General features: G+C 39.8%; 1 protein-coding gene across 1 annotated transcript; it reads right to left on the reverse strand.

The window, feature by feature from the left end:
* Positions 1 to 1,805: 1,805 nt before the first annotated feature.
* LOC128709200 (dopamine D2-like receptor) lies at positions 1,806 to 89,167 on the reverse strand. The gene is made up of 10 exons (XM_053804183.1): positions 88,747 to 89,167; positions 80,858 to 81,051; positions 24,009 to 24,118; positions 14,435 to 14,687; positions 10,238 to 10,458; positions 8,853 to 8,939; positions 7,860 to 8,090; positions 7,650 to 7,784; positions 4,101 to 4,201; positions 1,806 to 2,017 (listed from the first exon to the last, which is right to left on the reverse strand). The coding sequence occupies exons 1-10, from the start codon at positions 89,165 to 89,167 to the stop codon at positions 1,806 to 1,808; spliced, it is 1,965 nt and encodes a 654-aa protein (XP_053660158.1).
* Between the last annotated feature and the right edge of the window lie 53,332 nt (positions 89,168 to 142,499).

Here is a 142,499-nt window from a genome sequence, read left to right on the forward strand (position 1 = left end):
TTTTTTGTCTTTCACTTTGCTTTGGTTTGCGTTTGATTTGGTTTATTTTTTACTTATTTGGAAAGAGAGCATTCGGTTGCGATCGTAAGACGACCCGAGTTGGGCGATTCGCAAAGCTTGATGTAAAAACTACATGAACTCTTTCCTGCTTGCATTTTCCATTGGTTCAGATGCATTCTCCGACGCAACGATGGGTTGTGGCTATGAATGGAAAATAATAAAAACGAGCGCTATATCGTTGTCGTTTCATTTGTTGATTTGTAGCACATTGTACATGATCTGAGCGGCAGCATCTCCCTACTGGACCGATATGTACAAGCATTCGTTTGTTCGTTCGTTTCGAAGCAGCAACGAAAGTGGAATAAAACAGGTCGCTAAAACAGCCGACACTAATCACTACATTACAGCTACATAGAAACATGCGTACGAGGCGTTAACTTACACCAGCTTTCAGCAACTAGAACACACGGTGACCGCTGCGTGTGAGCTTTTTCTGTTTTGTTTAGTTTTTCCCTCTTTTAAGTATGTGTGTGTGTGTTTGGTTATCGAACTCACGAGAGTACGTATTTCTTTTTACGTCGATTGTGAGCTTTTTCTATAAGTGATTCTGTCCGGGAGTGTTGGACTGCACACCGAACTAGATACAATATTCTTGTCGTTGCGTTTTCTCATTTGGACGACAATGATACATTGGAAGGTGTAACTATAGGTGTTCCGTCCGCTGTTGTTTTTAAATTACCTCAACCTACAAGTCCCTACTGACAAGGTGTATTGGCATTTGGCACAGAGTTCGCTACCGAACGATTCTCTACACAGATGCATTCCCGTTGAGCAAAGGTCTCGTGTACACTCCGTGCTTATACTAGTGTATACTGCCGACGAACGAATACGCTTCAAATGGTACAATGTGATTGTTATCCATGAGAAAGTTTCATCATATATGTATATCCTGGTGGCTGCATGGTGCAGATGATTCGTTTCTTTCTTTTTTCGTGGGATCGTAGGAATTACGCTCGAGATGACATGCCATGGTGCTTCGCAACGAGGGAGGATGAAAACGAATCGACTTGTGCAGATGAAATAAAACTTAAAAACAATCCACTCCTATCCGAGGCTACACACTTCAGCATGGGCAGATGTCTTTCTTTGCGATAAGTGTGCGGTGGAGTTGAATGTTTTATCCTTCCGGTTGATCACACGATGAAATTGAAGGATTTATTGTGCCACACTTGGGCGTGGCGAGTGCAGATGTTGAGATGTCGATATGTTTGCATGGACGCGCACTATGAGAAATGTAGCAGCTGACTGCTGCAACTATGCCCCACAATCATCGGAAGCTTTCGTAAGATTTGCTTAGCCCCATGGCTCCATAGTATTTTCATTGTACAACACGTATAATCTCGTCCGTACTATACCACAACCGGACTTCGATCCAATTCCGGAGAGTTCTCTACCGCACGACGGTGGTTTGCGGCAAATAAATAAAACGGCCCCCGACCTTTCGCTGGTTTCTTGTTTATCTTAACTCTCACCTGACAACGGCTCGTCGAGGGTTCCGGGGAGGGTTGTCGCACGCCCACACCCTTTTGCCCACCGCCGACGCAGGCCGGTTCGGGTTCGTTTGAACACCGAATCCCCGGCTTCCTGCGCTCGACGGTGGCTTCTGGCTAGCTCCAGGTGACGTTACGTCGCTGGGAGGTGTGGCGTCGGACTGGTTCCGGCACTGCCACCGTGCATCCGTTACCGTGTTCTGCCTCGTCATCGTCCCGGTCGCCAGCGCGAGCTCCCGGTCCGATGCGTCCCACTCACTCGATGTGCATGATCTTTTTAAAAGCTTTCCGGAACTCGGGGTTGAAGATGGTGTAGATGACGGGATTGACGAAGCTGTTCATGTAGCCGAGCCACGTGGTTAGGTTAAATATCGTGACGCCCGGCCGGCAGTCCTTGTCAAGCTTCGCGCACATCGCGTCCATGATGTTGCAGGTGAAGAACGGCACCCAGCAAAAAAGAAACACTCCTGTTCAGGGTAACGAAATGGGTAGACAAAATTTCAGCATTCATATACGAAACTAACGATCATAAAACGCAGCTCTCTACTAGCAGTTGTAAACAACAACGGCACAACAACTCTAGAGGTCAAGAGGTCTAGGCCTGCCATTTGTGGTATTCTTTGGAATGAACATTAGGACAATATTATGAAAATTATTAATTTTATCAACTGAATTGATCTAGCTATAGACAATTTCGAATGTACTGTACGGGCGCAAATGTTTGTATAACTTCAAAATCAGATTAATTACTCATTATCATGATCTTAGCAATTCTATTATGCTAGACCAGTCCCTAAAATACGGACCGCAGGTCACATACGGCCACTGAAAACCTCTAGATCACATGCCGCCCGCGGTTCCATTGCTAATATTATCATAATAAGAATCAATCGTATTAAAAAAAGTATATTGTATAATTTTTTGAGTGCAATATCTGTATAAATAGTCCGCGATCCTACGTGAGTGGCCCAAACCAGCACGTTTTTAAACATTGCGGCCGACGGATTAAAAAGTTTGGAGATCCCTGGGTTAGTCGAAATTATGGGTTTGATAAACCCAAGACTAACATAAGAAAATTCATAATGATTACTCGACACCTGTAAAATGTTCGAGCATAAACTATAGACCATTATGGGGTATAAACATTTGGATGGAATCAATGACAAAGAAAATATTATATATGTTTATATATACCTAGATATATATCGATGCTTACATTATCATATCACATTTTCAAGAATACAAAAACCAATACCACCCAGGTGCCGATAAAAAATAGAAGCACACTTTGTTTCGATCCTCCAAATACTAGAGATTAACGTTTTCCGAAGTAACGCATTTTGGAAAAGTTACCAACATTTTCCAATCTGCGTTAAAACCGTCCCGTGACGTGTTTGATCCGCGACTGGATCGCTGTAACAGTCGCTTATCAACAAACTGAATGATTAATATCTTGGCCAAAGTTTTCCAACACCTGTCCGTCAGACTGTACAGCTTTATACAACGCGTGCTTGTTTGAGCTGTCTATTCTGTCCAGAGCTTTTCAAAATAATGGAAAATCAAGATAAAACGAAAAAGAGGTGCTAACGAAACTTGTTTCACAAAAAATCCTTAAAATCGAACGCCACATTTTGCACCGAAAACTCGTGAGCCACCGTGTCATGTAGGGCTTTCTCAAATCGTTATGAAAAAACGTATCGCTTACGTGACACCAAGCGAAAACTTAAAAAAGAAACGACTAAATAAAGGCCATGCTGTAAGCAGCACATAAAAAGCTTAAAAACATGCTTCCATCCACTTTTAAACTGGCGTTACTTGCTGACACTCAACGATGAAAAATCGGAATCGATTCATATTGTGACTTTTAAGTTGAAAAGCCTTTATCATAATACAACACATCTTAGTGGTAAAGGTTAGACGCACTACTGATGTTTGCTGCATACAAGAAAAGCATAACTCATTTTAAAGGACCAAAAAGATTGTCAAGGGGTTGCTACAATCTTAATTCCTAAACGTCCTAAGTAAATTAGTCTCTTTTGCACTGTAATTAGTACTGTTTTCCCCCCTTTTAATTAATTTTCACAATTTACATACATTTCCATTGCATTCTTCTTAGCTCTAGAATGATGGCTGTATCATTCCAGTACCACCCGCATGTGGTTAAAATGTTCATTTAGCTACACTCGAGCATAACTTTTACTCGGGCGTAACCTTTATGTTTTAATTTTTCAACACATTATATTGTCCCTCGAGTCTTTACTGGCCAAATGGTATAAGGTACGATGTTTTTATTGGTACTAAAGCATTATGGCTACTCCCTGGCTAAACCATGGGTTGCATAGCTATCAGCTTGTTTATTACATTTCAAGGTGGATTTTCTGCGCAAACCAGAAATGATCCATTTTTTGTAAAACAGGATAGTGGGGATCCAAATGTATTCTGTATATTTATTTAAGTTGAGGCCTTGTAAGTCATAAATTGTATTATTACAATAATACTTTTTTTTCTCCATTGCCTATTAGACAAAATGTGCTATAGCTGCATACTTACCTAAGACTATCGCTAATGTTTTGGTAGCTTTCCTTTCCTTCTTGGCTGATGATTTCTCTCGCTTCTTTTTCGACGCTTTGTTTACTTTGTAGATTGTGAATCTGCAATTTGAGCGTAAAATAAAAGAAAGTGAAAGTATGAAATTTGCTTCTTTTATCACATATCGGACAACTTGCATTAAAACAAGAATTTTATGAAAATTATCTACTTATTAAAGAACCAAATGTTTGGGTGACAGGGTGAGGGAAATTCCTTTACCGACACAATCGTACAATATCCGTAGGCGTGCGAAATTTAAAGCTGCAATAACGAAGACTTCAATCGTCGGCACTACCGTAAACCCATTTCCGACGCACAAATAAACCCATCTCAAACTGAAATCAAAGTGTATCGTTTTATGACGGCCATACGGTCCCAAATATGAACAGATTTCGCACCGTGATCGTCATCGTCAACGCTGTGCTATATTACAGCTTGCCCGTTTGACCTTTGTACACGTGGTGCTTCGAACGTCGATTTAACCGGTTCAAGAGCCTTCTTGATGCCATTCCATGTCAGTTGCAGTCATGGACCGAACGTGGGCTCACTCCATTCTTTTTGGAGTAAAACTGAAAATCCTAACAAACACTCACACACACATCGGAGCAAACATTCCTGATTCCTACCGACCGCTGGTTGCACGGTTCGAGTAGGCAGGTTGCAGAACGTGCGAACGGAAATATGGAACAGGCCTTTTTAAAATACGTTCCTGAAATGATGACAACGGTCATGATTGGGCCATTCAACTGTGCGTGCGTACGTGGACAAAGCGCACCGGAAAAGGGGTTGCATTTTATGTTTGAAAAAATCAAATTAAAATACCTTTACCCTAGGGTCTTATAGCGGCGGGACAGCTTTCATAAATGAATGATGTTGTTTGAATTCCACCTGCGTGCCAATGTTTCGAGCACTTTCGATTGACAGTTGACAAAAACTCATCAGTTATGCGGAATAAAAATAAATGCAATAGCTCGTTCGATTATATCACATCGTTGGGACCACTCGAAGGTAAGGTGATGACACAGCTGCTACTATGAACCACTCTGAATTGTGCTTTATAAGGTCCACTAAAGTTGCGACACAGGCAACACTGTATATGTTCCTTAAAAAAAGAATTTATGATTGACTCGGAAATTCACTCCAGCAGTCATCAAAGGATTATGTGACGGGGATAAGTGTACGACACTCGATCTTGCCACGGTTTTTTATTTACTTCCTTGTTATGCTGTGTGCTGGAATGTACTAAATTCGATAGTAAATGGGTATCATTTTATGGGTTAGGTTGGAACAATTTTATATGGTTTCATTTCTTTTTTGTAACACACTCACGCGTACTAAATGATCTTCTTGCATCGCGTTATGCAAATAACCGCAGCGTCTTTACCAGCATTTCAACGGTATAAAAATTTAAGAACAGTCCGCGGCATGGCGGTTTATGCAACCAAAACGATTTGCGTTTTGTCCGGACACATAAGTGTTGGTGTAGGCGTCGTACAAGAAACTCGTAATGCGGCATAGCACAAAAAAAACCCAACAGACACTTAAAAATGTACCCACAAACAGGCAGAGAGATTATCCATCTTCTGGCGTGCTTTTTGCGAAGGTTGTTAGAAGGTTTGCCCAGAGTCGTCAATCTCTCGACCAGTAGCGGGAGGAGCAACAAATCATGGAAATTTCATCACTCGGAGATAAATTTGCCGGAAATTTAACAAAATTTTCAATATGATTTTTATTAGCGACAACGTGGTGTAGTTTATTTCGCGGACACCTTCACGTTATATGCACCAGTTTCAGGTAAGAAGGAATGCGTACGATCCATCCCATTGCAGGAAGGTGAAGGTGTCCCCATGGCAATAACAGTAAATTTCTTATGCCCATTAAAAAGAACCTGGAGCCATTCGCAAGCATTTCGTCGCTACAGTATGCACCGACGGCTCCTAAAGGGTCCAAGGATTAGTAAAAGGATTTAGGGGCCCTTTTCTGCACAATGGTTTGCGTTGAAAATGTCGAAGTAAGAGAAAGAAAGGAAACACATTTCGAGTGTGTGAACTGTTTGAGCGACGAGTCGTAATTTATTCACGAGGGTTATTCTTTCCTCTGTGTAATAGAATACAAATCAGCTTCAATGTAAAACCTTGTGGAGATCCCGCTTGAAGCAACATGACAAACACGTAACTTAAGCTTAAATTACAAAAAAATTACTATGATTTGTGACATGGTAAAGCACATTACCTGTCGTGTTATTACTTTTGTTTAGTTTTTCATTCTCTATCAACTCCCCAAATCTAACGTTTTGCAGCGTTTTACAAGTTTATAAGTTTCACAACGAAATCGTGAAATTACTTCATTGGTTTCATGTCCAACAAAAACTCACTAAATTGAACCATCAATCCTGTGCAAAAGTTCCAACGTGTGCAGATTACTATCAATCAATTTCAATAATTGCCTGAGCCGATCAACTTGTGGTTCAAAGCAAAAAGGCAAAGATCCAACCAAATGAGTGATACGAACGGTTGTCGCGATGGAAAATATTTTTAAACGAAACGTCTGTCGAAAGGCATTAATTAGATTGTCGACTAATTTACCGTGATGAGTGATGAGGCTTCCATATGTGATGATTCAATTATAATTACATATGACAGTATTTTATACAAACATCACCAACATCATCCCAGTTATGATATTATGTCATACAAGTAGTTCAATTTTTAATACAGTGCGAAAGCCTTTGGTAGGAGAGAAGAATTTGTTTTCTCAAATACAAAAACCTGGATTTAAAAAAATGTATTAGAGAAGTCTGGTGTTTAAAATCATCTTACTATCACTCAATTCAATAACAGTGTGTGGAGATTATTCCCCGAATGGCTAAAACTAGACAAAGTATTTATGGTTCCTGGTAATCATATATTCCGCGTTCGATTTTTGTGTTGCTCCCTCGATTTAATGCAGTAAGAATTCAAATAAACAAGTCGGAGACTATAGAGTGCACCATAGAGGAATTTGTCAGCTTGTCAGCTTGTACACAGCTTGTAGGTATCGCACACGCACTGATGGTTGCGACGCAGGAGCTTCAGGGTCAATGATTCTCATTGCTTATCCAAATCGTTTCTACGATTATTGATATTAATAATTAATATTAACCTATGGATTACAATAAAATTTAGAAAGGTAATGGCTAGTTAAAAGATCTTTCGAAATTGTAGTACCGACAGACTAAAGCGCCTTCAAATATTACAACAGCGAGAAAACTATCTTATACGTAAGTGACTTATTTTTAATTTATTTACTTAAGTTATGGAGGACTGCGTTGTAGTTGTAAAAAATATAAAATTTAAAAATATCTTTGAAAAGAGTATTGCTGTAAGGAAGTACAGAACTTTAACACCTATTGCTGTGCAATTTTAATATGTTTTTCTATCGTATATTCTAACCTCGTTTTCCTGGACTGTCACAAAACATTAAAGGTGGCATGCATTAACAAACTTAAACGTTTCAGTAGAAACAACGCACCTGGATGCTTGGGTATTCTTTTTGTCCTTCCTGGAACTATCCCGAGAGTTCGTTGATAAGGTGGAATCGTTCCGATTGAGTGACAGGGCCTGTTGGACACCGCATCTAACTAACGATAGGGGTTTTAAGGTAACACTGGAACGATAGGGTAAATTTAGGATAATGGATGTGTTTTGCTTTTCGGGCAACTTTTCCGTTGGTTTGACCTACCTTGCCTCCTTTCTCGGTGAACCGTTGCGGCTTCGGATGGTTGCACTTTTATTTACAATCACCGTGGCGGCCACGTTGAGGCTTTCCGGTGGGGTTGCATTCACCGCCAGGGCGTCGGCGATGCTGGATGGAGCATAGCCGGAGTCGTGGTTCCCGTTCGGATCGGACGGTACCTGTTGCGTCGTTGCGATTTGTGCCACCACGCTAAAAGTAGACGTCGAGAAGCTTTTGCTAATGATAAACCGATTTTGTGTGATTAGTGTTGATGTTGATTTGACGGGCGTTGTCGCACATTTCCCGTACATCGAGGTGAGTGTTTTTCCATTATCCCCCTTGTTGGTGAAATACAATGGCCAGTACACATCAACGTACACACAGTGCGTAGGGTTGATATACTGATTTAAATTTTTGATACTTGAAAGTTAGCAATAGTTTTGAAATATTTTGGAATTTGTTCAATCGTATTTGAAATGATGTCTAATATGTGCTTGTTCGTAATGTAATGTGGTAATTATGCAGATGCTACCATTAATTTGATGAAATGAGGGAAGAACATAATGAATTTTGCTGTCAATATATCAGTTTGCTTATGACAAATAACAACCTTACACATATATACCTTTCGATACGCCAATTTACCACAAAACTATCTACTACATCACGTTTGAATTATATCTGTGCACATATTATCGTTTACATACTAGAAGAGCACAGCAATATTTGAGCGTGATTCTTGTTCGTTACATGATTAACAGTAAAGTAAATTATAGTTGAACTATCTTAAGATCAACGCAAACCAATACTGGAAACTCGTTTAGTGTTGCGTTTGATTAGTATTACATTTCAAACGAAACTCGTGTTGTTGTTAACCAATGTTTGGGAAATGCAACAACCAAGCGCTTTCAATCAAACGCTCTCAGGATGTATAGGAACGAAGAGTAACAACAAATAAATAACAAAACAGAGCGATAGAGAAGGAATAATGGCACATACTTTCCCGCCTCCTCCACGACCGTTGCCAACATAAATTCTGTTGATTTATCGTTCACAATCACATGACAGTCGTCAATGTCAGGGGACCTGTGAAACGACCAAACGAGAAATGGGTTATCATCCTATGGAGGAAAGTGAGAAGCGATCACAACACGGAATTCATTCCGTGCACAGGCCGTGTTGCGGGCATTCACACGGAGGATGATTAATCAAAGCAGTAAGGACACCCGTGCTTCAACGGTAGCAACAAAGCTCACTAGAACAAGATCGGACTTCAGGCACATCCGAGCACAAAAGCTTCATCGCAACGAACGAACTCTTTGGCAGGAGTTTAAAAACATTCGCAGTCAAGCAAACAGACAGACACAGGCAAAGAAATTGATTATTGAAACTTCTAGTAAAAGAAAGGAACTATGTTCAGTAGCATGACTAGTTGATAAATGAGGATTGAAACGGAAAGGAACTATTTGTTAAAATGTTTTTGCTTAAAAAAGTGAACCAGCAAAATCGTTAAAATTTAAAATAAACAGGATTTTTCTGTAAGAATAGAATGTACAATCGAATTTTTAGCAATTGCAAACAATAACAAAAAATTAAGATAATAAGGAATACAATATTGATATGATAAAGGAAAAAAAAGTGAGATATTAAGCCATACAAGTCGTAACTGAAATATTGTTTGTATAAAATGGTTCAAACCTTACGCTTTAGTTTAGCCTTAACAATTAACCATTTTAAAAATTAAACGTTAACGTATTGAAATTGTTATACAAACAACATACATAACAACATATAACAATTTACACTAGGTAAAAATGATACTAAGTAAAATGGTAAAATGATAAGATACGAATTGATGTTTAACAAAGCTTATAATGAATATAACGATAAATTTTGGTATGAAATGTAAGTAGATGAAACAAATGTAACTTGCATAATTTCATTTTGTTGAATACATTTAGCTGATCTAGCATTTAGCTTTAGTTGAAAGAGCTCAAAATTTCGAAGCATTTAAATTAACATGTACAAAGTTCAAACATCACAACATAGAGCCAAAAATGTTCAGAATAACGTACATAGCATGCAGCAACAAACAAAAATCATGAAACGCACAGAGATTTATCAAATTTCATGTACACACTGACTAAAAACAACACACAATGAATGCTACGAAATATTCACACTAGAGCAAATTGAAAACTACACAGAACACAAATCAACGCTGTCGGACGAGTGCATAGTTTCAAATTTATGATCTGCTGCGTCAAATATAAATGTCACAACAGGCATATTTATATACAGATGCACACACACACACATACACACACACACATACACATAAAAGCAAAATAGAACAGGGCAAAGATACTGCCATTGCCACTTACCCGGCATTCTCGTCGTCTTCTTCATTGGAACCGGATGCTGTATTGGTGGGTCGCTCCTCATCCGGAAGGATCTTGGACCCGCTACGCGTACTTCCATCTAGTTGCGTTTCCGCTAGGCGCTTTGTTTGAGCAATGTTCTCGATGATGCTGCCCCCGGCAGTGATCTCCGAGAGGTGCGGCTTCCGGGCGGCTCGTTGCTTTTTCGCTCGCGTTCGCAGTGCCTGCAAGTGGGCAATTAAATAATCAAATATAAATGTTTATCCGAGCACAAACGAGATGTGTTTTTTTACATTTTGTAGCTGAATTAGTAACATTGAGTGATTGCAGGAATACATTGTTAGGTACACATCGTGTTGTTTAAGCTGTTGGATTAATAGATAAGGCTTTTGGAGTACTGTCCTCCGTCGAAAAATAATTCAAACCATGTAGTATTTTATATAGTACAATCAAAGTAGTATGAAGCTTATGCCGTTGAATGATAAAGTTTGAATAACAATAAAAAAACATTAACATGTAGTATTGTATTTCCTTAGTTTCAATTTTTTTCAAGTTGCACATTCTGGGTCAAGTTAAGTTGTCAAGTTATTGTGTATCAAGTTATTGTGAAAGATGAAATGATTTGACACGTATCAATGTGAGATTACCGCTTTTGTAAATTGCAGTGTATTGAATATGACAGTGAGACATTAAAGTTTTAGTTGTTCCTGCTTTTGACAATACGATTATAATATATCTTCAATTGTATTTCAATATAAATGTCAACAAGTCGTTATAAAACATAATACAAGCAAAAAACCCGTATTTCATTTTCTCCTTATCGATAACATAATACTTATAAATGCACCAGGCAGCAAGGTACTTGTGTCTTTTTCAACAACCAAACTAAAATCGTATCTACGGACACAGTCTAAACCAAGGAAGCTTCTGCATGTGTCGTTGAGACACAGCTGCAGTATCCTACTTTTACGAATAAGAAGTTCCACTAGGCAGTAATGTTGTACCCGATTCACACGAACACAAGTTAATCATAGTTTTGGCATTAAAAGTTCTACCCATATGCCACCGCTTCCACACGGTATATGGTGTGCCGACTTCCACAATGATTAAATCTCCATTTGCGTGCTATGTGGAGTCAGCTTTCCGCAATATGCTTTCAGCGTAACATAAAATAAATGCATGCGATAATGAAATTCTTCCAACGAAACCATTACCGCTCATTAAAGCAACAAGCGCGAGCAAGTTCTATTTGTCGTGTTTGACATGTTTAACTACCATCCGGTTTGCATCCAGTCCACTTTTACCGCTACGTTCCTTGCCTATGACTAAAACCACACCGGATGCTGGTTCGCAAGTCATCTCCGCTCAATCCAGCACACTGTCGACGGTAAACTTTGTGGCATAAATATTGTACACCATAGGAACGGTTAAATCATGAGCTAAAGCATTTATCGGGCCGAAGGCCTGTACAATGCAACATACGGCCGTGACTTGGAAGACTGAGGACCGAAAGTTTTCCCATGGTTTGTGGATCGGTAGCTTGATATCGGGTTAAACCTTCTTCACAATAGATTTCTGCTTCCTCACAAACAGCGCTCTACATGCACACATACGCGCAAAGTCTGCATATGCTACTGTATTGTGAAGTAGATGAAATTGAAATTTTATTATTCATAAACTATCTTCAGAGCGTAGCCACTTCTAAATGTTATTTGCTACAATACTGCCCAGCCACGGCAAAATCACGAATCGACGGAAAAGCGGTCAAAAACAAAATAGTACCACAACGGCAACAGTCTTCAAAGGAGTCTCAAAAGGAGAATAGACATCATTTGGTGTTGTGTGTTTTTGTTTGTTTGTTGTATACATATTTACTTTGTGTGGTATGTAAGTGTTGAGGATGTAGTCACAAAATAAATTAATAATAGAGAGCAACAAGTCATCAAAATAGGAAACAATACTAATGGAACGATGAAACGGATAGAACTTAAAAAAAAGTTAAGTAGGGAGGGGAGCTAATTTAAAGCAGGTTACCAAATAAACTCAAAACAACAAAGCTAAGAAAATAAATGAAGTCTGATGTTGATGACCCGGAAATCAGTTCAGACCCGTTTTCAATAAGCTAATTCGAATGTATCCGGTTACCGTTAGCTACTGTAACCATATGACCTCCGTTTGTGGTAACGGATGTTAATTTATTATAAATTATATATTATTTTCCGACTATCGGCACATCTTTATAAATAAAAAAAAATAGCTGAGATATTAACAGAATGATTTTTTTGACAAGAACCAATCCTGACTACCTTTCTTCTTCTTGCTCATCTTTTTCTTCTTTTTTTTCTTGCTCTTCTTTCTCTTCTTTATCTATTTTCATTTTTTTTTCTCTTGTTTCTCTTTTTCGCTTCTCTTCTTTCTTTTCTCTAAGCTAATATTATCACGTAGCCGTATAGGCCCAGACTTGGCCCATTAGGTAAGTCAATGTTGTAAACGATCAAAGAGATGATGTTAAGGAGAATTATAGAATAGGGAAAGATTCTTGATCCCAATATACAATTACAACATCCTTAGGCTTATGGATATCCTATTCATATGAACGAATTTAGGCGTAGATTGAATTATTCTTGGGTTGTATATGAATGAGCTGGAACTAAAATGCTAAACTAAACCGATGGTTTTAAAATGTGATTAGGGATGATATAGTGATACAGTTTAAAAAAAAATCTGATCGAAAACTTCATATTCATATTTTATAAAAAAATGTCATTTTATTATACACCCGAATTCGGACGAGCATTAAATAATTTTTTAATAGGATTCAAGGAAGCAGAATACAACCCTTCTTTAAGCTCCTATACACTGTATTATTTAGATTGGATTGTTTTCAACGAAGAAGAGCTTTTAACTGTCTCAGTATGGTTTAAAATTGACCACAAAGTTTTGAAGAAACCCGTATGCGTGGTATACGGTTGGAAGAGAAAGAAATCTACCAAGTGTTGTTATATTTTCAAGATTGGTTTTCAAACACAGACTTATTCGAAAGGCACACGACGAATGCAGCAAGCGCTACATTATGATTTATACATTATGACAAACATCTCTTTGAAATACCACACAGAATACCTCACAGTATGCTTATGCTCAGCAGCAATAGCGATCTGCCTAGATGGTTTGCTTTTTTCTCGTGTCCAAGCGAACAACATTATCGCGAATGGAGGAAAATAGTCCGCTTCCGCTGGTAACATTTCGATGGTGAATTTCCATTTCCACCCGACGTTTCATGGTAAGATTTCTTCTACAGCTGTGAATATTCCCGAGTATGCGAGGATAAATGATGTATGATTTGTATGTGTGTGAGTTTGTTTTTCACTATTTGATTGCTTATATTTTGCCAGATGTTTTACATAGCCGCATAATAGTAGCGGAATATTTTCACACAATCTTCACCTCACATTGCCAAGGCGGTGGAGGCGGCGCCCTGTCATATTGCTGACGGAAAGTTCATTTGTTTGTGCTAGCTGCCTGCAGCATGTTGCTTCCAGCATTCGCTTTGGCTGTGTTTAATGCTCGATAGCTGTATCTATTTGCTAGCAGCTACCGTAACACACAAACAAAACCACGCATACGCCACAATGAGGTGAGGCACAAAAAACGCTGTGCAAAACAACCAACCAGCGGGATGATCGTGAGTAAAAAGTCAAACGAAAAATTGCCAACAAATAAACACGTCTACCGTCTGTTTGGTGCTGCGGTTTATCTCTGTCAATTGTGTTTGCCGTTATTTCCACATTTGCGCTTTTTCTGTAGATGCAGGGCGGAAGTCCCAGCCACAGATCGTTGTAGAAAATGGAGCGTTTGTATGCGTCGCGACTTTTTCCGGTTTATTCTTCTGAGAGTTATTTGTTTGTGTGGAAATTTCATTCTTTATGCTATTTTGTCAGTTATGGGTGGTCGATTCAGAGGGAAGGGAAGGGTGGGGGTATATTTGTTTGCCGTCTGAAGCGTTGTTGTTTGTAGGAGGAATGGTACAGTCAATATAACTATAAGCAACGGAGCCCCAAGGAACGGCCTGGGTAGGCCCCGGTGAATGAACCGGTTAAACCGATTATAAATTAAGCTGCAATCTGATGGGTCGATGTCAAGATATAATCAGAGCTAATTGGAATGAATATCAACGAAACGAAAGGCTGCAAATCTTACCTTAAAAATATTCCAGTATAAAAAGACCATTATGATACACGGGATATAAAAGCTAGTTAGGGACGAGTACACTATAAAATCGGTATTGTAGAACACACAGAGGTCGGGCGATCGGTCTTGCGTGTTGTTCAGTCCCAGCACTATCGGCGATCCGATCGCAGCCGATATTGCCCACACGAGCAGGATCGTCAGACACACCCGGCGGCTGTTTTTATGTTTCGCGTACTTGATTGGTTGTGTTACCGCGATGTATCTAGAATGGTAAAACGGAAACAAAGTTCACAACATGAATTATAATGATTAAGAGTGCAGTGTTTAAAATATATTATGTTGCTTTTGTGGTTTGAAGACATTAACGACATTTTATGGTTAAAATCTGTAAATAATGCTGTTAGTAAATGGTTTCAAACTTAAAATGTTCAATGTTCTTGAACAAAGAGCAATGTTCTTATTAAGTGTTGATTTATTACAATTATGACACCTTTAAACATGATATTTTATATTCTCAATAGACTAATTTCATTGTGGATAGAAAAGCAATTCATAGTGGTTCTTGCGTTCCCCATTCAAATGCAGAAAAGAAACGTAACAGTGGAAGCTTTCCTTTAGAATACTGGCTCAGCTTGAATCCACAGATCAGGTCTATTGCAATAATTGAATTCAATACATTCAATTTTCCCCACAATCATTCCAAAACATGCAAATTTCCTACCGTGCTGTCAAGCCGCTCTAATATAAGACACGTGTACAATATGATGCTCTCATTGTTTCTTTCTGATCGAAGTGAAGCGAATTCATGTGGATGGAATTTGTTTGTAAAAGTATGGTAACAAATCTTCAAACGCCCAACATTGATTGCAACATTCCACAGAATTCGTGCATTATGGTTAACGAAATGAAATATTGTTCACAACTTGTGCCACGTATGATACAGCAGGTGGTACGCCTATAGCCAGTTCGATAACTGAGAAACCCATTATATCAACCATGTATGACCATAGATAAACAAAAGATATGTCTCGCTGGCGGCGTGCCATCGATTCGTAGACATAGCATTCCGAGAATGGGAGTATCGTTCTATTTCCTTTAAACAGAATGCCTGAGGATGATGAAATGGAATGATGCATGTACATTTTCAATATTTGCTCATGATTCGATAAAGGTGAACCAGCTTCTTGGTCGCTTTGTCGTACCCGTGTAGTGTATGGTGACAAATTGGCTTCGAAAGCGATGAAGCCTTCCAGCCCGGATGCTTTCGATACAATGATGATTGGAATTCTATTTTCTCTAGACATTATCAACGAATAGATGAAACCGCTGGCTAAAGCGGTACATAAAACTACCAACGAACGTTACGGGTGTGTGGTCGGCAGATTAGCATAAGCAGAGGTATAATCCTTTTTCCTGGGTAAAGGTTCAAGGTTCCAACCGGTTCCTAAGTTTCATGATACGTCCGTGTTTCATGTGTACACGAGACACCAAAAGCGCTCAGCAAACACTAGATGGCGGACGATTTGGATAAGCACCGTCAGAACTGTTCAGGTGGGCGTTCTATTCCACTGATATCTCCTACTTCAACATGGCCGAAGCTGGGATCGGAAAGGAGTTCCAGAGTGGTATTTGAAAATTTCTCACTCAACCACCAGGTTTCCGGAAAATTGTGGTGCATCCTACCAACGAAGTCCACAGCTCGATCAAGGAGGATTTCTGTGGGTGTTGGCAGTTTGTTTGTCACCACGCCACAGAGACTGACGACGCTAAAGGTGAACGTTCGTGATCCTATGAGTGTGTATTTTTTTTTTTTTTTTGTAACCACATTGCCATTCAAACTACCTTTCCATTCAAGGTTTCTTTCTCGTCTCGAAAGGATGCTTTGTTGGACTCCCGTGTATATAGAGTCATCAATCAACTGCCGGAAAAGTTGTAATTCCTTGCCTCTGCAAGCATAGCAACAAAACAAACATCCACAGGCCTAGTCAGATCAGCGGGGTGTGACTAGATAAGGTTCCGGACAGAACGCCGGTGCGGGTTTTTAATCAAGTTGACCGATTGATTTATTTAGCTTGTCTGTAAGTCCAGGATGTAAGTCCAGGAACTTCGATGGGATGGATGAAACTCACGGTAATACTCGAGATGACGGTATTACGTGAAGAGTTTTTGAAGATTGTTTGCGCCTGACGTAAGGGGCTGTTTTGTGTGCAGTATATTACTTCAATTTCTCATACATTGACTGTGTCTCTTGTGTTGATCTAACTTAATCATTTTATTTGTGGTAATTGCTATGAGTAGGGTCGCGTAAAATTTAACGCCAAAAATAATACATTTAAAATCACATTGTCACAGTTTCATCCCACTATGAGGACCTAACTTTTTGAACTTACTTCTTTTTATTTTATCTACTTCGATATATTTTTGACAATATCTTTATTTGATTTATTGCGAAAAAAAGGTTTTTGGCCCTCGACATAACAATATTTATATTTTTTTATTCACGGCAGAACGGCTGGGCCGTAATTCCAAAAATATTTCTTATTTATATATTTGTTCATTCCAATGTTACATAACCATATAGTTATTTCAAAATTCGTTGTAATACTAAAACAATATAACAATGAGATTAAAGTTATGATAAAATACTACAGGTTTATGCGAATATTTTTTTACAAAATAGTTTATTTATCTCATTTTGTTTATTTATATTTATCTTAAAATGGTAAAAAAGTTATCAAAATGCTAATCAAATGATGTGTATATTTTACTATCAAATATTTAGAAATGATTACAGGAGCCTCGCCACCGTCAAGAAATATCGGTGCAAACGGGATGCATACAAGCAAAAACGACAAATAGCCACTACATGCCAGGCTTTAGAAGACCGTGGGTAGTTAGAAAATGTACCCATTTCGTCCTTACCCGCGCAAGGACGCATGCTGCTACGATCTTCTTCAAAAGTTTACGCTATCATTCGATTTTAGGCAATGGAGGCTATGGCTATCATCACCTGTTAATAATTTTCCATTCGCCATACACTATCGCCATACACTGGGTGTATCGCTATTGTCATCGCTATTATCTTGAATGCTGTCGTAAATTTTATCACAATGTTCAGTTGTAGCCAGAGATGATTGCTAAACTTCCTTAAGAACGGCATGGATAAATGACAGAAAGAAGAAAATCAAGCGATTGCATGAGGGAGTGAGTGAAAAGCATCGCAATATAAAAGTAAATATATTTTAAACTAAAAACAAAAAAAGTGAAAAGGAACATTGAACGACATTTCCATTCAGATGCACTGCTTCACGTGCATTCTAAATTAGCTGCTGAGGCTTGTAGTAGAAGAACTGCTTAAAAAGGACATAAACAATGGGTGACTGTGTTGGTAAGCTTATTTTAAAAGTTCATCTCCATCTGTTCGCTCGGGAGATTTGGTGCCAGCCAGAAGCATAGAAGGTGGTTGAAAAGCGTTTATATTTTGCATTTGACAGCCTGAGCTGAAAGTTTCACCGTCTTTCCTGCTTCAACAGAAACAAAAAAAAAACAAAACAGAAAGACCGAGAGAGAGAGAGAGAGAGAGAGAGAAAGAGAGAAGATGGGAGGAGGACATCACTAAAAAATGAAAACAAATGAAATGCATGCAACCACCCAAAGCGGAGATAAAAATGCAACAAAATTTATCTACAAATAGTACACGCTTCTGTTGCTGCTGATGCCGTCGCGTTTATCCTTAGTTCGCCCGTGTAGCACGATTTTGTTTCCAAATCAGCATAATCTGTAACTTTTACGAGCGAACACTCCGATGCACAGCTGCATCCCGCCGGTTAACTGTTTTCAAGCTTTCGAATCACGGCAACGCCTTTTTCAGACCTTTTTTGTTGCTGTCACAATCGGCAGTGACGGGTGCACGGTAGGAAACATTGTGAAGGATGGGAGACGTTGTGGGATTATGCAGCATTGTAGCAATAGCTTTGACAAGTCGTGACATTTTCCAGAACCCACCGAGGGGTTGTATGCCTTCCAGTTTTTACGCCCCGAACAAGGGGAATTATTTCAATTAGCCCGATTTATCTCAACCCGACCTTCAAGCTATGGACGAAAAGCGGGAAAAATATTATTTCGATTTTTATGGTTCACATTTCAGGGCAGTGTTTGAAGTTTTTTTGTAGCGCAGTGTCATGTCTACGACCCGTCGTTGTAACAAGCCAACATACATGACCGCGAACGAGACAAGGTATGGAATGCAATTTTATTTTAACTACAACCTGCCTGGATGGTGGATCGTTTTATATGCAATTGCCATACTGCCTTTATGGCATGTTTTTCACATTCGGTAAACAAACAAAGCGATGCTTCGTACGACACTTCGTCGGGACTTGTGCTTGTTGGAACAATTTTGCGGTAAGTGACCCGAACATATGGGTCGTGACACGTGGAGCAAAGGGGAGTGTGAGGAATTAATTCTATCCGGTTGTTTTAGAGACTAAACAAAAGCAAACAATGTCCTGGGTTTTCGAGCACTATCGTTTTAATGTGTTGCATGTGTTTTTGGGGAAAGAAAAGCGTAACAAAGTTATGCACTGAAACCTGCAGCCACACTTATTTCCCAGCATAGCTACAATAGTATCTCGCTATTTGTTGTGTTACACACAATGGATGGCGTTGTCGATTTAAAATTCTTCATCTAAATTAGTTTCAGTTCAGCAAACACATCAAATTTTAATTATCGCATATATTATTACATTTTTACAGTAATATGAACAACACCAATTCAAAGAGTCACATCATGATGACAATTGGTGTGGACCATTCATTTGCAAACAAATTAATGGAAAATTTTAGTACAACTGAAAAATAAAACCCTCTCTATGGTTCACCGTTGCGCTCGTTATGTCTAGTTTGTTTGTGTCGCCGGTTACTGATAAATTGCGCAGCCTTCTGGCATTCTGGAAACCATTCACTTCGTTGATCATTGCTCACAGATGGTGATGTTTGTAGTTGTTTATTTTTCGTTAGTTAGTTTAATTTGTTTTTTTTCCATACCAGCACCAACACCGCCAACTGGCAGCAAACGAAACGCATCGTGGCATATGCAGCAATTCTGCTTGTTGCAGTTCTTCCCTACTTTATGACACCATTTGCATACCTTTATTTGCACCATTAGATTGGTTGTGCGCGTTGTAGCCCTTTCCCGGGAAGGTGACCTTTCGAAGGCCGTATGAATGAAATTGAATTTCGACCCTCAAGGTCTGGCAAACCCTACGAGGCGATGCAGCTGATTGGAATCAATATTTTTTCGCCTCACTTTTATATATTGACCGTACCGTCGACAGCAAACAGCAATGCAGCTGCAGCGGGTATGTTGTTTTGAGATGAAAATGGCAAATGTTGACTCAACTCGGTGGGGATCACCACCTCATCACTCACAGCCGAGTGAGGGAAAAGGTTAATTAAATACAAACTAACACCCCAGGAGTGTTGCGGTTGGGTTAAAAAACTGCAACAATGCAACAAAAGGGCAAACGCTGGCAATAGTGTTGTTGGTGGTGTTAGTAGATGTGAGAGGAACAGACTATAAAGGAAAACAGTGGAACCCAATATGATTGTCTTACAATGTAAAATGTGAAACGATTTGTGCAGTACACCATTTGGGAAACCCCTGGGTGAAAGACAGGAAATAGTTCACGAGAAAACGGATCGGTGGTGGAATGGACTTTAGCACACACTCTGGACTCTGGACTCTGGACTGGTCTTTTAACTATGGACAGTGTTAAGTGCTGCATAATTATATCATGTTCCGGATGACCTATTGACAGACCGTGTAATGATGGGCGTCGCGTAATGGTGTGGTAGGAAAAAACACCCCGTAATGCGGTATACGCTTCGCTAACGGAAATGATGGAGTTTTTTTTTGTTTTGCTTCTTTCGTCAAGCATTGACGCTTCGAAATAATGTAATGATGTGGTTTTGGGTCTGATAGGACCGCGGAAGTAGCGTGTTGTAATTTTCAACATAAGCTGTGGTTTTTATAATCAGATTAAATCAACCGAAGCCGTTTAAAAACGGTACACCCGTTTGATATTTAAGCGTGGCGATAAACTTGATTAAGTTCAACCTTTGATATTTCCGTTCGAATTTTTTGATCTTTTTCCCATCTGTTTTTGTGTGTCGCGCGTAAAAGGAATTCATTAGATATTCACATTTAAATTAATTGAAATACATGTTATAACATCATTTCATCATTGCACTTAAACGATGACGATTGAATGGAATTTAAATATATTTGGTTATCCTATTATGAATCGATTTATAGAATGTCATGTAGTAAAGTAACGTAACGAAAACTGATTTTATTATGATTTGGGTTTTCTACGGGTTTGGGTTCTTCTATTTTCAGTTTTGATCTGAATTTACGTGTTGTGAAATAACCCATTGAACGAGTCAGAAAAATCTCAATAAAGCAAACATTTGATAATGTTACCACTACTAATTTTTTATCCTATTTTATGCAGTGCAATGAATCATTATTGTGTTGTACTTCGACAAATGTTTTCTTGTTTTTTTTTTATAAAGGGCGAAACAGTGCAAATTAATTTTTCATTTTATCTAATTTAAACACTATTAACCACGTTTAGATAGTCAAGGTATAAAATTATGCTTACTTTCATATCATGCTGCCTTACCGAACCTAACCTTTGAATCTACTGCAAAATATTGTTAACACAACAATGTTATTCCTTTAGTAATTATAAATTGTTATCATTGCATTCTCGAAAGTTATTTTTGAGGCGCAGTGAGCAGTGAACGTAAACTGCTTCGCACCAAGATGTTGCCAGCTGGCATTACACGAACCGCGGTTTTTATCCTCCGATAAACGGTCCCAAACATGATTCAGAATAATTCCTTAGTAGTTGAACGCTTCTGCAACGCTGCACCACTCTTTCAGACTTAACAGGGACAATGGTTCCAATGTACCGATCGGATCTTGTTTAACATTTTAATACAAATTTTAAATTAAATTTTCCTCCCATAAAACGCCCATAACCGGCATCGCAGGTTGGAAAACATTCACCCACATGCGCCCGATGTGTCATTACATGCGAACGAGCTGCAGGCTGATAATATTGAGCCATCCCTTTTGTGCGAGCTGCATTTTTAAACTAAAACCCTTCCCATGTGCTTGTCCGTGTCGGTTAGGCTGCAGTCTACAACATACTGTATCTATGTGGTGGCTGTTACCGATAACTGTCGAAATATTCAAATTAAATATGATAATGGAAGTACGCACCGGATACATGGTTGTATCGTCGGAATTTTTGGGTTTTGCTATTAAGTTGCCCGGGAAGTGAAAGAATACAGTTGGGGAATAATATTTCACAACACTGTTTTTGTTTAATGGTTTGTGCAAGAAATGCTGGTGATAAAAACGAGAAAGGATCAATCGAACCAGACCAGAAAGTACCAATCGAAAATTCATAACGAATGTAACAATGTAAAGAAACTTTTCCCCTGGGTGTTGTTTCATCATTAAGATGTTGTGAAACATGGATAAAAAATATAAAATAGAAAAGGTACCGGATAGAACGGGTAATTGCATACCTTCGGAAAATGCACGGGGTGCCGTGTATTTATTCCTCATATGATTTTTTTATGTATTATGCTATTATGTATTATTATCGAAATGCTTTATGTTTATTCTCATTTACCCTCATTAGATATTTGCTCAAGATTTGCTTTATAAAATAAATAAAAATACTCGCTCTTACATGTCCAAAAGATCTAGTTTTACAATACAACACTTCCATTATGAAGAATGATTCATTATTGCATGAAGAATTAGATAAATTATTACATAACCTTCGTTCACGAAAATATACATAAGATTTGCCGATTTTTGTGTTACTATGACACATAAGCTTTCGTTTCATCAAAACTGCATCATGTGATATAGCAGGATGGTTTCACCACATGAAACTAGAATAACAACTCGTTGTATGCCACGCGAGGCCCGTTGTACGGCACAGGGCTTATGGGGAACCGGAAGCGAAAATAATTATTTGATAATGAATGTTTCAAAATAAGCATTTACCATTCAATTAACTTCACCGCCTTTCTGTTCGACAAGGGAACGAAATACATTTTCCCGGTCTCCCACTCTGGTAGCACTGCATAAGTTGGACTAGCGGCAGAAGGCCTTCGGTAGCAGTTGGCGGATAATTCTGTTTCCAATTTTCTCTCAGCACATTGGCGCAACATTGGGTTTGACCTATAACGAACTCGTTGGGACTAAGTTAAATCAATAATTCCGGTTTGGTTGTGCCGGATCCGGTGGTTTATATCATTTATCAACGGATGTTTACGGAAAGCCAATTGTAGTCTCTAGCGGCATCTATTACCAATTATGAGATTCGAAATGTTATGCAGATTGAGTGTGGCATACCGTTATATTTAATTAAATTTTCAATCTGCTTTTACTGATGGCAAGGCCAAGAATGGAGCGAAAGAATTGATATAATTAACAAAACAAAAATAGAAACATATCAAACTTTAACTTAAATCGAATTATTGAGATGTATGTCATTAAAATTAATCGCTACCGTTTTTCTGATCCTAACGACGAATTTCTGGTTCATTCAAAAATCAGACGAAGTTCTTTGCGGGGTATATTATACATGTAAGCAGTATGACGTCTATTTACGACGTTTTGCTTATGATATAGTAGAAAGTGATACCTTCTTGAGCATTTTGAAAAAATATAAGTAGAGCACGAATTCGCAATTAAACGTTTCAGTGGATTAAACGATCCAATGATTGTGGCAAAAACAAATCATTTTTACATTTGCAGCGGGCCTCACCCTTCATTTCTTACATCTTCGATACATCATCCAAAGCTATGCATTTTAGGAACATCTAAATTATGGTCACAAAGATTCAGTACACAAACAGTATTACATTTTGCTCCACCTAAAACACGATGATCACTCGTTTTAGACATGATTTGTTATCCTCTCTTTTCACAGATCGACCTGAGTGGAGGTAAATACTTCGTTTTCACTCAAGCAATAAATTTGGAAATACGCCACACAACTAGCGAATGGCTGATCGTAATCCTTAGCTCATCTTTACTAACGTGTGCTACTAAATATAGAAGTTTGGCTAAATATAGAAGTCATATTTTACGGCATTTTGTGAAGCTCCGGTATGATAAATTACTCGCACTACTGTCTATGACGAGTATTCGCATTGAAGAGAGTGGGCAGCAATCAAGCATGCTTTCAAGAGGAAAATAGCATCACTTCTTCTACTCAGTCTAGAATAATGTAAAGCATGATTTCATGCAGGCGTTCTACCTATTTGACCTAAAAAATACAAGGTTTCAACTGTAGGTTGGAGAGCTTTCGATGTCAAAGGTCACATTTCGCGAAATTTCAGATTTCGCGTAGAATTTTATCTACTTTATTGGTCGTTTTCCATCCCCCACATTTTATCTTTGTGAATTGAAGCATCAATCTAGCACTTGAAACTAGGAGAAGAAAAAGAATGAGTGTGCTACTAGTAAGGCAGCCATGTTCGTACTTACCTGTCTATTGATATTGCAACTAAATTAAATATCGACGAAGTTGAGCATATCACATCCATAGCTATATAGAAATCACAAGCAAAATTTGGCAACGTCCATGCACCATTCACCTGAAAAAACGCATGAAAAAAAGACAGTGTTAGATAAAGAGAAGCTATAAATTTAACAAAAAGTGTCGACGTAAAAAAAAACAGCAATCCCATGTAAAATAAATCAGGGCACATGAATGGCTAAATGGGCTCTTAAAAGTAAATTTTATGGTTGAGGCAAGCGCAAAAAATGGTCCCCCAGCCCGATTTGGAAGCTGACCCATTTCCCAGAGCCGTATGCTCTAGAGAGCACTTTGAAAAGTTGACTTGTACGAAACCAAGGAAGAAGCTATGGTCGAGTGCAAAGAAACGAATGTTTTATGCAAAGTTCATTTTAGGGTTTCGGCACCCGCAAAATGGAAGGTTCCAATCGATCCGTCTACCAGACCCATTCGAACGTACGTCCGGTTCGTTGGGTATGGGAGTTATCTGTCAGCTGCGGAAAGTAATTATAGACTTCCGACCCCTTGAAAGATCTCAACACTGCATCGATGCCGCTGCTGACAACGATGCTTTTCAGCTGACGAATTTGACTGCAGCGACGCCTCTGCTGTGCTTTGTTTGTGCTTTCTCGTCACGTTCCGGCCGAGCCACTTTTGTTCTGGGTCGCCTCATTGCGTCAAGAACTGCAGACGACAGACAGGGCTTGTTCGTGTTTGCCTCCAGCCCTCGGTTTATCCGCCCTCGGGGGAATTGATAGGAAATTAATGTCCGGGGCAGCCGATGCCCTCGGCCTTTCGGCTGTGGACTTGGTGGCTCTGAACTAAATTTGCTACTACATTTTCCAGATTTCCAGAGACTAGCTAGACGCTGGTCAAGCCACGGTTTCATCCGAGTGGTAGGAGCGTCTGGTGAAACCATTTTTGCTAATGACTAACGGTCCGTTCCGGAACAAACAGAAATTACTTCTTAATATCCTTTCCGGAAGCAAACTCAGTGTTTTATAAAGAAGACATTGTTTAGAGGGTATAGATATTGCAGACCAAATTAAATGAGCTTCATGTGCGCAATTGCAATGAGCAGTTATCGGAAGTGCATTACAGTCATTCACAATTGGAAAATGTATCAGTGATGTATCATCAAAAAAAATATTTGATTTTAGAACACATTTAAGCAGCCGACAATAGAGAAGGCAAGATATTACCGATCACAGTTTAAGCGCCGCTATGTACAAAAAAGAAAATATACCAACTCAGCATAATTTTTGATGATATTTAACAGGAAATCTATTTCTTATATTGGCATCATTCATATTCAGCGTTTTCGTTCGACAATGTTTTCATGCATGCATTTTATTTGACAAGACCTTGTCACGTCTTAAAACACAACCAGCCTTAAAAATATAAACAACTGGAGTCGTCCAGTATTTGACTAAAACGAAACAGAAATACCTGATTTAAATACTGCAAAGGGTTATTACCCTTTAATTACCCTCTGGGTAACCCTTTAATTACTCTCTGGGTGAACAGAATAATCAATCACAATCTCCTCCTATTTCACTTATGCTCATGTAATTGAACATTAGTACACACCTTTAATTTGGATGATGTGACATTTCAATTTATAACAAAACAAATTTCAAAGTTCCGTTCTAGTCATAGCGTAAATAAAAAAAGAACAGGTCAAAAGGGCCATTAAGCCAAATAAGTTTCAAAGGTTTTTTCAACATATAATTTCTCAGCGGACGAATTAATTAACAAACATTGAACATTAAACATTATTTCGTCTTTTCTTCATGATGTTTACAACAAGTTTTAAAAATTAAATGAACTCTGATTACTTAAAAACGAATTAGTTCATAAAAGTTTTAAACAAGTTTATTTAAGTCAGGTGTTTTTGTAAATTAAGTCATATAGTTTATTTGTCAGCATTATTTAAGAGATGCTGAGATTTAACTAAACCCAGAAATGAATTATAAGATGTACAGATAGTATGTAAAAACTGTTCTTTAATACTAAAAAGTGATTTGGAGGTGTTGGCAGGTTTGAAATAATCGTCTTACTAATATATTTATTCACCCAAATCCTGGACTTTCCATCGATTTCCTAGAAAGCGAAACGTACTTACCACATTTCGATAAACCTCGCTTACGCGATACTATCTACCGCGCTTAACTGTGAAGCTCATTTCATTTTATTTGCTTCGGAAATGAACAGCACTTTTTACTGAATATTTCTTCGAAACATTCAATGTTGCGAAGGATGTATTGGTTACAGCACCTAGTATGTTAAAAAAAAACCGTATTACACTCCATTGTTGTCCCATTCCCACTATTCGTTGTCGGAACCGTTACTGCGAAGGACATTCAAAAATAAAACGACACAAAACGACCATTACCCACGAAGCAATGCGTGCCTTCTCCAGTAAAGGGCTTCGATATTTTCCATAACACTTTGGAGACGGGATTTTCCAGAAATACCATCACCCACGCGGCACACGGTTTAACTGATTTTGGAAGATTGTTCTCTTGGTCCGTTACAGAGTTCGTCCGAGCGGCAAATAGCCTACAGAATTGTGGTTACCGCGAGCAGTAGGGTCAGAGCTTTAACAGTGGATGGTGGTGCATGTAGTATTCCACTCCGACAGTTCGTTTGTTCTTTGCCGCCGTGGCATTACGTTGTCTTATTGAGATGCTTCCGGGCACATCCATAATTCTGACCAGCTCGTGCTCGTCGGTTTGTTGGTTTTCTGAGCAGAAAGATAAACCTGCCACACCTGCCTTCATTCGAACAGTTCCGATCACCCACGGACAGCGAGGAATGTTGGAAGCACGAACAAAATCAAATAAAGGAAACAACCTTCAGGTTCGTTCAGTAATCCTGTCAGTATCCGGTTCTGCGACGGGAAGAACGCACAAAAAAACCACACCACGACGCCGTGCGCACGCCGTGATTGTTCGCATGAGTGCCATTTCGAAATGACACGAGGGGTTCTAGTAATCGATCGTTTCGGCTAAACCGTCCGTAACTAATGGCACCATAATTTCCCTCGGGGAACGAGAAACCGAAACACCGATATCTATGTGCTGAACGCAGAACGCACTCGTAGCACGCCAAGCGCAATGGTATCTCTCGTGGAGTGTATCCGGAAACGAGTGGCCGGATTTCTGGTAAGATACAAAACACACTCAGGACAATGAATGATTTGGCCTGAGGAGGAATTGGAAAGATCACGAGAAACTGGTTTGCAACAACAGTAAAAAAACACACACACACCTGCAATACTGCAGGAGTGAGTATCTAGCTGTAACTAACCATAAGTCTTTCGAATTCTTCAGATTCACGCGCGTGAGTCCTCAGTTCTTACAATGCTTTCCAAGAAAATGACCGCATACGATCTCGTTGGAGTTGTAATTGTTGCCAGGTATGGAGTATTGAGTTTCTCCTAGGATTCTTTAACCATTTTCCCACGATGAATTACACACACGTATTGCTAGGATGCCTATCAATGATAAGCATGTATTCGGTTCGTGCTGTTTACAGCGGGGATCTTCAAACAACGCCGCTGACGGACAGCATTACGCTGGTAATCCAACGCCTGTATCATCTGACCCGCTACGATATCAGCAGGTGTAATGATTAGGACATGGGTTTATATTTTCAGCACTAGTCCCAATGCCTCCCGCGGTTCTCAAATATTCATTTCATCTTCTGTTGCTGTTATCCAAACACCCCAGGGGAAATGATTGGCCGAAAATCCTCGATAACATATCGGACGTAACCATCTTTCGCTTACATACAAGGAATGACCAGAAGCGTATCTCGCGTATCCGCTTGCGATAACATTGACATCCTACGGTTCGTTCCTGCGTGTCACCCGTGTCCACAGTTGCCAACATTTGATGGTGATGTTGTTGATGGTGTTTAGCATCTGGAAGGTGCCGAAACCTGAGCTCCCAACAGCCAAACCAAACCCTCCCGGGACGTCTTCCCAGTCTCGCATGGCCGAAACCATCAATATTCGGTTTCACAACGACTGACGCTGACGGAGTTCTCGCCGACGCGGGAGACGCAGCAAAATGAAAATACGTGGATTATGTAGGGAAATTTAGTGGTGCGATTTATGGAATTCGAATCCATGCCAGAGCGTTTGGGTGGCGAATTGGCAACATAGTGTGCTCAGCTGCTCGTTAGCGCTTCTACGCCCGAGGTGAGCTGGGAATCGTAATGTCATTTGGCGGATGATCCTTTGAACGAAATTTCGCCCCATGTGCTTTTGGCACTTGGGTCGTTGGCTGGCAAAAGCGTCGCTCTACGATGGATGGTGGTATTGCGAAATGGTGTACAAGTCGTTAATGTCAATGACGCCTTAGTAATCGAAATGTGCGATAATTTGTGAAATTAGTTCCGTTAGGTTGCTAGGATTTACCGACGCGGCAGGATAAGGCGATAATCTTTGGGATTTCAGCTTATGACCATACAAGAACTTTGATGGCCTCTTATGGTTGTCATTGTATTGAGTAACGTCATAATGTAAATGTTCTTTGGGTGAAGAACCAATGGTAAATTATTTTATTTGACAATTACATTACACAAAATGGTTGAATCAAACAACTACGGAAATGATTAATTTTTAAAACTTTGAAAGATACATTGTTGATGCATTAATTTAACTTATATCAATTTAATTTCATTACGATTATTTTTGCTAGAATTATTGATCAAACCAACACTAAACAAAAAACATCCTGAATAGCTTATAAAAGCCGAAAACTTTGAGCTTATAGTTAAGATGGCTCAACATAACATTTCCGATTTTTATTACAATTGTTTGCTAAAATGGCTCAACTGGTAATAAAATCCACTACTTGAAATCAGTTAAAATGAATAAGTTAAAATAAATAGCTAATGAGCTGTAGTTTGTAGTTTTAGTCTTAACTTTCTCCGAACTGTCAACAAGTTTCTTTACCATCATCCTGGGAACGTGACAGTTTTACCGTACAATCATAAATTAAATAAAAAATACAAAGCCAACGCACGTGACATTTTCTTTCCATGGAAACCTTGCATAATTAATTGCTCCCAAAGGTACATTCAGGTGGTACAGCGAACACAGCAGAAGAATAAATAATGCCAGCGTTGAAATTAAATCCATGTTGAAAATCCACGACCATTCAAACACTGTTTTCAACACACGACGGATTACTTGAAAAATAAATTACGTGAACTATCAACTGAATTAAAAAAGCAAACATGACAAACATTTTAACAAAGTCCATCAAATATTTCTGCATTGTTCATTCAACTTAGGGCGGCCCTGGTATGCAGTTGCAAACGTTTCTCACATCATAAAGCAGCGATTCAAAAACGGCTTAAGCTGGGAATGCCGCTCGATTCCATGCATCCTAAAGAACTCACACAACTTGTCAATTTATGGACGATTTCAGGCAACAAAACTAAATGGCTGTGGAACGTGATAGAGTCATTGCTTCACACTGTGGCTGCGGTCAAAAGATCAGGAAAGGGAAAAAGGTAAGACATGAAAAATGAAACCGTCACTCCTTCCGCATCCATCCTCTTTCCCCGTGCCGTCGAACTGGTTTGAGGGTCGAGCGTGATTTACGACAATCTGCGAAAATCTATCAATTTTCATGTCTCAAGCTTCAACAAAGACCGCCTACTTGCCAGCCCGTAAAGGTAAGCACGGGCCACGCCGGACTGCAATGATGCCAATCGATGCCGGTGTGGAGGGAGAAAATAAGTAGAAAATCGCAAGAGGATTTAGAGGATTCGAATTTTTTATCATTTCCACAACTGGAAAAAGCAAAAATTTTATCGAGTTAAGATATTTCATCCTTGCTTTTCTTTGCCTTCTGCTACACAGTCTGTACGGTTAGGCAAGCTGAGGTAGTGCTGGTACCTTTTTCTGTTGCTTACTTTCGTTTTGTTCTGATGTCTACCAGTATTTCGCTTAATATTCTTCGGGAAACCGCGTGCTGCGATACCCTTGACGACGCAGACGCTCTTCCGGGAAAATCTAATTTTGTCCCTTGAAAGTTTTGATTAAAACAACCGCTATCGCGGCCACTTTCCGCACATTGTGACGTATCGCAGCCAAGTGGTTTCTGCTGTTGGGTGGACCTCTGTGCCCTGTACGTTTATTTTCAGTCTCTGAATATTTATGGTACGGGATTTTGGGAACTTTTTATTACCTCGTGGATTTTGTTTTGATAACAACAATCACGTTAATTGATTGTACCTATTTTTTGTTCATTTGGAGAGATATGCTTCGTTTTCAATACATCCTCAGTGTCCTGCGCATTACCGTGAGATCTTTTGAGTGTTAAAAAGCCTACCATTTAATTTGATCTATGTTATTAAACGTGTTGAAGTAACTAGACCAACAACAACGAAAGAAACAGAATGAACATAAACTGTTGTGCACATCAAAACGAAATGAAAAACCATCCTATTCTGCTGGTGAACATGTCATCTCTTTACGACTGTCCTTGATACTTTATGTCTATTTCAGAATGAAATGAAACACAATTTGTCTAAATGATTTCTATGGCAAAAGTGCTATTGTGTGAGCATTGTCTGAAAATCTCCCAAGGGTACGTTGGCATAAGATCTTGATTAGAGATGGGAGATTTACGATCGAAGTGCCAAATTAATTACGCCATAAAGTTTTAAACCACTGTGATACGGGCAACCGGGACTCCAACGAATACGCGATACTTAATCAAGATGGTCAAAACCATGCTGACCGACTGAATAGCCCCAACCCAAAGACTAACGGAACGTTACCCGTCAACGTGCTGGTAGAAATTACAAATGGTGCACGTTACGTGCTATCGGTTCCAGGTTGAGCGATTACTTGGCGCTTTCACCACGGTAAGCGAATGACCGGAGGCTTCCATCTCACGATAACTTTCCTATTTAATTGGTTGGTAATGACCTCAGCGTACCAACGAAGCATAACATTTGAATGCTTAATTATTTTTGAGCCTTGCTAAGCTGTGTTGCGCCTATTTTGTTATCAATTGCGGTACAACATTGAACCGAGTATAGCCAGGATGAGCAAAAGTATGAGGAGGAAATGTTTTGAACATAGTGCACTAAAATTAGCTCAAGCCTTATTGCTCACAAAAAAGCAAAATTCGTCAAAAGAAATTAACCAGAAAAAAAATCGACTCTTATCAGTCCTTTTTGATTGTTTGTTTGTGTTTATTGATAAAAGAACGTGACTTCTCAACGCATTTTGTTAAAATACAAACAAATGAAAACATTTGATTAAACCTTGGTCATGTATGCAAACTACTCAAATGTTGACCATAAGCTCCTGCTGATACTGACCCAATCGTTGTCAACGTGGAATATGCCAATAATGGAATTACAGTGTTTAAGTAAACACATTATCTTTTATCATACACACATTTGCGCTAACTCTAACCCTTAAAGCATACAACATTCTCGAATTATGATTGAAACAGGAAAATGTAACGGCAGCTTGCCATATGACTACCATCTATGCAATGGTGAACTTTTCAATCCATAATGGATGTGTGGGGCAATTTCAACCACAAATGTTGGCATTCACCGCCGCAAGGTGCTCTACAATATTTTTCATTAAAAATTGAACATACACCATACTGGCCGGATTATGGCACCAACTTTACAACATTTGCACCGAAAGAAAAGTGAACGCGGTGTACTATAAAACCGATTTGTTATTTTTCAACAGCAGCCGTCTACGACATAACACAACGTAACACGTAGCTTCACAAATTGACCTACTCCACTGCTGGCAAGAAGTAAAAATTTAATCTTTATGGCACTTTCTCCCAACTTTACCGGCGAGCCATGAAGCTTAGAGCAAAACGGTGCAGATTATTATGGTGCGACTTACGGCGGGTGCTCTTGTGCGTGTAAAAAAAATAAGTTCAAATTGTGATGAGCGATCGTGTTAGTGCCCTACCGACTAAGACACTTTGCAGAGCATATTATCGTCATTGTCATCATTATTAACAGCATCATCGTTTCACTGCGGATGGTAATGGGTGAAAGTTATGTTCGCCCAAAAAAGTCCTCTCCCTGCCCCACAGTGGAAGGGTTTTTGGAAACCACCGAAATGTACGAATATTTCGGTAAGCATGTGTCCGAAAGAGCGTACGGTTATCGCCAAGTGGACTGTTCCTACCCTGCAGAACCGGTGAAGGAATCGTAAAAGAAAGAAAGCGTAACACAAAGAACTCACAACACGCGCACAAGAACTCCTCCAGGCCTCTAGCTTGCCGGCATACTGCGGAGCAAACTCATAACGTAACTAATTTACAATGTTTCGTAGCTCATTTATTTTCAGCCCTTAGTCTCAAATTTCCGCCCACTCAAATGCTTGCTCTCGAAGAAAGAGCGCTGAAGAGTCAGGCATCTAAAGATCTTGTAAACGGGGTTCTATAACCGAGCAATGGCTTTCGCTGTCCATTTTTAACCTCTTTTTTTATGTTTCACTTGCGCAGACGATGAAGGATGAAAAATGAGTGTCAAACTGTTGCTTCGCAACACCGTACTGCGGAACATTGAAGCATAATAAGCACACAACAAGTACACAAAGACCTAGCTGTTTTCACGAAATTTCTGGATCATTGTAAAGGTATACTACTCATAGTGTTTGCTACTTAATTAGAATCTCATTGCAACATCTTCGCATATACTTTCCGTGTACAGTTAGCGTATTTGTTATAAACCTTACGTTATACACCTTATCACTTGAATAGTAAAATAAAAAAAACTAATAACTATCTCAACAGTCAGAACGGTTCACAGCCTATTTCCCAAGCGACACGCGAGATGGATTCGCAATTGGGCGATACGCGAAGAGAAAAAATATATTTATACAGTTCATGGAATTTTGTCAAAATTAAAATATTTCCAAAGACACATTTTATTTTTATTAAGAAATTCCTTTGGGGAAAAATAGTTGCCGAAATAAATTTAGTCCATACCATTTTCAATACTTCGTAAAGAGAGTACAAATACCAGCCCTTCATACGAAATATAAACAATGTTATAAAGGGTATCCGACATACTCGAAAATTTGAGTAACACGAATTGCTTTATTTTTCACGAAAACTGTACTTTAGTTTTCCTAACACGTTCGCCATTGTCTTCTCACGCGTAAAACTGGAGATAAAACGCATGGAAATTATCATTTATTGGCATAATGAACCGTCATGGTGAAGTTAGAATGTATTCCACATTAAACAAGATTATATTTTGCCGGTACTTACTCCACTGACAAAATTACTAACAATGCACTATGCGACAAACGTTTGCTATCTCACCGCATTGCTCGCGCATAATTGTACACGTATTCGTACTTCAGCATGATGTGATAAACAGAATACTGCCAACGGGGGGAAAGGTTTTAAAGGGGTGCAAAGCAAACGGTTTTACAAATGCGGCTTTTGTCTAGAGATGTGTGGGGTTTTATCAGTCAAACTGATACAGTCATACTGAAGCTTCGCTACTCGACAAACGATATAATCCGAACACTTCAATTGTTATGCGACGCTGTTTTTTAGAGCGGTGGAACGTATGCGACTTTCTCGCCCAATGTTAGGCTGCATCTGATTAACAAGACTAAACCCCCAGATGCATACGGAAGTTAGGTATGTTGGTTCATAGTTCTCTATAGCTGCCTTTGACTTTACGCACCACAAAGAATCAGGCATGGAATGAAAATTATGGTTGCGTTTACCATTCAGTTGAGTACAAGAAATATGAATTCCCATGCACATTCTTCTTCGTATTCGCAATTATTTTCCAGTTCTTACCTTCAGGTGCTCAACATTGGATGGTTGTTTCGCAGAACATCTCATACTTTATGCCCCCTGTCCCCTATCTTGCGAGATTGATATCTCATTTTAACAATCTCTAAGTAGCATGCACACACAAAAAAAAAAAACATATAACCACGTAGTTCGAGCTGCTAGCGAGCAAAATTTACCTTCACATAGTGAGTCACCGGCATGTACTACTTGCAGGAAAACTATTCGGATGCGGAAACTGACTTTTCCCGCGGGATCGGCACACGATTGCAACCGATAAGATAAAACATCGAAGGTGGAATGCATGTTAAATTCGTGAAGTTTCAGTGCCGCAGCGTGTTTCACTTGCTGCCTTATGCTGGTAATCTAGGCGGCTACCCACAGACATACGTGTAGCTGCCAATCGTCGCAAATCCGTTCTGAAGTTCTACGGGTTACGTTCATATCGTGCTCGAAACGACATGACAACATCCTTCGTGCAAAAGGGTGTACAGTTGTCAACCGTAAAAGGATGAGCTCTGTTACGGGAACTTTGTTTGCCGCCAAATGAGAGACATTGAAGCGGGATGGCGGAGAGGCCTAGTGGGGTAAGAAGAAACAATGGGAAAGTTGTGATACACGAGAAAATACTGTCGTGTTGGCCTCGGAAACATGACAACATTGACTTCTTCATGTCGAAATGAGTAAAGCTAAAATACAAAGAGGATGAAACCGATTGGGACAAGTGGGTAAGCTATCTCGTGTCATTATTCTTTTACTTTCCCTAACAAATACCATGTGTATCAATAAAGGACACACCTCGTACCAGATCATATGATTGTTTGTTGGCGAGTTCCCTAGAGCAATTCATTTCTGATAATGCGGATCATTGTTTTATTTTTATAATTCATTTCTAATTGAGCATTTTCTTAAATTCTGAGTTGTGTGCATAAAGTTCAGTTCTTCGGATCTTTGGTCTTTTTATTCCAAAGTCAGCGGATGAATCAATAAGAATGGTCTAGCCGTATTGCTTAAAACTATTAAAATCTTAAATTAATGTAAGATTTACATTAGTTTGGGGACATTGCCTTCTCCAAACAGTGAAAGTGCACCTTATCCCGGGCAGAGTAGCACTTGGCAGAGTTGCTGCGTATTATCACGGATAAGTTTATTATCATCAGGAAAATGGGGGATGGCATCAAACATTTTGTTAATGTACGCTCATTAATATGGGTGATGAGTTCCACCTATGGCATGTTGGTCAATATTCGGGGCACTATTTTACACATATATAAAGCTTATCCTCCTCCTCCTCCTTGTCATTGGCCTTATCCCGGGTATGTTCGTCTATTTTAACAAATAAATAATGAAAATATAATCAATTTTCAAATCAATATTATCAATTGTAGGCAAATAAGAAACAGTGAGTTTATTGGATCTTAATTTTCTTGGCGCCTTAAAGAACTACGCAAAACATTAGAACATTAACAGTATTAAATACAGTACAGTACAATGCAATACTGTATTAAATATTTTAATTGTAATTTATTTTCATAATAACTCACTTTAGAAACGCAATGCCTAGAATCCTCGTAAAAAGGTCTGAGAAAAAAAAATTACCTCACAATTTTACCATGAAGTAATGTGCATTTGTCAGAAAGTGTATACGAATACGAGATCATTGCATCCAAGCGACAGGCAGATTAAATGTATGTTTATGCAAAACAAGGGAACAACAACAAAAATAGAACCGACACATACTCAGCACATTTATCGATGCTTAAACCCATAACGACGCCGATATTCTTCCGTCCATCGGTTTGCTGCGAGCAAGTTGGGTTTGTTTGCAGCTGCACGATTTCCCACGATGTCCGTTATGGAGGAAAGGATGCAACGTGAGGTGAGGGAAGAATTTAATATATCCACCGCGCTGAGAAGAACAATAACATTTTCTTGTTTAAAACACTCGGCCAGCCGCGTTGCGTCTCCAAAAGAACCATAAAACCACCACGTTCAAGGCTTTTGTGGTGTGGTTTACGGTTCTAGCATTGGTGAAAAATTATGACATTCGCTATCATTTGATTGTTGTGGTCTTACTTGTTTTCTTCATGCAAATCAGCTTGAAATGAACCACAAGGCCGTAAAAACCATCCTCATCCATCGGAGGAAGAATGAGCGAAAATGTTCCGTCCTTATTGTCAACGTTCATTTCATTTCATCCGGTGTTGTAAAACAAATCATTACAGCAAAAGCTGACAATAAGCGTTACACAAATTATTCAAAATGTTTCATGAAATGAAATATCTTTACGGCAACTATGAATGAAATTAAAATTATCTCATAACAAAATGAATACTACCGCAAGAGACACTGTCGATAGAACTTAGTCACAATCACGCATACGTACGGTTTTATTACCGTTGCATCATGAAAGTGCATCTTTAGAAACATTGCACAGCAACGGAATACTTAACTCTCCCGAATGCATCAGCAGTACTAATCGCTTCTGAATATTGTAAGCTTCTCATCACAGGTAAATGCAATAAATCCCAAACGTTGCTAACGCAATACATTACTGAATCTATTTCACTAGAACTGAAGCTCTAAAGAAATTGCATTCACTGGAGGGAGCATAAGCATAATTAATGCCATCTTAAGAAGCAATTGGTGCCCTCCACTGCAATTGCGATTAGTTTGCTGGCTCTGATTTTCTCGCTCGTCCGGAAGAATGACCTTTGTTCGGGTGAGCAATCGATAATGGGTTTGTCGGAACATGAAACTACTTAGCCCATGCACTTTGGCGTTATTTGTAAGCCATCGAAAACTAACCCTCTTCTAAGAAGAACAGGCCGTGCCGGACAAGAAGAACTTTTAATGTAAGCAGTATTAGAAGGGTTATAGAACGAACCTGCTGGTAACGCATGAAAAGTAATATCAACATTGTAGTAATGTATGAAATGTCAAATCCAAAATATATCAAATTAGGTGTTTTACAAAACATTATGTAAGTTCCAATTAAATTTATAATTATTCTTACTCAGTTACTTTTACGTTTACACACATTGTGACTATGACACGTGTCTTTTTTTATTACTATCTCTCTCTCTCTCTATCTCACTCTCTCTCTTTCTCTCTCTCTCTTTCTCTCTCTCTCTCTCTCTCTCTCTCTTCTTGGCGTAACGATCGACTAGGTCATGTCTTCCATTTCTGGCTTACTAGACTTATATCATCACTTAACCGGATAGTCAGTCCTCTGCTACGGGGGATTGGTCCGGATGGGATTTTGGTCCGTTCCGTTCGTGTGAAAACCGGCACCGTTTCCGAGCCGTCCCCTCTTTTCTAGCTACACAACACACTCTTATTAACCAAAAATCAACTGAATAATGCAATAGAGGTTAAACGACTATTTTGCTTTTCAAAAATCAGAACCATATCCTAAATCTATGAGAATAATGATTTTCCACCGGGGTTTATAATAAAAGTTTTACTTATCTGATTAATATGCTTTAAAATTTCACCATATTGGACAATTTTACTATCGCTAAATTATATCTTTCCGACAATGCAACTGTAAACAGAGAGATATCATTCTGCTTGCTCCTTCGTTGTCATGGTTCATTAGTAGAGATTTATGATCAAACGTGTGCATCTGAAATTGCATTCCATCCCGCAATGGTAGTTTAGCAAGTGAAAAGATGCAGTCATTTTGGCATACGCAAAGCGACGCTGTTATGTTTTTCCAAGCACGTCTGGCCGCATTGCTGGATAAAAATACTTTGTAGATGAAAATGAGAAAATAGAGGAAGAAAAATATGTAATCACCTTCCTAGATTCCGAGACCTTACGCATCTGTTTGCTTTAACCCAAACAGAACGTTATTGCTTCGTAACAAACACGATAGATTTCAAAATACAGTTAATTTAAAACGATGTTTTCCTTAAACCAAGAGCTTGAAACTTTGCTATTCAATAAATATATTCAACTCGATCGACTTTGCTTGCAATTTTCATTCACATATCACAATATTGATCCAATGTCGATCCATGTTTTGTTCTACTTGTCCCAGTTGCAGTAAATACTTTCAATTGGCAATCACTTCCCACAAAATGTCAATGAAGTTTCGCGCATGATGGTCGCATAATTTTTTCAACGAAGTACTTAAGTCTTTTCCCATGCAAAAGCCTACAACCAATATGCATTGGAACGCTTACGCGCTTTGCTCTCCTTCTTACGTTTGATCAGTTTTCAATATTGTAACAATTCGAATCAACATAGGCATTACGACGATTTGCGTTCACCGTACCCACTGGCATACATACACACACCTTCACACGTACATGTGATATGATACCACGTAAAACGTACAGAAGCTGAAGCAATTTTCTGAGGGATTCTTTAACGTTTCAGTCGATTGATTTTTTCTATTGCCTTTCGTACTGGACCACTTTTCGCGTGCAGTGAATTGGGGTAAACATATTTACAAGAATCTCTTGATATTCTTCAAATTTGAGAGTTAAAGTACCCGATTTCAAAGGGTTGTTTGCTCAGAATCGTTTGCTTTTAAAGGGTCATAACGCAACCGGTAGTTTGCGCTTTTGTCTATGTTGGAATAGTATGGAATAGTTACATGAAAAGTTATTTTGTTGACTAAAGTTCATACTTAAGTGTTCCATTTTAACGCAAAGACGCAAATAATAAAAAAAACATAGTTATGCTATGAAAAACAATGCATTATTGAGAAACGCAGTATGTCGATTGAGCATCTTAACAATAAAAACAAAGTATATCACTATCAGTACAAGAAAGCTTTTTTCGTTTTTAAAATATCATATGTCTTCTCGTCACGTGAAGCTATTTAAAATCTTGGAAAGTTTAAGGTTAATAAAGTAAGTGTATCACTTAAATTAATGAAAAAAACATATTTACCAACGACAAAATAGCCCAAACTCCATTTAATGCACCCGGAATGTGTTGAATTTTTGTTACCTTTCATGAAAAGCGTGTGTGATCATACATGCTCATGTTGCTAGTCGCATTTCATCAACATCAACATTCCTTGAGTTTAGTGCGGCGTGGCACAGTGGGAGCCATTCATTCTACATCACCTACTAACGGTTGTAAGAAAAAGGTAACGGGCACGAGTTAGTTATGATTTACGAGAGCAAGCGTTGGCTAAAACTCTACAACCGGTACCGCAACTCGTGAGCAATCCATGTGACCTTCTGCCTCGGTCTGTTGGATATCTTTGGTCCATATTTTTCTCTCGTTACCCAACCATCTATCTCCATCACATAAATAATGATCCTAACAATGAGCGGTCGCTAGCATTGGCTTTTGGTTGAAATGTGACTTTTTCTAGCTGCCGCTTCAACGCAGCTGGTTTATTTTTCAAGCCCGGCATCAAGCTGCACAGGACAAGCGGCGGCAGGAGCGGAATATCCATTTAGTTCTCTACCCGACGGGTGACCAATGTTATACATCGGTTGGTCTTAAATCCTTGCCTCATTACACCGGGACCATTCGTGATCCTTCGTCGTTCATGAGATCCCGCAAGGACAAACACATGAAATTGAAGTTCGAACCACGTTGCAACGGTCCTGGGTAGAAGCACCGGCGGCACCGATGGATGTAGGATGGATGAAGGGTACGGACAATAAAAATAAAATAAATATCATGTAGCGTTACAGAATGCTTCAACCGTTGCTTTTTTCTCGTCTGTTTGTTCCCTGTAACAATTGGAAAGAATCTTGCGAATCTTGTGAAAGAAAGAGTTGCTTATTCGTTGTACGTTGTACTGTGCTTAGAAAATTTGGCATTTTTGTACATTTTACTTTTGCTTCAGGCTCATTAAATAAAGCTAATGTAAGGAGTAAATGTTAATAGGCACATTGCTGCACTGTTTTTATATGATAAAGTTTCATAAAACATCACAAACGTTTTGCTTCTCTTTTTTTGTCAACATTCTTCCAGTAACGTGACCTCATCTTGTTCTGCTCACGTACAATCTCAATAAAATGACCCAGTTTCAAGATCCCTCGACCAGCTGTTTTATGGCCGGTTTCTTTACGCAGTTTTTGTAAACGAAACGCAATAATATTCGGTTCAATGAGTTCATAACCATCATGATCTGTATTTGTTTTTGGCTAAACCACTATGCACCAATATACGAGACATGTACTGCAAATATTTTACGACAACCATACTTCTTCTCGTGCTGTTTCGTTCAACTCCAAAAACATACACGATACACGACGAACAGCTACGCCGTTGCTGCTAAGCTTTCCTGCCTATGCTGCCTAGAAAAGATTAGCCAAATTTCGTTTGTTTATCGTTGGCTCGCCAAGCAACACCCTCACTGCGAAATTGTTTGATGTAAGCGATTATTAAATTATTACCATTACAAGACGGCACAAGCAGACAGTTCTCACCCGCCTTAGTTGCAGCAGAACTTAAGTTCACATGGATTGTCACCGTAGCCAACGCCGCGTCTCATAATCTTTATGGGCCATTGGTTGTAGTTTATGAATTATAAATTACTGGATAATTGGACAAACTGTCGGTTGCATTAAATTGATTTACGCACCCGGTCGTTTGAAGATCAGCCGTTGTCACTGTTTCGTTTTGTTTTTCTTTGTTTCAATTTATTCAAGCACCATGTGCCGGTGAATGGACGCTTTTCGGTAGCTTGGAAAAAAAGAAGAAATGGGGTTGGATCAGCCACCGAGTGTCATAAAAGAGTCAATAACAGGAGCTGAACGGATTTGATGCTCTGTTCGTGATAAAGGCTGAAGCCAAGCGCAAACCGAACGAATGTCATCTGCACAGATTTATGCACCACCATGCGTCTCCATCATTCAGCCCAAGCACAGTAACGGACATTAACGGCTGCAATGATTCCGCCGGACGCAACGGCTATGAGCACGCACGCCGCTTTCCAGAGATTTGTGGTTGTTACGTGCAGGTTGTTTAAAGAACTCGTGGGATTACGTTGCTGGATGGTATTATGCACATATACGGCAAGAAATCAAAACACACAAAGGCATTGTGGCACAAGCTGCAAACTCGAATGATCCTATCAAATCATGTTTATTCCAAGATGAATCATCTAAAAAACAACTTAGATTATAGTGAATAGAGTGTTACAAAAGCTTACACTAACTCCCATTAATTGATGGAATAATCAAACTTAGGTCCAACGATTTATGATTAAGATTTAGATAAGTTAAACTGTCATACTATCACATCCGTTCAAAGTATCATATTTTAAACTTCACTTTTACTTCATAATTCAAGAGTCTTAAGGAGAAAGCTTCTAAATATTACGTTATGGTAGCAAATTGTTTAGATCCTGGTTTTCATTCTAGTTTACTCGCTTTAGTGAATAAACAACAAATCAAAATTTCCTAAATTTTATATAATTGTTTGGAGAGTTATGAAAAGAATTTATTTTCACCATTTTCATCCATTTCACTTGCATTCAACTGTTTCATCTCAAACTGTTTTGGTTTCTTAGTTAAATATTTTTTCCGACAACATTACTGCATGACTGTTTCATACGCACACACCATACGAAAATATATTCGAATAAAGTCTTTCCAACGTACAACAACACCCTTAAGGTCACGACAGAGTAATAACAACAGAAAAAAACTCCATTATTTGATGAACTTATCAACCTTCCATCTACAATAACATGTTATCATCACGTCACCAAATAACACCCGACGACAGGCGTTAAGTTTTTCCGTAATTTCACTTTGAGTCTTTTACGTTCTTTGCTTTCTTGGTGTGGCTTACCTCAAACACATCCAACAGTTAATTTCCAGCCAGCGTCGGTTGGTCTGGCATGGGGTAACAGTAATTACAACTACCCCTTCGCCGAACAACGCCAAACGCCTACTGTCACATGCACTCCGCCCCGATCTGGTGGCTGGTGACAAATGGGTGTGAATTTGTGATAAATTGCAGCTATACATTATTTTCACAACTTCCCATATCGGAACAGGGCAAACACCATGTCAGGCCGAAGTGGGGTTTTTCTCACGATGGGCCAGAGGCTTAGAGTACGTTTGACGTTGGTGTGTCCTTTGCCGGATCCGAACCAATCCTTAAATGTGTTCGTGGAACGAGTCCGGCGGGGTTCAGATACGACAAAAGGCCAAAAATGCTATTCGGTCCTAATTCTCTCTTTATCAGTCTGTTCCGGTCGATGTGTTCAACAGGGCAGCGAAGAGGTGCAACGAGGGGATCGTTGATGATGGCGAATGCGTCCGAAAATTGTCCATCCAACGTCCGACGTTCGCATGTGTGCTGGAATAGGGACTAGCAAAAGAACGTCGCATCCGAAAAAAGGCTCAATGAAATGGTGCGGTCATTTGAAATCACAGTGTAAGAATGGAGTTTACCTTCCCACATTTGGTGTCCCCTGCTCACCATACATTACCATCTTATGTCCAGTTTCCGGTTGATGGTAATGGGACGCCTGCACATTGCCATTCGACCCGCTGTTGGGCTTTGGATCGTAACTTTGCCAAGGCTTGTTTATTCCAGACTTTCGTAGTTATTACAGACGACGGATGCAGGAAGAATCAGTTCCAAAAAGGTTTGGTGCAAATGATACACAGTCAAAGCTAGGCTAGTAGGCTTAAAACAACAGCCAGAAATAATCAGATGCAGTATGGTGCAAGTGGAACGATATTGGAATCATCTCTACACTAGCCCTTTCATATTCTTTTTGATGTATCATTAGCAAGCAGTGGGACAGTTGAACACCATTAGCAGTAGTGTATCTGTTTTACGAGTAAATGTAGCGATGTTTCCCCAAAGCGTTGACTTACCTGCAAAGAAAAATGAAAAGAGAAGTTAGTATAACCTTATTCAATTTTTACAACACATGATCCAAATACAATTTTTATGGATCTTCACTGCTGGAACTAATTTTATTATAATCCTATTATTTATTCTCCCACTTTCACTTACTGTTAAACTAAGGTATGGTTTTGTTACACCAAAGTACGAAGCACATCAAACCTAAAAACGAAGAATTACCCGAAGCCTGTTCTTTTTTGAAAAAAAAACTCTGTGTCAGCAAGAGTACAATCTCCTTATGCGAGATGGAAAAAGTTTATTCCAATCTTCGATTGTTCATGCTGATGCGTGCACTAATAAATGCATGGGATTAAATCATCAATCTTACATCCGTTGTGTCTCGTTGCAGTAAACGAAAATATTATAGCCCCATTTGTGTTTCTCTATCAGAACCATACCACACGTGCCAGAAATGATGAGTAAGTATGATTTATTCTACGGTACCGATAAATCCATCAACCAACCTTCCCATCAATAGCGGGCCGCACATCGCAGGAACCATGATGGAACGGTATAACAATATCTCGGAAGGATATCATGCAAGTTAGTACGAATCGATCAACTTTTGTGTCAGTTCCATTAGGATCATGCTCAAATGGTCAGCTCTGAGTGATGCATCGATTACGAATAAAGCTGATTGAAATTTTTGCTTTGAAGGCAACAAATCGTGACGAGCTAAATTAAGCATCGTTTATAGTGGTGCTGGATAATGTACTAAACTGTAACTGATAAAACAATGGTGATGAAAACAATGAGGTGAAGTATTAATCGATCTCAGTGTCAGTCAGACAAACAAAGTATGGTACCAAAACAAATAATTTAAAATCTCTCAATGAAGCTATAATAACAATCAACACCCAATTGTCTCCTTAACGGTCTCGTCTCCTTAAAACCACGTTGAGAACTATGAATTTCAGACAAAATGACACAATAATTAGGAAGTTTTCCACTGTTATCTCAAATTAATTGCTACTAACTCACACCATGCGATATCTATGCATTGTAACCGAAGATCTCTGCTTTATCTTGAAAGTGAAATACACTTACTACGATTATTGGTTCTTTTAAATTAGTTGATAATGAAGGCAAAAGACGATTTCACGCACACAAACAAGTCTGTTGCCGAGATTCTGCGAAACTTATCATAGCGCTTTAGTACCCAATCATCCACCTCGGGTGGAAAATTATCAAACTCCAAGCTACTGCTGAGGAAAACCATTCCACTGCTATCCACCACGGATGTAACGAGCCACTAATAGGCTGGACGACAACGTACTCTGTTGTATCGGATGCTTACAAGGAAAGGGCCCACCGTGAAGCGAAAGACTAAATGGGTAAAAGTTAAAGATTGTCGCACCTTTTTGTGTCCCATCAGAAACTACTTATCCCGAGCGGTTTATCAGCGAGTTGTATCTCATTCGAACGGTTGAAAAACTTTTACTTGCCCTAGCGCCGGTTCCAGATCCGCTGTTCGGTTGCCGCTTTTAGACGACCGACGAAAGTGGCTTAACAATCGGTAACAACTTTCACGGGAACGGGTACGGTATAGGGATACTGTTAGCAATCTTGCCCGAGAGAGAAAAGGTAAACAATCAATATTTAAGCACCTCCTGGCCGTAGGCATCTGTTTTGTTCTAGTTTCCGAGTACACATGGGCCAGCTCCGTTCTCCGTTTAACATTTTGTTACAAAAGTAGGCTCGACTCCAAACAATTCATCCACCACAAATCCTACACCAAAATCTTTGTGGCTACGAATGAGTCGAAAGATTTCCGAACTTTCTCACTACCGCTGCTTGTTTGGCCTCAGTTGGTCAGACGTGTTCTTAGTTTGCACGGCTCACTGTAACTTCACATCTTGACAAAGGCGAGTGTACGGGAAGAAAGATGCAGAAGAAACTCTTCATGATAAAGTTTCGGACGTTTTTCGGACTTTTTTTTCGCTCAATCCAACGTCACATCTTACGTCACAGTTCCAGCCAGCAGTGGCGTGTGGGCCGAATAGATATCCTTTTTGTCATACGAATCCACTCTATTTGACCATCTGCTTTAACCCACTGTAATGGTGGATGAGCCCCGGAGGACAATCTCGTGCAGGATTGTCGATTGGGAACACCCTGTGGGGATGTTTACCTTGTCGGCAGATGTATCGAAAGTAAGAAACTGTGTCACTATGCCCCTTTGGGGAAGTAGCTTAGGAAAGATCGATACTGTAGGTGATTTTGTACCCTGAGACAGTAACACAGCTGGCGAATTGTCGTTACGAGTCTCGAGTGAATATTTTGCCGCAACGGACGATGAAACTTTTAGCAAAACTTTCCCGGTAAAAGCATAAATGGAGCGAAACTATTTGCAGAGAGCGACAAACGATGTGACCTGTGATTGATATTGTCTCGTGTCTGTACAGCATTGTAAAAAGTATTTTAACAAATAAATTATTACAGAGAAACAATTGGTCTTTTTTTATCTTAAAACCGAGAATCCATTATCTATATACTTAAATTAATACAGTCAAACCTCAAAAATTTCATACTCGAGCATTGTTAATACATTTTATATTTCATTAAAAAATTGAAATTATCACATCAAAAAAGTAGTATCTGTAATAAACATGAGACACGGTTATTTGGTGTTAGCATCGAATCTAAAGCACGCAGCAAATTCTCTATCTGTAAAACTTTTTTCACGATCATGTTTACCGAGCTGAAGACTGATTGGTAATGCTCCACACCCATGAGGAATCTCCTGCAGCGGAAGCGTGGCATCCCGTTCGTAGCGCTCATTTCTCTTGTTCCCAACATAACTTTCCACAAAAGTTACTCATTCTGCCCAAAGTAGCTATCCTACTCGCCGACCGCAAGCTAACCGGCGGGCAGATCCGATTCCACTGGATGTAGTGTAAAAGCTGCAAAATGTTGCCTCTGTCGTCAGAAAACCCAATGAATAACAAGAGCACACCGAGGCAAGGGAAAACTTTCTGCCACACATACCGAGGGCAAACGTAACGTTGCGACTTTGTGTGGGTTTAGCCAAATGAGATAATAATTATGCGGATTCACACATAATTTGTTTGTTCGAAATAAATCCTCTCAGGATAGCGATCCATCCCTATTCGGGACAGCTCAGCGTAGCTTGCAAAAAGCTCAATTTGAAGTCGAAATTCACCAAAAGCATTAATCAGAAAAAAGGTATTTATAAGCTTTGCAAGGCTTCGGTATGGATTTGGTCCATTTACCTTCCGTGAGCATTCCTTTTCTAATCTGTTTCGAAACCCTAGCAAACAATTTGTTTTTTTTTTGCATTTCTATGACTTACCGATTTTCTTGAGATTCTCAAAGGGATTTTTCTTGCTTTCTGTCTAGACGTAACTGCAATCGATATCGCACAATAGCATTGCGCTACAAGTTTGATGTGGAACCATGAAATGTTACCTACACCATGTAGCAATGTATGTTTCTCTGTCTGAATTTATTCACGGTTCTCCGCATCTTGCTGGTGATCCTTCTCCGATGAGATTGTGACTGCAGGTATAATCACACGCGAAATCGCATTTCTTCTTCGTATCGTTCGAAAAGATCGAACCTTATCGTGCATTTGCATTTGTACTTGTGTTGCATTTGTAGAAGTAATGCATTCCATTCACATCGAAAATGTTGCACTTGATGTTCGGAACGTGTCTATTCCATCCGATGACGTTTACAGCACCGGATGCCGTATTTGATTTGCGAAATCGTTTGCCATTCCCATAACCTTTTATCGCTTGTTGCAGTGTGACTACAGACGAGGTTGCAGCAAATCAGAAAAATGAGACGAACGAAGGATGATTGGGCAATTCGTATACCATCAGTCTCGATAAGATTTGTCCACAATCCACCATCGATAGAGGCAAGTTTAGATCGATTTTGATGGAGGACGCATGCGGATTTTAATGCAAAGATTCCCTAACAATCCGGTAGCATTGAAACACACAGCAAGAAACAAAGTAACGAGCGTACATGATTGAAATACAACCTCGCATTGTAGAATTTCTGCATGCTGGACGGTTAATAAGGGACGGCGGTATTTATTTGAGCCTCGTTCGAAGTTTAGCAAGTTTTGTTCATCCATCACTATCTACTGAATCTGAAAAAGGCAATTTCTGTACTGCGTTCTCTCTTCAAATGAGAAAGATTGATGCCAAGGGAGCGAATGGTTTTTTTTTGTACATATTATATAACAAATACTAAACTTCGAACCAACATTCTATGAGACAAAAAATGCCTTCAGTTTCTTCTTGCATGATGATAAATTGAACAAACATGGTTTGATGGAACGTCCAATGAAAAACGATGCTTTTAAGTAGGCATTAAAGTTTGACTTCAGCTAAAGATTTATTACAATCTGCTGCGAATGTTTACGTGATATCAGTTTGGACGAAAGGATTAACTAGCGTTCGCGTTGAGGCTAGATTCATCACAAAACACAATGAAACTCGTCCATCTTCCTTTGAATACTGCTATGACAGGAATTGTAATTTCAAACCTTTAATTATATATTGTTTTCCCTCATCCAGGCTTTTTAGAATATGGAAGCTACAGGATGATTGATTGATATTATTATGAAACTGATAACTTTATCGTTTTCACGAAACATTTGAGCTCCTTGAAGTTCTTTAATTATTACCTTGCAATGATCCATAAAGAGTTAAGATTTAAATCATAAGTACTGTTTCTAGGTCTCAACTTGGTTTGGAAATAAACTAGACATGAATATATGATCAATTCTCTACCTGTTTACACGTTATTTACAACAAAAAATGCAGCTATTAACAAAGAATGGCAACTGTTCATTACTGCTTCAGAATTCTTTCTAACATATAATGGATGATGTTTTCAGTGGAAACTATGCTCTTGAACTAGGTTTATAAAATGAACGCTCCAAGGGAATTTTACATGTTTTTGTTCGAGTGAGAACGATCACAACTCCCAACCGGACGTTGGTATATCCAACAAGACCAACATCAAAAACTCTCCTCCCACAGGACATTTCCGTAAAGGAGCGTGTCGTGTTACACGGAATCACCCAACGGTGGTGACAAACTCTACGAAACCATCCGGGCGCAACGCATACCAACGAGTGCTGATGGCAAACCGGCCCTTCCGGCCGTTCCGTAAGGTAATTGGTTTGTTTTGGTATGTACAGCTTGACACCTGTCCAATGTCAACCTCCCTTTTACGTCCTTTTTTTTTACTCTAACAACATCGCCCTCAGGCGTACTATTGAACCCTTGTCAGCGCCCGCTTCATCCCGTGGTCATCCCGATTGCCAGGAGTCGGGACACATTTTGCGTGTCCTGTTTCGATGAGGAAAGTTCTTTTGTTTCTTGTCATTTTGTGTATGCATAAGACCCAGAAACTGGATGTAATGGAGGTCAACGGGGACTGGATATGACGGGGTGTGAAATGAGAACTGTTGACTCTACGGTTAAATGTGTCCAATGTGTGAATGCGAGAAGGTGTTGAAAGGTTCAGGAGCACCTATGTGGGAACATCGTTTGTTTCATTTACTGCACGGTCAGTGCGTAAAGGTGATATTTCATCTTGCACTGAAGAAAGTGCCGTATTATAATGTGCATTTCTTTGTTATATGAAATGTAATAATTATTGCCACCATGTCTTGGTTAGTATAAACACTAATTGTTGCAAGCAACGATATGATTCAACACAAGGACAGCGATGCATTAGGATTTCGTTAGATGGCGCTCGCAGCCATCAAGGGATGGTGCGCATTGACCGATTTCCCGTTCCTCCAAGACCAAAAGGAGAGAGGTTTTAAAAGCGAGCGACACTTAAATAGACTTAAATGACACTTTCAAAACAAAAACAAAACAGAGTATAAAGGTTTTTAATGTTATTAACGCCATTCGAAAGGTATGAGTTATTTAGTGGTCGCTTTTTCTATTAGGATAGCGGTTGCTGGACGCAATTTATTGTACGACACTTATGTTCGTTTGATCAAAACCCCATACAGGTCGGTTCACAACTGATTGCACTGTTCGCTCAATATATTCGCTCCAGGCAGTGCTGTAAAAAACTCAAAATTTTCACTAAAGAAGGAACAATTATGAAATCTAGACTGCATAAGTCAGATAATTTTGATGGTGACAAGGAATACGAATGATGCGAATTAGTATTCCCTTCAATCGTGTAGTTTGAGAAGACCTTTGGAAATAATTCACAGGTACACAGATTACCAATTCACTTCCATGTGTTTGACAATATGGAAATCAACCATATAAACTGTAAAAGTACATATCTAATGAGAATGGGTATTCCTTTTAACCTACACTAAAATCACTACATGTGTATTTCTGTCAAAAGGAATTATGAAGAAAGAAAACCTGCATTAATCTTTCCTTTGAATCATTAGCCTGGAGGCCGAGGCGAGATAATGCACGTGTCATGCCCTACGCAAACATTATCCCTCTGGTTCCAGTTGTCCGTAGTAGAAAGTACACAGTGCTTTTCTCCTCGGTCCATACACCCTTACCAAACGACCAACACCTACAGCAAAGTCCACTCTGCAGGCGTACGTTTTTCATCTGCCACCAAAGCTGTTCGTGTTTCCCACAAATCAACCAGTTCAGCCAAGCATGCACACTGACAAAGGCTGCTGCTAATGCCTATGGATGTGGATGTGTGCATGGCGTGGAAAAAGAAATCTTCTTTCCATTCCAAGCTGACAAGCGTGCGCTACCGACGCCTACAGCACGAACCACGCGCTTGGTCCATTTACACCGGAAGGTAAATGACTGCCATTGTCTAAATTGATCCGATTATTACAGGGTGGAGTCTATTTTCCGAGGTGGGTTATGCAGGTGGGAGATGCGAAAAGAAACCATACCACGATCCATCCAACTCATTCTGCGTGTGTCGTTCCGAGATGGTGGAACACAAACACTCTTATCCGCTCCTGGTTATCCTGGCCAAGGCACATACAAAGACAGGACCTGTAAAAGGATCCGACGCAACCACGCAGCGGAAGCTCACGTCGCACATATTCATCTCAATTTTTCCTCCATTTCCTTTGCTTCCTATCACTATCGTAGCCGATTCGTCTTACCCAAGCGCGTGCACACACACGTACACACACATCCATGAACGATCAAACAAATGCCCAAACGTTTGCTGTGACTTTCGCACCTTTTTAGGACCTGTTCCACGTTTTTATGCGTTCGCAAAATGTTAACAGAAAGCAGGAAAAGGAAGATGCTGAAACGGCAGCACTACTGATTCGCCAAAAAGTCCGCCAACCAGCAAGCGATCAAGACTTTGCATCGGAAAACGTCGGCTTCGGAACGCTTGTCACTTTGAATCACAAGTCTTTCCAAGTCAGGAAAGAATGGGCCAAACTTTCAAGGTGTATATTAGAACTTTTGTAGCCGTGTGCGTGCATGTGTGTGTAAAACTGTCCTGAAAAGTTCGGGCAACCATCACGATTGAATGAAAAAAAAACACCCCTACCCAGGCTTTCCGGGTGAGCGATCAAAATTCATTCAATGGGCACAATCGTCGAAAGGATCTCGTGCGCTTGTGAGCGTAGGCTCTGGAACCATTAACACATACACGGCCCACCTGAAACGTGCGGTGTACAGTGCATTCGAGGCCATTGGCACGTAACGGGAATCGTTGGAAAATGGTATTGAAAATACGACCTTCCTTTGGGACGCCCCGGATGAACATCAACAATCCCTTTTCTCGATTAAAAAAAGGTCACAAGCTGTGGAACCAAAGCCTTCCATTATAACAATGAAAAGGACTCTTTACTTTGTCGGCTCGTCAATATGTTCGCTTTTTGCATACAGGCGCATATCCCTTTTCCCACCTATGCGCTAAACAGGTAGAATGAAAAATGGTAATGATGATGGCGATTGTACTGTTGATGATCGAGCTTTTATTTACTTGTTTGATAAGATCCGCTACCGGGCTAGGGCAGATGTCATTGGTTGACCCACCGTTACGGGATGAGGCAATAAAGGTTTCCCGTTTTTGTTTAGAGCGACTTTCAAGCTCGTTCCGAATGAATTGAGTCCTTCTGTTATTTGTGTAGGATGTCGTTATGCACACCACATTCATTTTCAATGCTGCCAAAGTGACCACATTCCAGGTGGTGAAGGATATAAAATTGTTTGGAATGTCAATTTTGTTGGTTCTAGGAACGCAAACATCTGCCATGCCTAGCATGGCATTCATTATTGGGGTATTAAGTGTCAGCAATTTATTTAAACGATCTATACATAAACAAAATATCAGAAAGTATCTGTTTCTTAAAAAATACGCTTTGTACTTCAAGGAATGCAGTGCAACTTCAGATATTTTTCGAATTTCCATCTTATTAAACTAAATGTTAACTGATTCTCAATTGAAATATACTGCCATAAAATATTGCTGATAACCTTTCATTTTGTTGATCTGTAGGTATATAATCTTTAGTTGCTCTTTGTAACATGCTAATGTTGTGAAGGACTTATTTCTATTTCTTCTTTTCTATTATTCTATAAACGAATGGTAGCTTATTATTTTAATTAAGTATGGCTTCTGACCCGCTTATCTGAAAGTCAAAGCATACAACCACACGATCCTGAGATTATCAATAAGTACAATTTTAAATACTCGATGTACTCATCTGCAACCATCCCAACAAAAACTTTTTGCTCTAATAGACAATTTAATGAACAAAGCACAATAAGAGGTACCAAGAGAATATCCGCTCCACCAGCGCTGCGGTTAATTTCACTTGGAATTTTATTCCGATTCCCACTCTGACCGGTAGGTTTAAGTTTTTTGTTGTAAGTAAGAAAATTTTGTACTGTATTACTAGAGGATTCGTATGGTTTAGTGAGGTAAAAAAATCAAACAAACACAGTCAACGGTTAAACTACATTCCGGCGTTTGCTGGGGCTTCGCAAAAACAGGCCCAGTAACTTTTTAAATTATCTGAAAACCCTTAAGTGGGGTACCATATTTCAATCGCAAAAGTTTATCGTTTCCAATAATGGATGTCCTTTTTCCGTCGCCTCTCCCAAAGGGTTGGCGCAAGTTTGGGGGTTAGGACTGCGAATGGAACTTAATTAAGACGGAGACACCAGAAACGAAGCTCCCGAGGTATGTAAGGCAGCGATGAAATGTTAGCACGCCGAACTTTTCTCACTTGACCTGTGGCCCTCATTGAAAGGCACATTTAATTGGAGTTGATAAACGATCATTTCACTGCGGTAATGGGATGCAATGGGGTCTAGTTTTCTGTCCATTTTAAGGATCCATTTCAATAAATACCCTTTCCAGAGCTCGTGTGTGTGTGTGATTGTGTTACCAAGAGCAAGCAAACTAAGCCTTTATGAGCTTAACGATGTGTACCGAATATCTTAACCGAACGATTAACCGCACCGCCCTAGGTTCGGTAGCAACGGACAACTTTTGACGGTACAGTTTTCATTCCATTTGCGATGGAATCAACTTGAACACATCACCTCGAAATGCCATTCCCTTTACATCACAGGCTACAAGGGTGCTGAGAAGTGAGCAATCGAAATAAAAACAATGCCAACTGCAACAATATGCATTCGCTTTAGTCACCGGTGTCACTGTAGCATCTACCCTTAGCAAGTGCTGCACCACGTAGTAATGCGTCGCTTTACAAGCTTTATTCTTTCCTAGAAACATACTCTCAGCACAGGGACATTTGTTCTCTTTTTGTTTTACTTTTTTCATACCACACATTCCAGTCACGAACACTCCATAGCACTTGCCGTTAATGTAAGGTTTGTGCCTTAACGTTCTTTTCCTTCGTCCAGCACATGTGCGACAACAATGCACCTACTTCAGAAGGGTTTGTTTTCTAAGCGCCACCATTGCTTTTCCAAAAAAACTGCTCTTGAAAAACTCGTCCAAGCAGTCTCGACTGCGGAGATTGTTGCAAAATATGGGTAAGAAAACCTTCTTGTTCCTGGTTCGTTCCAGTTTCCGGACTTTGTAGAACAGTGTTACCAACGCTCCGCTTCCGACCCGATGTTTGCTTGTTCGGCATTGATGCAGAACGAGGATAGTTTACACCTGGCCAACTGCGATTGCCATCGTCAAAGAGATTGTAAACAGCTCTGATTCAATTCGTTCGATATCCAGTCTACTTAAATGGAATGTTTTGCTGATTGGGTTTCTCCAGTCGGGTCGTTAAGCGGCAACACATGTTGGCTCATGCTTATTGTAACAGAAACACAAACGGGTTTTGTCACAGTTCACTTAAAGCCGTTTCACCATCCTTTTTTTTGTAATAAATTCACAAATCTATCATCATACGGTTTAAAATGAAAAAATTGGAATTTATGCAAAAAGTATTATCATCGATAATGTACATTAAAACCTCAACAATGACCAACGCACACGTACGAACGATTGATGCTGAGAAAAGAGCAATATGACACACACACTTCAAGGAACGGAATTCCGTCTGTTGACAGATAATGCTGGACCCTTAAACAAATTTCCTGTCGTAAAAGCACCAATAACGATGATAACGTACGACAGTGCCATCAAGTAGTACTTTTGCATTCTTTGTTTACCTTCCGTTCAAGTGATGGAACAATCGCCAACCGCGTTCCCTCGGACCGCTTGGTCTCTCGATCGTCGGTCTAGCGCTCACCCAACAGCTTGCTCTCACACGGGACAGCAGGACAATGCAAAAGATTCAACCGGTGAAAAGTCAATTTAGAAGGTTCGCCATCATCGTCTGCGTCTTGTTTGCCAGGCATGATGACGTGCGACAAACATCATATCAAAGCGCTTCTCAACACTAGCCTTGTTTCTTTGGATAACGTTCATTACCACAGGATGTTTAGCACAGGTGTATAGGGCTGGATGGCCAAATAAAGAGAGAGAGAGAAAGAGAAAGTGAGAAAGAAATCCCCTAATGGTACCATTCGTCACCTCACCTGTATCTGAAGGTAGATGGGAGGCACCACTCTACGTACGTACGTACTCGGTTTGTTTGATGTTCTTTGTACGATTGCAGTCTTTGTATGGTGAAAGTGCCACTTACCGTTGCTACCGAAAGCACAATGTATGGAAAGCGAAACACAAACTTCGCATAATATACTGTTTCAAACGGAAAGCACTCTTTCATCTTGAAAACATTAGCCAATAAAACCACTGCCGGGGCTAACGGTGTGGTTTAAATGAACAAAAGAGGCACTCCTTGTGTTGATTGTCTTACGTGCGATTATGTATTGTGTCTATACTTCTTGACAACTTGGAACTCTGTGGAACAGTGTCACATAAGCGTGATTCACCTTCCATTTAAACTAATGTAGCTGGCCCTATTGTTAGAAAACCATAACGGAAATGTTCATTTGGTACCATTTGGTTATCCACAGCATACAACGATTAAATCAATCACGTTCTACCTAATTGCATCGACAACGATCAATAACTGCCGACTAATCAGGTCACAGATAGGGTCGTATTCTAGCAGAGAAAATTACGGCCAGTAAGCGTCACGATTATCGGAAGAAAGATGACACTGATAAGGTTCTTGTACCACCTGCACGAATGGCACGTCTATTATGACTACACGTAATCATTATAATTATTGAACGGTGGAGGGCCTACAATCCCATTTTGCTACGTCTCGACTATCATTAGTGTTTCCGTACAATAGATCCATCTTCATCTGCTCACCCGTCGCTAATCTTTAAATAGTTTGATTTATGCTCTCCTTCGTACCGACCAAAGACGAAGTCTTTAACTGCCAAATTGCCAAAGCAAGCGCAATGTTGTGATGTGAAATCTGATGCCGGTAAATCGAATGGAGACATAATTGAACTAATGACGTTGCTAATACGTTAATCGAATCAGCTAGCTAGTTAGGCTGTCAATAGAAAAAAAAACGTGATTTAATCAATGAAATATCGTTTAGTACACATCGCGCGAAATGATCATACACATATAGTATTATGCTTTGTTTACCTAGTAGTAAGTTAGTTATGAGCAATATATGCATGCAGTGTTATCATATGATGATATGTCACATGACTTGCCCAATGGAAAATGGTTCCATGACAGTATAAATACGAGTTTTAACATGTCAGTGACACAACAATGATATTTAATTCTGTCCTTCTCACCTGTCTTATGAAAGTAGAATTCCATTCTTATCGGTAGAATAACATATTCAAAAATGTATCAAATATGTTTTTCAACATATGTTTCGTGTATTTACTGGCCGACAATGTAAGCATCAGATTAAAACGACTTTACCGACAAGGAATCCTCGTATGTCTACTGCACATGTACATACGGCAAATAAAGCGCAGTAACAACCAGCGCTTCGAATAACATTTTGATGCCGCCGGCGTGAAAAGTGGGCATAACTGGGCTCGGAGTAAAAACTACACTTAGCACTTGCTTGATGAAGCTGGACCAGAAGTTCAAAAGATACGAAGTTGCTACAATCAGAAGGCCAACCCACGGGCACACAAGTGTTGCTGGCGTGCCGTATCGTGAAAATAAAAATGTCACATCGAGCACGACGCTCTACGGAACGCCTGTGTCACCGTTGCCGAAGGAAAGTGTCGGGCTAGAGGGGCAAATCATAAATCCTTCAAACGGGTTTCGAAGTGAACAAGGCACAAGGTAGCGCGACAAGTGTGCCATTCACCTTAGGCTGCAAACACAAAGGCTGGGCCCATGCTTCGCAGTGACATGGAGAGTGTTTTGCTTTTTATTTTCCCCGTTGCTTTTGTTCGAATGGTTTTGTTGCAAGAAACTCTTCTTACGACGAATGGGGCTTCCCACGCTAGCAGCACATCCGCAAACAAGAAGCTTTAGCATCAGTTTGTAAGAGGTTGATTTCCGAATAACGCCTTGTTACTTTGAGGCTTTACAATCACGGAGGAATTTGGGAAGGAATAAAATCTTTCACGGAACCGGAAGAACAGTGTTACCTGCTTTTACTGAATCGAGCAGATTTCTTTTATTTTTCTTTTCGATCGAAAAGCATTATCACACTTATGTGCACGTAAGGATGTTTGTTGAAAGCAGCAACACCAAATTCATAGACGTTCTAAACCTTTGTGTGTTTTTTCAGCGTTTTTATTTTCAGTTAAGGATAAAACGCTAGCTGCGTGGATTTGTAGATAAGCCTCTCAAATGCTGCCCAAAGTTGCAGATGGCAACAAAAAACGCCATACCTCAAGGCTGGCTGGAGCCGAGTGATATCGCGAAGAACAAGAACAGAAAGCAACCGATCAATCTGTTTACATCCGCTTAACCGAAAAGGAAGCTTTTTTACCATTTTCTCATATTTTACGGTAAAGATTTGTCGATCCAACCGCTAAACAATCAAGTACGCATCCGGACGGAAAACATTTTCACTCGCAAATACTGCAACGCAGCCACACGAAAGCCGATTTTAATTCGCCCCGACGGCAATACAGCGTTTACCACTACCGGTACCGAAAGCTGCCAGAAAGAATGCCATGAGTGAAGTATAAAAACCACCAACCCGAGCAAAAGGCTGTAAGCATCAGCCGCAGATTAGGCGTAAATATGAACCAGCTTCTGGGTGTTAAAATTGATGAGTTTCTGAACGCATTTTCGATTGGCCCAGACATCGGGTTACGCAGGCTGCCATTGCCTTGGGCGTGTATTTGGTGGGGAAGATTTATGTGGCGAACATACCTCTAGCAGCGGTTGAATACAAACAAAATACGATCGCCAAAAGCGGGATTGTACAGGAATACAACAACAAACCAGCGGCACAGTGAGGTTACTCACACGCAAATCAAAGCATGGGTGTGTTTATGACCGTGGTACGGCGTGCTATTACCGTGATTTAGCGATTTTCACTTCGTGCCATTCACCGGCCACGTACGTTACCCTTTTTGCCCGCTGAAGGTCACAACAAGGGCTTATCGTGTGCGAGATTGCAGCAATGAACCTTTTCAAGAGCACGCAAATGAACAGTAGCTTCTGGGGATTATCTTGAATAATATGTATGCTAGTATGTAATTTTTGCTGCATGTAACATGTAAGATAGGCAGCATTGCAATAAATAAGATCTCGACTTGGCACAAGGTGATTGAGTTAATTGAGTTGAAACTACTACAGGAAACATGTACATAAATAGCAGTTTGCAGTAGTAGAACTTACTCTTTAACACTCTGCTCTTACACTTAACACTTTTATAGAATATTATGCACACAATTCAGTTACAGTTGCATATCAAATTATGAAATCTTGACAAATTTAGTTTCAAACAACTAAAATGATAAATAACTTGTATTAAGATTTAGCAAAATGATGATCAAAATCCCGGACGAAAGTGTAAAATAATTCTAAGTGTTGTTTAATTTAGTACAATTTTGTTTATTTACCCGTGTAAAAATATAAATTATCGTTTCATGTTGGTTCGTTCCAAGATGGACACCATCAGATTGATCATAAATTGAATTCCCTTGGCTAAACAGGACCACACAAGTAACAGAACAGCAGTAATAAATTAAACGTTGTTAGATAAATTTCCCCTTCACAAACAACAACTCTTGATACGCCCTAACACTTTCACCAGTGCGGTCTACCCATCGAGTACTGCAAAACAAGGAAAGCCCTTTCAGCTGTCATAAACCATTTAATACCAACGCTATGTCCATTCTCCATGCCCATTACAATGGTTCATAGCCAGCGGGTCGATTGATTTTGGCTCCCCAAGGGGTGTGACTATTTTCCCACCAAGATTCGTTTGAAACGACAAACAAAGCCAACAACTATGTTTTTTTTTCTTTACTTACGTTTGCTTTTCTTTTGTTGCTTCTCCCCATGGAGACGCCTGGTGGCGCAACTGGTTGGTACATGGCAGAATAGAACAATGTGTTAAGTTTCTTGCACGGAGCGAAACGGGCAAGCTGACACCAAAATAAAAATTCTACTACCGTGAAACGATGTGATAGGGATTTGCTTTCTATTGAAGCGGTAAATAAGGCTGGTCCGTTGACCTGAACGAGACTCACTGTCCAAAGACTTAAATATTACAATTTTCACGGGAGAAGCAACCATTTATCAATAACCTTTTGGCTTTTCAATACTGTTAAGATATTGACCATTAAAGTAAACCTGTTCGAAACAGATGTGCTTACCACAACTACAAACGAAGTTAGCTTACTTGCATGTATTATGTTTCACGAAATACGGAACAGAAGCTCGTTCGTGCATCAATTTAGCATTAAATTTTTGTTTAAAATAATTATTTTATGTGCTTGTTTCCGATTCCAGATCCGAAGATTCCAGATTATTTTAATGAGAAGAAAGATTGTAATGTAAAGGACCATACAAACATTTCATTTCATTATAATGACGCTAACAGTTTGAATATAATTGTCGCTCTTTTACAAATTGTTCAGTTTTCCCATTTTTTTCTATTCCACATTTTATAGCGAAAGACACAAATTTTATTTCTATTAACCACGGCTTATAATTCAAGCCAGTCAAGCTTCGTGATGCTGGTATCCCCAAAGCCATAACCACCATAAGTAAGAAATTGTGCACACAACATATAAAGAACGACCGTTGTAGCAAGATTAGAAAATCCGGTGTTGTCTTTTATCTTAAGTATCCTTCGCAAATATTTGATCTCTCCGCAAGGCATCCACACTCAGCACGGCCGCTTCGTTGGGGTATTCATGCCCAAGGTATGCCATGGTTTACGCAGACCGGGAAAATGTTGGGACCGGGATGTTTACGGCAAAAGAGTGAACGCGAGCTTTCGAATGTTTTATGAATAGACTAAACAACCTTCTTTCAACAGGTGCTGCCCCAGCCGTTTCAATACGACACACCATTTGCAACAGCACGATACGAACTTGGGCATCATTCTTTTCATCCTAGCAGAGGGTACTATCCAGTATTACGTTATTTTAACATTTTTTATGTCTATTTTACGGTTTTTTTTAAGAACAATAGTTTTTTTTAAGTTAGTAGCAAAGCTAGTGAAGAATATGTTCAGTGTTCTGTAGTATTTTACATTTTGGACTTTTTTGGTGTTTTACCATCATGTTCGAATCATGTGCCGGTTCATTTCAACGTCGTTGCGATCCACATGAACCAATCGTATCGGCAATGCATTCAAATGAGATTGCATGCGAATTGAAACAAGCGACACGAGGTTCGAACATAGATGGAACAGGTCAAGCAGGTGTAATTAAATTATGACAGCATATGTGAAAGTTTAGCTTACAACAACAAAGAACCTTAATGTAAACTGTCATTAAAGAAAGCATAGCCTAACAATATATTCAAAGCAATGTACGTATCTGACGATAAATCTCCGCCATTAAATTAGAAGTCATGCCGACCGGTTTGTAATAAAAATCAAATGCAATAATGTATTTATACACTAAAAATTTCAATAAAGTTCACCACCTTCCCTTTTTGTTATCGAAAAATACTAAACGGTTGCTACCGGCAATCAAACTATTAACAAAAGGCGCCTCATCGTTTTTGTCAAAGCGACTACAGCTGGCTACGAATCACTTTCCAGCTGTTCGAATGCCAACGAGTGCCACTTTTCAAACGACACTCTACCACTTAGCGCTACCACCTAGCAGTAGAAGTAGTAGTAGTTAGTATCGCCCTCTAGTACAGCGAAACGGTTAGGGGGTGCAAGCTTACTACATCGTTCGCGCTCGAACCTCAAAGTGCAGTTTATTATTATAAACTACCCTTTTTAGCGGCAGAATGAATGTGCAACACGCCAAGCAAGCGTGAAAGTGCATTGAACGTAACTGAGTCGTCTTTGCCGAAGCTTTCTCCCACTTATCCTTGACCTGCCACCTCGGTATGAAGCGAAGAGGTCTCCCCCTCTTCGCGGTCGCGAAGAGGTCTCCCCGGGGGAGGTTCCCCCCCCGGGAGAAGAACTGCATTCGGAAATGTGTTTCTTTCTGGTAGCGTTCTGGAACGTTCCGTCCGCCGAACGAACACTTATCGTATTGTGCGCGCACTATCTCCTCGTGGGCACAATACCACTGCCGTCAACAGCTGAAAGGCATTCTTCTCGATGGTGCATGTTTAGCGAATGGGAGAAACCGTACGCTACGGATCGTTGCATCATAACGATGCAACCAAAGGCGCAAATGCGCTTATGCTAAACCGGTGCACCGTGAGAAGTGATGGCACAAAAATGTCTACGGAACTAAGAAATGGAAAGAACACCAACATAAATATGACGCAACGGGATGGAGCAACACAACACATCGAAAAGGTAGAATCTCGAAGATGACAGTTACAGTATCCTCTGTCAAGTAAAATAAGTTACCAACAAACAACAACCGAACAACGGAAAATTTGAGGCGCAAAGTTTCTGTAATGTAGGAAACAAACATTTATGACATTAGCTATACATCAGCCAGAAAACGTTTCTATATTTGAGTAATAAAAGAAACTCTACGATTGTCCATACCAATAAAACGGTAATTAAACTTTTTTTCTGTTTAGCAAACGTTCAGTGAAAGCGAACTTTTTCTCGCCAAATTGCCACCTGAAGGAAGATGCCTTTAAATTGAAGAACTTGTTCAGTAAATTCCATTACCGCTTCTCTTTTCGCTCCCTGCCGTATCCTATGCCGTATAATTCTATTTAGAAATTGCATTGAAAGCAACCCAACCGCAACTGGTTGCAACGTGGTTATTGTTTTATTTCGCTGCATTTTCCTCCAACCACAGCTCGTAGTTTTTCACATTGAAATTTTGCTGTGCTTTTGCTTATGTCTGCCACGTGCAAACACCACATCTCAACAAGCTGGTCGAAAAAACACACGAAATCAAAGTAAAAAAAAATATTCCATAAATTATCTAACAGCACCAACAGCACTGGTAACATGCGCTTATGCAGCATGCCAAGCAAAACTGTAGAAACCAACTTTACCTTTTATATCTTGTAAGCGTACGAGCTGCAGTCACACTGGATTCACACTGAACCGGAACCAGCAGAAAAACTTTCCCGGAATAAACCAACACCAACAAAAGTGAACAGCATCAAACAACGGCTGCTGGCAACACAAAGGGGAACGCTAAACGGATAGCCCCAAAAACATCCGACAGGTTGAATGTGGAAAAACCAGACAAACAATGCAATTGCTACGAATACAATACCGAAAGGTAGCATAAATGTTACACGTTTGTTCATTATAACAAATTTAGACATCCTTTGTTACGTATCTAATCTTTGTTTTTTCATGAAATCAACTTGCACAGAAAGGATGAAAAGAATAAAAATATGCTCAATTGAGTTGTGTTTTTTTCTAATGTTATTATGGTCGTGATTAAAAACATACCATTTGGTTTGTTTAATGCCTATTTCTATTGTTTTATTTTAATAGAACCGGAAAATATATGATATGGAGAAATAAATGTACGAATATCTGACATATTTTTTGGAACAACTTTTATTTTCTCCCTGTATTTTTAATTCTATTGCAGCACTAATATTTTTAAAACAAAGCAACAAACAGTTCAGCTTTTTGTCTTTTTATCAGAAAAAAAATTAACTAATAAAACTATTACAGAAGGTGTAGAAGCGCATGTGAACAGAAGGATATTTAAGATGTCAAACAATTTAGCGTAAAAAAGTCAAGATTTTGGGGAGAGGTGGGGTGGTAAATTGACATGAACAGACAAACGCGTTAAATAGGAAATGAATTTAATGGAATCATTATTATTTTAGCCATCACAAATAGGGTCATTTTCATATGATAATTATGATTATTCGAATTACAAAACATAATTAGCTTATTATTGTTATCGCTTATTAGAAAACTGATTTAATTTTTCGAATTGTGAAAGCCGTTAAGCTCACGAAATTTAAATTTCTCAATTAATCTGAAGGTTTATTTTGCCCTACTTTTCCCTCTCTTATGTTTAGTATGATGTGTTTTGAATTGGCTCATTTCCCCAGTAAACAAAGAACATATCTGACACCAGCTAAGAAAAATATGCGACTTTCGAAAGTACACATCACTAATTGTGCAAAACATCATATATCCCGAATTTTCATGATCATGCCAGCAGCATTCACAATCTAGTTGAGCTCTAAGCTCCTACCAAACGGACAGTTCTGATCTCGGAAAATGGTCACCAAGGACCTCGCTCGCTCACCAACGACTGACGCGGTTGACTATTGAAGTTGCAGAGCAATGCCTTACAAGAATTTTCCATCGTTAGATTTTAACAGCACTTTTCTCCACCATTACTATCCGAACAAGATGGCTGAAAGGTGGAACTTCCGACGCTGGCTGAAACACACTCCAAGTCGTGCTGAGTGTAAGTTATGACACGCGCCTTCACCAACCGACGTCACTGTAAAGTGAAAACCTTTCTGCGGAGTATGCTTATGTTAACATCCGAACATTTCATTCCATCCTGCAATGCTCTTACTTCCAGCGTCTTACTCGTGCCGTAGCTATCTGCCGTAGTACGGAAAGAGTTTTACAAATGCATAGTACTCCGCTATCTGCAAGCACGTCTAAATTAATTTCCAACCCATTTATATCAATCTTTTCATTTGACAAAGGGTTTTTGTAGTCTTGGCACAGGCGGTTTTCATTGTGCGGGTGGTAAGCAAAAGTAAGTTGAATGGTGCATCAAAGTACGGGTAGTGCCAGAAGCGGAAGTTCGCATCGTACGCTTGTAGACTATCTGTTCCTAGAAACAGCTGCACGAACATCTGGAAAGTAGTAATTACAGACCGCTAACCTTTGATGGCGAATGCTACTGCTTCAAGCAAAAAACTACATTGTACTCTATCCATTTCTTTGCGAATCTCATTGTTATTGTATAGTAAATTGACGACGTTCATCCATTTTAATTCTTTCTGTCGAGCGGCTGCTACATCTACTTCCATTATTGCTGAATTGCTTACATGTATGATTTTATCTTAGATTTTTTTAAATGTACTGAAATGGTTCATCGATACTAATTTACCTAATCACAATCATATAATATTATCGAGTCACACAATGCTCCGAGAAGCTAACCTACATTAAAATTCCTCAATTTTTTTTTCGAATCTGCCCCAATAAACTCCTCCTTACTTAGTTCTCTTCATTAATAATTTATTTGCTAAATTTGTTATTCCAACTTTACTAAACAGGTATACTTGGTATCGACACCAATCTTTAACAAGCCTGAATCGGTATCAAATCTAGCTTTGGATAAATAAAGTCAAGAAAAAAGGATAAATAAGGTCAGGTAAGGATTCTAGTCGAAGACCTTTCAAGGCCGCAAAAGAAAATTAAACGTTTGAACACAACAGTGTGCATAAGCACGTAAAACTGGCATTCTATTACAAGTAAACGTCTTTGAAAAGTTAGTTACATTTCAATTTCATTAATCAACTTGAATGTAGACTACGCATTGAAGTACCACATAATCCCACTTCAATGCAATATTTCTTCCTGTTTGACCACCATCTATGTCGCTACAAATCATACCTACCATCGCTAAAGAAGGAGATATCGTTCTTATTCCAGTTCCATCATTGTTCTTCCGTGAACAATGTCAATACTCATATTATTTACCATGCTTGACGCCCCCAAAGTCTAATCCTATCTCCATCGCATAACACGGAAATTGCACCCGTTCCAGTGCCACTCATTTCCTTAGCAAAATACAATATACACACAGATTTTGAATCCTAAAACCGAAGGAGATCCCTTCAACTTACACACCCTATGATGAGCCTCGGTGGTCTAGAAAAGCATATTCAAACTGGCACTAAATCTCAGCCATCAGTCTGCTGTTAAGGATGCATGGGACTAATACACGATCAGCAGGGACACGGCACTCGAGCACACTTAGATTTCGTATGTATTCGTGGGCAAGAACCAAAAACCCTACATGAAACAGAACAATCCTGTCGCTTAAGCCAACTGTGCTAAGAAACACAATTCCAAGCAAACAATAATGGTTCGGAATGCAGAAAAAAACTCCAATACAAGGACACATCGAACAACTCGAATGAAACAATATCCCTAACAACCCCCAAAAGAGCTTCTCTGCGACAGAAAAGCTAGCGTAGGAGTTGCGGTTGTTCTTTCCACACTGTCACTTCAAGAGGAAAAGGACGTGCGTTTTATCGATTCACCATCTGTCACTTTTTATGCGCTTCAGGTCGGCCTGAAAGTCGGAATCGTTTATTTGACATCCCTGCCCTGGCCTATTCTCTCGTGTGCGGTGTTTTTTTTTCTTTCCACCTTATCTTTCCGTCAAAGCTAAAGCCAATTCTTGGAAAAATTCTAAATGTGGCTCTTACATACAACATCACGGGGATGAATCGTACTTGATATTGAATATACCGGCACGTGGAAGCAATGTTTGTGCTCCCCATACACGCTCTGTCAAGTGGAAACGAATAGAACCAAGTTTATTTCACACTCGTCCCACTTCTCTTGACTATGGTTGAGCAAAGCTAAGGACCCTGCGGTGATTTGTACTAGGGCAGTGGTCGGCAAAGGGTTACTCTCGTGCTATTTGACACTTACTTTGTGGCTCTCCAATGAATTCCGAATGCATCCTCATTGAAATTTCCTAGTACACCATACGTTCATGAGATATATCGACCAGCTTTCAATGTTATAGTTGTTGGATAGAACATTAAACCCTAAGTACCGGTTCATCTAGGAGCGTTGCGATTCAACGTCTTGGTTTTTTTAGAGCTTGTGCCATAGTTCAGTGCGTAACACAACTGTACGACCGCTAGTACAACTACTTGTGCTCGTTTGAACCCCTTAATCACCACTTATTTATATACTATATATTTCTTTTTGAAATGTATGTAAAAATCGTTCACAATTACAAGCAGTGTTATGAGGCACTATGATTAACGATATATGAAAAAAAAATCATGTATTAACACATATTGAATATTAAACATATATTTCTACACCAAATTTCCGAATTTTGCTTTTTGAAACTCATACTGAAACTGAAGTACACTTGTGTGGTATTTGGCTCTCTGCCACAGGAAGTTTGCCGACCACTGTACTAGGGTGATCGGACGTAGAACACGCTCAGACATATGGATTGTACCGTATCGGTAAATTTATTTGACACAATTATCTCCACGTGAGGTAACGCGCGCAACAAACTAATAACCTGATGGGTAGGCAAAGAAAAACTGGCTCCTTGAAGCTGCGTCTGGCCAGGCTATGCTGAAGAAGCCAAATGAATGTTGTTTGGTTCGTGAGCCGCAGTAATATGACATAAATACTAACTCGGTCGAATCCATCGTAGCGTCGTTTTTTTTCTGCTACAATCTTCCATTTGGACCAGATATTGAACGAGTCTGCCGGAAGTGGTCATCGCTTTTTCACATTATAGTATTGGCTGTCCCTCCAAGGAGGGAATATTTCTGAAGAAGGGAGGCTGACCATTTCTCTTTCCTTTAACACTATCGCATTGAATTCGATTTGTCAGTGGAAGCCACTTTATCCCAAGTATTTTGTCGTGCCCTCTGATTTCAAACGTCCCCACAGGGCACGTTGTTTCATTCCACACAGTTTTTACTTTTCTTTTGATCCTTCCCATGTCCGAGGGGTCGAGCAAAATGCCCATTGTGGACCGCACCGCACCGCACAAAGCTACACAGCGAAAAGCTTATCATGTGGTGGGCAGGTTTGCTTCCTGGGCGGTTTGATGTTTATCTTCAACCGTCTACATAATTCCGCCCACCAATTTCCCGAAAAAATCGACAAGCAAACAACATTCCAAGAACGATAAAGAAAGAACTCGTACGATGAGGAGCAGGAAATTCAAAGAAAACAAGCCAGCTTATTCGTTACCTCTAATCCTATTCATGAAAAAGATCAATGATATCATGGTATGGCACAACGGTGGAAAAGTCATAGGAAATAAAGACAACAGCAGATAAAAAAGCGCGTAAAACGGTAATCCAATCTCAACACAAAATTAGTACCAAGGCAATAAAGTAAATGCCACGCGCTGATTACCTAGAAAACTTGCTGTGTGAAATTGTCAAACGAACAACATTATTGTATTAATTCTGTAGAATATAATCTTCTACTACTATGTTCTTCTGTTAAAGTTGAGCTTCAAGCTGCTTTAATAGCTTTGAATAGCTTTAATATTTTACAAATAAGTACAGCAAAACTAACCCGTTCGCCAAACCACACCAGCCTCAAATAGATACAAATTTACTGAATATGACCACCTTCTCCTGAACGATCAAACTTTTCATGCAACAGCTACCCTTAACGACACTTTACCCATTATCGCTCGACCGTTAAACAACGCCAAATCATCGACAAATCATCGCTGTCACAGGCACAGACCACTCACTCGCTCCGGAACCGCAATGTCAGTTGCGGAGTCTCTGTTGACAGAAGCTGACAGGAAATTATTTCCCAGTCCAGCTGGAAAAAAAGTACAGAAAAAGAAAACCTAGGAGGAATTTATCGCGCCCCAAGACGTTCATCTGCGGAATGCAAAATGCTAACCCCGAACGCTTCTTACGAATCTCGTACGTTCCAGTCCAGAGAAGCACGCCTTATCAGCGCTGAGGTCGAAATTCGTGCGGCCCAAAGCTCGACTCAATGCAGCGCTAAGTGTATAGAGCGACAAAGAACGAAAAAGTGGAACTTCTCATCCGTCCTAGTTCTCCCTTCGCTCCTGTAGACCTTTGACTTTGGTTTAGGTTAAGGATTTACGCCACAGCCACAACCCACTCGGGGCCATACCGAAACGAATCTTGCTTCGGTACTCACGCCCAACAGTTCTCCGGTCCATTTCCTGGACGCTCCCATCCGTTCCCAGATCAAAGGCGGCTAAACTTCTTGGAGTTCCATCTTCCACACAGTCCACCAACTTTGGCATCGTGCCTCTATGTATTCATGCCTTCAGCGCAACCAACCATCGAGCCTGTAACCGGTTCCGGTGTGTACACCCAGACCCAACCCCTGGCAAGCCGAATCGACTCCTTAACGGCTTTCCGGTTGGCCTTCCGGGTTGCGAATATTTCCGTGTCACCTTTCCTGTGCGTCAGCGGTCCCATCAAGCGGGTGATGTATAATTCATGAAAACTTATGCCTCGTCAGAATTCTGAAACTAATCATACGGATGCGTGCCGTATGGGAAGGAGCGCCAAGATGCGGAGTGTGACTCTTCCCACACTCCGGTCGTGCTAACGGAAAACATACACTTGAAAAACCTTCCGCTGTACGGTTTCTGTATCGCAGTACACAGGACTTAAGGAAACTGCTTTAACTTCCTATTGACGAAGGTGCTAATGTAGCCCTAACGTGGTTCGTAAAGAATTCCTCGAGTTGTCTGTCCTGCGGAGGAAGGGGCCTGCTTAAGTTGAAGCAATTACTGAAGCATTCAGCTTTGGCTCACGCAAAACATCTTTTCCTCGAACAGAAGAAGGCAAAGGTTTCGACGGTATGGTAATGTAATCCAAACCCGGTTCTATGTGCTTGTGCCCCGGGATGTGCACACAGTCACTGCGTGAAAATGTAATTAAGTTTAAATAGCGTTTATTACTGAAGCAAGTTGGCGACGAGTGCCGAATTCCTTAGCAGCCAGAATCGATGCCAAAAGCAACTTTCCAGTGAATGCAAACGCCATGCGATACTATGCTCGAACGTTGAGAAACAACATGCTGGAAAATTAGCTTCCGAGTAGCAATCAGCCGCAGTGGTTTTGTAACTGTCAAAAGCATGCAACATAACCGAATTTTACGTTAATTCGCCCATTATCTGCATTACCCTGCAGCTGTACCAGATCGACTCCGGATCCAGATCGGAATAAGATAGCTTTTTCAAATCGAATTGGCTTCAATTATATGCAATCGATTTGTTCATATTACATTTGCCTGCTCAATCGGAAACTTTTCTGTCTGGTGCTCGTCTATCAATTTTCTGACAGATCTAAGAAATCCTGCAGGATCTAACGATGCACGTACGCTGACGCTCTGATGCCATGACGTAATAGTATTGTAACCGGTCTTCACTGGTACCGACTTCACCAATACCTAATTCAGTAATTCGATCGTTCACAGTGATGATACCCCAGATACATGTAACTGAGACACTGCGCTAGGCAAATAATGCAAATTTGCTGGACTATTCGATTATGAGCTCTTTAATACGACACTGCCATATAACGTGGCCAATTTTTTATTGCTGCTTAATAAACCGAAATCCAAACTGCGCACCACTCTTAACAGTATATGTAAAATGCTTCGAAACTTTATTTTTTAAAGTCATATCTCACCAAACCTAATTTAAAATATTAGTTAGCAACATTGCCTAGTTTGAACTCTCTTTCTTTCTCTTTCTCTCTCTCACTATTTCTCTCTCTCTCTCTCTCTCTCTTTGGCGATACGACCAACTAGGTCATGCCTGCCATTTTTGGCTTACTAGACTTATTTTACCACGTAGCCGGGAATAGTTAGTCCTTCCTACCGGCAATTGGTCCGGTCCGTTCGAGTGAAGACCGGTGTCACTACTATCTTGCCACCGAGCCACCCCTATTTTGCTACATTTTAAATTTTAATCACAAAATTAGCTAAACTACCATAGTATCGATAAAAAATCACGTAAACTGACATAACATGGATTGTCACATTGTTAAGTGTATTCAAATTACATGTTGAGAACGAGACGAAATTTATGTTACCAATCTCATTTTGATTATTAATTTGAAAACGATGCGTTAAAATTGTAATCTGTGAAGGAATCGTTATCGTTTGCCTAAATAAACATATGAACATCGAGAGGCGCGATTCATGAGAATGGAAAGGCAAGAGCAACGCAACGAACTGAACTATACGAATGCAATAGCTACAATCGGTCAAGCCATAAAACTAGGTAACGAACGTTTTCAAGATCAGCCATAAAAAGAGGCTCGTTAAGTCAAAACAAATTGTTAAGCGGCCAGGATATGTATTCCTAACACATGTTTGAGTAAAACATTGATTCCTTGATCGTTTATCAATAGAATAGTACTTGACTTTAGGCTAATTATTTTTTTGGGATCAACATGAGAATATCGTAGGAAAGAAAGGTCGCGATCGACTTCACCAACACGTTTGAAAGTTACAATACTACATTCACCAATACATTGTTATTAAACTAGTATATAAGAAACGAAATTTAAGAATAAATCATCCTTTTCACACCAGACACAGAACGATCGACTTCGTCTTTAATTTGGTAGAGATCTTGACAGGATTCGAGAACGGATGTTTGCCCGAAGTAACCCTCGAAAGTTACAATCTTTTGAGTCTCGAAAAAGGGATCCGTTTTCGCGATAAACGTATGCGACCGAAGTACCTTGTAGGTCGCAACTAACATTACAGCATCAAAAGTATCGTTCAAATTACTGCAAAAAAGCGTGAACAAAATTTCAGCAACTTCCGTTTCTAAAATTAAAATTATTTCTACAGAATCCGTGTGACAGTTGCCAAATGATGATTGCGTAAACAACTACCAATCACATTAAAATACTTCCAAAAATTTAATGACTAACATTACATGGACATAATAACGGCGTGTATGATCATTTCAAAGCGACATTTGCCATGTGTACCTATATTATACGCCTCGTTGTATTTATTTATTTCACACAGGCTTAGTATCATAATGCCACATCAAACGAATTAGCAAACGTAAACTCCCACAACAAAAACACGCTAATTAGGACACCATACTGCAAAACATGCTTCGCATAACGCATAATAATTGCTACTGGCTACTGTTTCCCTGTGCTTAAAATTTCCATTTTGATGACAAAAAAGTAGCAAAACATAGTCACAAACGAACTGAAACGTGCCCAGGTAGCATACCAAAGCAATGTCTGCTTTAAATGATCGACCCATCGACCATCACCACTGGATCTCGCAACAAATAATTTCACGAAGCTAATACTTCCCCATAAATTATTGTTATTCTCTTGCCCTTCAACCCAATGTTTGCGCCCCTAACGAACACCCCTAACAACTAATGCAAATATTATGCAAATATATGGATCTGTTTGCTCCTTACATCGATGAGCTGAGTGAACAAAAGTCAGACCTAGCGTAGGCCTACCTTGCACATCATTTATACTATCGGTTCGTTACTTTTACCATTCCCGTTGCTATCGTGTTGCAAATCGTCCTCAATGTCCCGTAGCAAATGAGGATTGAATCGGCCTTTCTTCCGTAAAAGACATCACGCCCAGGTTCGTCATAAAGCGTCCAGCTTTCAGCTTCCGGCTTACCGTTTACTAACATTCAAGAGGAACTGAATATGTGGTTGGCAGCACGAAGCAGGAAGCAAATTCCAATTAACCTTCAAACAAAACTCTTTCTTCTGGAAACGGAAATGCCACCCACCCGGTAGTTCCAGTGAAGGAAAATAAATTCGCCGGCAAAGAAAACGCAATTGGAAAACGTGTCGGGAATGATAAAACTCTGCCCAGGTGGTCCCTTTTTCAGGTTAACCGATTAATCGCTTCCTTGAATAGCAGGAAACGTATTCATTCGCCTGCTGCGATAATACCCCAATCCTCATAATCAAATGTATGATTTAAGCTGGATGAGTAAAGGATACATTTTCTGCTCGCTACAAATTTTTGTGGGTCAGTAAATTAAGAGTCTCTCTTAGCTCTTGATATATGTTCATCATGCTTACATTTCGACGTATTTGAATTCATATGACACATTATAGTTATCTAGACATGAACAATTCAGATAAAAGTAATGTAAAATTTAGATAAAATAAAAGTAAACATAATTTATAAACCAATGAGCTTTTCTTAACATAGCATGAAGACAATGTTTGTATATAAATGTTAAATTTAAATGCAAAATTGTAAGGAAAAAGTCATTGCCTTCAAAAACATTATTGTACTATACGAAATGTTTTATTTATTATATTGCAAAGTACGAATTAATTGCAATGCACACATTCATACAGCACAAAACGATAACAACACTCCGATATGATGTAAATTGAAGCGATATACCATATTTTTTTGCTTGGGCATGTTTCTTCGACAATACAATACACATCAGCACAGCCGTTTCGGGTTTCATTACTAACACCAGAAAACCAAACAATACCTTTATCACATCTCCCGTGTTGTTAACAATACATTGAGACTACAAATCAGCCAGTCCCGAGACTAATATAAACAAACCCGAGATCACGTGCCCCTCCCGGACAGACTGATAAACACCTTCGACAAATGGAAAACACGGTACCGGTGCTAGTTGCGAATTTCCCATGTTGCATGGAAGTTAAAAATTAATCCAATTTCAAACGTAACCGCTCGCCCTTTTGTGGACTTTTTCTTCCCTCGGGGGTAGGATCTGGTGCTGTAAACAGAGCTGGTAACGCTTTTCGTTGGAAACAAGTTGAACTTAGACGGAATGTACAGCAAAATCACGCAAACGTGTGGAAACATAACAAACAGCTAAGTCCTAGCCAAAACTGTAGCAATTTCAACCGTGAAATGTATGAAAATTTCATGGAGTAATACTCAACACGGTTGTTGGTTGCGAGTGGTAAGCCGGAAGAAGGACTACAATCAACCAAAGTGCATTCCAACGACGCATACGCACAGCAACATTCATACTACCATTGCTTTCTGTGTCCGAGCCAGCTAACTTCGAGTAACTGAAAGGCGCACAAAATGGACCGAATCGTGAAATGCAGGCGTGAAATCACCAGTTCCAAAAAAGGAAAACATTGCAAACGTAGGACCAAGCTCGTTTGAAAACGTTGAAAAACGCGAAAAACTGCAAGTAGCGGAAGCTAGGCATCAGCACGAATTCAACTCTCATAATGAATCGCTTTCGTTGCGCTTCAGCATATACCGTTGTATGTTTTGTTTGCTTCCCTGTTTATTTGCTTGTTTACTTATTTTCCCAATCATTCCGGTTGGATGCGATGTCAACATAAAGTAGTGGCTTTATGTACACAGCAAAAGCAATGCGAGTGAAAAAAGAATTATAGTTCAACACAAACATGCAAACAGTAGGTAAGTTGAACATTTTTCAGGGTTCAGGTCCATTTTTTTGGCCTTTAACAGCAGCAGTTTGTAATAAGGATACTTTAAGCAAACAATCATGCGTAGGAACAGTAACTTTACTGCGTATCGATTTGTATTTAAGCTAGGTACATTTTTAAGTGATAAATAGAAACAACAATTCTCTTTTTGAGGTACTTCTGCAGTTATATTTGTAAACGAAACTTGTCAATATACTTACTAACAAGCTGCCATCACGAAATCACATCAATAAATGTGTTAGCTAAAAATATTAATATACTTATCAGAACCCACAAACAATCAGCCTTTCTGCACAATGGGAATTGTTGCATCGGGTAACGATCCATTATTTAAATTGTTTATGCAATTTAACACGCACTTTGATTTTAAATTTACTACTCAGCGTTTGTGGCTAGTATGTTAGACTCCTACACGCCCAATAACAGACAATAATAGGCAAAATTAAACTAATTAACGTAAGCTCAAAAGGTCAAGTTATATGTAGAACTAGACCCAGATAAATTACAAAATGATAAAATAGATGAATGAATATATAAATTTAAAAAATAATAATAAAATACATAAAAACTAAATAAAGATATGGATCAAACAACTAATCAATCAATAATTTCAATTGCATGATTAACAAAATAAAATAATATATTCAACTCTAGAAAAATGTTTTTCAAAATTTGCAACGATTACAAATTATCGTTACGTATCGTATAGAATTACGATTCTTCTTCAAACAGTGAAAGGTCATCTTGTCCCGGGTATACTCGGCCGGATTCCATAGCGTTATTAGATTATTTGTCACGAACATTCATTATCTTTGCACTTCAAGTTCTAAGCATCAAGATCAACGAATTATTATGATTCTCGAACGGCTATTACAAACAAACTGGAAGTACAATATTACAGCTTGTTGGATCTTTTTGATTGAAACTGATTTCACTGCTAACCATGTGGTACACTGCAATCATGTAAATCATTCTATGCAAAAGTACAAGCCCATCTAAATCTTCGTTTTAACCACACAGTTGTCCAAGGTATATCGAACAGGAATTGTTTATCCCCAAGCTCAAGTTATGTTCCACTACTAGCTATCTTACCACAGTACAAATCCAATCAACTTCATCTTATTCAACTTCTCTCCATGGCAGGTCCTTTCGCTTATATGAATATATAGAATACAACGGACAGCGGATAAGCGTCTCTGCTGATTTTATTTTCACCAAATAGATTCACTTTTTTCGTCAAGTCAACGCATAAGTGGTCTGATTGAATGAAACCGAATGTAATCGAACTGAGCAGCCCAACATACGCTTTCTAGCGAATGAAATGTCGTTGGTTTCCTACTGCCTCACAGAATCACTGAGGCTGGTCATTCCTCTTGCATGTTTGAAATTAGCTTGGCTAAATCGCACCAACATATGGTTTGCTGCTTGTTGTGATGTTCTACTAACCGACGGCAAATATCTCCGCAGAGCACAGGAAGGATTTCTACCCAAACGAACCGTCCTTTTGTTACCTACGGCACGGAAGCCATCTTCGAAGGAACTATACCATTCTTAAGTACGGGCGACATCTAGACCGCAGCTCAGCCGATGCGTTTCGTGTACGGTACAGCACCCACAACCGCAACCATGACGTTCACGATGATAATCACACAAACGTGCGGTAAATATGCAAAGTTGCAACCGAAATCCCATTTGAACGGAAGCAGCAGGAACTGCATCGCATTGAACGATACCAGCAGGGTGCAGACAAGGATTGAATTGGGGGGAAAATTGCTCGTTTATTACAGTTTTGCAAATGCCAACGACTTGTGAGACCCATTTCTGTGCTGCCGTTGTCGTCGGAAAGTGGTCGTTAAGCTCGAAATCGCTACTTTTGCTCGGGTATACTTTAAGCTTTTCGTTTACTGTTAAGCCCTTCCACTACATTGCGTTATGTGCTTTGTTGGAGAATTTTTTAAAATGATTATTATACTCTAATGCTTCGGTTGCAACAAGTACGATCATGATTGTTTGCAAATAAATTGCTAAATTAACAACAGTTTAGTTTTGTTATTTTCATCATTCGCGGTATCGACATGTTTTCATTTTTTTCTTTTGCTCGAAGAACGACAACCAACGTTCTTAGGAATATACTTCAAAACTGCCCTAACTGCCGTTCAAAATATTGACGAAAGTTTTTCATGATTCAATATTTAGTTTTTTTCTTCAGGCCTGATCAATAAATTGAAATGTGATATATTTTGTAAACAACTCGGAAGCACTCGTCTTTCTCCGGAAAAAATGCTGTTGAGCGGAAATTTGGAAATTGCCCAAAAACCGATTGACCTATCGCCATCGGCCAAAACTCAAAGACGACATCTTAAAGGGTCACGGTAATTGGTGAAGGCAGTTCCGGGTGCGAAAACATCGTTCATCATGTGTCCCATGAATAACAGATGAGACTGATTTGTCTTTCTTTATTTTCTCCAAAAGAAAAAAACTGTTCCAGTAATAGAGGCGGAAGATCGACAAAAACAGGCACCGATAAACCTAATATCCAGAGCGAAGAAAAACTTTCCTGTTTACACCAGCAGCACCGGCTGGCGTTTTGCACCAGCGACATGACGATGTGTCATCACAGAAAAGTGGATTCTTTTACTTTCGTTACGACACTACTACATCATCTACAACGTGAGCTGGACAGCCTGGGTGTAGTGGCAATTTGTACTGGTGGGGTACTGATCACCAGTGACTGAATTTTTATTAAACATTCAAAATATGCACGTTGTTGAATGTAGATCGATGTTTGTGTCACGTTTTATACAGTCCACAAATTAACGGTTGAATGTTAAAGATCTACGCTTTTTTTATTCTTCAAACGTTTTCCATGTCATTTTTTATCAATTATTTTTCAATATATTTACAGGGTCCTCACTTTTACTTTGTACAAAATTTGTAAAAAAATAATTTTGTGAAGTTTATGTTCAATTTTAAAAAGGGAAACAAGCTTCCTTAGAAACATATATAATTCGAATCTAATTTTCTAATTCCAAAATATACGTTATGCATTAACCAAATACTAATTAGGTTTCTCTTTTTCCTAGCTGTAATTTTTGATTGCTATAACTAAAAATAAAAAGAGATTGAAGTAATTTCAAGCACAAAAGAATTAAGTATTTCCTTTTTATACTTACGTAGCTTGAATAAGTCAATAAGAATGGGACACACATGGGGCAGAAATTTACTAACTGGTGTTATTATTTTGCTTTATGACAAAAATCAGAACACTTTTTTAAGAAACAATACGCAAAATAAACATGGCGACCTACAGAGTACCTATTGCAGTCGAATGTAAATATTCGGTGTACTTGTTGGTGTTGTTCATTGAATCCTATTTGTATGTTTGTGTATGTATGTTGTAAAAGATAGTGTAGTGGCAGTGAAATTGTGCGAAATATCGCGAAATGTTGCTGGGTGTGAAATATTCAGAGTTTCCGAAAGAAGAAAAATACCGTGTTGTGCGTTCGAAGTTCAATTTGCTACTGTGTATTCATTGTCCTTTTAGTTCATTTCATATAATCGTTCATTTTGCTAAGCCTAATGAATTCATAACTGCTCTAGCTGATGCGTCAAAATCTGATCTAGGGCAATCTCGCCATTGTCGTCCGTGAAACATTTCATGCAAATAATTAAACCGTTTCAACAATTTCAAACAGAAATAAAATAAATAATCTGCGGCAAATTATACACAATATAATAAGTACGAAAAGATCACTGATCTTCCACGTCTTTAGTGTTTAAAACATACATAGCATCTTGCAGCGAAGTATTGACTTAAATATAAAACTTTTTCGTACAAATGCCAGGGAAATTATTAAAAGCATATCAATTCATCACAAATATGCTACAAAATGTTTAATTTTAGCAAATACGCGGCCCTTACGGGTAATATCATCATTGTTTGTTAGTTTTGGCCATAGTGCCACTATGGAAAACAAAATCAGGTGTGTTTTCCCACAATGATTTCAGTAACAATTGGATCGTAGAAGCGACGGTAGCAATTTATTTGGAATGAATATAGCAAAGAACTATCATAAACCTAGGAGTTACCCGCAAATGGATCGCAAGCTTAGCATTCATCAGCATTACTGTGATATCGTAGGTAAGGCAAACAAAATGTTACGATTTATGCATAAACACGAGAAGTGAACTCTCCAACCTTCACTGTTTACTAACTCTATATAAATCGCTTGCGCGCTATCTACTTGAAAACAGTTTGGTTATTTAGCCCTTATCCGTTGTGTGGTCAAATAATTTGGAGTCAGTCCCGGAAAAAAATAGCCATCATTTCTTACAAAAAAAAGCCAAAGTGTCAGCGAATAAAAAAATATAGCACCACTATAGGTACACGATACCATCATTATAGGAACCATTCCACCATTTTAGGTAATATGGAGAGATTTTTTTTCACTTTATTAGCGTTATTTAATGGTGAATGCGGTTGTATTTTTTTTAAGAATTATTTTTCTTAATTTGTAAATCATTGTTGTTAAGAACATTGAAATTCACTCCTTCGAAAAACCTCCATCGTGGTTCTATTGGACAAAAGTGTACCAATAGACTTATCCTTGCTGTCTGAATCGTTAATGCGTTACCAGATATTATGACTAGTTTGCCTATGATTTAGACAACTCCTGCACTAACATTAAACGTTGCTAACCAATCAGTTTAATATCCGCGAGTGAGTACCTTTTAGTGTGAGCATGAACTTTGCGGTTTGACACGGGTAGTGAAAACATTCGTCGCCATATTACCCTTCTTACCATGCTTCCATTTTAGCTAATCGACTTCCGTCGGAAAAGCTAATTTGGTAGCCTACTAGTTTTCTATATACGCACGCTGGAACCTTAAATTCCTGAAAACCCAATCCCTATACACGTTTACACTTAACGAAGTACATAATATCTTACTAGCCTTAGCTTCATATAAATAACACCGTTTAAGAGGCTAACGAACACTTTCTCTACGTGTCCTATATTCAGTGAGCACAGAGACATAGAAGGAGGAGAGGATAGAAAGAGAAATATAATACCCTCTATGTCGTAATTGAGAAAACCCTTTTTGCCCCGATTACTAGGTAAGTCCTGCAGGAAATCTCGGCCGGGCAAGCTGTCACAAGTAGTTGTCGGGTATTCAAACAACACATAGTTGACACGAAAGACAACCCGCCATCACCAACTCAACCAACGAATGGCGGCCAACCGCGACTTTTCCGCAAATCTTCTTGTGAACTCGTTTATTCACCCAAACTGTACGCAGGTGACTGCCGTTTAGCTAGCTAGCTGTTCCGACCTACCGGAAAATTGTCGGAAACAATTAGTCCAAGTTTCGGTAAACACCACACTTTCCCCAGACAATCCCTCGAGAACTTATGATCGCAGCACGAAACACCGAGTACTTTAGTACTGTTACTAAAAGCCCTCTACTATTACTATAAACCCCACCAGTTTACACGTCGTTTTTTCAAAACATAACTGAGACATAGCATCAACGGTGCGTTAAACAAGGGACATTGTTCAAATTTGTTTCCTACACATACGGTTTGGCCCCCGTAGCAAGGACTGACTATCCGGCTGCGTGGTAAAATAAGTCTTGTAAGCCAGAAATTGCAGGTATGACCTAACAGGTCTTTACGTCACGAAGAGAGACAGACATATTCGGTTGAAGATTACCGTTAGAAGGATAAGTAACAGTTCTTTAAAAAAGTTGTACCTTATCCAACATACTGCAACATATTACCCGAGAGTGATAATGTGTGTAAAATGTATTGAAAGTGATTTGCATCTGATAATTATTTTATTGTCTATTGACTTATAGACAAAGCAAACCGACCTGGTACGTGGAATGGAATGGAACTACAACTTAAGTATTGATTGTATGTATATATACACGTCGCGTTTTCATGCTATCATGAATAAAAAAAATTATCATGGTTTCTGGCTATATCTACTGTCTATTCTATATCTTCTGTAATCCTCTAACACACAACTCTAACACCAAAGAAAACCTGGAATACACGGGAAAGCCGTTCAACTTTAATCCTTAAAATACCCTCATTTTGCATTGAAATATTGCTTAGTCCAAATCCCTAAGTTAACAATATATAATCGTTTTTGTATTATGAATCTTTTACCTTTTTTAAACAAGCACAGGATTTGCTACTTTCGTGGAAACTAGGTAAGACAGATAAACGCATATGGCGCGTTTGTCTATTTTTTCATCATAATCAATAACGACGCCAAATCCTTAGTGTGATAGTTGTGTGGATATTGCATAATTTTCTTCTTCTGTTTTATCGGCAACAACAATCTCTAGAAGTCTAGGCTTGCCATTTATGGCTTTCTGGGACTTTACCCGTAGCTGGATAGTCAGTCCTGCGTATGAAGAAGTGATCCGCATGGGATTTTGGTCCGATCCGTTTGTGTGAACCGCTACAATTATGCCACCGGGCCGGTTAAAAAAAATAAAAAAAATTGCATAATTTTACCAACCGGAAACCATTACAAATCAAAATAAAATTTTGAGTGACTTTCGTAAGTTTTCATGCAATAATATTAAAATTTTCGTGTTGTGATGGTGAATCCTGTTTTTGTTATCAAAAGTTCAAAAAGAAAGTATTGTTCAGTAGGAGTAAAAGTAAAAGTACTGTTCAAAAGGAAAGTTATAAACATTTACAAACAATGTGAATGTGTGAATTGTTGTATGTCATTTAGTTATTGTATTTAAGTAAGAAATTATTTATTGATAAACGGCAAAACCATGTTCATGCTACACAAACTAATTAAGCATTCAATTAGTCATTTGTCTACGACATGCTAGCTTTAGCCTGATTATCTCACATGAAAACACTTTCCACAACGCACTGACAATCGTAATATACCATAGAGGATAACGAGTCTAGATTTCCTGTGACGTCCCTAGAAAAGGTAATGACCGTATTCCAAGGATACAAACACTAATGGGATAGAAAGGCTCGTTAAAAGTAGCAAATCAAGTAATAGGGTGTCCACTTCACTTTCGGCAGCCGAAATCCTGCAGCAACTGCTTCGGCATAATTAATGGCCAGTTCGGAAACGTTTGGCAAACAGGAAAATTACAGCCGACACACGACTTTCCTCCTGCACAAACTATGTTCCGTGTGAAATTCGCCAGCTCCAGAGCGATACGTGTGTGGTCTTCACCAAACGAAAAAGAAGCTAATTTTGTTCCTGATCTCTATTTGATGTGAGCTACTTTCAATGCCAATGACGATCAGACGACTATGTGATACTCTTAGGACGTTCTGGATCGAATTAAGCGATTACTTTCTACCCATACTACTCATCAAAGTATTATTTCCAAGCTCGATTCAACAAGGTGGTTTTATTCCCTTAATTTTCGTGCCTGTGTTCATCCTGGCTTCAGTACGCACCTTTTCATCTATTTTGTATCATAAGGTTCCACAGTTTAAATTACCGGCAAAAATGATTGGAAACTTCCAAGCCACTACACAATTAAATAGGGATAAATGCAATGGGACTTTGTCATTCAAATCTAGCTGTGAAAACCTTTTGCCAAATTTCAGCACATCTGAGCAAAATGCTTCACATTTTACATCACAAGGTACAGCAGTTTGGTCATCGGTATCACGTTTTCCTTTTGAATTAAGTATGAGCATACTTCCAGGTCTTCTTTAATTAAATATCATCAGTTCTAGGGGTCTGGTTTGTTTGTAGCACTATGTTGACCCTCCTGCACGAAACCGATATGCTGTGAGTTGGAAGAAAAACGGAAAACTTTTATCAAAAATTGCCAGCTGTCTACGGGACAAAACAAACCTATTTCATCGGTTTCGGAAAACCTGTTATGAACCAACTTCCGAGAAATGGCCAAACCCATTTTACAGCAGTTTCAAAAGGATAGAATTCCACCATATGCCATGGTGAGTCAAAAAGTTGATAAATAAAATTGCTTATTAAACATTAATTTCATTTTGTGCTAAATATTTACCACACCTTAGTTCGGGAACAGTTTTACCATTTTTCAACCCGAACACAAACTGATTGTGGGACCATTTATCGGATTGGCAGATGCTTGAGAGTGCCGTATTAAACTACGTAGAGGAAAGAACTTTCTTCAAATACGTACAGCTAGACCGAATGCTAAAAAAGAATCCAAAACAGTAAAATAATTTTCGAACTCAACTAGGGAAACGATAAATAGAATCGACTTCTTGAGAGCATTGTCCGATGATAAAATGTATACAGAAAACATTTCTCTAGAATTTAATTTCTGTTCTGATATAAAGCATACCAAAAATAGAATACACCAGCCTACAGCTTAAGTTTTCAGATACTACGTTGCCTTCGAAATGGTTCAGACTGAATTTTCAAAACTTTTGCAAATATAGTAAATTGTGCTGTTTATAATAATTTTGATTGTAACTTGTCGATAGTCATTCAAAAGTAATATTCACCGTTCCATATAAGCGTAAAAATAGGAAATGTAGGAAGCCTCAAAATGGTCGTTCTTTAAAATCCAACTGTACACATTGTTCTACACTCTGGTATCTCCTTAGACTAAAGAAAAACTGTTTAACCGTTATTTCAAATATACATTTACCAAGTAGTAGACTATTTCTGCGTTAACCAATGCATTCTTCAACGTGGACATAGGAGAACGTGACCTCACAACATGACTCCAACTAGCATGCTATCATGGAACGCTTTGGAATTGTACTCAACCAGTTCTAGTTACTTCCGTCAGTAAAGCTACGCATTCCATACAACGCTACGTGCATGGCATAAACAGGATTAATTGATTCATATAAATTATTATTCTGAGGCATGATCCCGTAAAGTTAATTGACTTTCATCCCATCAATACTATCGCTTTATAAATAGCAATTCATTAGACGTATTTTACCGACTACCATTCAATCATGGAATAACTATTCCACCCCAACAAATGTAACTAAATTAGATGGTAAAACGTAATACATATCTGAAAACAACTACTTTTCACAAAGAATACTTACCAACACGTACACAGCGAATGGCATCACGACTACAGCCACTAATAGATCAGCTATCGCCAACGACACTATAAAATAATTGGTCACTGTCTGTAAGGTTCGTTCACGGCAAACAGCCAATATCACCAGCACATTTCCAAATAGAGTCAGGATCGGGAACAGCACTAGTATCAGGCACCAGTAGTGATACTCTTTCACTGAAAGTAGATAAGAATAACGTTTCATACGTTCATTAAAATGTAATAAATGTACGTTTATAAAAATGTAATATATAATAAATAGTTATATGCCAAGGAGAGGGCATTTCGATAGTGGACCACAAAAGGAGAGTACGCGTTGTAAACGAACGGTACGACACATTTAAGTGCATGTGTGCGTGCGATAACAGTGCGTGTGTGTCGGAGGAATAACGTTGTGCGATCGGTAACCGTTGGAATCGATGTCTTTTTGTGCGAATAGCTGACGAATAAACACTTCATCGCGCCTCGACTCATCATTATATGCTATGCTTAAAGAAATAACATCTACATTTCGTTGATCAAATTGCAAAACTCTCTATAAATTATCATGCTGCCTGAACTAATCACCCTTACCACTGTAAAATTTTCCCAATTTTTTATTGATATTGCATCGTTTCCAAACGTAATACATATCTGAAAGCAACTACTTTTCACAAAGAATACGAGACGTAGTATACGCGTTGGTATTAAAGTTCTAACCATTTTGCACAAGATATCAAATGCAATAAAGCCTACCTCGACCTGTTACTCTTATTTACCTTACAGTCCACCCAATCCATCTATTCAAAACCAACAACATTACTCGCAAAGGGCTTGCTATCTTTGGTTCTGCTGTTGACGTGATGTTCCGGAAGGATCACAAATCAAACCAATCAAGAGACGAAACCTGGACAGGATGGAGTATCCGTTGTTTCTTAGATTGTTTGTCCGTTGTATAGGCATCGTCTACAATCCTCACGATGAACTCCCTTATCACCTCTTGACCGCTACTCCAATGGTGCAGCAAAGTCTCGACAATCCAAAGCCTATACGCAAATAAACTGAGAATCTTACCCGGGCTCAACGTCTGACTGCTTGCAAAACACCCTCTATCCAAGATAAATACTAACATTTTATTCATTTCGTAAACACAGAATTATGACATCTCAATATTAATAAATCTTCATGTACGGTGCACCGGAGTCACTCCACCATGCTTTTTCCGCTGTGCAAACGATGGTGCCAGAGGAACTCTCGAATGTACAATTCCATCGCGACGAATGAGTCAACTAACTACTCTGAATGAACATGGTACCACTCGAAATTTCGATAAAGCAGGTACGCAAGATCCTTGTAACCGGATCCAGTACCGGTTATCAACCGCAGGAGCTAAACACGGTAAGCGAACGTACCAAATGTAACGCTACGCCGCCCTGCTCCACACTGGAGAGTGCTGAAACGGGCGGAAGTAATATAAATACAAAACCCCCTTCTAAACATCCCTCTGGCACGGAACTTTGATTTCAAGGCTGTGCAGCGTACGAAAAGTCATGGAAAATTAGGTTTGTAGCGTAGGTTGTAGAACAGCACAACACAACAGCACGGTGGGCTCCCATGAGACCCGACAGAGGCAATGCGGAATTTGAAACATTACGCAGGCAATGCCGAAAACGGTTAGTTTTTTGGGAAATGCCACACCACTCATACTCATACCCGAAAGAAGTATACAAGCCGCGGAATGTGTCAGTGTGTGTAAATGGGTAAATGAAAACATGATTCAAAACCTTCAACGTGAACTTCGCCTTGGAAGTTGTGTTTGAAGTTTGCCTTCATAAGATTTCTTTAAAGAGTGCTCTTCATGCAGCACATGCCATATTGCTACCCATGGGGGTATTCAAGAATGAAATAAAACTTTCACTCTCCTCTACGTAGGCAGTTTCTTACAATCTTTAATGCCCAGGATTGTAGCAGCAGCCGTATATTCGATACCTCTTGAGCAATGCAAAAAGGAACGATTTCAACGTGAAGCTTTGGACGAGATGCCTGAATAAACTAAACACTTTGTTTCAACATTGTTGAAGGCTTTTAGCACAATCGAACATCCAACTGAGGTATCGGAGGTAAACTCCTAAACGAGAGGCTGTCCATTGCGGCAATAGAAGTAATGCGATTGCTCAGAGTGACGGCTTAGCGTCGTGTGTAGTGTTTCTGCGTAGTACCATCGTTACCAGAGCGTTCAGCAGTCAAGTTCATTCGGTCTTGTCATCTCAAATTGATTCGTTTAGCCGCTGTCACTTGAGCGGAATGGTGTGAACTGACATTACTTTTTATTAAATACAAAATTTGCCTCCATGCTGCTTGCGTTCGTCTTTCACTAATTCATTTCTTCCGAAAGATTAATCTCTGCTGGTAGCACCAGTGTTGGTAAACCACTTCTAATTAGCGTCTTATAAGATTTCGTTTCTGCTTGACTATCGCACGAAGATATTCGTATTTTTGTTGCGCAATGTGTTTGTCAAACCAAAGTGTTGGAGATAATCTCTCAATTTCGCTTCCAATATTATAGTCACGGCGGCTTTCACCATGCAGAACGAGTATTCAGAGAGCTGAGCACCAATCATCATTCCCATCACCTACAGTGATGCAGTCCTGTTCCTTTGTAAAGACCGTAGTGAATGTAAATAAATAAAATGTACAGCGCCTGGCCCCAGTCCGGGGACATTGGAGTACATTTATAATTATAATTTATTCGGCAGATTAGGAAAACGAATTCAATTTCGTCGCACAAGCGCAGCATTTCAGCGAAATGGAAGGATCAGGTGGAAAAAGAACATACACCAGTCCGGACCTCTCCTTTCCTGGAAGCAGCAATGAATCAACGTAGACAAGTAGCCTGGATGAGCAAGAATAAAACATGGGAACGCTTTTGAGCTTTTTCCCCCTTTTGTGTCTAATTTTTTTTTTTTTCAAAACCTATCGTCGAACAACGAACTGTTCGTCAAGAGTCCAGCTGTTACATTTATACTCAGCTTTGCTCAATGTTGTGGTGAAAACACGAGACTGTCTGTTCCAAGCAACTACTACTAAAGCAATTTTGTCCTTGTCAAACGCTTATCCTTCTAGATTTCTTCGAGACCTTTGAAAGAAGGAGAAATTTGGTACAATTCCCACGTCGGTGTTTGTGCATCTGAATTGTCCACTGCGTCTGGTTCTGAAAATTTATATATTGACTTGCAAAATACCATTCACAACTAGGAATTAAGCTCTAAAATCAAACCCCGGATAATTACCTATTGTTTTTGCAGACCCAAGCCGCTAGGTGTAATGTTTATTATTTCATTTGATACATAATTCTTTTATATTTTCTATAATGTTTCGTTTTTTATAACCCTTTTTATTAATTCTTTTAACATCTCGTCTTTACGCACATTTTTCATGTTTGGAATACCTTTGGCATGTTTTAAACTCGACAGAACTGTAATTGAGTTTATTTAGGACATCAAGAATAGTAATTGAAAGTCATTCAAATCTGAAAATGCCTTCGCGATTAGCGTATACAAGCTAAATTTATATTTATGTTCAATAACATCTTGAAAAGATAACTACATCACCATTTTACTTAAATTTTTGAAAGTTAAATTAAATACCATTAGGGTAAAAATCAAAAAGAGAGGTCCAGAAATATTCAGAATCAAATTTTAGAAAATTTCTCAGCAACCATGTTTTGTAACCATCCCACTTCCTGTAACACTGTTTTCTTATATATTTCATCTACTTTCATTTTTATTCTTAAAACACAACTGGTCAAGCCAACATGGCGATTGTTGACCTTTTTTCGTGGAAAAAAATCATCTTTTATCTCTACTTCTACTTCAACTTTTGTGCGCTGTGTATCAACGCCTCAGCTCGAAAGGTGAGGATTTTTTGGTATTTCTTTCACTCTGCGTAACCTACCCGCAACGCAGCTCATTAAAGAAGACAGACCAGTACTAATCAAATTTGGTAGATTTTACTTCCTTTTCTTTGCTACCCAACCTATCCCTACCCTGCCGGTTGACTTAATTTAATTATTAATTAAACGCAAGGATTGCTGTGCAAATTGACGATGAATATTTCCTCAGGAATCAATCCTCTCAGCCCTCGCCAGGTGTAAGATGGCGGAAAACTTTAAATCTCCCCGGAAAGTGCGGCCCATCCATCTATTCATTTCAGCGCGGAGTAAAATCCCATAACGCCTGATATTGTTAGAGCATTAGCATGGACGGAGAAAATTAGGAAGCTAAAATGTAATCCATCCCGGGGCCAATTTCAGTCACCGGGTCTTGGGCTAACTGTTGCCATTGGAGATGGGTTTGCTGATGTTTTGTTATAAAATTATACGAACACAATGTGTCGACAATGGCTCTTTTCCAGCAAAATTGATGAAACTCTTTGTTAGACAAACAGCAAGACTTACCATTTTCCGACAATTAACATCTACTGAAATTAGTAATTGAAATCAGTATTAAACAAAACAATGTCCAACATATTTTTTTAAGCTTTTTCCTTTATCAAGATATTTATGCATTATTACCATTTTCTTTAACTTCATAAGCAACGATTTCATGAAATTAGGTTTACAAAGTGCGTTTGTACTGGGCTACGTAAAAAGAACATGTGCGATTTGTGTATTAAAAACGCAATATTACATCTTGATTGATTGAGTATAGGGCGGAAATTAAAATCCTTTGCATTTTACACACAATAGATGATACGAGTTTTTTTGTTTGCAGAAGAACGATCTAAGCTTTAGAAAAGGTAGATATTAAGTTCCATAGGAACAGTGCTTTAATCTTCCCCAATTTCCTGTGTTTGCTAGATTATCATAATGGTGAATAAATGACTTAATTTCCTATAATTGAATAAACACATCTACAAAATTAATTTCTAATATAAAACGACATATGTTGTTTAAAAAAGAATTACAATTATTTTCAATAGGAAAAAAATCTTAGACATCTTTCAATACTTATTTCTATCAGGTTTGCAACTCAACTCATTACCACCCTCTGTAACAACAGATCACTGCACTGAGATTCCATTAGCAGAGCCGGCTTTACTTATTTTATTTCAGCTCTTATCGTGAAATGCTTTAAGTAAAATTCAAAGTGAACTTGAAACCCTACCAGTCCAGACCACACAAACCTCATGCGGTACCAATTATACAAACTCCATTAACCATTCCGCTCAAAATGAACCCAAATTTGCCAAAAAGCGCACTGCACCCTTTATTTTCGAACCAGCCGTACGTTTCCCTCGAGGTTTTAAGCTCGAAGAAAGTGGGGCAGCATCACATTTGGGAAATGAACCACTATCGCATCCAAAGGCATGAAAACAGAACACGTCCAACCGGGCTCAGCTGAGAAGCTCACTAATGTCAGCAAGAAATTCCCTTCATCACTGTGCAATGTATCTTACTGGCGCACATTTATCTAAAGAGTGATGTTTTTGCCTTTGTCCCAACGCAGCACGCTACTCGAGTGACAGAAACTCTCTAGTATACGGAACCAGTTTAGGTGCCTACTGCTGGGCACTGGTTAATACCATGAACCCAAATGGCCAGCCGAGTTGCTATCATAGTCTCTGTCTTTCCTACCCATTTGAAGATTTTGCCTTCAAGTGCCGCAGCCCAAAAAAGCCCATTAACACGCATGGCGCTGGATCGTTGAAAATAATTTTAATTTATTTCATGCAGAGAACTCATCTTTATTTTAATTAACCGCTCGGATGCTGCCCTAGGCATATTTGCTCCATCTTGCTTCCTCATTCTATTTTCCAACCTCTATACTAACTACTTTCCGCTTACATTCCACCGCTCCACCAACGCTCACAATCCCACCGACGATCGTTTGCCACGTTTCATTTTTACCTTCCACATTGTTCAACAAGGTTACAACACAATGCTGCCATTATTTCACGGCGGAGCGGGACCGTGTTATCATTACTTGTTCCACCAAATGGAAAACGAAATGGAAATTCACAGAGCTTTCGTTTTTCCCAACCTTGCCCAACTATGAAAGGCATGGAACAACACTGACCGCCATTAGGTAGTATAAATATTTATCTTCCATCAGTTCTAGCTCATATTCATGTTCGTTCCGGCGCACGACTCAACTAAATCGTATGGTTTCATCATATCATCATCATCTCAAAAAGCTAAATTTAAACATTTTACTACCTGTTGAGTGCAACGGGTGCACATCATGGTTTGAACTTACTGTGCTGAACCTCCGGACGTGCAACGTGAAGAGTCCAGAAGCAGATGAATAATAAAAATTAGCTTTGAAAAACTTCTCTCTGTGGAATTTTTAATACCCTAAGTACATGAGGCGATCCATGAGGCGAACTTAAACTATTTTGAGAATATTTTTTTCCTTCCTTCAAAACCTTCCAAAATATGCCGTTACAATGTAGTGTATTTGTGTTTTGTGTTTCGCATTGTAATTCTACTACTGCATCATCGTCTCTTCTCTCATGTTAATCACTAAAAGCTTTTCCCCATAACGCTTTACACTGAAAAAACCAGCAGGGCTTTCACTTTAAAAAAGGAAACAACAGCTCAACCAACTCGTGATGAAACACCAAGTATTTAGAGTCGTCTGCATGATGGAGGGAAGCAAGTTTTACGTGCACCATTTATGTCGGTACCCTACAAAACTCCGTAATCCTGTTACATCTGGCTTTTCCTGGCGTTTTCAAATTGCCCAACAAAAAAGTGGAGGTTTGGGAAAAACTCTTGCCGACACAAAAAAACGACACTCGACCGCAGGAAGTTTTCTACCTTATACCGAAATGGAAAATATTCTAATCCCAAAAGAATCTAGACACACACACACACACACTCACAAACCCAAATGTATGGTATTTTACTCAGATTCCGTAACCGCTGTAAGTATCAACATTTTTTCATTAAATTCTAATGAGCATAAATAATGCGTTGTCTGTACAAACGGTGGAAAAGATCTTTTGTTTCCATCTCGAGCACTCATCATATCACAGTCAACGATTCGTGATTCGTGTCCTAAACAAAACCAGGCATCTTAGTGTACCCATCCACAGCAGAGTGATACATCGCCTACGTTACAAAAAAGTTTTATCCACTAGAAAACCTTGTGCTATATAAGTCTTCAATTCCGTTACGAAGTAGGTTAAGCAATCATCACAATAACAGATGAGTTTTATCAAACTACCCAAAATTACGAAGGGTACAAAATTGACACATACATTTTGAATACTGTATCACACAAAAATACTCGTTTGGTAGTGTTTCATTGTTGAAATGTTTATCAACTTTACAAAAACGTTACATGAATTTTTTTTACAGAATTATTAACTAAACAAAACAGCAAATGAGATTCCCTCTACCGTTTACCTACTTTCGATACGTTTAACACGTAACCTTTAATTCGCTTCTGGATGTAACGAATTTAAACAGCCTTCCAAAACGGTTTAATGGTTTATTAACTTCTGTGCTACACCATCTACTTTTTAAAGGTATTCAGCAGCAAGCGAACAGCCATAATACAGCGCGGAAATGACAGTCACCATTATAGCATCCATGGGGAAAACGAGTGTTCGTAGTAGTGAAAGTTTACACAACTCCAAACGACAAAGTTGCGTACACAGTGCACACGATCCCCGTTACCAATTGGACACATGATGCATTAGAAAATATCCACCACTGCTGCCATCGAACTTTGACAGCTCCATTTTGGGTTGTCCCCCTCCATCCAGCCACCAGTGTGCCAGCGAGCAGTTAATCAGGATTTACAACGATCGTTTTACACAGCCGAACGAGTCCGTCCCATCGAACTCAAACAAAAACAACATTTCAGTCAAAAGCTTTGCGCTTACCTTCCGTTGGTCCGATGCAAGTCGTGTTTGTAAGGGAGCAGTTGACGGCCAAACCCGTCGTATCGTTCCCATACGTTCCGTTGGCGTTGTAGAAAATGGCCCCAATATCCTCGGCTAGCAGTTCGAAAATGCTCCCCCGGGAACCGGTACCATCGCCTATGGGTGACTCGAGCGAATCGTTGTAGGGAGCCGGATCATCGGCGTAGTATTGGTCGGTATCGTTGGTAGCGGCATCGGCGGTCGCATTGGAAAGCACGGTAGCCACCGAAGGGATGTGCACCGATGATGTTGCCGTTTCTGGTGGTACCCGCACATCCAGAACGGTGTCGTTGTAGACGCTTTCCCCAAAAAGCCGGAAGTAGTCGGGCGACTCCCACCCTCCATTCCAGTTCAGGGACGTATCGTTCTCCATCGTTGCCATCGTGACGTCTGCAGTTGCTAGAAGACTCTTTCACTTTCTCTACTCAGAGTAGTTTCTCAATGGACGCTGGAAGAGCTGTGTTCTAGAGATACGACAATAGTTATGACTCTGGTGTCAGCCTGTTCTGCTGAGACACTGATTTCAGAGTCGTAATTTCATTTAACCATTCCATGGGAACTACTCCTTCGATGGAGTGCGGTTGTGCGGTCCGACAGCTTTCCTTATTAATCCAATGCATCAGATGGTCTTTTACTGGCAATTTTATCTCTTTTATACTATTGCAACAGTAACTAAATATTGTAGCACCAGGGAGATTGCAAATCAGCGGTTCCTGATGCAATACGCGCGGAAAGATGTGGTTGCGCGTTTGTGGCGTAACTGTCGGTTCGCGTAGTAACGCCACACTTTACTTGAAGCTCATATAATCAACTGCCCGGTGACTCGTGTTGCTGACTGAATCAAGCTTGATGATGGTTCATGTGTGTTTGCATAAGTTCTTCACCACAGCTGAGTGGTGCGTACCATTTCTCCCTGCTGACTGCCAACGCATTCGAGCTCCATTCCTCATCGTCGTAGATCCATGCACAAGCTGCAGGTAGATCAATTTTCCACTTTGGATTCCATTGTATGTTCATCTAAATAGGTTTCTAACGGATAGTTTTGCTAAAAGAGCTGTTCCACATCATATGCACAGGACAACGAAAGAATGCAACCTGCGTTTGCGTGAAACTGGATCGAAATATAGATACCATCGGAAGAACTCAGTAGATCCCTGTACGGGAACTAACTACATCCGTCTTGTACAATCTTACCAACAGACAACCATTCACTCACAAGAGCGCAACAGGTGCGCTAATTGTTTGTTTATACCACCACAAACCACACTCGTCTTTATCACACACTTCGAAAACCATATCGCACTATCGTACTATTTTTGCTCAATTTCCCTCCTCAACAATTCATCGTTGCACTTCTCAATGCATTCTTTTCACTGAAATAAAATTTTAAAGCTTTAGAAATTAAATGCACAGATATAGCGTCATTCAAACACTTGCATTTTTTTCCTTCATACAAATAAATCACACAAACGCCACCGGCTACAACAACAAAAGGAAGATTCCCGTAATTAACTGCTAATTAAGGCATGCATTTTTCATCCACTCTGCATTTTCCCGCTCTGGTATGTTCCGATGCCGTTATCCGTCTTTTTTTTCCTATAATTTGACGAAAAGCTGCATTTTTCCGTCCTCACGCTGTTTGCTGTCCTGATAATTTTTGAAAGCGCCGAAGGAATAATGTGTGTAATTACTTCTGGCACATTTTTGCGCGCTTCTGTAACGGGTGTCAGTGTGATAATTGTGAAATTTAATCTGATTTAACACTTCTCATCTTTCATTTCCACAAAGTTGGAGTTTACCGCGGTACGCTTGTTCTTATATCCGTGCACATTTTCGCTTATCTGAACAGTGTATTATATTTTAATTAATCGCACAAAAATTGCAATGTAAGAAGAATTTTTTGTCACGTTATATCTTTAATCACTAGCAAACGTTCATATCAGTGCTGATTTTCTTTCGAAACAGGCGACATGGTGGTGCTGATATAAATACTGCTGATTTCTGGCGACAATCGCGTACATTGATCCGTTGATGGGATGCTATAATATGCTTTATCTGAAATGGTATCGAAGGATGAAAGAGAAAATTATGCATTAATCATTTGACGGCTGCAAATGGAGACTAATTTGATTTCAATGCAAGAAAAAACCGTTTGAAGTGAAATTTCTAAATTTAATCATAGGATCCTGTTAGTGTTTTATTTTATGTTTTATTTTTTATGTTTTATGTTTTATTTTCAAGAACAGAAATAATTACTTACTGGTAAGCTTTGCGATAAAACTTTGAGCGATTGCAATGAAAACGGAATTACGAATCCGAGATGAACCGTAATGGACAAAGTTTTATCCTCTGTTAAACAAGCTACAATCGTAATGAATTGTAAGAAATGTTTAAAGAAAAGAAAAGTAAAAGAGCTAAATGTATCAGCGAACAACCACCGCACCGTAATGGAGCACCGGTTGAAGCACTCACTGTTGAAAAGTGGAAAGACTCGTAATTTAACTGTGTGACAACTTTGGACATTAAATTATGATTCCGAATTAAATATGTCATGCCTCCATTGACTATTTCCCTGCCGCTACATATACCTCACAAACCAGCAGCCTCTCGGTACAAGTTTCACTATCCTCCTAAAGTGCACCAGCCCTAGAGCCCGCGGCAACACCCATTACAACTGTCGACAAAGTTCTTTATTTCCCGATTCGCTGTCGTTGCTGATGGAATTGGAAGCGAAACGAAGCAGCAAGATGTGTGGAATGACTTTAACCCACGCACAAAAAAGTTAAGTATTCTCCGCAAAAGTTATTTTTCTCCTCTTCTGCATTAAACCACCACCAACGAACAGTGCTGTTTGAGGGATATATCGTACTCGGAAGTTAGCAGCTTTAGACAAGTAACATGATATTGAATAACAACATAGTCCAAAAAAAGTAGAATTCATTGCACCTGTTTAGTCTTGCTGCTGTATTCTAATGGAACTGTGATTTTTGTTTAGCTGAATATAGCATTCTGCAGTGAAAACTATCATTGAGCTAAGTACTTATGAATACACATTATTAAACTTGGCAATACAGGTAAATTGTACATTTCACATTACAACAGTGAATGCACTGTTAAGAGTAATTGCATAAACATATCTTTCAACTGCAAACAAACTATAAGAATTCGAAATCGTTCATTTATTCAGATCATTGTTTTAATCGTTTACAACTAGAGGTACCGTTAAGTTTTTTCATCGTGATAGGAGGATTGTAAGAAGGTCATAAAATAAACATCTCATCAGCTACCCCCATTCAACAGTCAAATGCTACTTAAATATATCCATTTAAAAACTATCTTCATAAATTTATTTTTTTGCATTATTCCAATTCTTCTGCGCTGTACTTTCGCTGTATATTACGGCATCGAACCATGAAGCACGATACAACTTTACGTTGGAATCCCCTTATGTTGCAAAGTTAGTGGAAGCGCTCTACTCGAAGAACAACCCAACCAAACTGAACCCCTAGCAAAGGAAGCTGTAGCTTGTCTAACTTTGCCAAAGCCCTCAACACGATTCGGACCCAACGTCTGTGCGTTAGTCTCGGGACGAAAGTTAAACCAAAAACCGTACCACCAACGTTCCCCTCAACCTAGGGCCGGCCACGGTAGTAGTAAGCCTTTTTTCATTCTATTTGAATTATGGTTTAAAGTTTTTCCTTCCTCATTCCACAACACGATGTGGGCGGTCGAAGAGACGCGGCAATTAACATGCAAGCCGCTGCGGAAAACTGACCGGCAAGAAGTTCCTTGTCGACTGAGAACTATACATCCCTAACCTTCATCTGCTTCTGCCGTAAACCATCCTGTTAGTTAAGTACACGTGATAGCCGCTAGCGCTTTGTACCCCATGGGTGGAAAAAGGAAAAGCTTTTCCTTTATTTCTGCAGCAAAAGGTGATCTACAGGTTGCTTGGTCTAACTGGCATGCTAGACCACGGTCACCCCCGGGCTGACAGGATACACATTTTACCGTTCCTTCACAAAAGCTCTCTCAAGGAAAGGAAAGTAGCAACGTGTTGCCTTATCCGGTTATTCTTTATGTTTCTGTAGTTTTTAAACTGCATATCGCGCATAACCTTCTATCGCAATGCCTTCCCCATCCATTTAATGCAGAAGGCACGATAGCGAATCTAGCTGTTCCATTGCTCGTCACCGAACTGTCCAATCTATTCAGCCGGGTGAAAACGATGCACTCTAATGCCCAACCCTTGAAGACTATCCCAGTAGCACACTGCAACGTAATGTTCGAGCACTCTTTCTGCACCTATCCGAAAGGTAAAGGAGAATAGTGCAACGTGACACGCTACCGTCGTTGGCTGGATTGTAGGTTATGTTGGTTACCGATTCAACCCTGCCGAAGGCAATGCAGACAATCCATCCACGCAAAGTATAACCAGTGCTCAAGTGCATGATACAGGTACGGGCAACTCGAGGAAACAGCTACGAGTGGGACGGTGGGCAACATTATCCTGGTTGAGATCCAAGCAGAATAATGCTGACACGTGAAGAAAGCATAACTACGTGGGGCTCTGTCTACCCGTTCTTTCAGCACTCACCGATGGGTAACCGACCGTTGCAACCAACTATTCGACTGCGAATAACATTTCGCAGTAAATCCTACCATTGGAATTATAGCACCCCCTGGTGAATGCTTTCTAAGAATCAATCGTAGCTGGTTCAACTATTCAGCGACGACGTTAATTGAAATATCGTTTTACCACCTGCGAGTGGAATGGCTTTTCAACGCCATGTCAGCACTTACATCCTAGCGAAATGGGAAGTCATTAACTCGACTCCACTTACCGATCAACCCATCGGTCGATTTTGACAAGGAGCGTTAAATTTTTATGACACGTGCTAATTTTCTCACCAACCAAGCCCATTTCCTGACAACCTCCTGAAACCTCCTTAGTGATCGTTTTCAGAGCAACAAATTCATGCAGCACAGAGCGAACAACGGTTCTAAACTGTCAGCCAGAATAACGAAGGAAGCTGGTCGGTGTGTTGAACTTCTTTGGCCGGTGAGTGACATTTTCTCCAAAAACCACATTTTCCACTTCCACAAAATGGTTCCAGTAGAAGCACCACGAAGCAACTGGATACATTCCTCCCGGGCGGGATGAACGCTGAAGAGGTTAGCATACCGTACTGTCAAGCATACGCCGGCTTCAAAGCACACTGTGTCCTTCGGCAAACGAACCCAATCTACCATGCCACGTAACACACGCACTTTGCTTACACTCATCCGACAACGGAACTCCGCCTCTCCTAACAATTGGGATGGGAAAGCTGTGCAAATTCCAACCGGGAAAGTCTCCTTTCTGGTCGCCCGAGTTATGCCCAAGGAAAGGGTATATGTTCCTTTGACTTCATACATTGCATCTTGGCGTGAGCGTGACGTAATGAAGCGCATCAAATTGACGCCTGACGGGACCACCGGTATGAGAATTTTTTTTTTGCATGAGACGGGAAAAATTCCAAATTGAAAAAATGTTTCACAAAGTGTGTATTATTTGTTTATTTATTTGTTTATTCCATGATAGACACAAAGTATGTATTTATTCATATTTTTTTTATTTCGTGCGATTTTCCTTCCAGCACATGATGTTATAGACATAACTGATACTGATAACCATTAAATTATGTGTACCTAACGATGGTAGTCAATGTGATTGAAAGGGCATTAATACGCATCAATTAACCTAAGAGACTTAAATTTTGCATCGATTCATAATTTGAAAATTCCCAATATTGGAACATTACGTACATCGCCTGACTGATTTTCCTCATACTTTTAAATATTAAATTTCGTATAACGGTTACGGCAATAGCATTTATTTAATTTAAACAGATTGAATGGTATTCGTAAAAAGAAAACCAATCAATAAAGACTTTGAGCAATATTTAGAAACTTTAGAACTTTACATTTAACAATCTTTAACTAAGCACTACAACTTTAAGAATTGTACGACAGTGCCTAGGATGTGGGTCGAAAATTAACTTGGTCAGGATACTCAATAGCGAATGAGCTATTTGAGGTATTTGTAATCCCAACTGTACGTAATTTGCACGTGAAATATAGAATTATAATTTATTTATTCCAAAACTTCACACTACATCTAAAGCAACCTAAATCTAACCTTACCTAATTAATACCGAATCAACAATAATAACGCTGGATTATAAACTGTGTCGCACGAAAGCAGTCGAGAAAAGAGATCGAGCACCGCAGTCGCATCGACCTCGAGGTCTGTGTGTGATGGCAGTGTTGCCATCACTGTCGCTATAATATTTTATAAACACTTAATACTATAAATCGATGCAATACATAATTATATATCATTCATGTCCACATTGATTCAACATAAATTCCAGTAATAAAAATACAATCATTTCAACACTATAACCATACCTCTTTAAACGTTGACGCTATATAGAAAGTATCCCTTATGTTCTTCGCATATTCTCTCCTCCTTTAACGGTCAGCTGTCTCGAAGAGTCTTCGAAGGATTTACACCATCATGATTAATGAGTTCTACTGCCTTCATTGGTGCCTATACGGACAACAGCACCACCGTAATTCCTCGAGCGACCACCGTAGCATATCGTGCCTATCGAATAACGCATCGCTACGTTCAATCACGTAAAATTCAGCGCTCTGATTTATGTGTACTTTATCAAATGAAACTTGTGCTGTGCTTACACGAAGCAATGTTTTTCCACACCATCCCGTTACTCAACCACCGCCCTCCGGTGGCGTTCTATTCCTTCAATATCTCGCCACCGCTCTTCGGAAGATGAAGGGCGTACAAAAAGATGAAGTTTTTAAAGAAATTTCCAATGTAACGAAAAACCCTCCTACCACGTGCAACAAGGGTTTCAACATGTTCAGGTCTACCACAACGAACGGCTTTGACTGTCCTTCACATTTGACAAATGGCCTATCTTTAGCACGATGTATTTTACCATCAGCTTCACGCAAAAAAGCAAACCCCGTGTAGTACAGTCCAAATGATGTGGCCAGTATTCACGCTACGGAAGCAAAAATGCTCTCAAGCAATTAAATAAATTGCGTCGAAAGCAGAGAGCTCTTCTGGCCAGCTGATGTCAGACGAAATATCTTCCAACTCTAGGACGAAGGTGGCAATCCCTTTTCGAAAAGTTCAAATGGTAAATGCTTCGAGATACCTTCATGCCTTACTCCTTCTTTTTATTTATTTCAAAACGCCCCCTTTTACAAGATTTGGGTCGTCTAGGTGCTCCATTACTTACAATTGCACTGCGAAGTGATCAATGCAAAAAGCAACGACATCTTTAACATATTTAATATCGTAAAAATTCCTGCCCGCCCTTTAAGACATGACTAGGCATCAGGTTACATGATCTGACAATCGGGAATAAATTTTCATTCATTCTTAAAGTGTCCATCGGAGAATATAGTTAGAAATGCTTGCTTTATTAAAATACGTCCCTGTTCCGTGCGAATAGTTCAACTTTCCTATTCAGGAATGCAAGCGAGAAAATCCTACATTCTCTTGCGTCGCTCACTTTTCCCTTGCATGTTCAGGAAACGGATCCCGATCCTCATAACAACACCTAGCACGAGTTTTACATATGTATGCCTTCCATCATCTTATGTTACTGAAAAGACGAATGAGCCCTTTTTTACTTTCCCTTGAAGGCAAATTTTCCTGACAGAGTCCTTGCTATCGAACCGTCCAACGAATAAGCTGCAAGCGAACAGCACCACTGGCTGCAACTATCTTTGATTTTTCATCCTTGACATGGGAATGCCACAACCAAGAATTTTCTGTTACTTCAACTTGAAGGACTAACAGACTTCCGAATAAAAAGGTTGCATACACAATTTCATATAGATAAAGAATTGCGTTTGGATACTTGTATCATGTAATCGTACTACATTTTCCCTTCAATAGTGTCAAAGATATGTTTTAACGAATTCGAGACATCCGTAACATACAGAACATTATATGCAAAAACGATATGCTTATATGCTAGAACTCAATAATTTGTTCTTAATGTTCACAATACAATCACGGTCATGTTATGTATGTAGTTTTACGATCATGTATACCATTCCCTATAATGTGCTTCTAAATAACACTAGACGCCTACGCCCTGTAGGGGAAAGATTCTAAGAAATCTCTTTAATTTATTTATCATCTGCACAAAATAAATGCGCAATTGCTTGCTCGACAGCCATTTTAAGCTGCCTTCCTATAAATTTATACACAAGAGAAGGCAAAACTAACAGCATCAGATAAAAAACAAACACAATCTTCAGCAAAGAGTATTGTGACCCACTATCATGCATTTGCAAGGCGGCGATGAAACCTGCGAAACAGGTTTTCAAAAATATCTACCAACATAGAAAGCGTCGTCTTTCATAAAGACGATTTCAGCTTTTTCCTCTTGGTTTATACGAAAGCCAATCATGTGTCGCTGCGCCGTGAACAACGCGTAGTGCGCGGAAAAGGAGACACGAAATGGAGCGAGGAAAATTTGCATTTGCATCATTTCCATTTCACCGTGCATCTATGCTCTTCGGCATCCTTCGCCTTCTCACAAAACTTGCAGGAATGTTGATGTATGAGGTTCATTTTAACTATCTTACCACAATCAGTCTTCCCTGTCCCTTTAGCCGTTATCATTTTCCCACTCGAGGTCCTTGTTAGTACACTTTCTACACAGTCTTCACCCGAAAGGCGACGGGATAGATGCAAGCGGACACGATAGATGCTTTTGCATTTGATCATTGCGCGCCTGCTTATCTTGCTGACGGATCTATTTTTCTTCCTCCTTCCTTCGCTCCTACTGCTTTGTAGATTCTTTTCGTTCGTTTGCATGTTTGAGCTACCGGGTTCTATATATTTTTGTTTGTTTTTACTCGCTTCCATTCGGTACCTTCACTTACGATTCGAGCAACCTTCTTTTGGCACACTTGGTATACCTTATCGTTCACTTAACGGAAAATTTCCCATTAGCATCGCATGCGTGTAGCTGTTCCGCCATTTTCCATGAATTATAGTACGGGATAGTACTGGGTCCGGTACTACCTTCGTTGATGTGAGCAAAAGTCATTGCCTTTTATTCTGTTCCTTCCTACATTTCCAATTATTGGTGTTAGGCACACTATAAGCACTTCCCAAGATGGAGGTGTCCACCAATGAGGATACGTAGCATTTTTTAATTCAAATTCTTCATTTTTCGCTGCTCGCAAGCACTACTCTTTTCTTCCATTTTCTCCAAGACTTTTTGCACATTTAACCATCATTATTCGACCTTTTTAGGTGCGGTGAACCGGAAAGCGAACCTTTAAAATTGCCTAAAGAAGCGTAGATCCTTGCCCCGATGGCTCTGTTTTGCATCGTAATCGACCTCATCATCGGTCTTAACAGCTCCCAAACGGAGCTCCAACCAAATACGTTGAACAGCCCCAAACACATCCAGCCACACACCGTACGATATGTACCATCCATGCTTCTCCTTTACCATTAACACGCCCGTGAAGGTACGCAAACATGCATAAGATATAAGAAAAGGGATTCGTTTTTCCATATTATTCGTTGTATTTTTTTTCCTACTCTCATGCCGCTTTCTTCGCTTTCACTGCTAGCTCCCGGTTCCTACTCGCATCCCTGTGCGAAAAGCACTTTTCGTTTGAAGAGTAGGACACACCCAACACTGCTTCCGAACGAACCGTTCCTTAGAGCCGTCGAACCTGCCAGTTTGTTTGGTCGGTCATGAATATAAAACTATTTTGCTCTCACTCACAAAGAGCACACTGCGGCCCGATGAAATTATGTTTCTTTTCATTTCTAAGCCAATCACTCCCACCCGAGTCAATGAGGACCCTTCTCGGTTCGGACGATTGTCCTGAGACCGACCCGCATCCGTACGGGAACATCATCGCGTAGGCGCTCATGAGAAAGTCAGCATTTTTTACCTTCCATTTACGGTTTTTTTTTCCTCCACGGTAAGTCCATTTACTTGTCCTGTGACTCACCATTCGCTGCCGCACCAGTACAATGTGAAAATTCCATAACGAACAGAAAATTCACTCCACCCTCCCAATGCTTTTCCTGTTTAGCAGGTTTCACCCACCAATATGGACAATCTTTCGGGTGGTTCGGAATTTGAAAAGATGCTCCCTTCTAACCATCCCTTTGTATCCCGTACGGGTAGGATTCCAGTATCGACGGTTAAGTGTTTCTTGTCTTATGCGCACCTCATTTCTCAGAAGTTGAAAGCTCGTCCTGAGAATAGCTTCATCAAGTCCGGCCTCATGCTCCTTCTTTATTCCTCCGTATCACAGATGAATTGTTCTTCGTTACGCTCATCCGCCGGCCAGCGCCCACATCCACTTGAGCTCCCAAGGGAGCTATTGCCCAGCCCTTTAATGAACGCTCTCCAGGGAAAACAATCTCACATTTTAATGCACTTTTCAAGCTTAAACAACTGTTCATTGGCATTTACAAGCAAGCTTCAAGGACCGTTTTTAAAATATTTCAACAAGCTTAAACAAGAATAAGCTTTTATTTTCTGTTCTATTTTTCTATTCTATTTTTGTCAACTTGCTAATGCGATGTTTGATCAAACTTGCGACGTTTAATTAACTGTATGTTGCGTTATTGATTTTGTTTATCATGGTAACATGGGTGGATCCAACTTGTTGAGTGTCCGTCGGAATAACATAAACATTGATTCTATCTACTAACCGCAATTTTAAACGTTCATATGCTCAACATAAAATTATACCATCAACATAAAAAAAAATGTTCAAATCCTTCCCGTAAACTCCTGTTTGAACTCATAACATTTAACGTAATTATTTTCTTTTTTCCTCAATTCTAACAACAATATGATCTGTTTCTTGTCTAAAGCTTTCAACTGTTAATTATTGCTATCCTTTTGCTACCTATTTAGACATTTAATAAAGCAAACAAAAGCCCAAAGACCCAAAAATAAGCGTACACTAAGTGGCTACCGAAATCATTATATTTTTACTCCCTTTCCCATCAGTCTCTTTTCAACGCTATATCGAACATAGCAAGCGAAGTGAAAAATGTCTATTTATAATTAATTATGGCTCGTCCTAACTGACAACGCTTTCACTCGCCAAACCGACACCATGGTCAAATGGCACGGCTTAAATTATGCGTGCAAAACCCTGCGAAACCACCCGCATTCTACCACAAAATTATTCCCTTCAAACAAAATGACTACTTTTCCCTTTCTAGTCTTCACCTAGAGAAAACATTTCCATTTTACTTGATTTTATTTTTACTCCGTCATTATCCTTCACCTTCGCTACATCTGTCTCGTGTTTCGGTATGAGATCAAAATCACACGAACAAACGGTCAAACAAAATTATGATCTCGTGACAATTCAAATAAAAATTTAAGTAAAATACAACGCCTGTTGCCTGTTGTACGGTTCCTTTTTTCATTAAACTTTATTTGTCCAGTTACCTTACTTTTTGCACGATTCTCATTTTTATTTCCCTTTTGTCTAAACGACCAACTTAAATTTCCTTTTAGTTCACCCCTTACGTAGAATATGCTAGCCCTATGTTATCAAATCACGGTACAGCAGTTTTCGTTATTTCGTACTTCTGTTTCATTTTTCTTGGCTCACTCCATAAGGTGACGCGTACGGTACGTAGACAAATATAATCAATATCCTATGCCACAGAAACCCTCTAGAGTCTGCTCCACCAATGATTCGCATCGCAAAAGTGGAGTTTTTTTAGGATCGTGATGTGATTTTCTCTACCTTCTAATGGAGTATCTTTGATTTCAACTATGGTCGTTTCTCTCCAGCATCATTAATACTTTCTTTTGCTTTCCGGTTGAGATACAGTTGTTACCAGCACACGGAACAGCAACAATTGTTCCCTCGGTCGGGAGGGTTGTAGCGTAGTATTTTTCTTCCCACTGAAGTGAATCACATTTGAACAAGTTTCTACAATTCGTTCACAGCAAGAGCAATCTGTAAAACATTATCACAGCCACGTAGAAAAAATACTGTCAATGTGGCCCTCTTTTGGATGTTCATATTTCCACACCAATACTGAAAGCTCATACAAATGAACTGAATGAAATGTAAATAAAAAAACAATGTTCCGGAACTTTCGGCCACCATTAACAACACGTTTATTTAGTGGAAATGATTTTTTCTCTTCACTGTATGCTCCCGGTTGGAGGACGGTAGCGAACCTGTTACGCAAAAAATCAACCTCAAAGAGCTATGCACAGAAAAGAAAAAGATGTACAAAAAAAGGATGAAATACAACCACATACGACGCGTGGAGTCTTAACTGTGCCAGCAACGTCAAGTCAAGATTCCAATTTTAACGAGATGCTAGCTTAAAGTCGACACCGGGCCCAACAACTGGCGCCACATCACAGTTGGAGACGCGTCTCTTTTTTACGCCGTTTGCCCTCCCGGGATTGCGGATGCACGTCGGAAGAAATCAGCGCTTAGGAGACCGCGTGTCTGATGAAGGTCTCAAGCGGGCGTAATTAAATCCATTATGACAAGCGAAAATACATGGCACCGGAGCGCAACGTGAAACCTTTTACCGCGTGGCGTAACGAAGGTTGCGGTCTGAATCTCTGCTTCAGGTTGGAGATTCCCTGTTTCCTGTTCGTTTCCTTTTGGCAAAGATGTTGTACATCTGCTAATGGCAAAACCAGTTTAAATGAAGAAAAAACTCACGCAGCAACTTGTATTGAGTGAGCAAATGGCAGCAAACGGAACACCGAGTGAAAAACCCTCATCCGAGCCAGAAACAAAATGGTTAGCAAATTAAGGACCGACACCGGTTTCGAAACCCAACGGCTCACTCGCAAAAAAAGGAAGAATTTTTGCATTAAGTAGCAAGAGAAGAAAAAAACTGCATACTAAACAGAGCTCGCAGGTAGAAACAATTATCACCGCACGAATTAAGCCGACGTAAAAAATTGAGCAAAGTGTTAGCAGATAGTTTCCACATCAGCTTTGTGCCTTTAACGATGAATATTCATCGCTCTTTAGGAGATCTCCGAGAGTGATTTAAAAGAGCATAGGATTTATTATTCCATCACGATTTCAGTTTTATGACTTCTTCAAAGATTTGTCCTATTAAAAATCCATCCCTATAGGAACCACAATGGTCGTAAACCAATTCTTCATATGAACCTTTCATGGGATGGTTACAGACTCTGATAAAAATTCAGATATAAATTTCATCACAAATGCTGAGCAACGCCAGGCTATGGTTGAATAATTTAGCTCTTTTACCCCACATATAATCTCAATATAGCGACTGGAATCCAAAAACTCTTCGAAGCTTTTCCGAACCCGTTTCTGCATCTATAATCTGTGTTTGCATGCAGACGTTTGCGATTTGATCGGCTTCTCGAGATGGTTTGCCGTGCTCTGCGCTTATTTGTATGATACAAGTTTACCGCCCAAAGTAGAACATACACATTCCCATCAAGTAGATTCCGGCAGTCTAAGCCAAGCATCGAAACCAACGAATGCTTGGTACGCATTCGTACGTTTGTCATTCATGCTGCTAAATTTCCAATAAACTTTTCCATACCCGATTCTTGCCATTTTCGTACGCATCTACAATTCACTTCTACGAATCATATGTTGGTACCCTCGTTACGGTCTACCGTAAACCCATAAACGTACGAACACGATATTTATATCCGACTACATCATACAGACTCGACCTTTTTCACTTAAACATGACACAGCAAAAGGGCCCCGCTCGTGGTAACGAAGATTGACTTTTATCCCTCTGCCAGTCTGCCGCAGTTAAATCGAAAAAATAAAAGCATACAACAAGCAAGTAGCGCCTCCCTCCTTCCCGCCCAGGTCCCTTCCCTCTCCAGTATGTTATGCAATTGTTTCATCATTTTTCGATCTTCCTACCAAACTGCCACAGCCAGCGAAATATTTATGCGAATCTGCAATTCCGCGGCTACCAATTGCTTCTCAAGAAAATGGGGAATCTTTCTTCGTTGCCAGTCCGAATAAAACTGGATTTTTCTACAGGTACTATCAGAATTTGGTGTGCATGCCAGCGAATTTTTGCAAAAGCGTCCAGCAAATCTAATGCGCGCAAAGAATTCACAATGCCAGCTTAAAAATTCATCCCGCATTCCGAGAGCACAAGACGCCATCGCCACAGTTATGCGCATTCCGGAATGCTTACCGTACGGTCAAACTCAACCAACACGCCAAACATTGAATGGGAAAAAGTGGGACAAAACGAAATCTGTCACACGTTGCACGGGATCCCCCCCAGGGCACGATTGTTTTCCCAGATACACCGCCCCGAATCCATGGTATTTATATTTCCGCAAACCAAGATGGAGCACCTTCATTCTGATTCAATTCCACGATCGAAACTGTCTTCCCGAATGTGGCTTCCGTCTTTTGAGAACGGTAAAGGAACGCCTGACGAAGCTATCCTGTACCAAGCAGTCCAAAAAGCTCCCACCTCCGTCTACAGAATATTACATTTTTTATGCGTTGTGCGTGTGCTTATGCGCAAACATAGGAAGAAATTGGCGAAAAAAACACCGACTGTACAAACTGACAGAGAAAAATTTAATTAAACCATAACAACGAACGATTTATCGTTTCTTTTTGTTAAACGAATGCGAACCCACTCCGTATGTTATCTTTCTATCGCTTCCGGTCCTGGTGGTGGCAACGTATGGAAATGGATACGCTTGTAGAATTTCCTTCACTTTAAAGCACAGTAGCTTTCCTTTTGGCCCATTCAAAAATTCCTCCATAAATTTTACTAAACCCCTCGCCAGGAAAAGAATGGATGGAAATTTTTGTGCATCATAAACAAACGTTATTTATACGTTGGTACACCCAAAATGAAGCGATTTACTCAAACGATTTATACGGTAAACATCCATGGATTTAAAGTTGAGAGTTTCTTTAATGCGAAAGCGGACATGATTCATCCCACATGCATAATGCAAGGTGCAACATGCGGTTGCAATGTTTGGGTGATAATTTTATGATTTTTCTCCGAGGTTGATGAACGTCTTCGTTTTCGCTCACGTTATTACTCTTCACGAAACAGGGCTTTGGCAGCTGTCAAAGATGGACATTCTTTCTATCGATGGATCTGACAGCAGCTCTGTTTGTGGGATGGCAGCATTGTTTTTACCACCCTTTATCCACCCAGTCTCCCAACAGCCGCCACTCCACACAATCCTCCCCCAGCGGGGCACAATGGGCAGTCCGTGGAGCAATCGTGATTGAGAAATCGATTTCTACGCCATGTTGACTCACGTTCCAAATGTTGACGTGTACCGGGTGATGTTTGAGGGCGGCAGAAAAAAAACATCCTCTTCCATCCGTATGCTACCTGTTTGTTTGGGTTGATCGACACGCACTCCCGTTGAATGGAGCGAAGCGCAGAAGTAGGAGTACCCACACACAAACGTGACCGGTCGTACGAACGAGAAACCCTTTAATCTCGGTGCCCCAAACCTGAACCCTTCATTAATAACGAAATTTCATGGCGATGTCAAGTGAAAACAAATACACAGCTACAGTCGTGCGGGTGCCGTGCCACAAACTCGTTCGTTTCCGTATCACTAAGGGGTTGTGGCTACGGGGGGAAATGGGTAGATCACGCTCAAGGACCACTTCTACGTGACCACTTCCCGAATTACAGCGTATGGCGGTCCTGGTGGTTCAATCATCCTTGGCGGTGTTGAGCACAAATACGTTAGGTTCGTCATACCTAATAATGCAACATCTTATTCTGCAGGCGTTTTCATCTCAATTCTGGTAAGATTCATGATATTTGATGATTTTAATTTTATTATCAAACGTAATCCATACAATTTTTTTTCAATAAGGATGGTAAAAGGAATTATGTCGAAAAATGCTATAGATATTAAGATCATTCAGGATTGTAAATCATTTAGCTTCATCGTTTATAAAGTGTTCTAATGACCTTACAGTCGTAAATTAGTACAGACTACCTAATCTTTGTGCAACTTTTTTGTTTGCATTTATCATGTTAAATAAACCAGTCCAATGGAATATTCATATTCTGATTACTAATGATTTTTGATTATTAATGATTATTTAATGTTCATTTTTTTATTAAGTATACAACGAAAGAAATCAGTTCCTTCCTGTTGCTTCCTGTTCCTTCAAATATTTTGTAACCAATATTTCAATGTTGACAGTTTGAGCCATGCTTTATGAAATCTAATACTGTTACTAAAATTCAGTGGTATTCACATAAATTGCAGCGAAATCTATTTATTGCAACCCGATCAATCTACACTGTCCGCAAACCAAACAAACATGTAGACCTATCTTCATAGTTGACAACCATACAAGCTGTAACCTGCTTCATCACTAACATTGGCAGACATTTTTCAATATTAAGGACCTGCGGAGCAGAGACAAATGTGAAAAAATCTTTTCAACTGTGGTATAAAACCTGAGCTCCGAAAAGGATGAAAAGTGACCCCATGTACACCTACATCTACCAAACAGTTGCGTGGGTTTTGCTGATGATTGATGAAAGTTTTCTTACCCTTGATTCCCTTTGCGGAAAGCATTTTCCACAATCCACACCGTTTGCCACAACAACCTGGTAAAATGTCCATAAAACCCGTAGGCCTTCAGAGACGAAATCGATCTTGTTCACACCCGCATGTGTCAGATGTTTTCTTGCCTGCTTGGTGGCTTCTGGGGTTTTCCACCCCAAACACCATCATAATAATCACAATTCCACCTCCACTTTCACTTTTCCCGCGCAGGTGTTTGGCAGGGTGTTTTGAGTAAGGTTACCAAACAGTCCCACGCACTTGGTAGAGAAACGGGTAAGAAGACTAGCGAAATTCCCTGCCCAGGTGTGTCCCGGTCGCCAGTTCCTACACCTTCGAAGAAACCAACGCATGGTCCCGTGAATCACGCAAAGGTAAATCCTCTTAAACACTGCCAACATTGTACCAACACATGCCGATAAAAAAGCTCTAGTCACTGCTCAATCTGCTGCGACTATGGCTTCCCGTGTGTTTTGCCTATGGTCGCTGTACCGATTCACACCAAGACCTTACGAGCTCCCGCTCAGGTAGCGTGAGATGGGAAATTTGGAAAATGTTTTCATATTTTATAAGGAATCTAAATAAATCGATTTCACCCCCAACTAAGCGGACCCAACGGTGAGGAATATTTTCGGGCACACGGCGCGCATTTTCATCTTCGCGAGCACCGTGGATCACTAAGCAGGTGAACATGCTACCATAACGGAAGCTCGGATGATTGCCAAGGACTGTCTAACATTCAACGGGTAACAATTTCATACTCGTTGTCACACTCGTTGCCTTTTTTTTTTGTAGCAGCTAAAATAAAAAAAGTAAAAGTCAAAGTACTTAACCTTCGCGCGGAGCTGCCTAATTTTGGCGTCTCACATCACGTTCACAAGCTACCGGCGAAAAGCGAATAGAAATTCACAGAAAAGGAAGTGAAGTGACCTATTTGACACGTGAATTATTTTTCCACACCAGCTTTCATACACCTTTTTGGCTCAATTCCTACCGCTCGCTCCGACTATGTGATGATTATTATACGCGGCTATGCAGCCGAGCGAAAGGATGATGAACTTTCCCACCACGGCAACCTGACGGCCCGTGTAGGAGGTTAAGTGGAAATTCATATTACTCCTAATGAGCCTTGCAAAGTCCCCTCAATCGTCATCATTTTTTCTACATCTAATCAAAAAATAATCGTTACCCATGTTTGGGTGTATTTACCTCGTTTGCCAAAAATAGTACCAATATTTCCGGTCCGGATCTCGCTCGTGACCTTTCGGATGGTTCTAGTTTCAACGTCTACCGTCTCTCGTCGTCAGCCGTTGGATTGGTGCACGAAAAATCAGATCGATATTATGGTTGCTCGAGGAATCCATACACCCTTATCATCCAACATCTCGTCAAGTAAACCTACTTGGCACGTCCAAAAACTTCTACTCATGGGCAGTGATAGTACGGATCCAGTAGAAGCTTGCTACTGGCTTACAGATGCTTGTACAAGTAAGGTTTCCAGTACAGCACAAGGTGAGTGATGTAGGCAAGCAACTGGAAATCGATCGGAAATCGTACCACCAGGAGCAAAAGGTAAATATTGCAGGCTACTCGTTCCCAATACCGTTGCAGGAATCAGAAAGCTCGGAACGCTAAGAACTTGCTGCTGAGTTGCGGTAAAGAGCACCCGCCCTTTCCAGCGCAACCCTAACCCGAATATCAATCTCAATCGAAACAATCCATATTTTGTACCGAACCGGTTCGCCCAACGTCCCCCGTATGGGAGACAAAAAACATTTTCAATATCAATATTTCGTCATAACCATCGTTCCGGTGTATCGTTTTTACTTACAACATGCATGATGCTATAAAAGAACAATAGAACAAGAAAAAATGAACACACACATACCAACCCGAACCGATGGACGATCCTTTTGTGCGAACTTTATGGATGTTGTTCCCAGACAATGTCCTCGTCCGTACGGAAGAAGATGGAATCCGTCCGGTACCGGGAGTGAGAGCCCTAAACCAAGCCCTTACGTTCACACATATTCACACACACATACACAACTCCCATACCGCACCCATTCTGGAACACTTGCGGCCGGGGAATAAAAGATGGGCTCATAAGAGAAATTGCCGTCTAATGGGTCTGTATGGGCCGATCGGGACCATTCGAGGGCGGTTCACGGTTCGTTGACAGTCATTCGAACCGAAGATGGCGTAACTAAGTTCTATTGAAGGGTACCCCAATCGACGGTGGTACCACATACACGAACAATATTAGATGGTTATGATTCTGCTCGAAACACTATTGCTTGTCTTATTTGCTTTTTCCATTCGCTACAAAAGTTCCAGACATTGTAGGAAGGAGTTAGTTCTGGTTGGTTGTTCTAGTAATGTAATGCTTCAAACTGATATACGGCCCGGCCGTTCTTCAGTTAAATAAAAAAATGCTTCAAACTGCATGCCTTAAAGAGCATCTTTTAAAATGATGTACAAGCTTTAATGTTTGATGGAATCCTTATGCTGGTCACCAAGGTAATAATACTTACTGGCGTGTATCGCAAGCTTCCAAACTCACCCTCTTGGAGGCAATTTCATTACGTCTTGATTTTGTCGCTTGATTACACCTTCCATCGACGTGCAGCATGTCTCTCTATTGTACTGGTTTTCATCTAGGCAGGCTAGGCAGCAGCAAATAGGCAGCAATAATCACAAACGAAGTCAAAGAACAACACATATTCTTAAGGTATGTTTCATGCATAAACCTTAAATTCCCATCCGACGTACCTTCGTCTCCGACAGAACAAAGCCTTCTTTCGACATCTTACGAACTTCTCGGGCAAGAGCAAATATCTCGGATTTTGAAAGAATTCAATTCACTGTGCACAGTTCTGCTCGCACGATTCAGCTGTACTTGAACCGTGCCTTGGGTACTAATCGTACCACGTCACGTACCGTATCGGAATAACGACACATCTAAAATGGTTGAACGAGTCATTTTGCTTTCTAATTATTACAAGACTCGGCACGTAGTCTTAATATTACATTTCTGTTTCTTTCTCATTTTGTTCAGAATCAAGAACACCTTTCCGGTTATCCAGCTGTATAAAGAATACAAAAACTTGATTTAATAAACATGTTTCGCTGATAACACTGTAGTAACGGACGAATGTAACATTTTCCCGGAACGGTGACAGCGCAATGTCCATGCATTTATGATTTTTTTGTTTCTAGCGATTTTTTTCTTTCTTTTCCAGATTCACGTCCCCTGAGGAGGCCTTTGGAGTGGATCCAATTTTGTGGAAAATATGATTTCTCACTAATTAGTGGCCAGTGGCCTGTTGACTATTGGCATTGATTCAACGATCAGATCGCGTGAAAGCAACGCATTCGCAGCTTGTTAATATGGTCACTTGAATGTAACACACGCACCCCAGGATACGCTCCGATACAAACCCCCGGTAAGTTATAGTAACAGCTGCCACCGGGATACATGTGATTAACATATCGCAACATGGCCCTATATATTTCTGTACCTACCCCATCCTGCCCCTGCCTTTTGCTGTTCTGGAAAAGCAGAAATAGGTGTTTTTTCACCACAAAAACCATTCGACCCTTTACCTTCCGACCCATTCACGGCCTGTTTGAGTAAGGTTAAGGGAGCATTCGAAAGCTGGGGCCTAAATCGGGCGCCTGTTTCTGGAACAGTGGAATGCGCAGTAGGATGTGGGTTATTTTCCCTGCAACCACAATCCCAGCCAACCGACCATTTGCATAGTTATTGCCCCGCGAGTGCTAGTGGTGTATATTAATTAGCAACGGTCCCACCAGCACAAAACCTTTCGTTTCAGTTTTCTGCTTGGAAAATGAAATAGAAATGATTTCATTAACCATGGTGGAAAACAACCTCACACAGGAAGAAAAACATCAATCAAATCAACGTCCCAATCGTCTGAAGTGATTACCGAATTTCATGATTTGATTTAATGAACGTGTTACTCGATCGAAACATCATAAATATGCATTAAACATCGTGTTAGATCTTCCGGATATTGCTGGTACCTAAATCCGGACATGCTTGTATGCTTTTTGTTCATATTGGAAGCAGCGCAAATGTTATCTTTTTTTCGTTCAGCACATTTGTTTTTTTTTTTTTCTATTTCTGACCAATGATTGTTGTACTTTAGTTAATTTATTTAAATCTACTCATGCTTTTCTTCCACTCTCTTTCACCCATGTCCTGCTGATGAAATTCTTCACAGAAAATTCCAATAATCCGATTACACTCAATATGCAAATGGATAGACACAGTTTCATCAACAATTCCCCATCACCTTCCGAGGATGGTGCAAGTCTATTTATATAACTGGTTCATAATCAATGGAGATGAGTTAACTTTAAAGTCACGCAAACGTCGACACATTTCCATTCAAAACTGATAGTGCTATTATCAACAGAAAACAAAAAAAAACACTATCACCTTTCTCGTCCAATTTCAGCCCACCACTTGCTGGTCGGGGCCAAATGTGACATTTATTTTTTCTTGTTCCTTATGGAGTCGATAGGAGCGAAAAGTGTACGGAAATGAAACCAATTCACAACAGCCGCCCATCTCGCCCTTTTTTTTTTGCTTTCGTACTTGATAGAAGTGTCTGATAGAAGGGACAGAACGGTAAAATTATTCTATTCAGCTTTCGGTACGCTTCATAATTGCTTTCATCTGGTCTCCATATCCAAAGTGGCACCAGTGAGCCTTTGTCCTTTTTAAAGCAAAAAAAAACAATTTCCAGATTTTCTTCAGCGTTCTGTTTTTATCGCAAAGCTTCATTCAGCAAAGAATCTCTTCACCCGTTTTCCGCAGCAATATTGTCTTTTTTTTACATCAATATATTCTACCGTTTTTCCATCCAGAATTCGTAATAAAATGGCCCAATCGGGCATAACCAATACCAATGGAAGGCTGGAAATTAATTATCCCGGAACAATTCCCGGAATGAGCTACCAGATGCTGTACGGGTAGCTGTTTGTGTGTAAGTGTGTGCAGCTTTTAGTGTGACCGGGGCTTATCGATTATGTACACCAACCGTAGTCGATCATCTCAACATCCCTACCAGCGCTCAAGACAGAAAGGACACTGACCGACCGGAACACAGACGGACATGGTAGGAGATTTTTTTTTCCAAGGAGTGAGAAAGCGACAAACAAAAGCACCCTGTAAGGCCCCATGAGGTATGTCCTCATTTCGAGAAAATTAGAGTAAAATTATGAGTACGATAGAGATAGCCGGAAGTGTACATGCACGTAAGTAGGATGGCAGAAGCAAAGAGTCAGTGAGCGAGCAACAGTAGAAAAAAGGACAAAATGCTTGACAGAAGATTTTAATTTTAGATCAATGCCCTACTAGAAACCCCCTCCTTGCCCCTTCCTTACTACCTTGTCCTTACTCCTTTCATCATTGATCCGTTCAACCCGACACAGGAATGCTTTTCTCCAGTCCGGTCTGGTTCGGGAAATTGAAGGTGAGGTAAATAGTCGTGAGGTCTGTGAGCTTACTGGTACCAGTTCCGGATGTCCGGTTAATACACACAACTCCACAAACACACATACTAAGGGGTGGTTTACGCTTCGCCAACCCGATGAAACTGTCTAATGAACCGAGAAATTCAATCCATAAAATAAAGTGGTCTCGCTGTTGTGTTTTTACCCATTTCACCCCGACACTGGTCAACTGGTTTTTGGAAGATTAAAACGAGGGAAACAGGAAATGAGCAGAACCCGATCGAAAGGATGTGCTTTGATTAGATAAAGCGAACACAGAATGACGAGTGCCCATGCCCGATGCAATTGATGCCGGCTCCGGACAGTTCCGGTCGGCCCCGTCCAGTTTCCGGAGCAGCGAGTTCATGCATAAATACATACCGATTGGGTCAATCTGGACGGAATTTCGCCAACGGACTTCATCGCTTAGCAAAGCGAACGGCAAGTGACATAGAAAGCATGACGGGGCACACAGATTCGAACAGTCTTGCTGACCGGCCTCTAATCGGGCTCGCAACGATCGATCCGCTGAAGGAACAGGCATACCGTAATCAATCAGTTGGAAAATCACCCTCCTACCACCACTGTGCGGCAACTGGTGTGGCCATCCTACTCGGCCCATTTTGTTTCGTATTTATCCCACCCATGAGTTTTTATTCTTCAAATTCCCAAGCCAAAAGCATAATAAACCGGACAGCACCATGTTGCTTCTTAACGGTAACGGTTTTTTGGCAAACGGTCTATCCTCTGTAGGCTACTTTTAAAGCACAACTTTAAGGCAAAATAACCTGCAATGGTGTTTTTCCCTCTTTGATTTGAAGGTAGCTTTGTTTAGTTCTTTTTTCTATCATGATCGTATACCGCACGGAATAATATTTCTTCGACCACGACCCTTGGAAACGTAGGCCAGGTTTGCCTGTACTCGGGTACTTCCCTCCTGGATGCTAATCAAATTTTGCTTAGCTACGCAAACGAACCAAAGCTTCTCTGCTCAGCCCCTCTTCTTAAACGAGGCTTTTCTTTGAGTTCTCGCGCTTTTTCCACCACAAAACTTTTCACTAGCACGGTGGGCTTGAGCCCCCACAAATGCTTGCATTTTCACCGATCTTTCTTTTTCTCTCCCACCGACGGCCATTCAGTGAGGTGCTCGTTTCTGTCTTTACCCGCTGGTGCAAAACGGCAAAGAATGGATGATTCCTTCTGCACAAAGTTTTTTTTATATGTTTCCCTTCACCCCATCCCCCCCCCCGAACGACCGAGATGTCATCAGTTAAGGGATGGTTCCCGATGCGACCACGTTCCCTACGGTACTGCCGTGGAAAAGGTAAACGAGCAACGTATACGCAAACAAACACAAGCATCCGCAAGGCACAACGGAACGAAGCGAAAAAAGCATTTGGGGGAGTCGAGAGAACAGCAGCATAAAACAAAAGGCACACAACAACCATCCAGCCCGCGCGAGATAGCGAGATGGAAAACGGGCGCCGTGAAAACTCTCGATAATATTACAGCAACCCCGAGCGGGCGCAAAGTGTAAAACGCATAGGAAAATACGACCAAAATTTCACGCGCACTGTGCGCGTTTTCGGAGCAGGATGAATACACACCGATAGTCGGTTGCAGAGATAACATGACGCGCTTATCGGGCAGCAGGCAGGGAGGAAAGAAAAACCAGCGAGACCAAACACCCGAATGTTATTCTGGAGTGAAAATTGCTTTCATGGCAGGTTTTTCTCCTACTTCCTTTATTGCGCCACGTTTTCATCAAGCGTTCGTTCACGTTGGTAGAGAAATTATGAAACTGCTAACGACACAGTGTGTTATATTAACAAAAAAAATCTTCAAAACAGACGGAGGCGTGCAGTGTAAACGCAGTGTAACACATACCGTGAAACACACATTTTTACAAATTAGTAGGTGGTGATTTTTTTTTAATGTTACACTCACACACATTGTCGCTCAGCGGGAGTCTTTTGTTTATCCTGCCAAATAAAAAGGACATATTCCGTTTCCTACTGGGAGCGAAAACAAATACGTACAAAACCAACGTTTATTTCACACCGTGCAGTGCTATCGCCATACGAAGGTGGGGCACACGGCGGCAAAAGGCCCTAGGCATCCATTAACGAATTCAATTTGTTTTCATTTACAGCACACAACCGCGGTTAGGGAAGACCATACCCTACAAAAAAAATGGGACCACGAGGGAGAACCATCGTACACCAGGAGCAGTATGTTGTGTTTGCAATACGCCAAACTTTAATAAACGCCAAAGAATTGTGTCAAAATTTTCACATGAAGTGATATTTTTAAACAAAACTTCATTCGTTCTGTGCCCAACACTTCAGACTGAGTCGAAGCTACGTTCGCCCCGCCTGTCATCGGCTACACGTAGCTAACTCGCACTAATATACTCCCGCAACCAGGCTGAGCTAGTGTCTCCGCGGTAGAAAATTCATAAAATTTCGCAAATTTACCACCAGACGCGTGACTGCCATTTTCCCTCGAACAGGCAGGCTAGCTTTGTTTAGAATAGACACGTTTTATCGAGTTTTCTCCCCACCTCGACGATTGACACAAGTTTCAAGTGAAAGTGGTTGGCCGTTTTTTTTTGTTGGTGTTGTTGTTGTCGCTTTTTGGAAACAGATCCCCACTCCATTGCTACTGGCAACTCTCTGTAGCGCCAATGGTTTGAAGGTACTGGGGCGACTGACAGCGAAGATCCGAAACGAACGAAACGGTTCCAAAGCGCGAAAGTTCCTCTTTTGATGTTGGAACAGAGTGCTTCCACAACAGCAGGGCTGCGATGGAAGTAAAATGATACAGTTGAAATGTTGAGCAGTCGGTTTTAACGATAGACCTTATGGAGATAGAAATAAGGGTGGAATAAAAAGAACTTCACAGTGTACCAAGAACCAAATTTTGTAGCAGCAAGCAAATTCATTATTATTTAGAAATTTGATCAGTTTCGATAGAATATCACCGCAAATTTATTCGCCGATGGTTAAAGTAACAATGAGTTTCCTCGTTTGATTCTTGCCCATTCTAAACTCTTTCAACATTATCTGGACACTAAAAACCGAAAGCATTTCAGTACTTACAATCCATGCAGTAAGTAGTATGCATTGTAATGCATTGAATTATGTATTAGTTGCAGCGCCAAACATTTGTAAAGCTTTGATCCAAAATAAGTTTCATACGAACAGTTGCATCAACTTTCCTACGACTTTCATACAGAACTATCCATCAACGTCAACATCGTAGTAATGTAACACATATTAATTCACTTCAAACAGTATGGAAATAAAATAAGGGCACTATTTACCTTTTCAATAAACGCTTCCATACAGGCCAGACGCGATTTTTCCTCTGTTTGAAACGCTCTGCACAATTTGCCCTTGGTCGAAGTTATGTCCCCCAGCGGAACATAGCTACCCTGCTAACAAAATTACATTTCATCCCATACTGCACTCAACACTCATACTTATTCGAATCTTGGTACCATCTTCTGGTACCAAACCATTCCGTTTACGATTTTTCACATCAATCCTAAACAGCACAACGCTCCTGTTACAGCAAAATAATCAAACATCTTTTCACGGGTTTTCGACAATCACTCTCTCCGGACACCGGACCGCACACATACGAATCAACCGAGAACTTGAACGGAAACGATCGCACAATAAATGGCAATAATAAAAGAAGAAAAAACCAACCAGCCATCCAGCTGGATCTGTTCACCTGTAGAGCGGTTTACAAACCGATTAGTTCTTAACGGCCCAGTTTACTTTCGTTCGTAACATCAGCAAAATCACCTATTTTCGATTTCCACCGCTTTTACACCTTCAAAGGCGGTATGTATGGCTATTGCGATTCATCGATATCGATTGAACTAGAAGCATTGACCGCAGAGTTCGACATTTGCTAGCGCTACTTTCGCTGTTTCCTCCAGCCACTTCACCAAAACGAGATATCAAACGAATGTGGGTGATGATGATGAACGTTTCTAATGGGTACTTTGGAAAGGTTCACGTATTTCCCGTTCTCCGTGCGGATTGTTAAGATTTTTCAACTCAAATCTCTCTGCTCTTATTCCCTAGTTTTCAGCACATGATGCTAGACTCAACGTTAAAAATTTTCAAAATTGAGAAACAAGAATGAAAAAAACCAGGCTTACAAACGGAGCAAGCAGCCGGAAAAAACTAGACGCTAGCCACAACACTGTTCTGCACTGCTGGCGAAAAAAACCATAAGTCTTTAGAAATCGTCGTCTGGTGAGCCCTCAACGAATGATTTTCCTTCAACGTGGTAAATTGCTATCACGGACTGTAAAGAAAAAAAAAACATTACCGAATGCTTTTGTTTCCTTCTGCTAGATTTCCGTTTTTATTCACTGCCGTACTTTATGTCTGGTGATTGAGAAATTTTTTCTTCTTGTTTCAAGATTTCATTCTTTTGCTTTCCACCTTCAGAAGTGTGAAATACTACAGCGCCCGTAAAGCATCGCAAGGAATGGGCTCGTCGGGGCGACCACTTCAGAGCGGCCACAAACGAACCGCAAACGAACTTTGAAGCGCTTGAACAACAACTGTTCAGAAAACAATCGATTTCCACCGTAGAACACCAGTTATAAAACCAAACCAACAAGCCTGTTTGGCCTATTTTTATTTCACTGTAAAGATAACAAGAAGTGACAAAACTGCTGCAGCTGGAACACCGGCTCTGTTTTCGCTATTGATTGGTGAAATTTTCAGAACCCGCTTCTCCATAAACCGCAAAAGCGCCTCCCAATGCTACGTTGAGCTTATCTTCATCGATCGGAGACGTTTCTGCACATCAGCTTTCCGTTGGGTGTGGAAGCTCTACAGCTCAGCAGTAATGGAAAAGGGACATTCGGAGAATGCTGAATGATCCTTAACGAGAGAATCATTGTTCCAAAGGTCCTGCCACCGCCCACATCTACGCCAGACGGGGTAAGACGCACAAGCTGCTAAATCCGCACTACTTCAACGTAGAACCAGGGCGGGACAGCTTCCCTTCCCAAAAAAAAGGGCTCAAAATGTGCCCCACAACACCACAAAATGGGCGCTAAAAACTGAGCGGAAAACCGCAAGATGAAGTGCCCAAATGGAAACTGTCAGTTCATTTCCGCTCACTTTGCACAATCCCGGACTCCGTGCCCTGGCCACAGTGTCGCATGGTTTCGCCGCGCGGTGGATGATGTTTTTTGTTTTTGTTTTTGTTTCACAGTTATGTGTAGGTGGAGGTAGTCCCGTTCCGGAAATTTATTGTTTGTTTCCGCGATTCAAGTGTTTTTATTTTCTCCATCAATCGTTTTTCCGTTACTTTCCACTCAAATGCTACAGCTACAGTGTTGATTTCATTTTTTCTTTCCTTTTTTAAGGGTAGTTTTTCCGTGCAATTCCTTCATCCTTTTCTGTTTCGCTCGGTCCGCTCTCACATTTTCCCACCAGTCTAACCGTCACAAACAGCTACGGCTATGCTGGCCACACCAAAGGATATACGACCAGCCATCGAGGATTATTGGGTTATTGTTTTTCTCTTCCGATAAGCCCTTTGCCGCCCTGTGGGGTTGGGCAGCAAGAGCCGCGAAGACGGAATTCCGTTCGACTGACGAATTTCTGAGCACACTACGGTTTTTATCTGCCCGGCTGTGGGTTGCATTGGGACATTTTATTTATTTACTTTCTTTTATTCCATCAAGGACAGTGATGGAAAAATTGGAAACACCCGACTCGGAACGCACTGCTGTCCACCGTTTACCAGAAAAAGGTCCCAAATTTGACGCATTTTGAATATATTAAAACCCCTCAAACCATTCCAAGGCTTTACTACTTTTTCGCCAGAAAACAAACCATCCACCAAACAGCAACAGCTGTAAACGAACGTTCATAGACAACTCATGTCGATTTGTTTACGTTTACTTTCACGCTAGGATTTCTCCGGTAATTGGGATTCACAAATATTTTAATTTGTTTGCTAAGCTGTTTCTCCTGCGGTTGGCGCTATTTTCGTTCACATTTCACGTTCACGTAAAAAAAATACTTGTTTGTTTGTTTCTTATAAACACCATTACATTTTACGGATTGTTAATCGGGTTCATTTCTCACCGTCACCGTGTTTTCTTTTTCTTTCACATTCACTTCCATAAACATGTTCCATTCTTTCGAGTGCTTTTCAGTGTAAGTTTCTGTTTTGGACTCCTCCACCAAACGGACGTCCATTTCGTCAGAAACGGCGGCAGGTTTTTGGGGGAGAAAGAAAACTTTCCCATACACACACGCGTATCATCAGAAAAGCACACTTGTGCCGCATCGCTACATACAACGGCGCGCGTAATTACGCACGTACGGAAATTACGTCCTGCATGTTTCCCAGGCGTCTGCCAACGATGAGATCTTTGGGCGGTCGGTTGCACGGATAACGAGATGAGTGGAACGATGAGCGCGCGATGGCATCTCCACTCGGTTCGCCAAGTTTCAAGGGTCATTCACAGCGTAGCATACTCCCTGCGTCCATCTGATTGCCCACGCGACCGACCATCTCACCTACCAGCCCGCCCATTACATAATACATAATTGAAAACGTCCCATTTCGCATCTGCTTCGGCCGGCTTTTCATGAGCCGCGGACAAGCTTCCAGTGTCGACCACACCACGAGATGGATTCTTTGGCAATTCGGCCACCGTTGGTCGCCCGTTATCCCACTAGTCTGCCATTTTGCGCTCATCATCGTCACGCTATTCAACCGCAGCTTTTGCTTTTCTTTTGTTTGTTGCATTTCATTGTGTCATCTTCATTAGACACTCATTTCTTCCATTCCAACTATGGGTGGCGTACCCTTATTTGCACAGATCACTATCTTTTCTTGCGGTTTGATCGACACTAATGCGTACATGAGCATTTCTTTTTCTTTTTTTTTCTCTGACATTATATCTGACATATAGCACGATAGCTGAAAGTACAGCGTACAGAGATTTTATTTATCATCCCTTACCATTCCGAAACACATTGCACACAACTCACTCTACAATTTTTATAAAACGCTGCCAATAAAACCTTCCCAACAGAGCACTTTCTACCGAGCAATAAATGCGTCGCACGTGAAAATTCACACCCGCAGTACACCCACCTTTCAGGGGGGCTAGAGAAAAAGGATTACTTTTCCCATTTTCCCATCGCTATTGGCCCACGAGTCACTGAAAACTACGCGCACGAAGGAACGAACATTCTTCACGGGTGAGCGTACCGAATACTCCAGCGAGCGAACAGAGCGTGTTCGAACGGATTCTGGTCGAACCGACGACTGACTACTGAACGGATGTGCTTGTTGTCGTTAGATGGGTGATCTCACGGGTTGGCATGTACTTTGGTCGGGTTTTCCACCTTCCCTTCCCCGTGAGTCACCCGTACCGTGCATACCAACCGGGCGAATGACGGGAAGCGTGGAAAATCTGTTCGGGTCACGACTGCGAAACTCGGAATTCGTTTGCTGCTGTCACGGAGACAGGCTGGCTGGCATGATTCTTGCAAAGAAATGGGAAGGACATTTTTTCCCCCGTAGCTTTCGGTAGCGACACGAAGCTAGCAGCTTATGATGCCCGATCGCCAACATTATCCGAACGAACAAACGAACGAACGAACGAACGCACTGAATGAATAACTCCCCAACGATGAACACTCCGATGAACTAAAAGCTGCTATTCAATCGCCTGCGCGGTGGTTCATTTTCGAACTTTTCGAAAAGCACATACAAAGCGATTGAAGTACGGCAGGCACATGCTCGAACAGCGGAACAAACAAAACAACCGTCAAAGCGCAACACGTAGCTCTAACCCTCTGAGGGAATGGTATTCCTACGCGTACATTCACTGAGGAGGCGTAAGCGAGACAGCACGTCAAAATGCTTACCCCCCGATGCTATGTTGCTGCAGCTGTGGCCATTTTCGAAAATGAACTACATTGATTGATGTGACGAAGCACACCGGCGGATGACGCGATTTGCACAAGAATGCTGCCTATTTGCTGATGACTCCCGACCGTTCAACACGGTCCAGTTAGAATATTTCCGGTGCGCGGAAAACCCTCAAGTTCTCCATTCTGTGGGCATGTTGTTTTTGTTTGATAATATCTTACAACCAAGTGCAAGCCACAATATAGTAGAATGCCAGGTAAATGGATAAATAAGTTTGTTTAATGTGGAAATACCAGTACATGCACTAAGCCCACAAGAGCTCCTGTAGCAACAAGACATGGAGGCGCCCAGTTATTTGTAAAAGTTTTAAATTCAGTCAACATTTTAATGTTTCCGATTGCAAAGGATTTCTAGAATAACTTTTTTATACAATTTTAAAGGCCTGCCTTCTCCTTTTTTTTATTTGCATTCGCTCTTAGGTGAGTAGTTGACTAAATGGTCTGCGAGGAGCACCGGAATGGCCGACTGGGAACAACATGTAGTATTAAGTAAGCATCCTGTAATGCTAGGGAATTATTTGGTTTCAACAGGCATCCAACGTCCATTTTGTTAAAATAAACATCGATCATCGTGTCACGTGAAGTGTGAAGCTATGCTTAAAAAAACAACAAAAACATCTCAACGAGTCGTGCGCTTGGTCACATGAAGTCGCCGGACTTTGTTTTTCCGCTCTCTAAATCTGAAACTCAGCCACCCACCATGATAACGCATCTAATCCCGGTCAATTTATTCCCCTTTACGGGACCACACAACGCTTTTTTCCCCAGACTTCGGTTGCGGGAAAGTGTGATAAGAAAATTACTTTACACTGTTCCGGAACGGGAGACAATGCGTGTAACGGAGAGAAAAAAGCCAAAATACAACAACAACAAAACAAACTCATTGATTATAGCTAATGTCAAAACAAAGACTCAAAAACACCAACTCATCGTCATCTTTCTGCTGTCATAGTCGTGTTACGGTGGAAGCACAAATCCCGGTGGTCGAACGGATCCAGAAAAAGAATACATAAACTTCACAGTCCTAACCTATAAGCGGACATACGTGGAAAAAAAGTTCCATATGTACAGACTGGGTGGTGCTAGGTACATGCTTTACGAACAAACCAACCAGCCCATGTGCCTCGTCACTAGACTGATGATTATCGATCCCAAGCTGATGAAGTGCTACCGTTGTTACCTCCTCCTATTGCTCCTGCTGCTACTGGAAAAAATATCCCCATCATCCATCATTTCCCTACAATTGAAATGTGAGGAAGCTAGAGAGGTATACGGCCGGTAAAGGCAGCTTTTCTTGCTCCTGGAAAATGTCGACGTAGCTTGGCCATCAGCACTTGAACTTCAGCACATACATACACACACGCGCGCGGTTACTGCCCGCATTTCATTCACCTACCCTAATTCAATTCAACTACTACAGCACACCGCTTGAGATCCCTTCGCTTCTTTTCATCAACCGCCTGCATCATCAGACTGCCTTCGCTTACCTCGAGGCCCAGCCCTCAATATTATCTACGAGAAATCGGGATGCAAACCCTGATTTCCCAGAGAGAAGAAGGACACCGTCCAGGAGGAAAGAAGTCATGTCCCGCGCTATGCCAATCGTTTATCTCGTGCGGAAACGTGAGGAAACCATCGCTGGCAAGCGCAGGGGAGGAAGAAATTCCCACACAAAACAACATGGCACAACAAAAGGGGTTGGCATCCTTCTTCTACAGCGCTGAAATAATATTGATAGCACCAATCAAGCGTGTCCTGCCACCGAACAACACCCGGCGATACTTGGCCGAGGAGGTTGCGATGGTAGTGGTGAAAACCATTACACGATGGAAGGAGTGAATCTGTGGAGCACATCGGCAAGCGACCGGAATAAGACAGATGATGATGATGACGGTGATGAAATAGCGAAAATTGCCACCGTGCTAAGCGCAGTCGCCCCTGTAGCGAAAGGGAAAACCAAAGGGATACCACACACCGCAAGCGGACAGCCGTACAAGTTGTGCAACGCATACAGGACAATCCCCACACGAGACGATCACACAACGTCTGCTACAGGTTCCATTCTTTTCGTTTGGCACTGCAAGAGGATAAAAACAGTATCCGATCGATACAACTGATTACTTAAGAGATTTGGAATGTTTTCTATTTTTCATGCACCGCGCACAAGGGAATCGCGCAAGCTTTTAAATGACGGAACGTACGTACCCATTACTTTCATATGCGTCCTGTTTTTCCTTTCCTTCTCGTTTATACATATCATACATCTGGTATGACCCATGAAGGGTGAAACATCACCTACTTGTACCATCGACCAAGACCTGAACGATCGAGATGATGTATGGAACCGCTCTGTCACATATAAAATCTTCTTTCGTCGTCCAGCTCACACCAACAGAAGGTGCCTACAGGCCATTGCCATTGCCCAGCATTCAAGGCTCTTTTCTCGTCCCATCAAACACTTTGTGTGCACTAAGACAGCCTGGCTGTGCCTGTGTCTTTGGCCAAAATTTGACTCCACCGAACGATGAATCGCTGCACCCGAACTCGCCGCGTTGATGCCGGTGACAATGATGATGATTAATGGATAGTCATTTGTAATAAAATTAAGTCTTCTATTTTAGACAGCACACCACACGCCCTGGCCATCCTACCTAGACCAGACCGATTGCGAACGGAAACGCTCTGAAGCCAACGCTTGCGAAACCATGCCATGAAACTTGTTGAACTCTGTGTAAGCTCGGAAACCGCCGATCCATCAACGGAGAGGATAGGTAGGCTCATCCTTTGAACTGCATTTGGTGTTTTGGAAGCGGCATGGTTCAATATCAAGGTTAAATCGATAATTATCTCATGATGTAGCGAAGGTTATTCGAATGCTTCGCTATGTTTACTCTCTTGAAGAGTATTTATTATCGATACACCTCTTAAACATTCGCTGAATGCGATAAGCGAAGCTTGCACCAGAAAGGTTATGTATTGTTGGCTATACTTATTGTTGACATTATCTAAAATATTGATAATACAACAAAGTGTATATAACAATGAACCTGAATGTGACTTGAATCGAACTGAACTTTAACATTCCAGCATTATCATTAAGCACTGGCATCCGTATTTGGAACAAAATTCGGATAAAATAAATTGACATTTTTGTAAATTTACTCCATACAGCACAGTCAGCACGATCTTGACAATACTCAATGTTCAACACATGCCTCAGCTCGTTATCACCATTTGCACACTTACGCTTCATACCATACCCAACCAAGACAATTTTCCAGCAATCGAACAAATTTACGTTCATCCTAACACAAAAAGCATCTAGTCCGTTGTTTCAGCTTCAACTCAACTGGAAGAAAACGCCAAGTACAACAATATAACTGTGCGACTTAAACCGCTCGTCTTATTGAGCCCAAATGAATTCCAAGGAAATACACTCCATCGCCAAGTGGCTGCTACCGAAATCTCGCTGTGCCTATCGTAGAACAGAAAGTCATCAAATTAGGCTAATGACACAGCTATTATCGTGCCGCTTGGCGTTTCAGCTTCGTGGTCAATGCCTTTGCTTTTTATGCCCCGATGTACTGATGCTTGAAAATTGAAGGAAGGCTAAGAAAATCTGTTCCTGTTTGCGTCTTTTGTTTTTGCTGTCATCTGAAGCTGGAGGCTTGGAAAACAGGCGATCGATACAACAAACGCGAACTACATGCTAAGTACAAGCCCTCATGGCTTTCGATGTGGTTTTTATACGTACATCATGTGCTGGCAATAGGGCGCAACATGTTACCACATTCGGCACTGTCTCTTCATTGGCTTTTGCTTTGCACAACAGGCCAAACTTTATATATGCGTCGAGAAAAAAATTGAATGTGAAATTATTAACTAGTATGGACAGTGAATAGCAAGAAATTATTTGTATTGTAATTTTATTTTTCCTCCATTCCTTGATTCTGACATCATGTGGTCGATACCCGTATCAGAAAAAATGTGTAATGTGTAACTCCTGTGTTGTATATTGTTTGTGAGTTTCACACAGTGATCGGTAATTCATAAGTTGACATCCATCAAACTATACACATGAATCTTTTCAATTTTGCCAATTCATTCAAATGTGCTCGTTGACTACTATCTAATGTTGCACCCTAAATACTTGAGTAAAGAAATTACGGAGAAACAGAAACTTTTTTTAAATTTAATTCAAATGGAACTAGACTGAACCGTGATAATTCTGTAACTATTCGCACACTCGAATTATGGCCGAAATAAAATGTCTGTAGTATGTCAGGGGTTTTCATTTTATCTATCAATCGTTTAGTAAAGAGCAATCCTTCAATAGTAGTTTGAAAAGAAATTAATTTTCTAAATGATGACGTATCAATAAAAATTATATGGTTACAGGATAAAATTATTAAATGGGATAAATGGTTTTACCACAGTGTACAACTAATCTGAGAGAAATTTCAATTTGATCGTTTGAAAATAATGTTTTATGTAATTGAACTCACCTTCCATAAGAGGCGAATGGAGCTGCCCAGCTCAAAGTCTCTATAAAAACAATAAACAACTCACCTTCCAAAATCCAACTGGTAATTAGCTGTTTCGCTTTAATTAGGGTTTCGTATGAAACATTATGTACATCAAATCAAACCGCGCTAATCAAATCAGACGCAACGGACACATCATTAGCCAAAGCTAAACAAAACAACATCCTTTTCTGCCGGAAGCCATCGTGATGCCAATGTTTGGATAAATTGTTGAAAATAAATCATGGTTTTAGCATGGCCAAAAGCAGAGCTCTACACCCTTCCAAGCCGTCCGCTTACAGCTGATTTGATTTGGCTTTTGTTTTTCTCTGCTCTTTTGCGCTACCTCAAAAGATATCTGATACTGGCGATTCATTAGTGGAACGGGCGACGGTAACGTACGCTTTATGGTTAATATGTGTGTATGTGTGAGGATTTGCGGCCTCGGGAAAACTTGTCAGCACGTTTCGAGTACGTGAACGTCAGTAAGTTGCGCGTTGCTTGCTTGACGCCTAATGTCCACCGTGTTACCCTCCTCCTATCATTCCTATTTTTATGCGTACACTCTTTTCGAAGAGCTACCGTATCACCATTCCTCTTAGGCTTTTCTCAATAAAACCAAAATCAACCCGTAAGACGACTTCAACTGTAATGATAACGGACACGACGTGTGTTACTGGACCATTCGACCATCTGCAAAAGCAGTAAATCTACGGATCATGAGGCAAATTTATCATGCGGTTCAGAAGTGCTGTGGGCTGCTGCCTTCTTTAACGACTCATCTGTTAGCTTTAGCGGGTGATGAAATCCTTCCATGCTCCACTCTAAAGTGTCCTTGTGGAGGCATTTCCGCACCAGCAAATAGCGATCTAAAATTGGTTTTCTTCCATCTACCCGGAGTTATGGACTTCGTTTTCTACTAGGGAATGAACTTTGAAGGATCAAGTTCAAGGTATTGTTTTTCATGACACGATACCGCATGTTAGCTTGAAAGGTTGAACAACAACGAGGATGGAAGTTATTCTCGAGCACAGTACTGTTCTACTGCAATCATCCTTTCTCCATGCTAATGCGTCTTATATCGAAACCATACGGTCGCATAGACCATCTCTCTTAACAGGTACACATAACAAACATTTGATGAAGCAAGATAAATTCCACGGTAATTGCAAATTGTCAACTGCAGAACCTTTGCTAACTACTGCATCAATACTGAATGAAATACTCCAACTACCACACTTCCGAAATACTCCAACTACCTGCAATAAAATGCAATCGTTAGTGAAAGACATAAATTGAAAGATTAAAAATACCCGTTACCTTTAAACCATTCTAAAAAGCTTCCTGCTAAGGTGATGCTAATCACCCGCAGCAATTATGCCTTCAAACTAATAGTTAAAATTTCATTTAAACAAGCCCCTGGTTGATGGCATTGTTTTTGCCTAGAACTGCTTTTTGTCGCTTACGTCGAATTTCCTTTCGAGATTCTAGAATTCAATTACGGAAACAATACCTGCAACCTTCCTCGTACGTAGGTATCATGTCAATGCCTAAAGACGATGCATCTTTTGAATAAAGGATCGGTTCAAATACAAATCCCTGATTGCTTAACGAATTTATGGAAATAAATTCTTTTTTTCGGGTAAGATTCGAATTTTTGGGCATTACAAACAAACAAAAAATTTTATCGCAACTAAATAAGATCTTTTAAAAACCAAAATTAAATAGTAGCAATTATTGTATAAGCTTATCTACAACCTACAATTCATAAAAAAGAAAACAGTCCAATATATTAAACAGTACTCTTTTTATAATACATAAATCAACTCTATCAAAGTCGTTCAAAGCGAAGGTATGCTACTTTTGTGTTCTTATGTACGATGAATTAATTATGGATGGTTCACTTAAGATAACATTACAAAACTTTACCATAGTATTGTAAAACGCAAATTATATTTACAAATTGACGATACACAATGCTCGCGTCCTCCCTGGTCGAAAGCTGCGGATCGAATCCTCCTTGCCGTGCCGTCCTGACGCGTGTCAACGTAGCTTAAAAAATGGTGGTGCTCATTCTATCACGTGAGACAGCTGACATCTGTCGTATAAGGCACGTCTGACGACGTGTTGCGTGATGGTCATCGTGTCCACCTCAGTCACAAAATTGTAGAAGTGTAGACAAAGTGACATCAATGAACGTAATTGTGAGCTAACAATCAGTGACAATTAGCATCTTTAATTTCGGTAAAAAGTTGTGCAACCCTGTACGGCCCCCAAAACTAACTACATTTCTTAAAGCAAACTTTAAAGAAAATAAATGGAAATACCCGATTGTTAAATAATATCAGCAACATCTACCCACTATTTGGTCTTGCACAAAGTCATCATCAATGTTCATTTTTCAACTTTTCAACGGGGCTTGTGAAATGCCTTCCACTTTTCATCTGCATCAAGAACCGGTTTCGGCTTTACCAACCACGCAGAAATCTATAACTCTTTATATTTAAAGTCCTTGAAATCTTAGAAATACACAATTCCCATGCACGCCAATTGGAAACCAGATTCTCCTTCCTACCAGATGGTTTTGAAGTAAAAGATAATATTGTACAGATAACCGCAACTCATCGTAACCAGCGTTCTAATCCTAATTCTGCTAGCTAACATAACAACAGCAGAAGGAGTACATTCAGCGAGCACCTAAAATTATGTAAAGTGTATTCATACATTCCCTGGTGACCTTTAACCTCAACCAAGGTTCTGGCGATAGCGTAAAGGAACGATTACCCTACTGTAGAAAATCGGTAAATTCGGAGAATGGAATTGGAATCCCTGCACGCAACACATTTGCGTTCGAACTACAAACAAATGGTCGGTAGAAATATACGCGCGCCCTACGTACGCGCACAGCATTCTCTTTATTAAATGTGCGATGAAGCTATTATCTGCTTCAAATCGAACCCTCAATACACTCAAACAAAACTGGAATCGTATGAGATCGCAGCAATGCACTACAACGCTAGGAATAGCATTTCTCTTAACAGATTCGTATAACTCCATTGACGCAGTAATTCTATCCCTGGAAAACTGGTTTCCTCTTTAAACGAATAAAGGCTTGTCCTGGAAGTCACTCACCTTCTACAGTCAGGAAAGATCGAAAAATCTCCAAAAGTTCCCACATCTACCCACGCAGCCAACATCTATTACTCTTTAGTCACTCGTTTAGTGCCTTCTTGTGGTAAAATCTCAAATCACTTTCCAAAGCTGTAGGCCAGTCGAGGCTTTTTACATCGTACACGTTTCGTTTAAAGTCGTCAGAAGAAACAGTTGTTACATATTTTCGATAGCAATTTTCGCTACAATCTTGCCGTCCGGATGAGAACTACAGGCAGGGAAGGAAAAAAATCCTTTTCGGTGTTTACTGTGCCTACTTTCGGGAAGCTTGGCGTACTTTGCCCATCTTTCCGTAAAAAATCCCCATCGTCATGGATGCCATCTCGATGGTTAGCAACACTCCAAAATGCTTCAAAATGTCGTTTAGGTAATGCATATAAGTGGGTACGTATACATGTAGGCTTCTGGTTGCCGCTGTTTTTGCTCGCTAGATTCGTGGATGAAATGGCGTTTTGAAAACGAATCGAGAAAATTGCCCCCGCTTTGGGGAAGTCTCGTTTCGTGCGTGAGCTATTTTCCCGGATTCTTAGGATTGAAAAATTCCTTCACCCTGCACTATAGCACAAAGTGTGATCACTCGGGCGTTCTAAACCATCAATAATAACAAACGAAATCGTGCAAGTGTGCATGCTTGAAATAGTCAAATTGTGTGTACAGTTTTTTACGGTTCAACTGATATCCATGAAAATTGGGGAAGATTTATTTAAGCTGATTGAATTACACATAACTGAACTGTTTTTTTTTTTTTTGTTTCCTGCTCAGTCATTATGTTTTTAGATAGTATCTTTTGAACTGGTAAAATATGCGATACAAAGTGAAAGTGCGAATATGACGTATTTGTGACATTCTCAATTCCACAATTTATTAAGCCGGAAAACTACAGTTTTTTTGTCTACTGGAACTCGAACTTCATTATATTCTCCTGTTTGTATACACCATCTCCTGCCTTCTTTATTTATGCCTTCTACTAGCTGCTATGCGCATTAAATGTGTCCCAGCTCTTCATTTTAATAAAGTTTCATTATATTACATCTGTAAATAATTGCACTTGGATATTCAAAAAATACATCAAGTATCATCGTTGCAACTGCAATGAAGCTTTTCCTTGCTCTACCCTGCACCCTGCATCTTAATGTCGTGTATCACCATTTCCCCCATACAGCGTATATTTATTTTGAGAAATGAATTATTATTCATATCGACATGCAGACAACGAGTAACGGCAATAGCAGAGAACAGGAATAAATATTTTTATTTAACTTTGGTAAACTTTCAAAGCGCGTCATGTTCATTACGCATTTAAGATATTTTGTTTACCATTCTGAATACCTGGTGTTAAGACATGCAATCAAATAAATCTTGTAATCTCTTCGGTCTGACTTATTTCTTTAAAATGATACCAATCCTTCCATCATCAATTATACGATTATACATAATACTCCTTTTACGTAATATGAAATACGAGTACAATTGTGAGCAAAATGCAGTATAGTGAAACGTTTATTAAAAAAAGAGTTTGGCTGTAATATCTTAAATGTACTCTCATCAAAAGGCCAATAAATAAGAATAACTTGACATTCTAAACTTCAATATTTCTATCGTGCATATGAAAAACTGTTATCAACTGTTATTTGTTAATTTCAATTTAGAACAATCGCACATTTTGAAATAGTATATTTCATGTACAGTGAGTTTTTACAACATCCGTTTTTTTTTCAAATTGTGTTGGAAAGTTGAAATAGAATGAGTTTAGTATGCACTGATTGTATTCATTTATCTTCAATAAAGGTACATTTTGTTTAAAATCATACTTCTAGCACACTTCAAGCTCACAATGAAAACCAATCGAAAGTTAAACTCTGTAGCACCCCAAACGCATTCATCATTCACTAAAGGGGTTGCTTCATTCTAATTTAGTTTACCTTAAACCTGTTTATTTCCCCACAAAAGAATCCATTTTAAGCTTTCACTCTTGGACCTCAGCTTCCAGTCTTATGCCTTCCGGTGTAAATTTGATTTTTTGGTGAAAAACTTTACCCTGAACACTTTTTTACGTCCAAACCCTGGCCAAAACTTTATTCTCATATGTGTGTGTATACGAGCTTTAACTCCAGTGGTGACCCTTCTCAAATGTGTGCTTGGGATGAGGTAACGCTTATTCTTTGCCAGTAAGGGAACCTGGTTCGGTGTTATTGAATTTGTTTTTAGCTTTTTTCATAACACATAACTTAGCTTATCTTGATTAAAGACTCTTGGGGTGAACCGATTCCAGGCAAGCAACAAGCACAGCAGATACACAAAGAACTAAATTGTGCGATATTAAAAGAAAACGTAAACCAGCGTTGCTGCTTCAAATGAATGGAGAAAACGTGATTTCCAACGAACTATGGATAAGTGGTGGGTTCGTTTCTCGTGGTTTATGGTGCATTCTTTTAATACAAAACAAGTGTACAGAGCAAACCAAACACACGCAATTGAAACCCGGACTTTAAATAATAACAGTTTTGCAACATCGTTATAATTCTGTTGCTATAAATCCCATATTTCTATATCTCTGTTATTCTTTTATGTTTTCTTAAAATGTATGTACCGTAGCCCTCATCAAATAGAACACACATATAGAACTTTACTAAATTTTGGTCTATTAAAGAAATATTTTAAATATTATTGTTACCTTCATTCATACTAAATTTCCTTCTCATTAGCTGCAAATGCGCAAAAAGTACATAAAACAACAAAACTTTTGGGATGGAATACTCCAAACACTGATTCAATTAAACTGCTGACAGATAAACATACGGCTAGTTTTGCCTAATGGAACTATTCGGAAAGACAGATCAATTTCCGTTGCACTTTCAAACGAAAAAATATAAAGAAACTTTCAAAAAAAACCCTACGAATACGACACTCCCACACTAATACATACCCTTACACAACAAAAGGAAAGTTTACGCCAACAAACATGCGAATGCAAAAACGAACCAGCCTTGAATAGAAGTCTATTGTGGGTTTGTCTTTGCGCTATAGTCAAAGACGAGAGCCCATGAACACCTTCAGCTTTAGACAATCGGAAAAATAAACTCCAGGACGAGCCCCAACGAGTGAGTCGGTTGGAATGAATAGCGAGGGGTGTAAAAACAAATCCAGAAAGAAGCTGCACTATCGGAACACCAATGCATCGGATTGCAGTTCGTATCAAATCGCCCGATGTCCGGAAAGCATGTCGCCCGACCGTGCAAAACAGTACGGACAACTTTTCACTGATGCCATTTCATTTTACCCTTCGCCATGCCCCGTCCATTACTCCGTGGATGTTATTTTTCACTCCAATGGCGACAAAGGACACTACCGGTCCATCCCCGGAGGGTGAAAGACGACTGTGCAAAATGTGGTTATATGAAAGCAAAATCTCATTTTTCTTCAACCATTCCACCAAACGGATATCGTATTTCGGTCAAATTGTGACACAAACTGGTTGGCGCTGAGATAACTTTTACGATTCTGATAAACGAACGGCTGGGTGAACTTTAGTTTTCATTCGTACCTAAGCGGGGCGGTCGTCCAGTTCGTTTTACGGGTTGTCCCAAAAGTGAGTGTGCCTCCCTTAATACAAGCGGTTGTATACGAGTAAGCGGATGGCGTCACAACAAAATTTCACCAATTGAGGTCAAGAGCTGAAAGCTTACCAGGAACAAGATTGCCTCAAACGCCATCACATCGTAACACTGTGAGCTATAGTTTATAAAATTGCAAATGAAACTATATCAAATCTTAACGGCAACATCATCTGATTTGAGAAACATAACTTGATTTTCATCATTCTTCGACAATCAACCAACGAATGCAGCTAAAACAAAAAATAAACTTTATGTACTTACTCTCTGCATATTATGCGATTCATAAAATCATAATCCTGTAATAACATAATATTCTTCTTGAACAAAGTTCATTTGAAATACAAAAGATTTTATTTTGTTAGATTATCAGTTTATTTATTCCTCCATGATGTCGGCAATGCAACAACAGTGATGTAGCACAACGACAAAAACTGTAGCACATTTTTCATACCAAGAACATACGCTATATCAATAAAAATATACGCGACACCATGAAATATTGCCGATATCGACGATATCGACTCCATTTGCATTGATGAAACTTTGGTTCAATTCAAACAGAATGATTTTTCAATGAAATATTATTACACGTTGCATTACACTGTACATTACACTTACATATTTAAATTAAAATGGATTAGTCATCATTAGTAGCAATGTTAACTAGCTTGTTTTAGCTAACGTATCAAATATACCAAATATTCATACAACCTTGGTCGTAAAATATCACACACATAACCTTGCCGTCACCCTATTCGTAGATGTACGTCACATTTTTTATTTGCGTCCCTTCTATCGCGTACAGATGAAATATCGAAACGGTAATCGCATTTTTTCCACCAGGTCAACCGCTACGACTCCATCAACCATCGTCCATGACCAGGGGTTTTGTGTCATCTCAGCATAAAGGCATTTCCGTGTGTCCGTCCCAAGTAGAGCCAACGGTGCGAACGCAATGTGCAGAGCGAATTGGCTGTTTGCCTGTCCGGTGCTTGTCATATTTTTAACGCATTTGCTGTCAAACGTAGATTTCCGATTCGGAAAAGGGTTAATTTGATGCCTTATCTTGGGTTCTGGACCCAGTTCTCTTTCTCATGCCGTCCATCCGTTGTGGGGCATGGTTGCGCAATGTAAAGCAAACGTTATGTGATTGCAAAAGCGAGAACAAATCAACATGGAACTACCGTATGGTTTCTGCTTTTTTATCTTCCTGAAATACAAATGGATTGAATAACATACATCTGCTTGCACCTACGATGAAATTCTCGTTTACCTCTATTCATGTCGGATGCCAGAACAATCTTACCGAGCGTAGAATGTTGTACGTTGAAGGTAAATATCATCTGTTCCTATGATAAATTAACTTCCTGGCTGAAAATTCGATTGCCAAATCAACATTCAATCACATTAGCACACCCACAAGTGTGTTGACATTTTTGCTCTAGCATGTATTTTAATGGAAAAGGCCGATCTTTAAAAAAAAAAACATCTCTCTGGAGGTGATGTGATGAGTGCCTAACCATTACCATCAAATGTGTGACATGTGTGGGTCAGCACAGAAGATATCAACGCTTTACCACGCAAAATAAAAAGAACTTGTCCTGTTCAGATCTCTAGTGCCAACCACAACTTGACCAAACCTCACCCATCTACCCGCACGTCAAACATGTTACCTTGGTATGTCTTCGAATTATATCTGAAATTTTTGATGAAGGATACCTCCAATTCCACTCAGACAAGCAGATCGTCCGCTATGATGCTATCAAAAGGAGCCCACAAAAAATGAACCTTCTCAAGTGGTTTCACACAAAAATACAAAGAAGGGCTCCAAGAACCACATACTCCTATGGTCTCAGTACTGGCATGGGTTGGAAGCTGTCAACTAAAAGCCGAAAGTCAGCACATCTTGCAACCGTTGGCGAATGTTCAGATTTCCTTTGGTACTGATGCGATGACAAGAAGATCGTAATCTTTCCTCTTTTGCACCCAACCAAATATTGGTTGCTTCCTAAGATAGAAGAGTTGCATAGCTTTTTGGACGATCGTCACCGATCGTTCCTGTTTCCTGTCTTACCTCAAATACATAGCATTTAACGCACGCTTGAACAAAATAGAAAATCCGATATTTTGCATCAAATGTTCAATATGTTTATTTATTTGAAAGAATGTTTCCAATCAAAAGTATCTAAAATATCCTGCTTTCGATACCGTAGAAACGTTCAAAAACACTCATTCTTATTCTCGAATTCGTGTTTTTTTTTATTTTCAGCAAGTAAAATAATCAAACTTGTATCGTTTGGTTAGAAGCGATTCCGATAACAAGAGCTTATTACACATCAAACCAAAACAACCAAACACCGGACCAAACCCTAATCTAACACACTGATTTAGTCCACCTTCATCCGAAAAATTTACCTACGTCCAAGTAGAACAAAGTAGAACTACGTCCAAGAACTTGCCATTGTTTGGTATACTTTTGCTTCAGACCTTTCTTTTGTGGCAAACTAGCGACAGAATGCAAACAAATCACCATGTGGTACTCGTTTCCGGTCGGCTTTTCTTCCGGAAAACCCACCTCACCCGATAACAGGAAGGAATTCAAATCATATCGAACAAATCTAACCTTACCTGTAAAGAGGCTTTCATGATAATGCAGAGATTTAACACACACAAAATAAACATTTTGCTTGCCTCTGCATGTGTCATACCTTTTATCAACCCTATGATTCGTTCGTTTCAAACGGTAATGAATATTTACAAACTAAACTTACGCTCACCTAAGCATGATTTTTAACTATCTCCTCTCACACCCTTGATGGATTTGGAGACAGTTTTCTGTACTATTTTAACAGTATCCCTATCCAATCAGATCACATTAATTTCTGGGGTTGAACATATGTACCTTGGATATCTGTAGGATCTGTGTGTAGGATATCCTCATCCTGGAATTTATAAAACAAATATTTAAATTTGATTGTTCATAAAACAATTCATTATTTATTAAACATTGTTTGCCTTAACGGTCTGCACAACAAAAATTTAAAATAGTATTACAATAAAACTTCCAAATTAGTTTTAATCTTACCTTTGAGTATTACCCATACATTACGTTGAACACTACATTCATTAGAATAAAGCAATTTGTAGTGCTAGTGTTCACAAACACCAGTGTTTACTACACCAGCAGAAATATCGCACTCGAAGGTACACCATTGAAAGAGTTCTGAACCAAATACCCTTGCTCAATTGCATAGTATTTGTGCGTCGTGAGGGTAGTTCGGTGGTGTATCTGCTAGTGAAGGATCCAATGGAGCGGAGGACTGAGCCAAAATCCCGTCCGAACCGTCCTCCCGTAGCAAAGACGTACTATCCGATTTGTATATGCAATGTGTAATCATGTTTCGGGTTAAATATGGTTAAATTTAAGCTACCGGAAGAAATTATATTAGCAAACCACCAACATAACAGATATAGAACAAAGAAATACAATTTGTTTGATTACACATTACAGGAGTAGTTTCATAACACATTTTATGTCATGATATTTTTGTCACTCATTTGTTTGTAATTTTATAACCGATAAACATTAAGACTAAAATTTCTTTCATTTTTTTTAAACTACAAATACTAAAAGTTGTAAACATTATCATTTTTGCAAAAAAAAATCTCTAATTTCAGTTAAACCAAAATATGCAGTGAACATAATCATCATAAAAATAAACAGTTCAATTCCAAACGATAAGCTTACGTTCATCAAAACGTTATTATTCACAGTACCTTCTTGTTGCCCCATCTCCCATAGCATTGTAAAATCCAATTACTTTTCATCATCATAAGATAATCGGCCAATAAATGTAGTTTAGATCTAAGCAAATGATTCGTCGTTCAAATTAAGCAAATTGTCCCACCCATGTTGGTTTCCTCGACTATTGTCGGCACTTTTTCTCTGAATGTCTTATGGATCTTCAGGTTTTTTGGTGAGTAGTATTTCTTTTAGTCTTTGTTGTAATTTTTCCTACTAATCGTAACTGCAACATAAACATAACACCATCTAATGTCGTTTTGTGTAAACATTTGAAAAGATTTTATATCATGTTTAAATCATTTCATTCTCGATTCAAGTAATCACTAACGATATATTTATGATGCACAGTTTCCTTATAATTTAAAAATTAGAATGTATGCACAACATTTGTGTTCCTAAGTTTGAACAAAATGTTTTATGTACATTGTTCTTTCTAACACTCTCATCCATAGTTAAATAAAGTTAAGTTACCCATAGGTAAATCAATAGATGTATTACCCCGAATAACTTAAATATTATCCCTAACACAAAACAGTGTTTTCTTCATATACATAGAACCAAATTGGAACACTCCTCACACAGAATTTGTTGGACAACCGATGCTTTTGATGATTCTGCTGTTCCCCCCGTTTTCATTAGTACTAAACATTCTCCCTTTAATGGCATCCGTGATTTCTGTTGTCATCTGTCAGTTTGTCCGTCTCGTCTATTTGCAAACAACCTTCATCAAGCATATGCCTACCAAATAGAGCCGGACGAAACGAAGCGACTACGTTTATGAAAGTCTTAAGATGTAGCCAAGTATTCTTACCCCTCCTCTAACGAACAACTCTTGACGGGAAGCGTTGAATAAAATTAAAAATAATAACACGAATTCCACATCCCCAAATCAAACTGGTCGGTATCGTTGCTGCAAGATGGCAGCAGGATAAATAAATTCCTTGCATGAGCAACCGCTGGACAGGGCAGTTCCATCTGCGCATAAAAGAACACTGGAGGCTGGGGATTTGGCACATAAAAGCACAATCAGAAGAAACCCCTCGAAGTGTAAACGATGGCAGAATAAAGACGATGAGCGTTTCCCTATTTCCACCCCGCGTATCCCTGTTTATTGCTGTCAGTACCTTTCAACGGGGACAACTCGGCATACGGCGTTCCTATTCGCTGTTGAGGGATGGATGGACCGTTTGCTTTTTTATACTACCACGCATTCTTTTTTCTATTGTCCATTCTTTGCTTGTAGCGACCCAAAGACGCAATGCTTGCAATACCTTCCCAACGCGAATGGTTTGCTTGCCTTCAGTAGGTAAAGCCGTTCCCAACAAGCCCGCCTACACAATTAGCACCACCGATCCCTTCTCATCTCGATCCCGGGATGTTCGGTCGAGTGGAAAATAATAAAATTAAATTAGACCACCAAAAATTGTAGGGAATGCAGCGCGTGACGAAATGTTATTACGTTCTTGTTCCTTTTTTTGCAGTGGGTGGCTCGATCCAGAAACGCGTGGTATTGCAACGGTAGGAACAAAAAAAAAATCACACTAATAAAACAGGAAGTAAATGTGGGTCTAAGTGGGTCAAAACGAACGAATCGATGAAACTAGGCGGAATGTCCAAGGGCAGGGAATGATGCGTAACAGCTACGTATCCGTTCCTTCAATACCGTTTTCAGTGAAAAATCATTCCCTTGCCACCTCACACTTTTTCAAAATGATTCACATTTTTACATTCACAGTTGTCGTTGTGACAGTCTGTTTTCGGTTATTCTTTCCGGTTCCGGTTGTTGTGTTGTTTGTAATCAATGTGCACTATAATTCAAATTTTCATATTCCGCTTGTAAAATAAAGAGAAATAAAATTCATCAAAGTTGACAATAATAGCTTTACTAGTAAAATAAACTAAATTGAAACAAAAAATACCCAAATAATGCTTAAAATTAGACGATTTTAATCCGCCGTCTTATCCTTATGAGAAAATAACATGAATAAAATAAATCGACAATGCGCTAAATTAATTTGCAGTATATTGTGTGCCCCACCGAACCACCCCATTAACAAAGCACATTAACTATCACACAAAATTGCAGTCACGCACAGTTTGGCTTCTTGTGCTAGTATTGCTAGATCTTTAATTTTCTCAACGCTGCACTTCCTGTTCCGCTTTGGACTCCCCAAGGGTAACTTAATTTTTGCCTTTCTACTAGCAAATTACCTTAAAAAGCTACCTCTTGCACAACAGTCCCCTATTCTTGACGGCATATCGACAGTTAATTGTCACCATCGCAGGGTAGGTAAACTTAAATTAAATTTCCCTTTCCTGCATTGCAAGGATTACCGACGGTTATGCTTGAAAGCATAGGGTGTAAAAAGTGATTTTAAACGTAATAAACTCTAGTTGCTGTTATGCCGCTATTTTCATCACTTCAATGAATGTTTTTAACTTTACAAGATACGACGTAACCCAACTTCAATTAAAATTCGCATAGAATTCAAAACCTATGGACACTGAGGTTGATTTCGTTACAGTATAAAGTAGATAGTAGAAACGGTTAGTGGAAATTACCTTATTCTTACACTTATTTCATTAAAAAAAAAAGTATCATAGACGATGTTATGGCTTTGCCGCATGTTTTTTGCGCCTACAGATGTACGTCACGTTGCAATAGCGAAGATAGGACGAGAACGAAAGCAACGGGAAGGAACATACAATTATTTATTCATGAAGAACGGCTAAGCCGTGTTGCTATTTTAATTTAAGTTCATAGAACAATATTTCAAACGGATTTCACAAAAGTTGCTCAACGGACCATCGAGACGCGCCGATATTGTTAACATATTGTTTTTAATTCAGTTAAATGATCACCATTGTTATTTTATTATTGCTAGTTTTTGCTTCTTAGATTATTTTAGTACAATAGTTAAGCTAGATTAACTCTTTATATTTAACAAAAAATGTCCCTTAACATAATAATATTTAGGCAACATTTTACTCATTCGTGCTGAGCGCAGTTTGACAAAAATGTCATTTTCTGGGTGTAGAAGTTTTTCGCCAAACTCCATACTACGTTATGTTTGAAAACAATCGTACGTTTGCTCACTACATTACAAAGTATGCAACCGTATTATAGTAGTCCCAAAAAGGTTGAGCAAGTCTAGTTCATCACAAAACTAAAAAAAAACCCAAAACCGGACCTTAATTTCACAAACCCTAAACCGTGCAATCCAACAATCAAAACATAGCTGCATACATAAAACAATCTAACAACATTAAAACTTCATTCGGATTGGCAAACGCGTTATCTGATCATAATCCGGAATGCATCATTCCACTCCAATCCAGTTGGGGTCAGACCCGTCGAAAGTTATTTACATTGTTTACGAATGCAATATTCGCCATATAGATTGTTACACCACAACAATTCACAATAAATGAACCGTGCGTTATTATAGCTGTGAAGGACAGCTAGGGCAACAGAGGAGTGAAATATGCAAATCAGGTGATTTTTGTTGTTTATTTAATAGTATGTAAACAAATGTACTTGTGTTATTTTGCTTTACCAACCATAGAAAAACATCAATTTACTCAATTCTTTTGAATTGTTTGATTGAGTTTATTGAGATTGTACCATATAATGATTGGTGTTGAGTTTTTTGTATGTTTTTATGTAATATATCTGTTTGTTTCGTTCGAATAGTAAAAATAGCGATAGATTCGTATTTTTTAGTTGCATAACTCCATGGCATTTCTCAGCATTGGTTGAAATGATTTTGTTCCTGGGATCTGATGAGATTTTTTTATGATTGAAATGCGATTTTTAAACTCAAATATAGTTTTGTATAACCTACTAACACTTAATAAAGTTATGCGAATTAATACTAATGGTACAAGGACACTTGATTGCTTCATTAGTGCCAAGTGTAGTCAGTTCATAGAACAGCCAAACTTTATTGCTCTCTCTCTCTCTTTGTAATCCTACGAGTGGTTTCCGTTCGTCAATGCACAAGTTGAACCCGTGTGAAGTTATCCTTGTTTCGACAGGTGCCAAACGGGTCAACATTTGTTGTACAAACTGTAAAGTTGTAACTGTTGGCCGGCGATGAGTTCCATCACTGATTAGAGCACCGAGTAGACCGAGATGTTTAGGATAGGCAAACGTTGCTTTGCATGGGACAATTTTGCATTAATAACTTCCATGCCACGGTTCGCGACTCCATCCTTCCGGTTAGAGGACCGTCGAAAAGACCCCTCAAGTGCCATTATTTGGGCTAGCCCCATAGCATTGCCCTGCACTTGTTCCGGGCCATGCCTTCCAAACAGTGGTAAAGCGCTTGGTTCAAATTGAAAAACTTTGTCCATCAAGTCAAGCTACGGATTATGGTGCCCGGTACAACGATGCACTCAAAATGATAATGTGTGGAGTAACGGAGCACTTGCAACGCGCAACAAAAATCTACGAATTAATGGTACGTGCTCGACTGATTCTTTCTTAATACGCTTGCCCATTCCTACTTATTTTCTGAGGACTACAAAAAGGAAAAACCTTCCAGTTCTTGAGAACATTGCTAGAATCCCTGTAACATTATTTTTCTTTCAAACCCGGAACAAGGCTTAGAACTGTATGTACTATCCAGACGTGTTGCATTTGCTGACCCTGAGCCGGGCGTCAGAGATAGGTTCATAGAAAGAACTTGCAGTTAGGGCTTCCATTATGTTAACTCGTAAGCTGCCGGACTTCAATAAACCATAAAGCAAAGGGTAGGTAGGGCAAGGTAGTGAAAGGTTTATTGCATTCGAGCTGTAGAGTCTGAAGCCTTTGAGCCGTGCTGAATCTGGATTTAAGCTTCTTGCGGTAAATTGAAACGATCGTAACGTCTTTCAAGACGTCGTTGTAAAATTGCTTAAATGCTGTTGTTATATATTGCTTAAATATCTCGCTCTTGTCATTCAGGATATAAAATACATGTCTCAGACATACTCATAAATAAAGTGAACAAACATCAACTAGTGTAGCTTAAGTAATGTATAATTTCTGGAAATATTGTTGCACGAAACTTTCTTATTCACAGGATAAAGCCAAACCGCTTTTGCAGATGCATTATTTGCATACAAAACTGACACGCTCCAAAACAATCCTGTACATCTCTACAGCGATGCACCCTAACTAAAGCCGAAAACATGTGTAGGTTATTCTAAAAAATCATTGTACTGGTGCTTGTGCCACTTTTCCCTTTACGCATCCCGTTTGCACCACCTGTTTTCTACTACCTCCTACCCATTTTTAAATAATTTCTCACGACATTTACTTATCATTTGATCGGCATTTAAAAAAAAACTTAATAAATAACACGGATTATTTTTGAACACTTTTAAAAAAATATGAAAAATTAAAATTTTATACAGTTTCTTTCAAAATACATTAAAAATACATTTACGTAGCGTTAGGTAAACATTTCCAAAATTACCGAAAAATATTTTTTGTTCAACCTTGATTCGATAAACCTATGTTAATTTTCTTTTTTTTAATTTAAAAATCATTATTGGAAAAATTATTTAAAGCTAACCAAGTATCTTTTCTAGGTGTCCATACAGTGATGTTAAGGGTCATAATGCGGGTTTTTTCTCAATAACTACAATAATCCTCAGAAAAATATGATAAGGCGAAAATTATTTTTATCAAGATTACACTACTTGTAAATATCTCTAAGACAATTTGAGTCAATTGCAACAAAGGTGTTGCTTACCTTCAAGAAAATAAAAAATATTTGTAAATATTTTTATTTATTTTTAAATAGATACATTAATATTGGAACTGATTTGTTTACTCTATCGTATTCTAACTTACACTTAGATCTCATTTGATTTTGAATTGCCTTATATCCAGATATTCCAGGTTCGTTTAATTTTATCGTACAGGGTCTACTAAGGTAAATAGTTGCAATTCGTTTCTTTTAACTTTTTACACAATGAAAAAAGCTTGGCCTCCTGGGAAATTTGATTCAGCAGCTTTCGCTGGCTTCGCTGATTAATGCAAGCCAGCCAGCTCGACCAAAACACGCCCGTTGATGTCGTTCAATTTCAACGGCTTATGCTTTTTAAGATCCGCAATTTCTCGCCCACAGCACGTGAGCGAGGACGGACTCTGCTTATCCGCCAATCCGGCCGTACCACGAGGTTTCACCACAATCGTATGTTTCCGCTTTCGAAGGATGCGTGAAAGATGAAAAATTTGCCATGCCTTTCAGTATGTTTTTTCCATTTCTTCCCTACATCGGTTGAGGTTTCCAGTTTTCGGAATATACCCTTCTTCCGGGTCTAATGGAGCCGGTTACGTCTGACCTCACGTACACTGTGGGACGTCGTACAACCGACACACGGTTGAGGCATAATCCGTTTGATAAATATCGATAACGTTTCGCCAAGCTCGGAGAATATTTAATTAAATCGACCGAAAGTGACGAGGAAAGTGAAAATTCGTACCTATCCTTTTTCCGCAGTCTCATCATAAAGCGCAAGATAAAGAGCAACGGGACCCGCGCTGCATTTGGAGCGATTTATGTGCGAAAAGATCCCCACACGAAGTCAGCCAATCAGTAGGGTTTCAGTTGATTTGATTAAAATTCATGGTCGGCAAAAGGTTCCCATAATCACAACGTCGCGCATAACGTATGGCACATGGATGGAATGGTGTTTGGTTTTTGATTTCGTACCACAAATTCAGTCGATTCGGTTCGGGATTGATTTAAGTAGGGGTGGAACCAGCAACACAAGCATATTTCGAACAAGGTGCGAACATACAGAAATTTAACGCTGAAGTTTGAGCTGAATTTGAAATCAACCACGCAAAATTTTGAAGAAATCCTGGAAAATTTGGATTAAGATAATCTTTATTTTAGAATTAAAAGAAAAATATACAAAGTTTTCAATAAAGATAGTTGAGAAAAGAAACAATTGAACTAAAACCACATATTACCAACTATTAACGAAGATTTGTGTTAAATCCAAATTTGGCTACATCCAAAAGCGTTTTTTGAACGCTACAAAAATTGCTTTTTGTGCACGGAACAAATTACATTCTGAGCCTTTTGCTGAACAAAAAGCAAAACCTGGTTAAGCTGATATCAGACCTCTAACATTAATTTTACTGTCCCATGCCCAACGGCCCTAAATCCGCTTCTCTGGGAGTAATATGCGGTTTGATTAATTATATTTGCGTGTACTGTATGTTAGTGTTGGTATTAGTATGTATGAATTTAAACTACACGTCTCGCGGCAAGTATTGTAAATAAAAAGCAGTCGATAAGCACGCACTCCAGTGTGCAGACTCATTCACTTGGATTAATTTATCTCTTTCTCAAACTCTATAAATACCGACAAAACTTGACTGAAATAAAACCCCTTTAGACAACCATTTGCAATAGATTACTTTAAGTACCCATTGGACATTTGCGTGTGACGCTAAGTGATCAATCAGCCTCGCTGCGACTAGAACAGTATACTTGGTGGGTCCTGACTAAGGGAACAAAATAATGTGAGAGTTTAAAGCTACAATTAGCAGTATTAATCTACCTCGCAAATTGCTTTTGCAGCACGAGTAAAGCATTATATTAAACAAAAATCACCGTTACAGCCAGTGCACTGCTACGGCAGTCCGTTTGAGAAGGGGAATGATAAATGGGTCATTTATTTCTCCAACACGGTGCAATTCCATGCCAAATGGCCATCTTAAAAGAAAGATATTAATTTGAGATATTTATGCAAGCGCAGACACACACACAGCACAGTATTATACAGGTTAAGCAAAAACGTTTAACTTAATATCGTACGCTGGACTTGATTTGCAGGAATACCCAATAGTACAAATTCCCTCTGCCTCGAAATAGAAGACATAAAAAGAAACGAAAATCTAAAGATTAAGGAAAGAAAAAATATGTTCGTGATACAAAAAAATGTGTTTCACTTTGTCACGATTTCCATACACCCAATCGTGTGCATCTGCTAGCATGAACCGGCGATGCAATGCTTAGTCTGGCTAGCAGTATGGTAAATTAATGAGGGTCTTCTCAAGGGACGAATTAACGCACTAGGGCATAGCAAAATTCCAAAAACCAATCATTTATAACCCAGTCCATTCGTTCGCCAGCATAGCACTCGCCTGCTGCTTCAATGATTGCGTTAGTGTAATCACTACACTTAATTAAGGATCTTTATCACTAGCAGGAGAACGATCAGTCGATCAGTGTACCATTGCACCTATAAAACGAACCATCGAATGAACGAGCAGCGATTGAAAAGCGATGGAAATCAATTTGTTTGCCGCTCACTGACATCAATGGGTCAGTCAGTTGGAACTGGAACACATTTCGCGAAGCGATTGGTAGTGGAATTTTAAATTAGTTCAATGCATGTGGTAATAATCACATATTGTG

The sequence above is a fragment of the Anopheles marshallii genome, chromosome 2 (genome assembly GCF_943734725.1).
Source record: "Anopheles marshallii chromosome 2, idAnoMarsDA_429_01, whole genome shotgun sequence".
Classification (NCBI taxonomy): domain Eukaryota; kingdom Metazoa; phylum Arthropoda; class Insecta; order Diptera; family Culicidae; genus Anopheles; species Anopheles marshallii.

Excerpts from the sequence above, each read along its gene's own strand:
- LOC128709200 (XM_053804183.1), bottom strand. The coding sequence starts at position 89,167 with ATGGCAACGATGGAGAACGATACGTCCCTGAACTGGAATGGAGGGTGG. Across the intron at positions 10,459-14,434 it reads TATACTGGAATATTTTTAAG|GCACTGCGAACGCGAGCGAA; the intron begins GTAAGATTTGCA and ends GCCCACTTGCAG. Across the intron at positions 8,940-10,237 it reads GAAGACGACGAGAATGCCGG|GTCCCCTGACATTGACGACT; the intron begins GTAAGTGGCAAT and ends GTCGTTTCACAG.